The sequence below is a fragment of the Dama dama genome, chromosome 20 (assembly GCF_033118175.1).
Source record: "Dama dama isolate Ldn47 chromosome 20, ASM3311817v1, whole genome shotgun sequence".
Taxonomy (NCBI): Eukaryota; Metazoa; Chordata; class Mammalia; order Artiodactyla; family Cervidae; genus Dama; species Dama dama.
This window is the reverse complement of record NC_083700.1, coordinates 13821170-13935533: the sequence shown is the minus strand read 5'-3', so window position 1 is coordinate 13935533 and position 114364 is coordinate 13821170. Positions and strand designations below refer to the sequence as shown.

At 40.6% G+C, this 114364-nt stretch overlaps 3 protein-coding genes across 3 annotated transcripts; all 3 read right to left on the bottom strand.

Moving 5' to 3' along the window:
• Positions 1–19637: 19637 nt before the first annotated feature.
• On the bottom strand, positions 19638–33975 carry CD5L (CD5 molecule like). Its single transcript, XM_061120443.1, has 6 exons — positions 33806–33975; positions 29931–29957; positions 24701–25024; positions 23152–23469; positions 22009–22329; positions 19638–20640 (listed from the first exon to the last, which is right to left on the bottom strand). Exons 1-6 carry the CDS (start codon positions 33831–33833, stop codon positions 20633–20635), a joined length of 1026 nt encoding a protein of 341 aa, XP_060976426.1. The 5' UTR covers positions 33834–33975; the 3' UTR covers positions 19638–20632.
• Positions 33976–52724: 18749 nt separating this feature from the next.
• LOC133040094 (small ribosomal subunit protein uS8-like) lies at positions 52725–53105 on the bottom strand. The gene has a single exon (XM_061119840.1). It carries the CDS (start codon positions 53103–53105, stop codon positions 52725–52727), a length of 381 nt encoding a protein of 126 aa, XP_060975823.1.
• A 6157-nt stretch (positions 53106–59262) lies between these two features.
• On the bottom strand, positions 59263–83672 carry LOC133074475 (CD5 antigen-like). Its single transcript, XM_061168409.1, is given in 7 exon segments — positions 59263–59315; positions 62985–63305; positions 67520–67831; positions 69077–69400; positions 74052–74375; positions 79216–79242; positions 83556–83672. Coding segments are annotated over 7 exon segments (1389 nt in total). The 5' UTR covers positions 83584–83672.
• Between the last annotated feature and the right edge of the window lie 30692 nt (positions 83673–114364).

The window sequence follows — 114364 nt, the reverse complement described above, 5'->3', positions numbered from 1 at the left end:
ACTTGAGGTTTTTTCTTAGGCCTATTGTTGTTTCCCAGGCAGAACTGGAGCTCCAAAAAAATATTTTAACAAGTTAACCTTTTCCTAACTGCATGTGCAAGAAGAACCGGTTTTGCAATTTCAAAAAAAATTTTATTTTAATCAGTTTTCTCGGGAGTCTAAAGAATATCATAGCCATTCAGTGTCAAAAATATCATTTCTCCTTTTTGTAGCTATAGTATATTATTAATGATATATGCATGAGGGAATTGCTGTCACATAGGAAGTAAAGCCTTGGCTACAAAATTTTGACAAATACTGGGACTGTTATGGAGAAGGCAATGGGACCCTATTTCAGTACTCTTGTCTGGAGAATCCTAGGGACAGGGGAGCCTGGCGGGCTGACATCCATGGGCTCGCATAGAGTAGGACATGACTGAAGTGCCTTAGCAGCAGCAGTAGCAGGACTTTTAAGCATACCTTGAGGTAACATAGTCTACTGAAATCTTTTATGAAGCCCGATATGATTAGGATAAGGGAGAGAGAAAGTGAATCTCTCCTGGTCTAAAGGGTGTAAAGGTATATTAAAAAAACAATCTTGTGAATCAGTAATAATAAAGCGCCAATTTTGAGGAATAGTAATAGGTGATGGGATTTCTGGTTGTAATGCACCCATAGGTTTCATAAAAGAATTAATTTTTCTAAATTCTGTTAAGAGACACCATTTGTTATATTTCCTTTTTGTAACAAAAATAGGAGAGTTCCAAAAAGAGCAAGATTCCTCAATATGTTTCAATTTTAATTGTGTGTTTATAAGTTCTTTAGTAGCTTGTAATATTTATTTCGTAAGGGGCCATTGCTTTGTCCAAATAGGCTCATAATTTTTCTCAGTTATTTTAATAATTGTTTTGTTTGTTAAATGAGCAGTGGCCCCTAGGAAAAATGTGGAATGTATATCTGAGTTTGCCATTGCATAAGTAAGTCCCTTCCTATTAGATTAACGGGTGCATTTATCACATAAATTCTTAATGTTGTAGGTTGGCCTTTTGGTCTATCATATGGGTAGATTTGAATATTTTGATAAATTTCTTGTACTTTGGTTTGAGAAATTCCTGCACTTTGGCAAGAGACCTTTTGTATAGGTCAGGATTTGGGCCACAAGTGTTTGGAAATAATAATAATATTAGATCCAGTGCCGAGGAGACCAGAAAATCTTTTACCATTAATTTTGATATTTATATTTGGTCAGACATATTTAAATACAAATGATGTCCATAAGTATTGTTTTTGATCTGTATTGCCAAATCTGCTTGTCCGTACATTATTAGAGGAGTTAATAGAAATGTAAGGCAAAAGAAGTAATTGAGCAATTTTGTCCCCCCATTTGAATTGCCATAGAATCTGAGCTGACATCATAATTTGAATTTCTCCTTTATAATTTGAATCATTTATTCCAGGGTGAACAGTAATTCCTTTAGAAGCCAGATTAGATCAGCCAAGTAAAAGACTGAAGGTTTGTGGGGGCAGGGGTCCAAAAAGTTCAGTAGGTATTCTAGAAGGGACTGCCTAAGGGTAAAGGAAAAAATCATTTAGGGCTGGTATATTAATGGCAGCACTGCTGGTTGTTGAGGGTTTGAGGGAAAGGATAGAATTTGCCCCTGGTTTTTGTTGTAGGGGACCTGGGAGGTCCCCTGTTTGGAGTTTCTTGAAATAAGTTTTCCTTCAATATCAAATTTAAATTTACTGTCTTTGGCCCAGTGCATTCCTCTATGGCAGCAAGGGCAAATTTTCGGAGGTGTTTTATTAGCCTTCTTAGGGCAGTCCCTTTTTAAACGGTTTTTATCTCCGCATGTAAAGCATCCTTCATCTCCCTTTTTAAAAGGTAGTAGCCATTGTTTCAGCTAGTATTTGCATCTTTTAACTTTTTGATCCTGGATTGTGACAAGCCTTCAAATAATCAATAATAGTCCTAGTCTCACAAATTGCAGCTATAGCTCTTTGACATTTCTGATTTGCATTCTCATAAGCAAGTAATTTCTCTAGTTGTTTTTTGGTTTCTTCTCTGATTACAGTACGGGAAATAGCAGCTTCTAATCTAGCTTAAAAGTTAGCATAACTTTTCATTAGGTTCCAACAAAGGAGAGACTTTTGGAGTTGCGACTGTTGGCAGAGGAGAAGCATTTGGAGCAGCCGGGGCAGGGCTAGTAAGAAAATTTTGAGATATTTTGTATTGTTTTAATTGGGCCTTTTATAAAGTTTAATCATTTAATTTATATTTATGTAATAAGTGTTCTGTCTGTTGCTGAATATTGGAAGGGCTAGAATGTATCTTAAAATGGCAGAATTACAGCTTTAATAAGAGCCCATAGGGGCTAGAGATCAATTGGAATATTTTTTCCTTGTTTGGCTGCACATTTAACATTTTCTTTGACCTGGAGCCAAATTTCTAAATCAAAACTGCATTTATCAGGAAACTAAGGATTATGTTCAACTACTGTTTGAAGGCAAGCCTCTATTCATTGGCGTGAAACCAGAAGACCCTAAAATTTAAACAAATGGTGAAGTAAAGTAGAAAAATAATGGGGCTGGCCAGCCTTTGACCCATGCCCTAGTACTTACCGGCCTCAATAGGTCCCTGAGTCACTCTGCCCAATATGTCACATATACCAGTGTCCCTGTTCCTTGGTGCCATTTGTTGGGGTCCTTTAATGGACCAGAACCTGGTGGTACGGAGTCGACGATAAGAAAGCAAAAGAGAGAAAGAGAGAGAGAGACAAAAAAAGACCCGGGGACCTAAGCTCTGATGGAGCAAAGGTGCTTTAATGATCTTTCTATGAGTATATATAGGCTGTGGTACAAGAAACTTCTTTCGGGAATGATAGAGATCAGAAAACCAAATGTACAGCAACTGTTACCAAGGAACAAGGGGTAATGTTAGTCACAAGGTCAGGAGACAATCCATATCTCAAGAAAGGGGAAGGAGACTAAGCAGTTTTGTCCTAAAGAGAATGTTTACTAAAGGAGACCCAAGCCTGCCTCACACAATGACCTCAGTCCCTGGGAGCAGTGTGCTGTTCCACATGAAGAGGGACAAAGGACTCATGAGATACAGCACGTAGGAATCCTCCTGTCAAACATTCCCTGACACATGTCCAGTTCTAACTGTTGCTTCCTGACCTGCATACAGGTTTCTCAAGAGGCAGGTCAGGCAGTCTGGTATTCCCATCTCTTTCACAATTTTCCACAGTTTATTGTGATCCACACAGTCCAAGGCTTTGGCAGAGTCAATAAATCAGAAATAAATGTTTTTCTGGAACTCTCTTGCTTTTTCAATGATCCAGCGGATGTTGGCAATTTGACCTCTGGTTCCTCTGCCTTTTCTAAAACCAGCTTGAACACCCAGAAGTTCATGGTTCACCTATTGCTGAAACCTGGCTTGGAGAATTTTGAGCATTACTTTACTAGCATGTGAGATGAGTGCAATTGTGCGGTAGTTTGACCATTCTTTGTCATTGCCTTTCTTTGGGATTGGAATGAAAACTGACCTTTTCCAGTCCTGTGGCCATTGCTGAGTTTTCCAAATTTGCTGGCACATTGAGTGCAGCACTTTCACAGCATTATCTTTCAGGATTTGAAATAGCTCAACTGGAATTCCATCATCTCCTCTACCTTTGTTCATAGTGATGCTTTCTAAGGCCCACTTGACTTCACATTCCAGGATGTCTGGCTCTAGGTGAGTGATCACACCATTGTGATTACCTGGGTCGTGAAGATCTTTTCTGTACAGTTCTTCTGTGTATTCTTGCCACCTCTTCTTAATATCTTTTGCTTCTGTTAGGTCCATAACATTTCTGTCCTCTATCAAACCCATCTTTGCATGAAATGTTCCCTTTGTATCTCTAATTTTCTTGAAGAGATCTCTAGTCTTTCCCATTCTGTTGCTTTCCTCTATTTCTATGCATTATTGCTGAGGAAGGCTTCCTTATCTCTCCTTGCTATTCTTTGGAACTCTGCATTCAAGTGGGAATATCTTTCTTTTTCTCCTTTGCTTTTCATTTCTATTCTTTTCATAGCTATTTGCCTTTTCACAATATGAAAAGGCAAAATGATAGGATACTGAAAGAGGAACTCCCCAGGTTGGTGGGTGCCCAATATGCTACTAGAGATCAGTGGAGAAATAACTCCAGAAAGAATGAAGGGATGGAGCCAAAGCAAAAACAATACCCAGTTGTGGATGTGACTGGTGATAGAAGCAAGGTCCAATGCTTTAAAGATCAATATTGCATAAGAACCTGGAATGTTAGGTCCATGAATCAAGGCAAATTGGAAGTGGTCAAACAGGAGATGGCAAGAGTGAATGTCGACATTCTAGGAATCATCGAACTAAAATGGACTGGAATGGGTGAATTTAACTCAGATGACCATTATATCTACTACTGTGGGCAGGAATCCCTTAGAAGAAATAGAGTAGTCATCATGGTCAACCAGAGTCCAAAATGCAGTACTTGGATGCCATCTCAAAAATGACAGAAGGTTCTCTATTCGTTTCCAAGGCAAACCATTCAATATCACGGTAAACCAAGCCTATGCCCCAACCAGTAATGCTGAAGAAGCTGAAGTTGAACGGTTCTGTGAAGACCAACAAGACCTTTTAGAACTAACGCCCAAAAAGGATGTCCTTTTCATTATAAGGGACTGGAATGCAAAAGTAGGAAGTCAAGAAACACCTGGAGTAACAGGCAAATTTGGCCTTTGGAGTATGGAATGAAGCAGGGCAAAAGCTAATAGAGTTTTGCCAAGAGAACACACTGGTCATAGCAAACACCCTCTTCCAACAACACAAGAGAAGACTCTACACATGGACATCACCAGATGGTCAACACCGAAATCAGATTGATTATATTCTTTGCAGCCAAAGATGGAGAAGCTCTCTATAGTCAGCAAAAACAAGACTGGGAGCTGACTGTGGCTCAGATTGTGAACTCCGAATTGCCAAATTCAGACTTAAATTGAAGAAAGTAGGGAAAACCACTAGACCCATTCAGGTATGACCTAAATCAAATCCCTTATGACTATACAGTGGAAGTGAGAAATAGATTTAAAGGACTAGATCTGATAGACAGAGTGCCTGATGAACTATGGATGGAGGTGCATGACATTGTACAGGAGACATGGATCAAGACCCATCCCCGTGGAAAAGAAATGCAAAAAAGGAAAATGGTTGTCTGAGGAGGCCTTATAAATAGCTGTGAAAAGAAGAGAAGTGAAAAGCAAAGGAGAAAAAGAACGATATTCCCATTTATTATCATAGTGAAAGTTAATACAGTCACATAACGGATTTTTGGCCAGGTACTTTGGCCACCTCATACGAAGAGTTGACTCGCTGGAAAAGACCCTGATGCTGGGGGGGATTGGGGGCAGGAGGAGAAGGGGATGACATGATGAGATGGCTGGATGGCATCACAGACTCGATGGACATGAATCTGAGTAAACTCCGGGAGTTGGTGATGGACAGGGAGGCCTGGCATGCTGCGATTCATGGGGTCGCAAAGAGTCAGACACGATTGAGCGACTGAACTGACTGACTACAAATATGCATTATCACTTTTACTTTGTCTTCAAATTAATATTATTCATTTATTTATTGAAACTCTGCTCTGGACTGATATTCCTCCATTCCTCTGATGTCATAAGAAGGAGAGATTTTCTCTTCATACTTCAAGAAGAATATTATCAAGGAGATGTGACTTTAATATTTGATTGACAAATTTAGGAGAAACAATTGAGCATGCCTTCCCTGGTGCCACCTGGGCTTTCTCTTTGAGCTGGCAGGCTTCATCATGCTCTAATCTGCCACCATCCGTACAAAAGGAGTCTGTACCTGTTTCAGAGGCCCATGGCTGTCCAGACTGCCTGTGGCTGGGATGGTAAACCTACCTAGTACAGTAGTGAGTTATCAGTGAACCCACTGAGGTCACATAACTGAAGCCACTTCAGATAATTTTTATTGGTGAGAAAGCTGAAATTTGATTCCCCTCTACATGACTCCTGCTCTCAGTTTGTTTCAAACTTGAGTGAGCAAGAAAGGGGTGTTATTTATTGGTCTCTGAAAATGGCAACATGTGCCATGAACCATACAGCATGCTGGATTTACAGAAAATTTTTTTAAGGCGTGTTTCTTAAGTGTCAGAAACCCACAGTATACTAAGAGAAGAGAGAGATATAAACAAGACACAGTGAAGTGTGACTAGTGATGACTGAAATAGTCACAGATATAGAGGAAAAAGTGGAGAGTCTACACCTGCTATCAAACACAATAGAAACTAACAACAAATGTGTTTTGAGTGTTTGAGATATAGTTAGTCCAAACTGAGATGCACAGTGAGTATAAATTACATTTTGAATTTTGAAAGCTTAGTGAGGGGGAAGAAAAAAAAGATTGTAAAGTACCTGGTTAATTATTTTATATTGATTAACTTTTAAATGATAATATTTTGGGTGAATTGAGTTCAGTAAAATATATTGTTAAAACTAATTCCACCTTTTCTTTTTTAAAAACTTTTTATGATCTAGCTACTAAGAAATTTTAAATTATATATGTGGCTTATACTATGTACTATTATGTATCTATTGGACACAGCTACCCTAGGCAAGGGGCCCCCAACCTTTTTGGCACCAGGTACATATTTCATGGAAGAAAATTTTCCACAGACTGCAGGAGGGGTGTGGTGTCAGGATGATTCAAGTGCATTACATTTATTGTACACTTTATTTTTATTAGTAGTACATTGTGATATATAAAGAAATAGTTATACAACTCAAAATAATGCAGAATCAGTGGGAACCTTAAACTTGTTTTCCTGGAACTAAACAGTCCCATCTGGGGAGTGATAGGAGACACTGACACCTGAAGTGTGCTGCTTATGTCCAGTCTACTCTGTAATCTCATTTTGGTTGCTGTCCTGCAGGAAAAGCCTTTGGCATTCTCCCCTGAAGTGACAGATTGAATTCGTTGAGCAGGCTGAATGTGTCACACAAGTAAGCAAGATTTGCAGCCCATTCTGTGTCACTGAAATGGAAAAGGAAGTAGGTTTTCCTATGCTTCTGTAGCAGTCTCCCCTGGTGGCTCAAGTAGAGCATGACAACCCATTCCAGTACTCTTGCCTAGAGAATCCCATGGACAGAGGAACCTGGAAGGCTGCAGTCCATAGGGTCGCACAGATTCGGACACGACTAAAGCAAATAAGCAGCAGCAGCCCCTGGTGACTCAGATGGTAAAGAATCCACCCTCAATGTGGAGACCTGGGTTCAATCACGCCCTGGAAAAGGGAACAGCTACCCACTCCAGTATTCTGGCCTGGAGAATTACATGGACAGAGAGGAGCCTGGCAGGGTATAGCCCATGGCGTCACAAAGAGTAGACACAACTGAACGACTTTCATCTTCACTTTCACAAAATATTCTACCTTAACTTTAATCTAGAATGAATGGACATTTGAAGTCGTCTGAAACACATTTTTAAAGCCACTGTCATTTGCGATCTCAAGCAGTAGATCTTCTTCTCACACGGAAGAAGTCAATTCCATTGACATATTCACAAATGGGCTGCAGATCCATTCCTCCCCACTTCGAGGATCTTTTGTGGTAGGGAAGTAATGCTCAAACTCTTTTATAAGCTGAGATAGATGATCATGAACCATCTGGGAGAAAGAAGGCCCTGGCTCAATCTCTTTCAAAAACTCTGCTAATATTTGAAACATGACAAAAACCCCAAAGTTCAGTTATTGCCCCCATAATTCCAATTTAGCTTTGAATGCAGTCACTTTATCTGCTGACTTGAACACAGTCACTATTCTGTCCTGAAGTGACAGATGGAGTTCGTTGAGCAGGCTGAATGTGTCACACAAGTGAGCAAGATTTGTGACCCATTCTTTGTCACTGAAATGTGCTACCAGTGGTGACAGTTCTTCTAAAAGAAATCTCAGTAGCAGCTCTCATAACTCAAAAACTCTGGCCTGTGATCTGCCTTTAGAAAGCCACTTCACTTCTGTGTATAAGAGAAGATGTGTGTGCTCTGCCCATCTTCTCATAGAGCTACATGAACAGATGTAAGTTAAGGATGTGTACTTTAATGTGATTGATCATTTTACTTGCATCCTTCAAAATGTTGTTAAGTTCAGGTGACATTTTTTGGCTAACCAGGTTTTCTCTATGCATGACAGTGTAAAGACTCACATTCAAAAGTGACCTCTTTGATCTGAGTGGTGAAACCAGGAAGCCATGGTATCTGCTCTGTTGGTGTGTATACCGATGCAAAATGACCAATGCAGTTTTCCTGATATGTAATCATTCCAAAACTTGCATAGTTCTGCAGCTGTGATGTTGGTTGGCAACAAAAGTGCACATAACATATCCTCATGTACATTCTCCTGAAACATATATATATCACACAGAAACAAGCACTGTTGCCTTGTTATGAATGTTGGTAGACTCAGCAACCTGGTTGACTCATTAATCCTCTCTGACAATTGTGCTTCAATATCCTCTGCTATTTCATCAGTTCATCTAGTTATGGTGCTAGCTGAAAGAGGAACACATGCCACCTTTTGAACTTCAGCCAGTCCTAAAAGATCTCAATAAATATCCTCAGCAACAGGCAGGATCAACTCTTCACTAAAGGACTTCCTAGTTTTAGCAATGTGGTTAGCCAGTAAGAATGATGCTGTCAGTGCAGACACATTTGATGAAGTGGTGGCCTTTGATAATTGCTTATGTTCTTCTGTTCATGTTTCTTTTACTTTTGAAAAACTCCAAAGACTTGTCTTTTAAGGCAGGGTGCTTGGTCTCCATGTAGTGAAGCAGTTTTGAACATTTTATGGCTTGCCAGTCATCACCTATTATAAAAAATGGGCTTGGAGAATGTGAATCTCCTATTGCAATGAACCCATAATTTAAGTAGGACCCTTGGTATTTTCTTTTAAATGCAGCTTTCTTTTTGTTGGCAGTCATAGAGTCTTCTGCTATCTCATCATTACGTTTTTCCCCCTTTTCAAAGAGACCCTCCAGTGACATTCATTTTTCACTCATTTTGGCTAGGGTTAGCTTGTGGGTTTACCAAACAAGTGACTGAGACAAGTGCAGAGTGAGGGAAAGAGACACGGATGGAAGTGGTAAATAATATAATAAACGGGCCACACATGGACTAAAAGAAGTGTTGGATTCTTTCTTAAAACCTGCTGCCAGATGCAGCTGTACAATTGAAGTATATCAACTCACTTGCCACTATAATACCTGCTACCAGATGCAGTTTAATTGTCACTTGCCACTCACTGGTAGGGTTTTGATATGAGTCTGCAAGCAATTGATTTATTATGGTCTCTGTGCAGTCAAATCTGTCAGCTAATGATAATCAATATTTGTTGCTGCTCCCCAGTGCTAGCATCACTGCCTCAGCTCCACTTCACGTCATCCGGCATTAGATTCTCAAAAGGGATATCAGCCTAGATCCCTCACATTCGCAGTTCACAATAGGGTTCGCGTTCCTATGTGAATCTAATGCAGCCCATGATCTGACAGGAGGTGAGGCTCAGGCAGTAATGCAAACAATGGGGAATGGCTATAAATATAGATGAAGCTTTGCTTGCTCACCCACTGATCACCTCCTGCTATGCAACCTGGTTTCTAACAGGTCACTGACTGGTGCAGTGAACACGGCCCCAGACCAGGACCCTCAACAAGAAGGTACATCATAACTCTGCCCACAACCAGTCTATAGTGAACACCTGGACTTGGGCCATTAGGCACACTTATCCCATCATCATGTGTTGCTGCTGCTGCTGCTGCTGCTAAGTCACCTCAGTCGTGGCCGACTCTGCGTGACACCGTAGAAGGCAGGCCACCAGGCTTCCCTGTCCCTGGGATTCTCCAAGCAACAACACTGGAGTGGGTTGCCATTTCCTTCCCCAATGCATGAAAGTGAAAAGTGAAAGTGAAGTAGCTCAGGCGTGTCCGACTCTTAGCGACCCCATGGACTGCAGCCCACCAGGCTCCTCTGTCCATGGGATTTTCCAGGCAAGAGTACTGGAATGCAGTGCCATCGCCTTCTCTGCATCATGTGTTAAGCCCCATGAGATAATGCCATCACTTCAGAGGAGAAGAAAAGAAACCCAAAAAGAGGAAAGCTTGGGTTCAGGCAGGGTAAAAATGACATTATCTGGTTTCCCAAGCATCTCTGAGGAGCATTTTGGCTCTAGATCCTGAATCAGGAATATCTTCATGAATTCAAATCAAATTGTGGTTCCATCTTATTGACTGCTTAAGGTCTAAGTGACTTCTCCCACTGAATAGATTACTAAGTGGTCCTGATAAAGAAATACTGAAGATCTAAGTGAATCTCATTAGTCAAGTGAAACTCCTGCAAGGCATCTTGCAATGCTGGGAAGCTGGGTGTTCCCCTTGGATCTCTCTTCCTACTGGACAAGCCACAGGCCCAGGGAAACCCTTGCAGGGGGCACTGTGGCAGCCTAGGGGAGGGTTGATGCAAAATGGAACTGTTCCTTTTACCCATCTAATGCAGTCCCTCTCAGTCTCTGTGGCCCAGGCAGTTCTTTTTCAGTCTCACTCCCAGGTTCTGGGATTTTCATAATTAAATCTTATCTATGGATAGTTGTGAGTTGGTCTTCTTATGAGGACTGAAGTCTGGAATGATCCATATTACCATCTTGGTGGCAACACCTCAGTTCATCTGTGTTTTAAAAAGGAGGGCATGAGCTATAAATGTCACCCATTTAAACAAGTTGATTGATCAACCAGCCAGCCAGAACCACTCAAAGGTAAGACATTGTAGTGGTACTTCTGTTATGATCTTGGCCCTCATCTGTTTAGATCCATAAACTTGACTTTATAAATGCAGTGAAAATTGATTCATTACTGATAATGAATCAATGGGCTTATTTTACTAAACTTACACAAGACAGGTAAATTATCACTTTATTTAGTTAAAACAGGAAACTTGGTTAGGGTTATTTTGGTTAGAAGTACAAAAACCAATGAGATAATTCAATAGAATTTTAATATATATTATATTTATGCTATAATATATATTACAAATCATTATATATACCAATAATACACATGTATTATAAATCTACAACAGTTTGACACAGATCACAAGACTAGGAGTGCAGCTGGAGTCCAGGAAGAGATGAGAACCAGAAATGTAAAATGTTGTTCTGTGTCTCTCATCTATATTCCTCTCTGAGCATCTGGTTCATTCATTTCTCTGAGGAAGGATTTCCTCTCATTCTCTGCTCTATGGGAAAAATGACCATCCACAGCTCCTAGGTTAACTTCTTACCAGTCCAATTACTTTGAGAAACTAATCTACTTTTCATCAGAGTTCATTTCTCCTAGGAAGGATTGATTGATCCAGCTTGGACATAAGCCTACTTTTGGTATCAATCAACTGCAGTCAGGATGGCATGCTTCAGTTCAGTTCAGTCGCTCAGTCATGTCCGACTCTTTGTGACCCCATGGGCTGCAGCATGTCAGGCTTCCTTGTCCATCACCAACACATGAAGCTTGCTCAAACTCATGTCCAACGAGTCAGTGATGCCATCCAACCATCTCATCTTCTGTCATCCCCTTCTCCTCCTACCTTCAATCTTGCCCAGCATCAGAATCTTTCTCAAGGAGTCAATTCTTCACATCAGGTGGCCAAAGTATTGGAGTTTCAGCTTCAGCATCAGTCCTTCCAATGAATATTCACAACTGATTTCCTTTAGGATGAACTGATTGAATCTCCTTGCAGTCCAAGAGACTCTCAAGAGTCTTCTCCAACACCACAGTTCAGAAGCATCAATTCTTTGGTGCTCAGCTTTCTTTATAGTCCAACTCTAACATCCATACATGACTACTGGAAAAATCATAGCTCTGACTAAACAGAGCTTTGTTGGCAAAGAAATGTCTTTTTTTTTTTAATATGCTGTCTAGGTTGGTCATAGCTTTACTCCCAAGGAGCAAGCGTCTTTTAATTTCAGATGCAGTTACCATCTGCAGTGATTTTGGAGCCCAAGGAAATAAAGTTTGTCGCTGTGTCCATTATTTCCCCTTCTATTTGCTATGAAGTGATGGGACCAGATGCCATGATCTTCATTTTTTGAAATGCAGCTTTTTCACTTTCCTCTTTCACTTTCATCAGGAGGCTCTTTAGTTCCTCTTCACTTTCTGCCATAAGGGTGGTATCATCTGTGTATCAGAAGTTATTGATATTTCTCCTGACAATCTTGATTCCAGCTTGTGCTTCACCCAGCCTGGCATTTCACATGATGTACTCTGCATAGAAATTAACTAAGTAGGGTGACAATATATAGCATTGAAGTACTCCTTTACCAATATGGAACCAGTCTGTGGTTCCATGCTGAGTTTTAACTGTTGCTTTGTGATCTGCATACAGATTTCCCAGGAGACAGTTAAGGTGATTTGGTATTCCCATCTCTTGAAGAATTTTCCACAGTTTGTTGTGATCTGCATAGTCAAAGGCTTTGGAGTAATCAATAAAGCAGAAGTAGATGTTTTTCTGGAATTCTCTTGCTTTTTCTGTGATCCAGTGGATGTTGACAATTTGATCTCTTCCTCCTCTGTCATTTCTAAATCCAGTTTGGACATCTCGAAGCTCATGGTTCACATATTGTTGAAGCTTGGCTTGGAGAATTTTGAGTATTACTTTGCTAGCATGTGAGATGAGTGCAATAGTGCAATAGTTTGAACATTTTTGGCATTGCCCTTCTTTGGGATTGGAATGAAAACTGACCTTTTCCAGTCCTGTGGCCATTGCTGGTTTTTCCAAGTTTGCTGGCATATTGAGTGCAGCACTTTAATAGCATCATCTTTTAGGATTTGAAATAGCTCAACTGGAATTCCATTACCTCCACTAGCTTTGTTTGTAGTGATGCTTCCTAAGGCCCACTTGACTTCACATTCCAGGATGGCTGGCTCTAGTCCAGTGATCACATCATCATGGTTATCTGGGTCATGAAGATATTCTTTGTCTAGTTCTTCTGTGTATTGTTGCCAGCTCTTCTTAATATCTTCTTCTTCTGTTAGGTCCATACCATTTCTGCCCCTTGTGTGCCCATCTTTGCATAATATGTTCCCTTGATATCTCTAACTTTCTTGAAGAGATCTCTAGTCTTTCCCATTCTATTGTTTTCCTCTAGTTCTTTGCATTGATCCCTGAGGAAGGCTTTCTTATCTCTCCTTTCTATTCGTTGGAAGTCTGCATTCAGATGTGTATATCTTTCCTTTTCTCTGTTGCCTTTCACTTCTTTTCTTTTCTTATCTATTTGGAAGACCTCCTCAGACAACCATTTGCCTTTCTGCATCTCTTTTTCTTGGGGATGGTCTTGATCGCTGCTTCCTGTGCCATGTCACAAACCTCTGTCCATAGTTCTTCAGGCACTCTGTCTATCAGATCTCATCCCTTGAATCTATTTGTCACTTCTACCGTATAATTGTAAGGGATTTGATTTAGGTCATACCTGAATGGTCTAGTGGTTTTCCCTATTTTCTGCAATTTAAATCTGAATTTGGCAATAAGGAGTTCATGATGTGAGCCACACTCTTGTTTTTGCTGACTGTATAGAGCTTGTCCATCTTTGGCTGCAAAGAATACAATCAATCTGATTTTGATATTGCCCATCTGATGATGTCCATGTGTAGAGTCTTCTCTTGTGTTGTTGCAAGAGGGTGTTTGCTATGACTAGTGAGTTCTCTTGGCAAAACTCTGTTAGCCTTTGCCCTGCTTCATTTTGTACTCCAATGCTGAATTTGCCTGTTACTCCAGGTATCTCTCGACTTCCTATTTTTATATTCCAGTCCCCTATGATGAAAAGGACATCTTTTTGGATGTTAGTTCTAGAAGGTGTTGTAGGTCTTCATAGAACCATTCAATTTCAGCTTCTTCACCATTACTGGCTAGGGCATAGACTTGGATTACTGTGACACTGAGTGGTTTGCCTTGGAAACAAACAGAGATCATGCTTATATTGTTGTAAAATGCTCCTTAGTACTTGCCCTAAAGAGTTTAAAACTTATGGCCCCACAAAAATCTACACACAGATGTTTATAGCAGCTTTATTCACGACTGTCAAAACTTGGAAGCACCAACATAGAATTCAGTAGATAAATATCAGTAGATAAATGGATACAAAAAAGTGTCACATGCAGACAATGGAATATTAGTACTAAAAATAAACAAGCTATAATGAAACATAACTAGATATCACTAAGTGAAAGAAATCAATCTGAGAAGCATATATACTGTACAATTCCAATGATGTGACTTTCTGGAAAAGTTAAAGCTTTTCAGTAAAAGGTTCAGTGACTGCTAGGAGTGGGAAGAGAGTGAAGGATAAATGAGGATTTTTAGGTAGTGAAACTATTCAGTATGATACTATTTGGGGAAATACATGTTTATAAATCTACCCAAATCCATAGAACAACATCAAAAGTGAATTTTAATGCAAAGTATGGAATTTAGGTGATAAAGATATTTCACTGTAGCTTCACTGTTTTTAACAAATATACTACTCTATTGGGAATGCAGAGAATGGGGAAAGTTATGCATGTTATGAAAGTTATGCATGAAGGCAAAAGGTGTATGGGAAATCTTTGTATCTTCCATTCTGTTTTGTTGTGATCCCAAAATTGTTCTTAAAAAAAAAAAAAAAAAAGTCTTAAGATGTATACCAAAACATGTTGGCAAAGAATTCTCCATGAGAACCTTGCACAGTTTCCAGAAAACAAAAGGGGGGGGGGGGGGGGCTTGGAAGACACCAAAATAAAAAAATACATTAATTAATTATAGTTAATTTATAGTAAAAATAAAATGTGTGGGCCAAATCTCATGCTTCCTAATGAGCATGGAATACTAGATATCTAAAGGCTTTGAGGAAACCATATGATCATTAGAAATGTGGGGTAGGGGAGAATGAAATTTTGCCATTTGCAGAAACATGGAAGGGCCTAGAGACTGTTACACAGAGTGAAGCAAGTCAGAAAGAAAAACAAATATCATATAATAGTGCTTACATGTGGAATCTAGAAAAATGGTACAGATAAAGTTATTTGCAAAGCAGAAATGGAGACACAGGTGTAGAGAACAACATACAGATACCAAGGGAAAAACAAGGGGATGGGATGCATTGGGAGATTGGAGGTGACATATACACAGGACTGCGTGTAAAATGGATAACTAATGAGAATCTACTGGAGAGCACACAGAACTCACCTCAGTGCACAGTGGTGACCCAAATGGGGAGGAAATCCAAAAACCAGGGGATCTATGTCTACATGGAGCTGATTCCCTTTGCTGTACAGCAGAGACTAACAACATTGTAAAGCAACTATACTCGACTAAAAATCAATTAAAAATCAAATGCATGATATTTAGAAAAAAAGAAATTATTTTCTGGTGATCTTTGAAGAAATGCAACTGATTTTTTAAAAATACTATTTATGTCTTTGGTCAGACTGAACTGTTGTAAAAAACCACCCCAGCATCTCACAGACTTAATACAAATAATGTTTATTTTTTATTCATAACACAGTCAGCAGAGTATGAGTCATTCAGAGATTCACAAAGATCCAGGCTCCTTTCAGTCTTCTTGGTCTGCCCTCCCCTAGAACCTTGGGGTCTTCTCTAACAAGTCAGTTAGGAAGAGAAAAGGCATGGAGAAGGCATTTTGTTGCTAACTGCCTTGATGTGAAGGTGGTATAAATCATTTCCCCTGTGAGAATGGCCCCACTGAGATAAAAGGGACACCCAGCAGCCCTGGTGGCTGGAGAAGCCTGGGACCACCAGGCAACAAGTCCAAATGGGGGCTGAGTGTGGCCAGTTTGCAGCTGTAGCCTCAGGGTAAATTTCCAGTCCAGGAGAAAAGTGTCTCCTTCTGAACTGGAGATTATGTAGGTGCTTGGTGTTTGGCTCCAGCTCCACAGGCCTGGAGGCCCACTGCTGCCCAGGACTCCTGTCGGAATGTATAATGAGCATGTGCGTGCTGAGCAGTTTGGGAGTTGCTAGAATCTGGAATGGGGCAAGGGTCAGAAGATGCCAGTTATGGGACAGGTTCTTTGGGAATAAGGCATATGCCAACTGGCAACTCCTAAAATACTCAAGGGGTAATATTTTCACTGAATGCAGAGCTCGACTTTACTTCACCACCTTGCCAGGGTAGGGGCAGGAATCTGGCTGGGGTATCTTCTAGTAAGACAAACCTGGGATAGACTCGTGGCATGTTCAGGAAGAAGAAACACACATGACTGTTTGTGAGCACTCAGTCATTGTCACTAGGCTAATTTCTTCAGGCTCTGATACACTATCTCTAGACATGTCCACCTCGAAAATCAAGGTAAACAACCATATTCTCGGGTCAGGGGACATTCTTCTCCTGGACTGTGCTAACAGGCTAGTGTCAATCTTGTCTTTCAGCTTCTCAATTTCCTCTTTAATGACACATTATTATTAGACCTCTAAGACTACCTTTTAGCCTTCTGTTGTGTCTTGCCTTCTTGCTTTTTTGGATCACTTGGCCTCCTCCAACAGATGTTGCTTTTATCTGATTGGTTCTCAGGCGTCTTACTGGTTGAAATTTTACAAAAGAAATTTTAATGTAATATTAAAAGGAAATCAAATACACCACATTAACAAATTGAAAGATAAAAACCATATGATTATCTCAATAGATGCAGAGAAAGCCTTTGACAAAATTCAACACTCATTTATGATTAAAACTCTCCAGAAAGCAGGAATAGAAGGAACATACCTCAACATAATAAAAGCTATATATGACAAACCCACAGCAAGCATCACCCTCAATGGTGAAAAATTGAAAGCATTTCCCCTGAAATCAGGAACAAGACAAGGGTGCCCACTCTCACCACTACTATTCAACATAGTGTTGGAAGTTTTGGCCACAGCAATCAGAGCAGAAAAAGAAATAAAAGGAATCCAAATAGGAAAAGAAGAAGTGAAACTCTCGCTGTTTGCAGATGACATGATCCTCTACATAGAAAACCCTAAAGACTCTACCAGAAAATTATTAGAGCTAATCAATGAATATAGTAAAGTTGCAGGATATAAAATGAACACACAGAAATCCCTTGCATTCCTATATACTAACAATGAAAAAACAGAAAGAGAAATTAAGGAAACAATACCATTCACCATTGCAACAAAAAGAATAAAATACTTAGGAGTACATCTACCTAAAGAAACAAAAGACCTATACATAGAAAACTATAAAACACTGATGAAAGAAATCAAAGAGGACACAAATAGATGGAGAAACATACCGTGTTCATGGATTGGAAGAATCAATATTTCAAAATGGCTATTCTACCCAAAGCAATCTATAGATTCAATGCAATCCCTATCAAGCTACCAATGGTATTTTTCACAGAACTAGAACAAATAATTTCACAATTTGTATGAAAATACAAAAAACCTCGAATAGCCAAAGTAATCTTGAGAAAGAAGAATGGAACTGGAGGAATCAACCTGCCTGACTTCAGACTCTACTACAAAGCCACAGTCAGCAAGACAGTATGGTACTGGCACAAAGACAGAAATATAGATCAATGGAACAGAATAGAAAGCCCAGAGATAAATCCACAAACTATGGACACCTTATCTTTGACAAAAGAGGCAAGGATATACAATGGAAAAAAGACAGCCTCTTTAACAAGTGGTGCTGGGAAAACTGGTCAACCACTTGTAAAAGAATGAAACTAGAACACTTTCTAACACCATACACAAAAATAAACTCAAAATGGATTAAAGATCTAAATGTAAGACCAGAAACTATAAAACTCCTAGAGGAGAACATAGGCAAAACACTCTCCAACATAAATCACAGCAGGATCCTCTATGACCCACCTCCCAGAATATTGGAAATAAAAGCAAAAATAAACAAATGGGACCTAATGAAACTTAAAAGCTTTTGCACTACAAAGGAAACTATAAGTAAGGTGAAAAGACAGCCCTCAGATTGGGAGAAAATAATAGCAAATGAAGCAACAGACAAATGATTAATCTCAAAAATATACAAGCAACTCCTGAAGCTCAATTCCAGAAAAATAAATGACCCAATCAAAAAATGGGCCAAAGAACTAAACAGACATTTCTCCAAAGAAGACATACAGATGGCTAGCAAACACATGAAAAGATGCTCAACATCACTCATTATCAGAGAAATGCAAATCAAAACCACAATGAGGTACCATTACACGCCAGTCAGGATGGCTGCTATCCAAAAGTCTACAAGCAATAAATGCTGGAGAGGGTGTGGAGAAAAGGGAACCCTCTTACACTGTTGGTGGGAATGCAAACTAGTATAGCCGCTATGGAAAACAGTGTGGAGATTTCTTAAAAAACTGGAAATAGAACTGCCATATGACCCAGCAATCCCACTTCTGGGCATACACACTGAGGAAACCAGATCTGAAAGAGACACGTGCACCCCAATGTTCATCGCAGCACTGTTTATAATAGCCAGGACATGGAAACAACCTAGATACCCATCAGCAGATGAATGGATAAGGAAGCTGTGGTACATATACACCATGGAATATTACTCAGCTGTTAAAAAGAATTCATTTGAATCAGTTCTAATGAGATGGATGAAACTGGAGCCCCTTATACAGAGTGAAGTAAGCCAGAAAGATAAAGATCATTACAGCATACTAACACATATATATGGAATTTAGAAAGATGGTAATGATAACCCTATACGCAAAACAGAAAAAGAGACACAGAAGTACAGAACAGACTTTTGGACTCTGTGGGAGAAGGTGAGGGTGAGATGTTTCTAGAGAACAGCATGTATATTATCTATGGTGAAACAGATCACCAGCCCAGGTGGGATGCATGAGACAAGTGCTCGGGCCTGGTGCACTGGGAAGACCCAGAGGAATCGGGTGGAAAGGGAGGTGGGAGGGGGGATCGGGATGGGGAACACATGTAACTCCATGGCTGATTCATGTCAATGTATGACAAAACCCACTGAAATGTTGTGAAGTAATTAGCCTCCAACTAATAAAAATAAATGAAAAAAAAATATTAAAAGGAAATCAAAGTTTCTCTTGTGAAATTCCAACCTTGTTCTACTCTACTTAGGATAAAAGAGCTTTACAATGGCTCAATCAAGGCAGTTCAGCAGGTCTCTAGATTCTGCTGGGCTGGTCAAAAAGTTCATTCAGATTTGTCCATAAGATGTTATGGGAAAACCCAAATGAACTTTTGGCCAACCCAATTGACATTACATGGTTTAGTGAACATGATCTTAATCTGTGGGGGAAATCAGAAAGACCTGAGATAACTGATCAAACAGAGGCAAAATCTCTTTGAGTAGATATGATAGATATCAAAGTGTCTGTTAGGTCATCTTCTTCTCTTCTATGAAACTAAGTTTCTCTATTTTTCCCATGAAAAGAGATAGGGAGAAAGTTCTCCATCCAAAGGAGAGAGCAGTATTACACACATGACTGCATCTCCAGCAGGTTCTCTTCTACCTAATCCTACCTAAAAGGCCATCCCTGTAAAACTGACCCACCTGCTTTCCCCTTGGGTAGAAAGAGCATATCACACAGACAGGCAACTCTTGAGACTGTGAATTAGACTTTATTAGAAAGCATAAATGCAGACACATAACAGGTACTCAACTCAGTCTCAGAGCCTGAAGTTGTCAGTTTTTAGAACCAAGCTATGATTCTCTCCTTAGTATCATTCTGTCTTGCATCAGACTTACAGACCCTAAAATCTGAGTTGAAAAAATTAAAATGATATCATCTGATTGGCATGAGACACAACGCTGGATTCCCCCAAATTCTGAATGCATCTCTTCCTTTCCCTTCTAGTCACAGGTCCATACATTTTTCCTTGGGAAAATTAAAATACATTTGTAGGATTCTTCTTGTTAAATGCACATCATGTTGGCAAGTTGTATATGGATAGTCAACAAAGGTATTTTATTATGGGCATTCAGAGGGTGAGATATTTCTTTTCCAAGTGTCATGAAAAGGTCTAGGATTATAGGATACTGCTCTGCTCTTGAAAGAATGTGTCTGCTTTTATCAGACAACAGGAGAATAGTGAGATGTTAATTGTTGAAGATTAAGAAAAAGTGTTGAAGGCTTGAGAAAAAGCATTCAAAGAACTTTCCCCCAAGTTTCATCTCATTATTTACCCATATTCCCCTTAAATGTTCCTTTTGTTGTCACCTTCCTTTCATGTTCTTTACAGACATAGGTTTGGTCTTAGAAATGTCCTGTAGTGGTCAAAGAAACAGACCTGGGGATCCCAGGCTGGTTGAAAAGAAGCAGGAGAGGCCAGAATCAATGCCAAAGGGTCAGCAGTGAGGAGCAGGTGAGTGGGAGGTCATCTTCCTTGGCAAGAGAGAATTCAACAACTCATATCTCCAGGAGATGATGGGGGTGCTTGGCTCTGAGAGAAAAGAGTGTTCAGATTCTGTCTGAGGGGCTGAGAGGGTGGTAGCTGAGCCTGCAGGCCCAGTGCTTGCACTAAGCCATTTGAGGCCATGAGAAAGCAAAGGACACTCAGATCCTGCCGGAGTCAGGCCACACATCAAATGTCAGGCTACGCTTCTGTAAAGAGAAGAGGAATGTACAGTAAGGATGGGGACATGTCAAGAAGGGATTATTTCATTCAAACTCAAAGAGGCCAAGAAAGAAGACTGGTTCCCAGAATAGGAAAGGAAGACCCTTCCAGATCCTAATCACATACATATCTCACATTGATGTGAACCATATCAGAATCTAGTTCAGTGCCCTAGACTCAATAACCAGATCCTTTGTGAGACAGAAACCATATTCATTCATATTAGCACTTTTCACCCTCCACAATCACAAAACTCTTCAAGAGAAATGGAGCAAGTATCTCCTTTTGACCAGCTAAGATTAATTAGCCTCCAAATGGCAGGCTCAACTCAAACACTAGTCTTCCATCACTAAAGCCCTCCTTTTCTGGGCACTAGATGCGCTTCATATTTTTGATCATCTCTCAACTCTTACACAATTCCCTGAGTATGTAACCAGGCAGCCCTGCATGCCAGCATCCCACACTAATTACAAAGCTGGGCTTCAGAGCTGTGACTCTCTGAGATCACCCAAGGGCTATGCTTTGCATTTCCTGACTCATATGGGGACATATTTCTTCCTTTACTCTTCCGTGAAGTGAAAGTCGCTCAGTCGTGTCCAACTCTTTGCGACCCCATGGACTATACTGTCCATGGAATTCTCCAGGCCAGATAATTGCAGTGGGTAGCCTTTCCCTTCTCCAGGGGATCTTCACAACCCAGGGATCAAACCCAGGTCTCCCACATTGCAGGCAGATTCTTTACCAACTGAGCCACAAGGGAAGCCCAACAATATTGGGAGGTCTACAATTTACAGCTGGAATCCTGGCTTCTCTGAAAAGACACTCTCAAGGATATTCACAAACAGCCCCCTCCCCCAGCCCCATTCCCACAGATTAATTTAAAATCTGGGTAGTGACAATAGCTAGAAGGAGGTGGGACCATCTTCTACAGTTTTAGCTTACAGTTTGAGACCTAGGTTCCTCTAAGTCAACTAATCCTGAGCTGAGCCAGGACTGGTCATTTTAGTTCTGCTCCATTGTTTGAAAGCAATTTTTATGATTTAGGTAAGTTGCTTATTTTCTCTGACTCTTACTCTCTTCAGATTTAATATAAAGCTATCAACTCAATAATTTTCAAAACCTCTTTTGTTCTCACACTCAATAACTGTATGGTATGGGATTTTTAAACTATCTTATCATTCTACCCATGACTAGGAGTCTCGAGTAATTCCTTGAAGTAACACAAAGTAGGTGACTATTATGGGCAGCTGCTCAGCACTAGTAGAATAACCCTTACCCTCAGAGTTCACACACCACCACCCGCTTCTTCACCTCCCTCCATGCCAGTCCCCATGGGTTCAACCTACAGGGCTTACCTGAGCAGAATACGACCACATCTTCCTTGTGGTTGCAGTCATGATACCCCCAGGACCTATGTTGACAGTGCTCCAAGGACTGCTCATACCCTTTGCAATGGACATCATCTAGCCAGATGCGCCCATCTCCAGGGGCAAACTTTCTCCGCAATTTGGCAGGTACAAAGATTGGCCTTGTACAGCCCAGTTGCCGGCACACCACCTGCTCCTCTTTTGTCCCCCAGCCATCATCACAGACAGAGCCCCATATGCCCTTGTGCAGCACCTCCAGTCGCCCAGAGCATCTGGTGTCTCCATTTACCAGCCTCAATTGAAAGGGATCTACAGGGTCAGGGGATGGAGTGGAAAGAAGAAAGAAACATCATCTACCTCCTCACTCAAATCCCATCAACACTTCTGAAGCTCTCTACCTGCCTGTGTTTCTGTGATCATAGCCCTTGCTCTTGTTTCCAATCCATGTGTCCCATGTTTCCTCAACTAAGACCTTTTACTTTCCCATCTATTTTATAAAAGTCTAATACTTATGAATGACTTTCTAGTACTTTTTTTTTTAATTGAAGACTTCAACAAGTACATGGAACTGTGTGTCCTATTCCTATTATATAGAATTCAATATAATAATAGTTTATATTAATCTAGCACTTGTATTAAGTGCTAGTGCTTAAAGCATTTTCATATACAAAGGCAAGTATCATTAGCTCCATTTTAAAAACAAGAGAATTGATGAGCAGCACAAAGCTTTGCCATGGTTATTTGATACATGAGTGCTATGCTTAGTCACTCAGTCCTGTTTGTCTCTTCTCCTCTGTCCATGAAGATTCTCCAGGGAAGAATACTAGAGTGGGTTGCCCTGCCCACCTCCAGGGGATCTCCCCAACCCAGGGATCAAACACGGTCTTCCACATTCTGGCCAGATTCTTTACCATCTGACACACCAGGGAAGCCCCAGAATACTGGAGTAGGTAGCCTATCCCTTCTCCAGGGGATCTTCCAGACCCAGGAATCAAACCATGGTCTTCTGCATTGTATTCAGATTCTTTACCAGCTGAGTTACCAGAGTAGTTCTTTATAAACACTGGTTGAATAGAATTCCATTTAATCAAATTCACGAATAAACCTAGTCACTGGACTTATAGGCATTACCTTCACATTCAACCCATGTGTCCTCATCATGGGTGCAGTTATTATTCCCCTCAAGCCCAGAAAGGCAATAGTGAAGGTTTTCTTCCTGTCCTGAGCATGACACGCTGCTCAGCCAGATGAGTCCTTCACCCTGGATATCCTTGTTACAGCATCTTTTGATCAGTGTGGCCTTCCCACACCCCAGTTGCCGGCACACCACCTTCGCAGCAGAGAGATTCCAGCCTGCTTTGCACACAGTGCCCCATTGCTCTTGGTGCTTCACCTCCAAGCGCCCCTTGCAGCGCCCAGGGCCACCAACCAGCTTCACAGTCTCTGGCACTGTAGGAAAAGAAAGATTAAGTTTCTGCTCCCTGCAAGAACACAGCTTTCCCACAAAAGGGGGCTCCTAACTCTGAATCTTTCTCAGAAATAAGAATGAGGCCTCAGCATCGAACACAAACATCTGGTGACTGTCTGGTAACAAACCATGGGGTAACAAAGAGAAGACATAGACTAGTTCCTTAGCCAAATCACAGTCTAATGGAAAAGGAGATAGACACACAGAAAATTATCAATGTATAGACAGCAAGTATATGAAAGGCATAAAGGAATAGAACAACAATTATATATGTATATATAATTGTTGTGTATGAATATGTGTGTGTATATATAGAGAGTTCCCAGGTGGCTCAGTGGGTATAGAATCCACCTGGGTTCAATCCCTTGCTGGAAAAGATCCCCTGGAGGAGGGCACAGCAACTCACTCCAGTATTCTTGCGTGGAGAATCCCATGGACAAAGGACACTGGCAGGCTGCAGTCCATAGGGTTGCAAAGAGTCAGACACAACTGAAGCGCCTGAGCATACACTCACGCAGTATATATATATACATATATATACACAGTTGTATGTTGGTTTCCGATGAGCATTTCCTGTCTACCTAACTAGATGATAGACCCCTTGAGAACTGATAAATTTATATTATACTTTGGGAGCTCATTTCTTCCCCATAACTCCACCTGAGCTTTAGATACAAATGTTTAGTGGTTATTGGATCTGTGCATGTTTGTGTGTGTGAAGAAGAGAATCAGGTTCTTGGATAGACTGAAACGAAGAAAAACTAAGATTGAAACTAAGAGAAAATCATTAGTTCCACCAAGTGTGAGTGCTAAGTCGCTTCAGTCATGTTCGACTCTGTGTGACCCTATGGACTGTAGCCTGCCAGACTCCTCTGTCCATTGGATTCTCCTGGCAAGAATACTGCAGTGGGTTGCTGTCCCTTCCTCCAGGGTATCTTCCCCACCCAGGGATCGAACCCACATCACTTAAGTCTCTACATTGGCAGGAGGGTGCTTTTACACTCGTGCCACTGTTCAACCAAGGAAGAATATAACAATTCTAGGTGAGGATATATTTGACTCCAGGGTCCACAGTGGAGAAAGGGTGAGAAGGGAAGGACAAGGAATCGGTAACCATTAGTTCATGGTGGAGAATAAAGATAAAGAGGACAAAGACTGGTCATGCAGGCTATGGGCAGTTGGCATATAGTCCTTGAGTCCTGCCATACTCACGCTCACATATTGCCCCTGCATCCTCGCTGTGGGAGCAATCATAAACGTCTTCCAGCTGGTCACAGTTAATCAATTTATCTTCCGTCCCACTGCAGTTGACTTCTTGGATGAAGATTTTTTGTTTTTCATCAGCCAATGGCTTATATAAATTACCAGTGGGCGTCCCCCTGGCTTCTCCGCAGCCCAGCTCCCGGCACACCACTTCCACGTCTTTCATGTTCCAGCCGTCGTCACACACAGTGCCCCACTCGCCATTCCGCTCCACTTCCACCCGCCCTTCACAGTGATGGCGACCTCTCACCAGTCGCACTTTGGGTGAAGACTCTGCAAAGAAATGAGATATTGGCTGGAGATTAGGAGTGGCCCAGAGAGTACTCAGGCATGCATGCAGTCTTCTTGGAATTCTTCTACCATTTTCAGGATGTGGAGAATTGAAGAGTGAGAAAGTAGGGGTCAAAAGGGAGGACGAGGAGGAGGGGCGCCAGGACTCCATCTCTGAGTTCTGGTTCTGCTACACTCCTTTATTATTATTATTATTGCACTTCATGGGGTCGCAGAGAGTTGGACACGACTGAGCGACTGAACTGAACTGAACTGAAACTGTGTTTTTTTTTTTTTGGCCCTTGGTGAAATTTGGAAAAACAGGCTTAATATCCCTACCTTTGGATTTGGTACAAATATGTGCTTAATATGATTATTTTAAACGTATATTTTCTAACAGGAATTAAGATCACAATGCTATAATGATCACATCAAAAATATGTTGCATAAAATTTTAGTTTGTCTTGTAATTACCTTCCAGCCAAATAAACTATAGCATATATACATGCATTTTTGTGTGAAATTTGAACAAAACCTGTATTTTAGTTAATAATACTGTATCACAAGTTAATTCCTTGTTTGTTGGTTTTATTTTTTAACAACATAGTATTCCTTTATATTCTCAGAACTGGATGAGAACATTCAAGCCTCATTCAGGTTTTTTTTTTTTTAAATCACTAAGATAGTAAACTTTCTAGATTACCAGCAGTAATCCTAGATGCCAAAATATGTGGAACTATATCAAAGTTTTGAGTGAATATAAATTAGAAATCTAGCATTCTATTCATACTAGGTCAAACAAGTGAAGTCAAAATGTCGTAAGTTTTTTAGCTAAGCAAAAAATCATATATTTTCTAAAATATAGGTATTATACAAACTATATATATGTATACAAAAGCTTTTCTACTATGCTTGATAAAGGCTTGAGAAAGAACATCAAAAAAAGACAGAGAAACAGGAAAACATAAACTAAATGAAACTAAAACAGGAAGCACTGAACATGAAATAGAAAAATTGAAACAGACTAGATAAAAGTAAAAGGTCATCATATATCCAGTTGTTTTTAAACATGGTGGCTCATTAGAAATACATCTGGAGCTTTGGAGATAAAAAGCAGTCCCTCAGCATTTGCATTTTTCAAAATTTCCAAGACAATTCTAATATGCATCTGGATTTTAAAAAGTGACTATAGGTTTTTCTATTAAATGGTAGTTTTAGTCATATGGAATTCTTTTCTTTGCTCTTGACCAGAAAAATGGTCAATGGTATTAAGCAGCCACCAGTTACATAATCACAATAGTAAAAGTTGTTTTAGTTTCACAGTCAATAGCCAGACAAAAAATAAAAGATGACTACAATTGCAAGCCATAATGGAAACATGATTAACCTAGCAATATAAAATAATTACATACAATTTGGGGAGTTAAGTAGAGTGTTGTGATAAGTCTAAGTGCATACATGCACATGTTCTCATCCACCCAGTCAGTCTAAGTCTTTTGGTTGGTGTATTTACTTCATTTACATTTAAGTTAATTATCAATATGCATGATCCTATTACCATTTTCTTAATTGTTTTAGGGTTATTTTGTGTATGTCTTTTCCTACTCTTGTGTTTCCTGCCTAGAGAAGTCTCTTTAACATTTGTTGTAAAGCTGGTTTGGTGGTGCTGAATCCTCTTAACCTTTGCTTGTTTGGAAAGCTTTAGACTTCTCCATCAAATCTGAATGAGAGTCTTGCTGGGTAAAGTATTCTTGGTTGCAGGTTTTTCTTTCTTCACTTTAAATATATCATACCATTCTCTTCTGGCTTGTAGAGTTTCTGTTGACAAATCAGCTTACAACCTCATGGGAGTTCCCTTATATGTTATTTGTCATTTTTCCCTTGTTGCTTTTAATATTTTCTCTTTGTCTTTAACTGTTGTCAGTTTGCTTACTATGTGTGTGTCTCATTGTGTTCCTCCTTGAATTTATCCCGCCTGGGACTCTGCCTTTCCTGGACTTGTTTAACTATTTCTTTTCCATGTTAGGGAAATATTCATCTATTATTCCAATATTTTCTTGGGTCCTTTCTCTCTCTCTTCTCCTTCTGGGACCCTTATAATGCAAATGCTGGTGTGTTTAATGTTGTCCCAGAGGTCTCTTAGTCTGCTCTTCATTGTTTTCATTCTTTTTTCTATGTTCTGTTCTGTGGCAGTGATTTTCACCATTCAATCCTCCAGGTCACTTGTCTGTTCTTCTGCCTCAGTTATTCTGCTATTGATTCCTTCTAGTGTATTCTTCATCTCTGCTTGTATTTTAGTTCTTACAGGTCTTTGGTAAACATTTCTTCCATCTTCTCCATTCTATTTCTGAGAACCCATGATCTTTACTATCATTATCTTCACTATCATTATTCTAAATTCTTTTTCTGGAACGTTGACTATCTCTACTTCATTTAGTTGTTTTTCTGGGGCTTTATCTTGTCCTTTAATCTGAAACAAAATCCTGTGAGTTTTCATCCTGATTAACTTTCTGTAATGTGGTTTTCCTTCTAGCCACTGTGGGGTTATGGTTCTTTGACCAGAGATTGAACCTATTTCCCCTGCACTGAAAGCATGGAGATGTCTAGATATAATCTGGGCTGATCAACCTGACTCTTTCTCTCAATATCAGTGATCCACTCCCAACCATCCTTGCTACTTCCCATGACATTTTCCCATGTCCAAGAACCTAGCTCAGAAGAAATACAGAGAATGCTGGGTAAGGGAAGAGTCGGAGCCTCAAAGTCTCAGAGCCCTAAAACTGGGTCTAGAAGATTCTATGTGTTGAGAATGGGAGATGGGCTTCACAGAGTCTCCAGATAAGTTCTGAGGAAAGCAAGACTTAGACATGGAGTGTAGAGGACTGTGTAGGGAGACAAGGGAAGAGCCTATCAGGAAACAAGCTTCTGGATACTACATTCCAAGTACTGCTTTATGAACACAGAGAACAGTGGTGATCAAGATAGCCAGCATTGCTGTCCTCAAGAAGATTATATTTAATAGGCTTGAAGCAATCCCATCAAGTCCTCTCAGCCCCAGGGAGATATAGTGATAAAGAAGATCTCAGTTTGCCAAGCCTCCAGGGAGCAGTCCATTGTAGCTGGAGGGACAACATCTGGACTTGTGGCCTGTGGTCTATCAGACTATGAATGGTATATGACAACTTGGGCTATGTGGAAGGACTCAGATACCTGTATGAATGAAATACAATTCCTCAGGACCCAAATTTCTACTGCCTACTTTGTCTCAACTTTGCAGACTCCCTAGAACTTGGCATCAACCCCAGAAGAAGTAGTTGGGTGAAAGATGTCTGACCTGGTTGATTTTAAACTGCATTGAGAAGTTTATATTTGGTTTAGTCATTTGTTTTTGATCTCTCCTCTTCTATAATTTCTTGAGGGAAATGACATGTGGAATGGAAGTTAGAGACAAAAATTAAAATAGAACTATAAAAAACTAAGAAAAGTTCCTATTGTTGCACCATGAAGCTTAAGGCATGTATATATTATTCAAGTCAGTCATCTAGAAATAACTTCTGGATCACTGTAACTAAGATTAGAGTTTGGATATGCTTTATTGTATGCTCTAGCAAATATTCAATATCAGGATCATGCACAGGCTACTTTATTTTATTTTGAGTTATAAAATTCTAGGTTTATTTTTTATTTGGCCATGCCACATGGCATGTGGGATCTTAGTTTATCAACCAGGGATCAAATCCACCACCCTGCTTTGGAAGCATCACCTCTTAACTGCTGGACCACGAGGGAAGCCCCCAAATTCTGGGTTTAAATAAGTTTTACTTTTCCATGGAGTAGAGGACTAGATCACATTGTAGGAGAGAAGAAATATGTTTAAGAGAGAGAAAGAGAAAAGTATCAAAGAAATGCAGCTGAAGGGAAAAGAAGGGCTGAGAAGATTTAAAAGCTAGAGAGAACAAAGGAGCTCATCAGGGCAGCTGTGTCCTAGACAGTGTTTTAGCCTACTTTATTAGCTGAGGGCTTCAGAGACAGGGACCCAGGAGTGGGTCCTCCATCCCTGAGTATAAAGAGAGCAGCTGTCTCCTGGCACTTGCAACAAGGCATAACCTTGGATGCCAGAGAAGAAAAACCAGGTCATCTGGGTATTGGACTGGGACCCAGAAGCAGCATTTCTTTAAGGAAGCAAATTGATCCAGCAGGGTGTAAGATCCTGCACATTCATAGCAGAGTTTGCAGCTGCCCCTCTCTCATAAAGCCTCTACTATCAAGAGAAAGAACAGGCTGAAGAGACAATGTCAAAGAAACTCATAATCCTCAACCAATCCCCTTGATTTTTGGACCATCAGAGGCTTCCTCTTCCACAGACTAATTCTCTTTGTGCCACCCCATTCTCTCCTCAGTTGAACCGTTTGTGCTCTGCCGAAAGACTCCATGAAGAGATGACCAGTGGCCACTGAAATCCAGCCTGCACTCTGATGATGAAACCATGAGGTGCACAGAAGTTGGTGCATTTCTAGTTCAGTGATAACATTAAAGGTGGCAGAGGGACCAGGAAGTAGTAGATATAGAAGGGCAAAAGAAAGTTTATTTCCCAGGAGATGAGGTGTCTTCTGAGCCTGAAACAAAGCCATCTGCTTTGTTAGATGATGGAGCTAGAGCTGGGCTAGCATCTTGGGTCACACAGGCCAAATGGAGAGGAATCCCTTTGCAGGATAAACCACTCGAATTTTCTCTAAGTTTTGGAAGTGGAAATCTACCCATATAAGACTGAGTAGGTGGGTTGGGAAACCAGAAAGAAAATCCACTGGGGCTCTTTTGAACCATAGCCTCTCTCCCTGGCCCCGGGAAATCAAAATTTCCACTCTCCAGAGCTGAAAGTCCACACTCTTAGGACCCCAAAAAATCTTACCTATAAGTCCAGGTCCGGTGCAAAAGGCTGAGCAAATAAAAAAGAGAGAGGGAGAGAAGTGAATGAGATCAAGTAGTCAATTGCCAAGGCTTTGTTCAAAAACACAACTCTCTAGAAAGTTTTGTTGAACTTTGTGGGACAGAGAGATAAATACACAGCCCCCAAGGTTAGACCTTTTTGAAACCTTCTCCTTCTCCTCCCTCTCCTCCTAGAATGACCAGCCTAAAAAAATACATGACACTGACTAACAGCCAAACAGACCCATTCTACCATGGCTAATTAGACCTATCATGTTCCCTTTCCATCTGATGTTGGCTCTACCCCAGGCATGGATAGATTTTATTTTCTATTTTAATCTATTAGACTGATCGGTGATTACCACCTAAGAGAGAAGTGTGGTGATGTAGTATCTGAGTCCAACAGGAAAACATGTTGGAGATTTCTGGGAAGATGTGTTGAGGCCAGTGTGAGAGAAGCAAGAGAGACTCCATCTTGAAGCCTGTCATCCATCTTAAAGACAGGATGTGAACTGGGACTGAACCCTGCCCAAGAGTGAGAAAACCATTGCTAGTGAAAACCCGGTCTCTTGGAGACTTCCCTCCCTACATATGACAAACAGAGATTGTAGCTGAGGTCAGGCTGCCCCTGTTAGATTAACCAAGGAGATATCTCCCTTGATGTATAATCATTGCCCCCCCCCCCCCAATCTTTGTTGTTTGTTCTCCTAGCACCTATTTGTTGTAAAATTCAGCCATATACAACAAAGAGGTTGCTAACATGTAACCAGTCACGTAGCGGGGAGGGGTATGAAACTGGGCCTCTCAGAAACATCAGGGTCCTTGCTGGGAACTGATTCCTGTTGGCATAATAAACTGTACTCCACTGTCTTGAATGTCCTCCGAGGTGTGGCTTGCAACTCTGGATTCCACAACAGATACACTGGTTGGGGAGGATAAAGATGTTTTGAAAGGCATATGAGAGAGTAACAGGCAGGAAGCCTAGGGATCCCCCAAGTGGAGGAAACAAACTACAAGTGTCAAACTTTTTTTTTTCCTTCTCTATACAAAATTAAAAGGAGGGTCTTTTAAAATTCTGTGTTGCCATGACAACACCTGGTTCCACCTGAACTTAACTTTTCTCAAACCTTGAGCTAACCAATGCATTTTTCTTATGGAAATGTTTTTCTTAAGCTATGTTAATGTATTTACCTTATTTACCTTTCTTCAAGTTGGTTCACCTAAGGCTCAGAACCCATAATGGCTCAACACATCAATCTGTTTCACTCATGGAAGTGTTCTCTTAAGCTATGTTAATGAAACTATGTATTTGCTTGGAAATCCACCTTTGTTCAAGATTAATGTCTATTGTTATATGGCCCAGGTTGACTCACCTTGTGTCAATGCTATCTCAAAATGCATGTGTGGGAGAAGGGCCTGGTGTTATCTCAGTTTTGAGGCTTTCATTTTTTTTTTTCCCCTCTAATTAGCCGCTTTCTAATAGGTATGTAAGTGAAAGTGAAGTTGCTCAGTCGTGTGCGACTCTTTGCCACCCCATGGACTGTAGCCTACCAGGCTCCTCCCTCCATGGGATTCTCCAGGCAAGAATACTGGAGCGGGTTGCCATTTCCTTCCAGGGGATCTTCCCGACTCAGGGATCGAACCCAGGTCTCCTGCACTTCAGGCAGATGCTTTAACCTCTGAACTACCAGGGAAGCTAATAGGTATATAACTCCTTGCTAAAAACTATCTTTCTGCCTGCTTCTGATGTCTATGTCAGAAGCTTTCTCTCTCTCTTTTATACTTTAACAAAACTTGATTACACAAAAAGCTCTGAGTGATCAAGCCTCATCACTGGCCCCAGGTTGAATGCCTCTCCTTCAGAGGCCAAGAATCCTGGCATCATTCATGGCTCATAGCAGCAACCTTTCACATAGGGGAAAATGGCAGTATTTTTCTGTGTTCACTGACACTGCATTTAGACAATGGTCAGCAAACTTTTGTGTAAAAGGCCAGATAGTAAATATTTCAGGCTTCATGTGCTATACAGTCTGTTACAACCAATCAGCTCTATCAATGCAACCATATACATGTAAATGAATAAGCATGGCTATGTTCCAATCAACCTTTAATTATGAACAATTAAATTTAGATTTCATGTCATTCTCATGTGTCACAAAATTTTATTCTTTTGACTTTTCCCACAGTTTAAAAATGCAATATACATTCTTAGTTTGCAGGCAGCAAACCAGGTTTGCTGAACCTGGTTAAGAGTTCAGAAAGCAGTTCTATGCTAATTTCCAAACTTCCAGGTTGAAGTATCAGCACATCTTTGAATGATCAGAGTTTCTTCCTACAAGATCTCTGTGTAGTCAGACTCATCTGCTCATTAGGTTCCATCCTATTGCAAACTCTGAGAGACAGTGAAGGACAGGGAAGTCTGACATGCTGCAGTCCAGGGGGTCACAAAAAGACAGGCACGACTTAGCTACTGAACAACAGCAAATGCTATAGAGAGAGTCCTGTGACTATCAGTGGTCTCTGAAACCCAGTATTTTGAACTTCAAAAGTCATCACCCCCCAACACTACCCCATCTTATAGGATCTTTCTGATGGAGTTAACATATTTGGACTTCCAGCCTAGAGCTTTTTAGGCAAATCCATGTATTTCATTGACTTGTTCTGGAATATTTTCTTCCAAATATTTGCTTTTCAAGTAATTGGTTGATAACAACATGTCCTTAGTCTTTAGGATATAGCCACTCCCAGACTCAAAAAGACCTTGTCTGCAATTGGCTGAAACTCAAGGTTATACTATGTATAACACCATACAAGTCTAATAAAGAACACAAAGCATGTATATATGCAAAGGAAACTGACTGTGATGAGCCTGATAGGTGTGAAAGTGATATAGCCCAAAGGTGACTTGAGAACTCTGTAGTGGGGTTGATCACCATGTGTATCACAGATCAGAAAGACTTCAAGAGGGAGGTACAACTGAAGATAAGCCTAAGAGATCCAATAGTAACTTCACAACAGGAGGTGGGGAACTCTCTGTTAGGTAACATAAGGGGCGTGTGGGTGTTTAGGAATGTGACCATCACTCTGCATAGAACACACAAATGCCCAACTGAGAGACCGGTCTGTTCCAGTGGTATACTGGATCATCAGGAATATTAAAATGAATGTGATTGATTAGGGAAGGGACCTAGCAGGCTCTTTTATCTTGTGAAAAGGCTCCTAACAAACCTCTGAGGAACATAACATTACTTCATAGATAAGAATGAGATTTAGGAGGGATATGGTAACTTTAAAATTCAGACAGCTTAAATAAATTTTAAAAATATATGTTTAAAAAATAAATAAATAAAATAAAATTCAGACAGCTAAGAAATCAAAGAGCAAAGATTGAAATCCAGATCTCTTTGCTTCCAAAATCCCAATTTACTCTAAATTAATCTGAGCAATAAGAAACTGGGAAAACTAGGGAAACACATGAAATACATTTGAAAGGAATCAGTATGATCAATGAAAGGTGTTTGTCCTGTATTCTCCTTCCTTTTCTTGCTGTTATCCATGATCCACTTATTTGTCTTTTTATAAATAGTGCATTTAGGAAAATTTGTGTGAAAAAACAATAGTATAAATTATTACTGAATTGATAATGTGAATATAGGGAAATAGAAAGTTTTCTGGCAATCAAGATGGATTATAAATTGAGTAAAGATTAAGTGGCTTTAGGGATTTAGAATAATTACCAGATATAGAGAAAGGGGGAGAGTAGGAAGGAGTCTTTCTTTGAAAGATACCTAGATCTGTACCACATGGGCAGTTCCAGAGTACACTGAAGCCTGGACCCAAAGGAGCAGAAATACTCACCAAAGATGAAGAAGAAAAACAGAGCCATGTCCCAGATGGCTGAAGATAGTGAACTGAAATGTAAGGCTGGAAGGAGGCCCCAGAAGAGGAATATGCAGCTTTGGTTGCAAGTGTGCTGTGAGGAGGGAAGTAGCAGGTCCTGTCTGCAGCAAAGGCTTTATCAGACAACTAGAAACCAATGGGCTCAGAGGTCAGGACAGATAGAGCTGGACTTGCTGAACTCAGCATGTCCCAGAGGAAGGGAGGTGACCGGAATTGGCAGAAAGATGATGAAAACAAAAGAAAACAAACAAACAGAAATCCCAAGCTGCCATGCTTTGGTTCTGCTGTAATCCCAGCTCCATCGATCTCTGCTTTAGTCCCCTTACTATGTAAACAAGAAAAACAACCCCCATAAGGAAAGGCAAGTACCAAGAATAAGGGCCATTTCACATTAGAAGATCAAGCAATGCTTGATCCTCATGTATGGTTTGTGGGGGTTAATAAGCCAATTTCAATTCTTTCCTTCCAAATGGAAGTGACTGGAAAACATAGAGGCCAAAGATAATAGAGCAATTCCAAAGTTACCCTTGAAGTCACCATAACTCAGAATAAGGATGGCAATCCAGAGTCAAGGTGCCAGTCTTTGCAAATATGATTTGATTTATTTCTCTCAAACCAGCTTCTCCCGTGCTAAATAGAGGGCCTAGTACATGGATCTGCTCTTCTATGCTTGTCCTGGTTTATGCCCATCTTTGGAAACTGAATGGAAGCAGGTTCTTGTCATAACGAAATCAGGTTGTTCTTAAATCTAAGATATGATGGACAGGGAGTTCCAGAAAAACATTTACTTCTGCTTCATTGACTACTCTGAAAGCTTTGTCTGGATCACAACAGACAAATTTGTCGGGAAAATTCTGAAGTGCGAGTACCAGACCACTTTACCTGTCTCCTGAGAAATGTGTATGCAGGTCAAGAAGGAACAGTTAGTATAGCACAGGGAGCTATATTCAATATTTGTAATAATATATAAGGGAAAAGAATCTGAAAATATATGTGTGTATATAACTGAATCACTTTGCTATACAGTTGAAACTAACACAACATTGTAAATCAACTATACTTCAATAATAATAATAATGAGAAGAAAAATTAACCAGCCTCTTGATGAGGGAGAACAAGAAGAGCGAAAAAGCTGGCTTGAAATTCAACTTTTAAAAAACTAATATCATAGCATCTGGCCTTATCACTTCATGACAAATAGATGGGGAAACAGTGGAAACAGTGACAGACTTTATTTTCTTGGGCTCCAAAACCACTGTGGGTGGTGACTGAAGCCATGAAATTAAAAGACGCTTGCTCCTTGGAAGGAAGGTTATGACCAACGTAGACAGCATATTAAAAAGAGAGACATTACTGTGCCGACAAAGGTCCATCTAATCAAGGCTATGGTTTTTCCAGTGGTCATGTATGGATGTGAGCGTTGGACTATAAAGAAAGCTGAGCACCAAAGAAATGATGCTTTTGAACTATGGTGTTGGAGAAGACTCTTGAGAGTCCCTTGGACTACAAGGGGATTCAACCAGTCCAACCTGAAGGAGATCAGTAATGGGTATTCATTGGAAGGACTGATGTTGAAACTGAAACTCCAATACTTTGGCCACCTGATGTGAAGAACTGACTCATTTGAAAGACCCTGATGCTGGGAAAGATTGAGGGCAGGAAGAGAAGGGGAAGACAGGGGATGAGAAGGTTGGATGGCATCACCGACTCAATGGACATGAGTTTGGGTGGGCTCTGGGAGTTGGTGTTGGACAGGGAAGCCTGGCATGCTACAGCTCATGGGGTTGCAAAGAGTTGGACACAAATGAGCGAATGAACAGAACTGAACTGAACTGCTCCTTGGAAGAAAAACTGTGAAAAACCCAAACAGCATATTGAAGAGCAGAGACATCACTGCCAATAAAGGTTCTTATAGTCAAAGCTATGGTTTTTCCAGTAGTCACATACAGATATGAGAGTTGGACCATAAAGAAGGTTGAGTCCCAAAGAATTGATGCTTTAAAACTGTGGTGCTAGAGAAGACTCTTGAGAGTCCCTTGAACTTCAAGAATATCAAACTGGTCCATCCTAAAGGAAATCAGTCCTGAATATTCATTGGAAGGACTGATGCTGAAGCTGAAACTCTAATACTTTGGCCACCTGATGCAAAGAACTGACTCATTGGGAAAGACTGTGATACTGGGCAAGATTAAAGGCAGGAGGAGAAGAGGATGACAGAGGATGAAATGGTTGGATGTCATCACCGACTCAATGGACAAGAGTTTGAGCAAGCTCTAGGAGTTGGTGATGGACAGGAAAACCTGGTATGCTAAAATCCATGGGGCCCAGAAGGTCGGACATGACTGACTGACTGAACTGAACTGAACTAATTGTAATAGCATGTAAACACAGCTATAAGAAAGGAAAGTATAAGAAACTTTGTGAACACAATTGAAGAAATGATCACCTTTACTTGGAGCTAATAATAAGCTTCAGAGAGATGATGACAGTTGAACAGGAATTAAATGGAGAATCAGAATGGGAAAAGACTTTGTTGTACATATGCAGACAAATGAAACAGTATCACCTCTTAAGCAATAAGAAGTACTGTGGAATGACTGAATCACAGCCTGTGTGGTGGTCAGATGTCAGGAGACACTGATGTTGAATTTTAAAAACACCAGATGATATAAAACTATTAGTAGGATCCAGATGATGAAAAGTTATAAATAGCTTTGTAAATGCTTATTACTCACATTCTACCTTCTGCAGATTCTGAAATGATGCAGTAACAGACACATAATTCAGAAAAGGCTCAGAATATTAGTTTTCCTGTTGAGGATTCTACATTAGGTTGCAACTGGGATCCAAGACCCTATACATTTGTCTTTATCCTTCAGGAGTCACGCGTGCCCTACTGATCACACATGAAGGAGAAAAGACCTCATATATCCTGTGGGCAGACAAATCCACCAGAGAGCTCAGGCTTCAAGACTGAGATATATTTCTCCCCAACTCATACAGAAAATTAAGTGAAAAAAAAGGAGAGAAAAATAAAGATGGAAGTTTTCTCCAGATTATAGTATTTTATTAACAGAGTCAAGAACATGTAGAAAGAAAAACAAAGCATTTTTGGCCAGAAAGAGCATTATGCTAAGGACACACACACAAAGAAAATGAAGGGCCATATGGATTTTAGAGGGCTTCCCAGGTTGTGCTAGTGGTAAAGAACTCACCTGCCAATGCAAGACACATAAGAGATGCAGGTTCAATCCCTGGGTTGGGAAGATCCCTTGAAGGAGGGCATGGCAACCCAATCCAGTATTCTTACCTGAAAAATCCCATGGGCAGAGGAACCTGGCAGGCTACAGTCCACTGAGTGTCTAAGAGTTGGACACGACTGAAGTGACTTAGCACATCACACCAGCACGCATTTGAGAACATTCATTCTGACTGCAACATAGAGGAGGAACTGGGATGGGGAATGTCTGGAGCCAGGAGGATTCGTGAAGAAACCACTGCACCAGTCCAGAAAGTACAGAAGGGAGTCTAAACCAACAAGATGGTAAGGGGAGTCGAGGGGAGGGGATGGACATGAGAGAGAGTTAATTATAAAATCTAGAAGACGACTTTACTCTTTGTGGAGTAAATAATCATTTAAGATGTTTTTCAGACTTCTGAAAGGAAAAAAATGTGACAGAGGTGAAAATGAAGATGAGTATGAGCAATAGTAGGTAGAATCTAGACACTATATCTGCTAGTGTTTGGGGATGAAATGGAGGATGAATTGCTTAACAGGAGCCAGAGAGGTTGGATTGCACAGGAAGCTTCTAAAAGTTAGTTAGGGTCTAAAGTAATCACCTGAGAGGAAAGGGGGCCCTGGGTAAAGACAAGCATTGGACTGAAAACTTGCACTTGTTAACCTGCATCAATATGCCCTGCTGTGAGGTCCTTACAAGCAGCAGTCAGAGGGTCCGTGAGAGATTATCAGCCTGCCTGATTGAGAGTTGGAGCTGTATAAGAAAAGTATGTTGGGAGTCTGACACAGTCAGGGAGTCTGAAATGAGAAAGCAACTCAAGTGGTCTCCAAGACTTAGATATCCAGAAATGGGCTGATAAAAAGTGAGAACAAAAATAAGTGGTAGGAGAGAGGATCTCACTAAGGAGGGCTGGGGAAAGGAAAATGTTAGAAAGTTCAAGGCATGGAAAGTTTTCAGAGATTTGGAAAGTGGTGTTTATGGTTTTAGAGAAGCAGTTCCAGGCAATGAAAAGTTGCAAGTCAGGAGACTGAAAGAGAGGGAAGGTACAAGTTTCTGAAGCTGAGGAGTTCCAGTCTTTGAGAAGGGGATCAATGTGAGGTCTGCCCGGTGAGGGAGCTGGAGTGGGAGGCAGGGAGTGGTAAGCCTGTGTGGAGGTAGATAATTGTCTGGAGAACATCAGTGTATAACAACACAAGAGCACAGAAGACCCTCTCTGAGTACTCTAGTGAAGGATAAGCTACAAGTTCAGCTGGTTCAGCATCAAGGTGAAATCCCTCTGAAATATAACTGAGTCTGCCAATTAGTGGTCTCCATGAGAACAGGAAATCATCTGAGCTGTTGCCCAGGAATTCCCGATGTTTGACATGCAATAAATGATTGTTGACTCTGTGAATGAATAAATGATTATACTGGCAATCAAAGAACATCAGTGAGCCTTTAGAATCATAAGAAACATCATCTCTTGCCTATCATGTCCACACTGTCTTATATGGGCTGGGAAATAGGGGTTTTAGGGTTTCTAAGAGAAAAACCTGGCAGGAAATAAGTATTCTGTCTATCTGGGGTTTGCATTATGAAAAGACGATCTGAACAGCTAATAGGATACTAAGTCAATCAGGTATCCACAACCATAATAATGGGATAGGCTATTGTTCCAGGAAGACTCATCCTGTCACGTTTGCTGGGACAAGGTTTTTAATGTGCATCTATCTTACACAGAATTGCCTTTAGAGCTGGGTGGGACTGAACCCACGAGTGAGAACCCCTGTGGTCTGCTTCCTGGGTGAGAAAAGGTGAAGACTGACATTCTGAGATGGTTGTCAGAATGACTGGGGCTCTCTCAAGCTGCCTTTCTATAGGAAGGCAGGTCATATGATTTTTTTTTTTTTTTTTTTTTTTTTTTTGATCTAGGAAACAGGATCCTGGTGGGATTGGCTGCTCTTTCCTGTGTTCATCTGTAAACACCTGGAAGTAAAATAACACCATTGATTCCTTCTGTTGCTCTCATTTGTTTACCTGCTTCCCTTCCCCACAGTGACCAGGATGAAGAGGAGCTCAAAATAAGAAATAGATCCAGGACTTGGGATTCAGGGAACATTAGCACAGTCTTCAGGAATTTAGAAGAAAATTATTTTATGATATTCCTGAGGAGATAAAAAGACTTGCATATGGACACTTCCTGAAAGCATTTATTTTCAACTCATCATGAGAAAAATCTGAAGACAAAGTAAGTTGTTTCAGAGGATCTATTATTGCAGGTGTTTTTTCATGTGGTATCTTAATAGATTCTATTATTTATGGTTAGATGATTATTATTAACTATTTTCTTGTCTCCAAGTCCCCAAATTGTAAAAACATTCTAAAAATGGTCAGGAAAAAGATCCTAAGGATTTCTTAAAATATCAGCATTGCCTCTGTCAGGCTGAGGGCCCTTGTGCACGCTGAGGGACAGGCAGGACTCCTGAGTTGTGGCCTCCCCCAGGACATGACAGTCTTAATGGCCTCTCACTCCCCAGGTACCTGAAGTGAGAAATCTAAGAGACAGGAGAATGGGCGATGGCAGCCAGAAGAGTAGAGGGCACAGGCAGGAAACCCAGTGAACTTGACTCTCCTGTGTGCATCCTTCCTGGCTGTCCATGTGCTGCTGGTAGAAGACTGGCCCTGGCTGTCCTTATGGCCTTGGTGTGCTGTCTGCCCAGGGTACTTAAACCTGCTTTTCTGGACTTTCTTACATCTCTGCTTACAAAGAGGCATTACAGTGTGAAGGCTAAGTGCTTGTGCTTTGGAGGGAAGCTAACCTTGTTATAAGTCCAACTCAGTCACTTAATAGCCATATGACCTTAAACAAGTTACTTTGACCCTTTTGGGTAGTTCTGTTAAAAAGCATGTATACCTTTTTTGCTAAATGATCAATTTTCATTTCTGCCTTTTATTGAATAGATATTTAACTAGTTTATTCTTGCTTAATCCACTTTCATGTTCCTTTTTTAAATGGGAAATCAAAAATGACAGCAAAGCAAGTAGGTTATACAGTGATTCCTCAGATAAGCCCCAAGCACAGGAGGTCAGCTCATTTCTTAATGCCTTCATTAGTTTTCTGTGCTCCAAAGAGGCTGGACCTCCCTGATCCTAAACCTAGTCCTTCTGAAAGACAGATATTCCCATGTTTAAAAAGCCCCTATTCTGAAGGGAACCCTCTTACACTGTTGGTGGGAATGCAAACTAGTACAGCCGCTATGGAAAACAGTGTGGAGATTTCTTAAAAAACTGGAAATAGAACTGCCATATGACCCAGCAATCCCACTTCTGGACATACACACTGAGGAAACCAGATCTGAAAGAGACATGTGCACCCCAATGTTCATCGCAGCACTGTTTATAATAGCCAGGACATGGAAACAACCTAGATGCCCATCACCAGATGAATGGATAAGGAAGCTGTGGTACATATACACCATTGAATATTACTCAGCCGTTAAAAAGAATTCATTTGAATCAGTTCTAATGAGATGGATGAAACTGGAGCCCATTATACAGAGTGAAGTAAGCCAGAAAGATAAAGAACATTACAGCATACTAACACATATATATGGAATTTAGAAAGAAGGTAATGATAACCCTATATGCAAAACAGAAAAAGAGACACAGATGTACAGAACAGACTTTTGAACTCTGTGGGAGAAGGTGAGGGTGAGATGTTTCAAAAGAACAGCATGTATACTATCTATAGTGAAACAGATCACCAGCCCAGGTGGGATGCATGAGACAAGTGCTCGGGCCTGGTGCTCTGGGAAGACCCAGAGGAATCGGGTGGAGAGGGAGGTGGGAGGGGGGATCGGGATGGGGAATACGTGTAAATCTATGGCTGATTCATATCAATGTATGACAAAACCCCCACTGAAATGTTGTGAAGTAATTAGCCTCCAACTAATAAAAAAAAGAAAAAAAAAAAGCCCCTATTCTGGTAATATAGGAATAAAAGGTCAGTATGTGACCCATAAGAAGAGAGCAAGAGGAGCTGTCTGATGAACCAGGCCCAGATTGGGAAGTTTCCCAGAGGTACTGGATGTCACTGCACTATGCTGCCTCATCACGATGCTTCAATAAAACAATAAATTTTTTAAGTATATAGAAATTGTAAATATCTATGCAGCCAACATCAGAGCACCTAAATATATAAATATAAATATATAGTATAAATATATATATAAATAAAATATAAATATATAATCAACAGATATGAAAGAATTAGAGAGCAAAACTATAATAGGAATTCCCCAGCAGTCCAGGGGTTAGCATTCTGCACTTCCACTGCAGGGGGCACAGGTTTGATATGTGGACAGGGAACTAAGATCCCCCAGGCAGCACAGCACAGCCAATATTAATAATAATTATTATTATTATAATAAACTTCAATATCCCACTTTCAACCATGGAGAATCATCAATAAAGAAGAACAATATGGAAATATTGGGTGAAACTACACATTAGACCAAATAAACCAAACCTAACAGAGGGGGAAAAAAAAATTTTTTTTCTCAAGTGCATATAGATTGTTCTCCAGGATAGAACATATATTGGGACTTAAAAAACTAGGAAAAGAACAAATTAAGCCCAAAGTTAGTAGAAGGAAGTGAATAACAAAGACCAGGGCAAAAAGATCAATGAAATAGAGACCAGAAATGTAGTAGAAAAACTAAATGAAACTAAGAGCTAGCTTTATAAAAAGATAAACAAGACTGGCAAAGCCTTAGCTAGACTAGGAAAAGAGAAGATTCAAATAAATAAAAACACAAATGAAAGAGAAGACATTACAATTAATATCACAGAAATACTAAAGATTATAAGAAACTACTATGAACAGTAATATGACAGTGGATTGGTGCTAGTGGTAAAGAACCTGCCTGCCAGTGCAGGCAGATGTGAGAGGCATGAGTTCCGTCCCTGGGTTGGGAAGATCCCCCAGAGTAAGGCATGGGAACCCACTCCAGTATTCTTGCCTGGCAAATCCCATGGACAGAGGAGCCTAGCAGTCTGCAGTCCATTGGATTGCACAGAGTCGGACATGACTGAAGAGACTTAGTATGCATGCATGGACTAGGAAACCCAGAAGAAATGGATAAATTCCTGAAACACACAAGTTAGAAAGACTGAATCATGAAGAACCAGAAAACCTTAAAAAATCAACAGCAGAAAAGATTGACTCAGTAATCAAAACTCCCCAAGAAGAAAAGTTGAGGACCAGATGGATTTATAGGAAAGTGCTTCCAAACATTTAGGAATGAATGAATACCAAGAGATTGGGGAGCCAATCTCTTCCAAAAGATGAAAGAGGAAGGAACCCTTTCAAATTCATTTTTTAATACCAGCATGGAAGATCCCTTGAAGAAGGAAATGGCAACTGACTCCAGTACTGTTGCTGGAAAATCCCATGGACAGAGGAGCCTGGTAGGCTACAGTCCATGGGGTCACAAAGAGTTTGACACAACTGAGTGACTTCACTTGACCCTTGGACTAAAGACAGACAAGGAAACTAAAAGAAAACGAAATTACCAGCCAATACCCCAGACACGACTGAGTACACAAGTACACAGTTAACCCAGAAAAATGTAGATGCAAAAATCCTCAACAATATATGCTAGCAAACAGAATTCAACAGCATATTCAGTTCAGTTCAGTTCAGTTCAGTCGCTCAGTCGTGTCCGACTCTTTGCGACCCCATGAACCCCAGCACGCCAGGCCTCCCTGTCCATCACCAACTCCCGGAGTTTACTCAAACCCACGTCCATCGAGTCGGTGATGCCATCCAACCATCTCATCCTCTGTCGTCCCCTTCTCCTCCTGCCCCCCAATCCTTCCCAGCATCAGGGCTTTTTCCAATGAGTCAACTCTTCACATGAGGTGGCCAAAGTACTGGAGTTTCAGCTTCAGCATCAGTCCTTCCAATGAACACCCATTACTGATCTCCTTTAGGAGGACTGATTGGATCTCCTTGCAGTCCAAGGGACTCTCAAGAGTCTTCTCCAACACCACAATTCAAAAGCATCAATTTTTCAGTCCTCAGCTTTCTTTATAGTCCAACTCTCACATCCATACATGACCACTGGAAAAACCATAGCCTTGACCAGATGGAGCTTTGTTAGCAAAGTAATGTCTCCGCTTTTTAATATGCTATCTAAGTTGGTCATCACTTTCCTTCCAAGGAATAAGCGTCTTTTAATTTCATGGCTGCAGTCACCATCTGTAGTGATTTTGGAGCCCAAAAAAATAAAGTCTGTCACTGTTTCCACTGTCTCCCCATCTATTTCCCATGAAGTGATGGGACCAGATGCCATGATCTTAGTTCTTTGAATGTTAAGCTTTAAGCCAACTTTTCACTCTCCTCTTTCACTTTCATCAAGAGGCTTTTTAGTTCACCTTCACTTTCTGCCATAAGGGTGGTGTCATCTGCATATCTGAGGTTATTGATATTTCTCCTGGCAATCTTGATTCCAGCTTGTGCTTCTTCCAGCACAACAGCATATTAGAGGATCATAAGTCACAATCAAGTGGAAGTTATTCTTGGGATGCAAGATAGCACAACATTACACAAATCAATAAATGTGATACAACTTAGAAACAAAATGGTACAGGGACTTTGCTGGTGGTACAATGGCTAAGACTCTGTGTTCCCTGGACTTCCAGGGAATTCCCTATCATTTTCTTTCCTTTCTCTTTTTCTCTATTTGAGGTGATGACTACTTATTGATACCTAAAAGTGATTGGAAATTTTAGACAATGTCCTACAGATTTCTTTTAATGGTGAAAGGCAAAAAGATCCAATAAAGGGTAAGTTACTAAAAATAATAAAATTCATTTCTGAAAAACAAGAAACCTAATAAACTGAACTTTAACAATGTAATAATGCTTTGTGAAGAGAGGTTCACTTTGGAAATAAGAAGAGATGAGTACTGTAAAATTGGGCATTGAGAGAACAAAGTTCTCGGCAGAGATGACTACTATCCAGGATGTTGCTGTTCAGTCACTCAGTCATGTCCAACTCTTTGCAACTCCATGGACTGCAGCATGCCAGGCCTCACTGTCCCTCACCATCTCCTGGAGCTTGCCCAAGTTCATGTCCATTGCATTGAGGAAACAAGAAATGAGGGATTGTAAAGGAGTTAAGATTTTGCTAGGCATGTCCCTCCAGCCATAGGAGCGAGGACCTCCTACCTTAACGGAAGGTCTTCTGGAATCTGAGACTGAGGCTCATGAGCTTTCTGCTGAGTTCGTTTTTCACTGTCCCGGTTTCCAGCATGGTGGGCCTTCCCCTGCGCTGGGTTTTCTTCGCTTTCCACTTCTACCGTGGGAGCTTCGCTGAGTTGGGCTCCTGCTGCGCTTGGCCTCTTCCACGCAGAGGTTGTTTCAGCCAGGTTAAACCCGAGTCATGGCACCATAGATGTCAGGCAAGTGTATGCTCCTTGATTTTTGTCTCATCACAACAAAGGTTTGGCCTGATGGACATTAAAGCCCTCTCGGCTGGTCACAGCTCTCGGTTCTTGGACAGACCGTGTTATAGCTCTCAGGTCTCGAATGGACCATGTTGTAGCTCTTAGAGAAATCAGTGTTACAGCTCAGTGTTACACCTCTGTTTCATTTAGAAGATAACAGGAAAATCCATCTTTGAGGAGTGAGGGCACGTCTATCCAAAGACGCAGAGAGAAGAGAGCCCCAGTGCACGGGAGAGAGAGAGAAGAGAGCTTTGGCTCCTCTTTTTATATGTTTTTCTCTCCCTGGGCCTGTCCTGTGTAAATTGGGCCAATCAAGAGTGCTGTTGGTTTTACCTGAGTTTCTCACTCCTGTCCTCGGACCTTCCTTTGTTCTATTTTCATGGGTTTTCCCTTTCAGGTCTTTTAGCCACCGCCATTCTGGACTCCTTTTCCCTATTCTAACTACCTAACACAGCCATCTGATCCTCTGATGCCCTCTTCTCTTTGTGCCCTCAATCTTTCCCAGCATCAGGGACTTTTCCAATGAGTTGGCTGTTTGCATCAGGTGACCAAAACACTATCCAGGTTACAGGAGAGAAAAGGACAGGATACAAAGGGCATGCTGGTCATAATGTGACTCCCATTCAAAATGAAAACGCTGGTTTATGCCAATGAATGTTTGTTTTGAAAACACAAATGGCCTGATATTGGGTACTTTACACTGAGTTTCAATATCAGACACATGTGAAGGATAGATTAAACTTTCATGCCATAACTCAGATGCGAAAGAATTTAAACTTTCTTTTTTATCTTCATAACCAATCACATCTTAATTTTGAGTTCTGACACTTACTGAGTCATAAGAAAAAAATTGGGTTTGATCTGAAAGTCAGTATGGTTTGGTAAGAATAAGCCTACAGTGAACACTGTCTTCTCTATTGGATCACAGAAAATAGCAACAAGATTTATGTATTTCTGCAGTTAAGCAAAGCAACTAGCTACTAGGGAAATCTTGGGGAAAATTTCTACCCAAAGAAATTCAATACATTTTCACCCCATTAGGGCATGAGGTGACTTGTAGATCCAAGGGAGATAATGGTGATGCTTTTGTTGCAGCTTGCAGCTGGTAACAAAGGGTAGTTGTTTTTGCCTCATTTGTATGGAAAACTGTACATAGCCTCCCTGCTGCCTGCCTTCGGGTTATTCAGCAAACAATGGGAGCTCAGATCTGAAAAGTTCTGTCCAATCTTGGAGGCTCTGATATTAACAACTGGAACTGCCAAAGTCCATTTAAGGCTCAAGTCTCACTCAAAGTGAAAAATACCAATGTATTAATAAGAACCACACCCAGGGCAGGATCCAACTGTGAACCCCCAGAAGACTGTTTCTAAGAACTGACCATGTCCCCACCCACACCACGAGACTTCTTTCCTTTGGATCATTTCCCCAGATGTTGTGCAACACTTGAACAATTCAATAAATTTGTGCAACACTTGGACAACTCTCCATAAATTTCTGCCACAGTGAAAGAAATATTAATGGAAGTAACTTACAGCTGTGAAACTGTTTACCTTCAACCGGGACTTGAACCCACATGGCTGGAACTCGAACCCAGCCAAAACCCAATTTGGGACTCTAACCTATGTGTCTGGGACTTGAACCTAGCCAAAACCCTGGTTGGGACTCTAACCCACATGGTTGGGACTCAAACCCAGCCAAAACCCACGGTACCTGGTTTGAGGACCTAATGAAGTTCAGGTTCTTGATGTATCATCACAAAAAGAATTCAGTGAGAGACAACGCGATAGCTAAGAAGTGGATTTTTTAGAGAGAAACACACTCCAAAGACAGAGTTTAGGCCATCTCAGAGGGCGACCCTGGCAGCCCCGAAATGTGGTGTGGTTAGCTTTTATGGGCTGGGTAATTTCAAAGGCTAATAAGTGGGAGAATTATTCCAACTATTTTGGGGAAGGGGTGGAGATCTCCAGAAGTTGGGTCACTGCCTACTTTTTGTCTTTTCATTGTGCCTTGGAACTGTGGGTGTGTCATTTAGCTTGCTGATTGAGGATGAAGGTCTAGTCTAAATTGATTTGTCTGCCATCTTGGACCCATTTGGTTCTAATCCGTTTATGTTGTATCCTTGGGCTATGTCATTCTTTCAAAAGTTGCACCCTGCCTCCTTACCTCCTGTTTCAATCCCCACCTCAGAGATTTTACTCCCACATTCTTATGGGAAGCAGAAGGAGGATGGTTCATCTTCTGTAACTGCTTCAAGGATGAGTAAGGGCATCCACCCTGCCTGTCAAGGAGTAAAAACCTCTGATACCTGATCCAGGGGCCCCAAGGGCAGGGTAGCTCCTTGTTTTAATCTATATGGGGTGGAATCCCCAAATAGACTCATCTTGATGCGAAACTGTTGTAACTGTTTCCTTGGCCTTCTTATGAATCTTCTTGATGATAAAGCACTTTTTGAACGAGCAACAAGGTACAAAAATATCTATAAATGACAAAAGACTTAAAAGACATGGCTAATGTAATCAATAAAGATTGGTTACAATAACCAGAATTACAAATGATTATGTTCAACATGGCATACCAGATAATCCTATGGCTTCTCTCTTGACTTATTAACCCCCTATTTTTACCCCAATCTCCTTAGTATAGCAAAGTTGTGGCATTTCCTCTATCAAGTCTGGGACTATTAAAACTGCCTGTATTTTATCAGTTGGTATTTGAGCTGCTTTCTTTGCTTCTTGGTCAGCTTGGCGACTTTTTTCAATTTAGACCTGGGAATCTGAGACTGATGTCCCCCATGGTGAACTACAGCTATTTTATTTTTTATTTTTTTTAGAATCTTGTTTAGTAACCATTGGCTGGATACGTTTGACCAGGCCTGGACCTTGAAGTTACATGTTCCAGGATATACTAAGGTATACCTCAACTTCAGATTCAATGTGTCCCTTTCTGCTTTCTATTAGAACGATTTGGAAAGGAGGGTGGTTCCTTTGCCCCTCAAGAAACAGTGGCCTCTAACTTAGTTAATAAATCTCTTCCTGTTAAAGGGATGGGACAATCAGGCACAAACAGAAGCAAATGTAAAAACTGACCGTTAGCATCGCACAAAATGAGCTCCAGAAAACTGTGCCCCTGTTTCTTTCTGACAACTCTATTACATATTCCTTATGATTGCCAAGGATCACAACCCTTTGGGTTAAGACTGAGAAGGCTGCACCAGTGTGTAAGAAATTCTCTCAAATGGCCAGACACATCAATGATGGCTTGAGGCTGGACATTAGTTATGCAGATAATATCTCTAGGCAGAGCCACTTTAAGCCTCAGGTCACATCAGTCTTCTTTTGATTGCAAAACTGTCAATGGCTGAGGGGTCCCCATTGCTCCCTGTCATCTGGGGCATTCCTTCTGCCAATGCCCTGGTTGTTTGCAAAGGACACATCAAATACAATCCTTCCTCCAGTGTCCCTTTTGTCCACACAGGATACACTGGCCTTGTATGGGTACCCATGGGCCTTGTGGTCTGCCAGGACCAGAGGGCAGCCTCCTAATTGGTGGTCTTGGAGTGGACAAAGGCATTGCAATCATTTGGGTCTTTTGCATATTTCTCTGCATTGAGCCTTTTGGGTCATATCCCTTTTATTGAAAACCAAATACTCCAATTGGAGCAAATCATTCATTGGACTTTGAGGCCCAGCAGTTGTTTTCTGAATTTTGCACCTGATGTCTGGGGCAGACTGGGCTATGAAATGCATAGCCAAAAGGGCCTGTGCCTCAGGGGAGGAAGGATCCATGCTTATATACTTCCTAAAAGTCTCCACTAATCTCCTTTGGAAGACTGCAGGATTTTCATCCTGTCCCTGTTGGACCTCTTTGACGTTTTCAAAGTTAACAGGTTTTACTGTAAGTTTCTTATACCCTCTATTAAACAGTTAATCATATGGTCCTGTCAGACACTCCTTCCCAGCAGTCTTTTGCTTTGTCAGCTCATGTGTCTCATTGGACACCTCATTTCCAAGTGTTAGACAGGAGCCCACTCTTGTGTCCTGGAAGGGGTCCCCCTTCCTGCAGCAGTTGCAGAGCCCTTAACAAATGCCAGACATCTAGGAGTTCTACATGAATTAACTCTAATGGGTAATTTTATTACCCATTGATAAGAAAACTTGGTGTAGTGACTAACAGACCTTAATTAGATGAAAGAATTTCAAAGCTAAGGACCAAAGAGAAGATCATCTGAATATTGGAGCTGGAAGGAAACTTAGAAACCAAGAGGTCCAGGGGTTTTATCCTACTGTACAAAAAATGACCAAGTTTAGCCTTATAGGAAAGAAAACACTGTTGATATTTTGGAAGTAGGCAGAGAAAGAAGGGAAGACTAGAAGAGCTTTTTGAGTCAGAGAGCTCTTCCCATGGCTTATACATTATTGTTTCACTTCTTTGAGGGGGACCATATGGTGGCTTTTAGCCTATAAATAAACCATCCGTTAAGGTCTCCTGGTCTAATTCAAGCCTCTTCTCTTCAAATGGAAACTGAAAGGCATAGACGCACAATAACAGTGGCAGGGGTCACACAATGCAGCAATGGCAGAGTGGCCAGTAGAACATTGGATCCTGATTTCTCCTAGCACATTGTGGTACTTGTTCCACACACTCTGTTACAGCACATAACTGAGATGGGTCTTCCCCAGATTTGCATGAACTGGCCCAAAGTAATGATTCTAACATGGAGGGAAGGTTCTGGGTCAGGGTGCACTTTTGCGTAGATTTTTCAGGTGGCGACCACAAATGCCCACTTTTGACTCTTCTCTGTGCATTAAAATCTTGCCTTTACCTTGCTTCCTCTAAAGCCATATCAAGTATTAACAGCTATATGTTAACATGTATGATCTTGAACAAGTTAGAGAATCTCTTTTGACCTTGTGTTGTCTGTTAGTCACTCAGTAGTGCCCGACTCTTTGCAACACCATGGACTACAGTCCACCAGTCTCCTCTGTCCATGAGATTTTTCCAGGCAAGTATACTGGAGTGGGTTGCCATTTTCTTCTCCAGGCAATCTTGCCAACCCAGGGATCGAACCCGGGTCTCCTACACTGCAGGCAGATTCTTTACCAAGCGAGCTATGGACCTTAGTTTTCTCATTAAAAAAAAAAAAAAAAAAAGACAACTAATACAAACAGCAAAGCTCTTGAAGCTTCTGTCAAGGTCTGTTCATTTCTCTCCTCCAGTCAAATCTCTCACATGGATGACCCATATGGGGTTCAGGGAACATAACTCAAGTAATCTTTATTCCCACAAACTCTAAGAGACTAAGACCCAGGGAGTGGAACCCTCTCAATAGCTCCATTTAATTGGAATACCTGATTCAAAACATACAAAAAATTCTCAGTAAACTAGAAATGAAAGAAAAGTTCCTTAAGCTGATAAACAATAATTTTGAAGAAGTACAGAAGACTGTTCTAACAGTCTACCCTCACCACTTATATTCTACATTGTACCATTGTCCTAGCCTTTGACAAAGGCTAAATATGACAAAAATGATGAAAGGCATGCACATTTTAAAGAATAAATCAATAAAGCTCCTGTTATTTTTTAACAACATGATTATGTCCATAGTAAACCTAAGTAACCTATTAGAACTAACAATTTAGCAATACTGGGGATTCAAGGTCAAAATACAAAGTCAGTTGCTCTTCAATATACTGGGAACAAAAATACAGAAAATAAAATTTCACAGAGTGGTTAGAACTCAGCACTTTCACCACTGTGGGTCCAGGCTCAATGCCTGGTCATGGAGCTGTTAGGTAGGTAAAATAGGGAAAAGGAGTCCAGAATGGCAGTGACTAAACGACCTGGAAGGGAAAACCCGCAAAAATAGAACAAAGGAAGGTCCGAGGACCTGAGTGAGAACCTCAGGTAAACAAACAGCACTCCTGGCTGGCCCAATTTACATAGGACACGCCCAGGGAGTGGAAAAAAAAAAAAAAAACATATAAAAAGAGGAGCCAAATGGCTCTCTCTCTCTCTCTTCCCCTGCGTGCTGGGGTGCTCTTCTCTTCACGTCTTTGGGTCGATGTACCCTCATGCCTCAAAGATGGATTTTCCTGCTGTTATCTAAATAAAATAGAGCTGTAACACTGAGCTGTAACACTGGTTTATCTAAGAGCTATAACATGGTCCGTTCGAGACCCGAGAGCTATAACATGGTCTGTCCAAGACCTGAGAGCTGTGACACGCCGAGGGGGTCTTTAATGTCCGTCACTCCAAATCTTTGTTGTGATGAAGCAAAAACCGAGGAGCATCCACGTGCCTGACAGAACTAAGACCCCATAACTGACTCAGCACAACAAAAAGGAAAAAAAAATTTTTTTTGAACAGCACCATTTACAATAGCATCAAAATGCATTAAGTACCTAGTAAATGATCTAATGAAATACATACATCATACATACAATACCTCTATGCCAAAAGCTACAGAGTATTGTTAAAAGAAATTAAAGACTAAGTAAATAGAATTAGAAAGTAGGAGTGTAGGCTTAACACTGTTAAGATGTCTATTCTCCATAAAGAAATAAAAACTTGAGATATGTCATACTCCTAAACAGAAAATACAGTCTGTCCAGCTTCTGAAAGAAAACTCAGGAAAATATCTTCATGATCTAAGATCTGCTAAGAGACTTCTTAGGACACAAAATGCTCTGCTTATTTAAAAATCTGATAAATTAGACCTTGTCAAAGTTAATTTTTTGCTTGCAAAAAGACACAATTAAGAAAAACTAGACAGGGCAGAATCAGGGGGAAAATGTACCTAGACTCATGAAGAATTTTTACAAAAAAATAAAAATGAGCAATCCAATTAAAACTGAGCAAAATCTTTGAGCATGCTTTGACAAAAGAAAATATACAAGTGATCAACATAGACATGAAAATATGCTTAAGACTATTCGTTAATCATCTAGTAAACTAAGACTGCAGTAAAGCACATAATGAAATGCTTATCAGAATGCTCATAGTTTTTAAAAACTGATAACATTAAATGGTGGTAAGGATGTGAAGCAACTGGAACTCACATACATTGCTAGTGATAGTATAAACTGGTGTAATCCCTTCAAAGGACTGTTCAGTAGCTTCTAAATTTAAAAACACACCTACCTGGTGATCCAGAATTTACATTCCTGGATATTTATCCTATATCCCATAAAAATATATGCCCTCAAAAAGACTTGTACAAGAATGTTTTTAATGACCTATTCATAATAGCCAAAAACTAGAAACAACCCAAATGTTTGTCAATAGGATGAAGAAATAAATTATAATATGTTCATATAGTGGTAAAATACTAAGCAATTAAAAAACACAAAGTAGTGATATAGACAAAATTTATTCATTTATTCTCAAAAATATTGTGTCAATTTTTTTCAAAAAAACAAAAGGAACAAAAAAGGAGATAATGTATGATTCTATTGTATGATATGCAGTATCAGGCAAAAGTAATTAGAAGCAGTAAATCAGAAAGAGATGGGTTTAATGTGGGCATTGCACACTGATCAGAAAGAGATTTATGGGAATTTCCTGGGGTGATGAATATGTTCTATGTTGGAGGAGAGATAATAAATTAATATGGTTGTCAAAATACATCAAACTGAACATTTGAAATCTGTTCACCTTATTCTTTTCTAATAAGACTTCAATCTAAAGAAATTTTTGTAGGTCCTCATCACTAAAACAGAACTGTGTTGATGTATAAATGTCACTAATCACAAGATAAGTAATCAAATACATGAGAGTTTAGTACGTGGTGAAAAGGTAATATTAATGGGGGAAAGAAGGATTGCTCAATTAATCAGATTGGAAATTTTAGTGGACACCAGGAAAGAAGAAAATCGGGTAAACAGGGTAGGGGGAGGAACAAATATTATGAGACAATTTAAAAAAATAAAAACATCTATGGCACTCAGCTCTACTCATATTAGGAAAAATGTAAATTAAAATACACTGAAATACTATCAGATTGCAAAGATAACAATCTTTTGCTAAGGCTGTGGGAGGAGAGCATTTCCATACATTGTAACAGCTCCATGGATGATATTATCTACTAAAATATTCTAGTGTTCATTTTACTTTGTCCTCTGAGGCATTTTATTTGCATGTATTACATCCCTAGAAAAAGAATCCAAGGAATTTCCCTCCTCTGTGTTTTTGTCTTGCTTCTTCACAGTCCATGATGCCAGCTAATGTCAGTACAATGAAACCAAACTGACAGAATGCAAGCACGTTATTCTGCCGTTTTTCTAGATCTTTGAGTTGCTCATTATATCTGGAACTGATCACTCCACACTTATTTAGCCTGCCTGTGAGGTTCACAACAGTTTTCCCATTCCTGTGACCAAAAATGATTTCAAATTTGCCAATGTAACTATTCTTCATCATCACAGTTAGAAAGCTGATGATGACTTTGGAGCATGTCCTAATAAAAACCTGGTGTTTGCCTCTCTTTTTGGCATTGCTGATACTCTTGAGGGCATTATTCAGGACATTCATGCATCAGGGTTGATGCAAAATGGAACTGTTCCTTTTACCCATCTAATGCAGTCCCTCTCAGTCTCTGTGGCCCAGGCAGTTCTTTTTCAGTCTCACTCCCAGGTTCTGGAATTTTCATAATTAAATCTTATCTATGGATAGTTGTGAGTTGGTCTTCTTATAAGGACTGAAGTTTGAAATGATCCGTGTTGCCATCAACACTTCAGTTCATCTGTGTTTTAAAAAGGAGGGCATGAGCTATAAATGTCACCCATTTAAACAAGTTGATTGATCAACCAGCCAGCCAGAACCACTCAAAGGTAAGACCTTATAGTGGTACTTCTGTTATGATCTTGGCCCTCATCTGTTTAGATCCATAAACTTGACTTTATAAATGCAGTGAAAATTGATTCATTATTGATAATGATCAGTGGGCTTGTCTGACTAAACTTACACAAGACAGGTAAATTATCACTTTATTTAGTTAAAACAGGAAACTTGGTTAGGGTTATTTTGGTTAGAAGTACAAAAACCAATGAGATAATTCAATAGAATTTTAATATATATTATATTTATGCTATAATATATATTACAAATCATTATATATACCAATAATACACATGTATTATAAATCTACAACAGTATGACACAGATCACAAGACTAGGAATACAGTTGGAGTCCAGGAAGAGATGAGAACCAGAAATGTAAAATGTTGTTCTGTGTCTCTCATCTATATTCCTCTCTGAGCATCTGGTTCATTCATTTCTCTGAGGAAGGATTTCCTCTCATTCTCTGCTCTATGGGAAAAATGACCATCCACAGCTCCTAGGTTAACTTCTTACCAGTCCAATTACTTTGAGAAACTAATCTACTTTTCATCAGAGTTCATTTCTCCTAGGAAGGATTGATTGATCCAGCTTGGACATAAGCCTACTTTTGGTATCAATCAATTGCAGTCAGGATGGCATGCTTCAGTTCAGTTCAGTCGCTCAGTCATGTCCGACTCTTTGTGACCCCATGGGCTGCAGCATGTCAGGCTTCCTTGTCCATCACCAACACATGAAGCTTGCTCAAACTCATGTCCAACGAGTCAGTGATGCCATCCAACCATCTCATCTTCTGTCATCCCCTTCTCCTCCTACCTTCAATCTTGCCCAGCATCAGAATCTTTCTCAAGGAGTCAATTCTTCACATCAGGTGGCCAAAGTATTGGAGTTTCAGCTTCAGCATCAGTCCTTCCAGTGAATATTCACAACTGATTCCCTTTAGGATGAACTGATTGAGTCTCCTTGCAGTCCAAGAGACTCTCAAGAGTCTTCTCCAGAACCACAGTTCAGAAGCATCAATTCTTTGGTGCTCAGCTTTCTTTATAGTCCAACTCTCACATCCATACATGACTACTGGAAAAATCATAGCTCTGACTAGACAGACCTTTGTCAGCAAAGTAATGTCATTGCTTTTCAATATGCTATCTAGGTTGATCATAGCTTTACTTCCAAGGAGCAAGTGTCTTTTAAATTCAGATACAGTTACCATATGCAGTGATTCTGGAGCCCAAGAAAATAAAGTTTGTCACTGTGTCTATGATTTCCCCTTCTATTTGCCTTGAAATGATGGGACCAGATGCCAAGATCTTCGTTTTTTGAAATGTTAAGTTTTAAGTCAGCTTTTGCACTATCCTCTTTCACTTTCATCAAGAGCCTCTTTAATTCCACTTCAGTTCAGTTCAGTTGAGTTCAGTCGCTCAGTCGTGTCCGACTCTTTGCGACCCCATGAACCCCAGCACGCCAGGCCTCCCTGTCCATCACCAACTCCCGGAGTCCACCCAAACCCATGTCCATTGAGATGGTGATGCCATCCAACCTACTCATCCTCTGTCATCCCCTTCTCCGCCTGCCCTCAATCTTTCTCAGCATCAGGGTCTTTTCAAATGAGTCAGCTCTTCTCATTAGGTGGCCAAAATATTGGAGTTTCAGCTTCAACATCAGTCCTTCCAATGAACACCCAGGACTGATCTCCTTTACGATGGACTGGTTGGATCTCCTTGCAGTCCAGGGGACTCTCAAGAGTCTTCTCCAACACCACAGTTCAAAATCATCAATTCTTCAGCACTCAGCTTTCTTTATAGTCCAACTCTCACATCCATACATGACCACTGGAAAAACCATAGCCTTGACTAGATGGCCTTTTTTGGCAAAGTAATGTCTCAGCTTTTTAATATGCTATCTAGATTTCCTTCCAAGGAGTAAGCATCTTTTAATTTCATGGCTGAAATCACTATATGCAGTGATTTTGGAGCCCAGAAAAATATAGTCAGCCACTGTTTCCCCATCTATTTGCCATGAAGTGATGGGACCGGATGCCGTGATCTTAGTTTTCTGAATGTTGAGCTTTAAGCCAACTTTTTCACTCTCCCCTTTCACTTTCACCAAGAGGCTTTTTAGTTCTTCTTCACTTTCTGCCATCAGGGTGGTATAATCTGGGTATCAGAGGTTATTGATATTTTTCCTGACAATCTTGATTCCAGCTTGTGCTTCATCCAGCCTGGCATTTCACATGATGTACTCTGCATAGAAGTTAAATAAGCAGGGTGACAATGTATAGCATTGACGTACTCCTTTCCCAATTTGGAACCAGTCTGTTGTTCCATGCCCAGTTCTAACTGCTGCTTTCTGACCTGCATACAGATTTCTCGGGAGACAGTTAAGGTGGTTTGGTATTCCCATCTCCTGAAGAATTTTCCACAGTTTGTTGTGATCCACACAGTCAAAACTTCGGAGTATTCAATAAAGCAGAAGTAGATGTTTTTCTGGAATTCTCTTGCTTTTCCTATGATCCAGTGGATGTTAACAATTTGATCTCTGGCTCCTCTGTCATTTCTAAATCTAGCTTGAACATCTGGAAGTTCATGGTTCACATACTGTTGAAGCTTGGCTTGGAGAATTTTGAGCATTACTTTGCTAGCATGTGAGAGGAGTGCAATTGTGCAGTAGTTTGAACATTTTTGGCATCACCCTTCTTTGGGATTGGAATGAAAACTGACCTTTTCCAGTCCTGTGGCCACTGCTGAGTTTTCCAAATTTGCTGGCACATTGAGTGCAGCAAATTGACTTTAATAACATCTTCTTTTAGGATTTGAAATAGTTCAACTGGAATTCCATCACCTCCACTAGCTTTGTTTGTGGTGATGTTTCCTAAGGCCCACTTGACTTCACATTCCAGGATGGCTGGCTCTAGTCCAGTGATCACACCATCATGGTTATTTGGGTCATGAAGATTTTTTTTGTCTAGTTCTTCTGTATATTGTTGCCAGCTCTTCTTAATATCTTCTGCTTCTGTTAGGTCCATACCATTTCTATCCTTTATTGTGCCTGTCTTTGCATAATATGTTACCTTGATATCTCTAATTTTCTTGAAGAGATCTCTAGTCTTTCCCATTCTATTATTTTCCTCTGTTTCTTTGCATTGATCACTGAGGAAGGCTTTCTTATCTCTCCTTGCTATTCCTTGGAAGTCTGAATTCAGATGTGTATATCTTTCCTTTTCTCCTTTGCCTTTCACTTCTTTTCTTTTCTTAGCTATTTGGAAGGCCTCCTCAGACAACCATTTTGCTTTTCTGCATTTCTTTTTCTTGATCACTGCTTCCTGTGCCATGTCACGAACCTCCGTCCATAGTTCATCAGGCACTCTGTCTATCAGATCTCATCCCTTGAAACTGTTTGTCACTTCCACTGTATAATCATAAGGGATTTGATTTAGGTCATACCTGAATGGTCTAGTGGTTTTCCCTATTTTCTGCAATTTAAATCTGAATTTGGCAATAAGGAATTCATGATGTGAGCCACCCTCTTGTTTTTGCTGACTGTATAGAGCTTGTCCATCTTTGGCTACAAAGAATATGATCAATCTGATTTCTATATTGACCTTCTGGTGATGTCCATGTGTAGAGTCTTTTCTTGTGTTGTTGCAAGAGGGTGTTTGCTATGGCCAGTGAGTTCTCTTGGCAAAACTCTGTCAGCATTTGCCCTGCTTCAATTTGTACTCCAAAGCCAAATTTGCCTGTTACTCCAGGTATCTCTTGACTTCGTATTTTTGTATTCTAGTCCCCTATGATGAAAAGGAAATCTTTTTTGGATGTTAGTTCTAGAAGGTGTTGTAGGTCTTCATAGAACCATTCAATTTCAGCTTCTTCACCATTACTGGCTGGGGCATAGACTTGGATTACTGTGACATTCAATGGTTTGCCTTGGAAACAAAGAGATCATGCTTATATTGTTTAAAATGCTCCTTAGTATTTACCCCAAACAGTTTAACACTTATGGCCACACAAAAATCTGCACACAGATGTTTATAGCAGCTTTATTCAAAATTGTCAAAACTTGGAAGCAGCAACATGGGATACAGTAGATAAATGGATACCAAAAAGTGTCACATGCAGACAATGGAATATTAGTACTAAAAAGAAACAAGCTATCAAGAAACATAAATAGATATCACTAAGTGAAAGAAATCAATCTAAGAAGCATATACACTGTACAATTCCAATGATACGACTTTCTGGAAAAGTTAAAGCTTTTCAATATAAGGATCAGTGGTTGGTTGGGGTGGGAAGAGAGTGAGGGATAAATGAGGATTTTTAGGTAGTGATGATACAGTCTACCCAAACCCATAGAACAACATCAAAAGTGAATCTTAATGCAAAGTATGGAGTTTAAGTGATAGTGGTATTTCACTGAAGCTTCACTGTTTTTAACAATTATAATACTCTATTGGGAATGCAGAGAATGGGGAAAGTTATACATGTGTGAGGGCAAAAGGTGTACAGGAAATCTTTGCACTTTCCATTCTGTTTTGTTGTGGTTCCAAAATTGTTCCTAAAAAAAAATAAAGTCTTAAGATAAATACTAAAACAAGTTGGCAAAAATTCTCCATGAGCACCTTGCATAGTATCTAGAAAAAGTTGGGGGGGGCGGGGCAGAAGACCACCAAAGTGAAAATACATCAATTAATTATAGATAATTTATAGTAAAAATGAAATATGTGGGCCAAATCTCACGTTGCCTAATGAGCATGGAATACTAGAAATCTAGAGGCTTTGAGGAAACCATATGATCATTAGAAATTTGGGGTAGGGGAGAATGAAATTTTGCCATTTGCAGAAACATGGAAGGGCCTAGAGACTGTTACACAGAGTGAAACAAGTGAGAAAGAAAAACAAATATCATATAATAGTGCTTACATGTGGAATCTAGAAAAATGATACAGAGAAAGTTATTTGCAAAGCAGAAATAGAGACACAGGTGTAGAGAACAAACATATAGATATCAAGGGAAGAAAAAGGGTTGGGATAAATTCGGAGATTGGAGGTGACATGTACACAGGACTGCGTGTAAAACAGATGACTAATGAGAATCCACTGTAGTGCACACGGAACGCTCCTCAGTGCACGGTGGTGACCCAAATGGGGAGGAAATCCAAAAACCAGGGGATCTATGTCTACATAGAGCTGATTCCCTTTGCTGTACAGCAGAGACTAACAACATTGTAAAGCACCTATACTCGACTAAAAGTCAATTAAAAATAAAATGCATGATATTTAGAAAAAAGAAATTTTTTCTGGTGATCTTTAAAGGAATACAAATGAATTTTTTAAATATTATTTATGTCTTTGTTAGTAAGACTGAACTGTTGTAAAAAACCACCCCAGCATCTCACAGACTTAATACAAATAATGTTTACTTTTTATTCATAACACAGTCAGCAGAGTATGAGTCATTCAGAGATTCAAAGAACCAGGCTCCTTTCAATCTTCTTGGTCTGCCCTCCCCTAGAACCTTGGGGTCTTCTCTAACAAGTCAGTTAGGAAGAGAAAAGGCATGGAGAAGGCATACTGTTTTTAACTGCTTGATGTGAAGGTGGCATAAATCATTTCCCCTGTGAGAATGGCCCCACTGAGATAAAAGGGACACCCAGCAGCCCTGGTGGCTGGAGAAGCCTGGGACCACCAGGCAACAAGTCCAAATGGGGGCTGAGTGTGGCCAGTTTGCAGCTGTAGCCTCAGGGTAAATTTCCAGTCCAGGAGAAAAGTGTCTCCTTCCGAACTGGAGATTATGTAGGTGCTTGGTGTTTGGCTCCAGCTCCACAGGCCTGGAAGCCCACTGCTGCCCAGGACTCCTGTCAGAACGTGTAGTGAGCATGTGCATGCTGAGCAGTTTGGGAGTTGCTAGAATCTGGAATGGGACAAGGGTCAGGAGATGCCAGTTACCGGACAGGTTCTTTGGGAATAAGGCATATGCCAACTGGCAACTCTTAAAATACTCAAGGGGTAATATTTTCACTGAATGCAGAGCTCCGCTTTACTCCATCGCCCTGCCAGGGTAGGGGCAGGAATCTTGTTGGGGTATCTTCTAGTAAGACAAACCTGAGATAGACTCGTGGCATGTCCAGGAAGAAGAAACGCACATGACTGTTTGTGAGCACTCAGTCATTGTCACTAGGCTAATTTCTTCAGACTCTGATACACTATTTTTACACATGTCCACCTCGGAAATCAAGATAAACAACCATATTCTCAGGTCAGGGGACACTCTTCTCATGGACTGTGCTAGCAGGCTAGTGTCAACCTTATCCTTCAGCTTCTCAATTTCCTTTTTAATAACACATTTTTATTAGACCTCTAAGAATACCTTTTAGCCTTCTGTTGTCTCTTGCCTTCTTGCTTTTTTGGATCACTTGGCCTCCTCCAACAGATGTTGCTTTTATCTCATTGGTTCTCAGGTATCTTACTGGTTGAAATTTTACAAAAGAAATTTTAATGTAAAATTAAAAGGAAATCAAAGTTTCTTTTGTGAAATTCCAACCTTGTCCTTCTCTACTTAGGATAAAAGAGCTTTTCAATGACTCAATCCAGGCAGTTCAACAGGTCTCTAGATTCTGCTGGGTTGGTCAAAAAGTTCATTCAGATTTGTCCATAAGATGTTATAGGAAAACCCAAATGAACTTTTGGCCAACCCAATTGACATTACATGGTTTAGGGAACACGATCCTAATCTGTGGGGAAAATCAAGAAGACCTGAGATAACTGATCAAACAGAGGCAAAATCTCTTTGAGTAGACACGATAGATAGCAAAGTGTCTGTTAGGTCATCTTCTTCTCTTCTATGAAATTAAGTTTTTTTTTTTTATTTTTCCCATGATAGGAGATAGAGAGAAAGTTCTCCATCCAAAGGAGAGAGCAGTATTACACACATGACTGCATCTCCAGCAGGTTCTCTTCTACCTAATCCTACCTAAAAGGCCATCCCTGTAAAACTGACCCACCTGCTTCCCCCTTGGGTAGAAAGAGCATATCACACAGACAGGCAACTCTTGAGACTGTGAATTAGACTTTATTAGAAAGCATAAATGCAGACACATAACAGGTACTCAACTCAGTCTCAGAGTCTGAAGTTGTCAGTTTTTAGAACCAACCCATGATTCTCTCCTTAGTATCATTCTGTCTTGCATCAGACTTACAGACCCTAAAATCTGAGTTGAAAAAATTAAAATGATATCATCTGATTGGCATGAGACACAACGCTGGATTCCCCCAAATTCTGAATGCATCTCTTCCTTTCCCGTCTAGCCGCACGTCCATACATTTTTCCTTGGGAAAATTAAAATACATTTGTAGCATTCTTCTTGTTAAATGCACACCATGTTGGCAAATTGTATATGGATAGTCAACAAAGGTATTTTATTATGGGCATTCAGAGGGTGTGATATTTCTTTTCCAAGTGTCATGAAAAGGTCTAGTATTACAGGATACTGCTTTGCTCTTGAAAGTATGTGTCTGCTTTTATCAGACAACAGGAGAATAGTGAGATGTAATCGTTGAAGGTTAAGAAAAAGTGTTGAAGGCTTGAGAAAAAGCATTCAAAGAACTTTCCCCCAAGTTTCATCTCATTATTTACCCATATTCCCCTTAAATGTTCCTTTTGTTGTCACCTTCCTTTCATGTTCTTTACAGACATAGGTTTGGTCTTAGAAATGTCCTGTAGTGGTCAAAGAAACAGACCTGGGGATCCCAGGCTGGTTGAAAAGAAGCAGGAGAGGCCAGAATCAATGCCAAAGGGTCAGCAGTGAGGAGCAGGTGAGTGGGAGGTCATCTTCCTTGGCAAGAGAGAATTCAACAACTCATATCTCCAGGAGATGATGGGGGTGCTTGGCTCTGAGAGAAAGAGTGTTCAGATTCTGGCTGAGGGGCTGAGGGAGTGGTAGCTGAGCCTGCAGGCCCAGTGCTTGCACTAAGCCATTTGAGGCCATGAGAAAGCAAAGGACACTCAGATCCTGCCGGAGTCAGGCCAAACATCAAATGTCAGGCTGCGCTTCTGTAAAGAGAAGAAGAATGTACAGTAAGGATGGGGACATTTCAAGAAGGGATTATTTCATTCAAGCTCAACGAGGCCAAGAAAGAAGACTGGTTCCCAGAATAGGAAAGGGAGACCCTCTCAGATCCTAATCACATACATATCTCACACTGATGTGAACCACTTCAGAATCTAGTTCAGTGCCCTAGACTTATTCAACCAGCTCCCATGTGAGTCACAAACCATATTCTCTTATATTAGCATTTCTCACCCTCCACAATCACAAAACTCTTTGAGAGAAATGGAGCAAGCATCTCCTTTTGACTAGCTAAGATTAACTAGCTTCCGAATGGCAGGCTTGACTCAAACACTAGTCTTCCATCACTAAAGCCCTCCTTTTCTGGGCACTAGCGGCTCTTCACATTTTTTATCATCTGTCAGCTCTTACACAATTCCCTGAGTATGTAACCAGGCAGCCTTGCATGCCAGCATCCCACACTGATTACAAAGCTGGGCTTCAGAGCTGTGACTCTTGAGTCAGCCACCCAAGGGCTATGCTTTGCATTTTCTGACTCATATGGGGACATATTTCATCCTTTACTCTTCCGTGAAGTGAAAATGAATGTTGCTCTGTCATGTCCAACTCTTTGTGACCATGGACTATACTGTCCACGGAATTCTCAAGGCCAGAATACTGGAGTGGGTAGCATTTCCCTTCCCCAGGGGATCTTCCCAATCCAGGGATCAACCCAAGTCTCCCACATTGCAGGCAGATTCTTTACCAGCTGAGCCACAAGGGAAGCCCAACAATAGTGGGAGGTCTACAATTTACAGCTGGAATCCTGGCTTCTCTGAAAAGACACTCTCAAGGATATTCACAAACAGCCCCCTCCCCCAGCTCCATTCCCACTGATTAATTTAAAATCTCGGTATGACAATAGGTAGAAGGAGGTGGGGGACCATCTTCTATAGTTTTAACTTACAATTTGAGGTCTGGGGTCCTCTAAGTCAACTAATCCTGAGCTGAGCCAAGACTGGCCATTTTAGTTCTGCTCCATCGTTTGAAAACAATTTTTATGATATTGGAAAGTTGCTTATTTTCTCTGATTCTTACTTTCTTCAGATTTAATATAAAGCTGTCAACTCAATAATTTTCAAAACCTCTTTTGTTCTCACACTCAATAACTGCATGGTATAGGATTTTTAAACTATTATTATCCTTCTATCCTTTTTTTTTTTTTCATTTATTTTTATTATTTGGAGGCTAATTACTTTACAATATTGTAGTGGTTTTTGCCATACATTGACATGAATCAGCCATGGATTTACATGTGTTCCCCATCCTGAACCCCCCTCCCACCTCCCTCCCCATCCCAGCCCTCATGACTAGGAGTCTCGAGTAATTCCTTGAAGTAACACAAAGTAGGTGACTATTATGGGCAGCTGCTCAGCACTAGTAGAATAACCCTTACCCTGAGAGTTCACACCCCACCACCCGCTTCTTCACCTCCCTCCATGCCAGTCCCCATGGGTTCAATCTACAGGGCTTACCAGAGCAGAATATGATGACATCTTCCTTGTGGTTGCAGTCATGATACCCCCAGGACCTATGCTGACACTGCTCCAGTGACTGCTTTTGCTCTTTGCAATGGATAGCATCTAGCCAGATGCACCCATCTCCAGGGACAAACTTTCTCCGCACTTTGGCAGGTACAAAGATTGGCCTTCTACAGCCCGGTTGACCACACAGCACCTGCTCCTCCTTTGGCCCCCAGCCATCATCACAGACAGAGCCCCATATGCCCTTGTGCAGCACCTCCAGTCACCCAGAGCAGCTGGTGTCTCCGTTTACCAGTCTTAGTTTAAAGGGATCTACAGGGTCAGGGGATGGATGGGGCATGGAAAGAAGTAAAAAACATGATATACAGTTCAGTTCAGTTCAACTCAGTCGCTCAGTCATGTCCAACTATTTGCGACCCAATGAACCGCAGCACACCAGGCCTCCCTGTCCATCACCAACTCCCGGAGTTTACTCAAATTCATGTCCATCGAGTCGGTGATGCCATCCAGCCATCTCACCCTCTGTCATCCACTTCTCCTCCTGCCCCCAATCCCTCCCAGCATCAGGGTCTTTTCCAATGAGTCAACTCTTCACATGAGGTGACCAAATTATTGGCGTTTCAGCTTCAACATCAGTCCTTCTAATGAACACCCAGGACTGATCTCCTTTAGGATGGGCTGGTTGTATCTCCTTGCAGTCCAAGGGACTCTCAAGAGTCTTCGCCAACACCACAGTTCAAAAGCATCAACTCTTCGGCGCTCAGCTTTCTTCACAGTCCAACTCTCACATCCACATATGACCACTGGAAAAACCATAACCTTGACTAGACAGACATTTGTTGGCAAAGTAATATCTCTGCTGTTTAATATACTGTCTAGGTTAGTCATAACTTTCCTTCCAAGGAGTAAGAGTCTTTTAATTTCATGGCTGCAATCACCATCTGCAGTGATTTTGGAGCCCAAAAAAATAAAGTCTAACACTATTTCCACTGTTTCCCCATCTATTTCCCATGAGGTGATGGCACCAGATGCCATGATCTTAGTTTTCTGAATGTTAAGCTTTGAGCCAACTTTTTCACTCTCCTCCTTCACTTTCATCAAGAGGCTTTGTAGTTCCTCTTCACTTTCTGCCATAAGGGTGGTGCCATCTGCATATCTGAGGTTATTGATATTTCTCCCAGCAATCTTGATTCCAGCTTGTGCTTCTTCCAGACCAGTGTTTGTCATGTTGTACTCTGCATATAAGTTAAATAAGCAGGGTGACAATATACAGCCTTGATGTACTCCTTTTCTTATTTGGAACCAGTCTGTTCTTCCATGTCCAGATGTAACTGTTGCTTCCTGATCTGCATATAGGTTTCTCAAGAGGCAGATCAGGTAGTCTGGTATTCCCATCTCTTTCAGAATTTCCCACAGTTTATTGTGATCCACACAGTCAAAGGCTTTGGCATAGTCAATAAAGCAGAAATAGATGTTTTGCTGGAACTCTCTTGCTTTTTCAATAATCCAGTGGATGTTGGTAATTTGATCTCTGGTTCCTCTGCCTTTTCTAAAACCAGCTTGAACATCTGGAAGTTCACGGTTCATATATTGCTGAAGCCTGGCTTGTAGAATTTTGAGCATTATTTTACTAGCGTGTGAGATGAGTGCAATTGTCTGGTAGTTTGACCATCTTTGGGATTGCCTTTCTTTGGGATTGGAAAGAAAACTGACCTTTTCCAGTCCTGTGGCCACTGCTGAGTTTTCCAAATTTGCTGGCATATTGAGTGCAGCACTTTCACAGCATCATCTTTCAGGATTTGAAATAGCTCAACTGGAATTCCATCACCTCCACTAACTTGGTACTTAGTGATGCTTTCTAAGGCCCACTTGGCTTCACATTCCAGGATGTCTGGCTCTCGGTGAGTGATCACACCATCGTGGTTATCTGGGTCGTGAAGATCTTTTTTCTAGAGTTCTTCTGTGTATTCTTGTCACCTCTTCTTAATATCTTCTGCTTCTGTTAGGTCCATACCATTTCTGTCCTTTATCAAGCCCATCTTTGCATGAAATGTTCCCTTGGTAGCTCTAATTTTCTTGAAGAGATCTCTAGCCTTTCCCATTCTGTTGCTTTCCTCTATTTCTTAGCATTGATCGCTGAGGAAGGCTTTCTTATCTCTCCTTGCTATTCTTTGGAACTCTGCATTCTATGGGCATAGCTTTCTTTTTCTCCTTTGCTTTTCGCTTCTCTTTTTTTCACAGCTATTTGTAAGACCACCTCAGACAGCCATTTTTATTTTTTGCATTTCTTTTCCATGGGGATGGTCTTGATCCCTGTCTTCTGTACAATGTCATGAAACTCTGTCCATAGTTCATCAGGCACTCTATCAGATCTAATCCCTTGAATCTATTTCCACTTCCACTGTATAATCATAAGGGATTTGATTTAGGTCATACTTGAATGGTCTAGAGGTTTTCCCTACTATCTTCAATTTCAGTCTGAATTTGGCAATAAGGAGTTCATGACCTGAGTCACAGTTAGCTCCCGGTCTTGTTTTTGCTGACTGTATCGAGCTTCTCCATCTTTGACTGCAATTAATATAAGCAATCTGGTTTCTGTGTTGACCATCTGGTGTCCATGTGTAGAGTCTTCTCTTGTTTTTTTTGGAAGAGGGTGTTTGCTATGAACAGTGTGTTCTCTTGCCAAAACTCTATTAGCCTTTGCCCTGCTTCATTCCGTACTCCAAGGCCAAATTTACCTGTTACTCCAGGTGTTTCTTGACTTCCTACTTTTGCATTCCAGTCCCCTATAATGAAAAGGACATCCTTTTTGGGTGTTAGTTCTAAAAGCTCTTGTAGGTCCTCATAGAACCGTTCAACTTCAGCTTCTTCAGCATTACTGGTTGGGGCATAGGCTTGGATTACCATGATATTGAATGGTTTGCCTTGGAAATTAACAGAGATCATTCTGTCATTTTTGAGATTGCATCCAAGTACTGCATTTCGGACTCTCTTGTTGACCATGATAGCTACTCCATTTCTTCTAAGGTATTCCTGCCCACAGTACTAGATATAATGGTCATTTGAGTTAAATTCACCCATTCCAGTCCATTTTAGTTCACTGACTCCTAGAATGTTAACATTCACTCTTGCCATCTCCTGTTTGACCACTTCCAATTTGCCTTGATTCATGGGCCTAACATTCCAGATTCCTATGCAATATTGCTCTTTACAGCATCGGACCTTGCTTCTATCACCAGTCACATCCACAACTGGGTATTGTTTTTGCTTTGGCTCCATCCCTTAATTATTTCTGGAGTTATTTCTCCACTGATCTCCAGTAGCATATTGGGCACCTACTGACCTGGGGAATTCCTCTTTCAATATCCTATCATTTTGCCTTTTCATACTGTTCATGGGGTTCTCAAGGCAAGAATACTAAAGTGGTTTGCCATTCCCTTCTCCAGTGAACCACATTCTGTCAGACCTCTCCACCATGACCCCTCTGTCTTGGGTGGCCCCACACCACATGGCTTAGTTTCACAGGCTGAGTTAGACAAGGCTGTGGTCCTGTGATCAGATTGGCTAGTTTTCTGTGACTGTGGTTTCAGTCTGTCTGTCCTCTGATGCCCTCTTGTAACACCTACCATCTTACTTGGGTTTCTCTTACCTTGGACATGGGGTATCTCTTCACGGCTGCTCCAGCAAAGCACAGCCGCTGCTCCTTACCTTGGACATGGTCGCCCCTCCGGACCTTGAACCTTCAAATCCCATGAACACTTCTAAAGCTCTCTACCTGCCTGTGTTTCTGTGATCATAGCCCTTGCTCTTGTTTCCAATCCATGTGCCCCAGGTCTATTTCCTTAACTAAGACCTTTTACTTTCCCATCTACTTTATAAAAGTCTAATACATATGCACGACTTTCTAGTAGGTTTTTTTTTGTCTTAATTGAAGACTTCAACAAGTACATGGAACTGTGTGTCCTATCCCTATTATATAGAATTCAATATAATAATAGTTTATATTAATCTAGCACTTAATACTGCTTAAAGCATTTTCATATACAAAGGCAAGTATCATTAGCTCCATTTTAAAAACAAGAGAATTGATGAGTGGCACAATTAAATAGCTTTGCCATGGTTATTTGATACATGAGTGCTATGCTTAGTCACTCAGTCCTGTTTGACTCTTCTCCTCTGTCCATGAGGATTCTACAGGCAAAAATACTGGAGTGAGTTGCCCTGCCCACCTCCAAGGGATCTTCCTAACCTAGGGATTGAACCTGGGTCTTCCATATTGTGGGCAGAGTCTTTACCATCTGACACACCAGGGAAGCCCCAGAATACTGGAGTATGTAGCCTATCCCTTCTCCAGGGGATCTTCCATCCACTCTGGAGAACCAGGAATCAAACCACGGTCTTCTGCAATATAGTCAGATTCTTTACCACCTGAGCTACCAGAGTAGTTCTTTATAAACACTGGTTGAATAGAATTCAATTTAATCAAATTCACGAATAAACCTAGTCACTGGACTTATAGGCATTACCTTCACATTCGACCCATGTATCCTCATCATGGGTGCAGTTATTATTCCTCTCAAGCCCAGAAAGGCAATAGTGAAGGTTTTCTTCCTGTCCTGAGCATGACACACTGCTCAGCCAGATGAGTCCTTGGCCCTGGGTATCCTTGTTACAGCATCTGTTGATCAGTGTGGCCTTCCCACACCCCAGTTGCCGGCACACCACCTTCGCAGCAGAGAGATTCCAGCCTGCTTTGCACACAGTGCCCCATTGCTCTTGGTGCTTCACCTCCAAGCGCCCCTTGCAGCGCCCAGGGCCACCAACCAGCTTCACAGTCTCTGGCACTGTGGGAAAAGAAAGATTAAGTTTCTGCTCCCTGCAAGAACACAGCTTTCCCACAAAAGGGGGCTCCTAAATCTGAATCTTTCTCAGAAATAAGAATGAGACCTCAGCATCGGGCACAAATATTTGGTGACTGTTTGTCTGATAACAAACTGTGGGGTAACAAAGAGAAGACATAGACTAGTTCCTTAGCCAAATCACAGTCTAATGGAAAAGGAGATAGACACACAGAAAATTATCAATGCATAGACAGCAAATATATGAAAGGCATAAACGAATACAACAACAGTTATATATATAAATAATTGTTGTATATGAATATGTATATATATATATACATATATATATATATATATATATATAGGTTTCCCAGGTGGATTAGTGGGTACAGAATCCACTCTGGAGACCTGGATGGATTCAGTCCCTGGCTGGAAAAGATCCCATGGAGGAGGGCATGGGAACCCACTCCAGTATTCTTGCCTGGAGCATCCCATGGACAGAGGAGCCTGGCAGATAATAGTCCATAAGGTCACAAAGAGTCAGACACAACTGAAGCCACTGAGCAAGCACTCATGCATACATATATATACAAAGCTATTGTGCGTTGGTTTCCTATGAGCATCTCCTGTCTACCTAAATAGATGATAGACTCCTTGAGAATTGATATACTTACATTATATTTTGGGAGCTCATTTCTTCCCCATAACACCACCTGAACGGTAGACACAAATCTCTAGTGGTTATTAGATCTGTGCATGTTTGTGTGTGTGAAGAAGAGAATCAGGTCCTTGGATAGATTGAAACAAAGAAAAACTAAGGTTGAATATAAGAGAAAATCATTAGTTCAACCAAGTGTGCGTGCTAAGTCGCTTCAGTCATGTCAGACTCTGTGTGACTCTATGGAATGTAGCCTGCCAGACTCCTCTGTCCATTGGATTCTCCTGGCAAGAATACTGCAGTGGGTTGCTGTCCCTTCCTCCAGGGGATCTTCCCCACCCAGGGACTGAACCCATGTCTCTTAACTCTCTGCATTGCCAGGCAGGTTCTTTATCACTGGGGCCACTGTTCAACCAAGGAGGAGTAACACTTCAAGGTGAGGATATATTTGACTCCAGGGTCCACAGTGGAGAAAGGGTGAGAAGGGAAGGACAAGGAATCAGTAACCATTAGTTCACGGTGGAGAATAAAGATAAAGAGGACAAAGACTGGTCATGCAGGTGATGGGCAGTTGGCATACTCACGCTCACATATTGCCCCTGCATCCTCGCTGTGGGAGCAATCATAAACGTCTTCCAGCTGGTCACAGTTAGTCAATTTATCTTCCGTCCCACTGCAGTTGACTTCTTGGATGAAGATTTTTTGTTTTTCATCAGCCAATGGCTTATATAAATTACCAGTGGGCACCCCCTTGGCTGCTCCACAGCCCAGCTCCCGGCACACCACTTCCACGTCTTTCATGCTCCAGCCGTCGTCACACACAGTGCCCCACTCGCCATTCCGCTCCACTTCCACCCGCCCTTCACAGCGATGGGGACCGCTCACCAGTCGTACTTTGGGAGAAGACTCTGCAAAGAATTGAGATATTGGCTGGAGATTAGGCGCGGCCCAGAGAGTACTCAGGCATGCATGCAGTCTTCTTGGAATTCTTCTACCATTTTCAGGATGTGGAGAATTGAAGGGTGAGAAAGTAGGGGTCAAAGGGGAAGACAAGGAGGAGGAGCACTGGGACTCCATCTCTGAGTTCTGGTTCTGCTATACGCTTTTTTTTATTATCATTATTGTTTAAACAGTATTTTTATTTGGGCCTTGGTGAAACTTGGAAAAAACAGGCTTAATATCCCTACCTTTGGATTTGGTACAAATAAGTGCTTAATATGATTATTTCTAAAGCATGTTTTCTAACAGGAATTAAGGTGCACAATGCTATAATGATCACATCAATAAATATGTTGCATAAAATTTTAGTTTGTCTTGTAATTATTTTACCAGACAAATAAAGTGGTTTCTGTGAAATTTGAACAAAATCAGTATTTCAGTTAATAATACTCTATCACAAGTTAACTCCGTGTTTGTTTGTTTGTTTTTAACAACATAGTATTCCTCTATATTCTCAGAATTGGATTAAAACTTTCAAGCCTCATTCAATTTTTTTTAATCACTAAGAAAATAAACTTTCTAGATTACCAGCAGTAATCCTAGATGCCAAAATATGTGGAACTATATCAAAGTTTTGAGTGAATATAAATTAGAAATCTAGCATTCTATTCATACTAGGTCAAACAAGTGAAGTCAAAATGTCATAAATTTTTAGCTAAGCAGAAAGTCATATGTTTTCTAAAATACAGGTATTATACAAACTATATATATATATATCTGTATGTATACAAAAGCTTTTCTACAATGTTTGATAAATGCTTGAGAAAGAACACACACACAAAAAAAAAGACTAAGAAACAGCAAAACATAAACTAAATGAAACCAAAACAGGAAGCACTGAACATGAAATAGAAAAATTGAAATAGACTCGATAAAAGTAAAAGATAATCATATATCCAGTTGTTTTTAAACATGATGGCTCATTAGAAATACATCTGGAGCTTTGGAGATAAAAAGCAGTCCCTCAGCATTTGCATTTTTCAAAAATTTCCAAGATAATTCTAATATGCATCTGGATTTTAAAAAGTGACTATAGGCTTTTCTATTAAATGGTAGTTTTAGTGATATGGAATTCTTTTATGTTTCTGTTGACCAGAAAAATGGTCAATGGTAGTAAGCAGCCACCAGTTACATAATCACAAGAGTAAAAGATGTTTTAGTTTCACAATCAATAGCCAGACAAACAATAAAAGATAACTACAATTGCAAGCCATAATGGAAACATGATCAACATAGCAATATAAAATAATTACATACAATTTGGGGAGTTAAGTAGAGTTTTGTGATAAGTGTAAGTGCATACATGCACGTGTTCTCATCCACCCAGTCTAAGTCTTTGGGTTGGTGTATTTAATTCATTTACATTTAAGTTAATTATCAATATGCATGGTCCTATTACCATTTTCTTAATTGTTTTAGGGTTATTTTGTGTATGTCTTTTCCTCCTCTTGTGTCTCCTGCCTAGAGAAGTCTCTGTAGCATTTGTTGTAAAGCTGGTTTGGTGGTGCTGAATCCTCTTAACTTTTGCTTGTTTGGAAAGCTTTAGACTTCTCCATCAAATCTGAATGAGAGTCTTGCTGGGTAAAGAATTCTTGGTTGCAGGTTTTTCTTTCTTCACTTTAAATATACCATACCATTCTCTTCTGGCTTGTAGAGTTTCTGTTGAGAAATCAGCTTACAACCTCATGGGAGTTCCCTTATATGTTATTTGTCATTTTTCCCTGGTTGCTTTTAATATTTTCTCTTTGTCTTTAACTGTTGTCAGTTTGATTACTATGTGTGTGTCTCATTGTGTTCCTCCTTGAATTTATCCCGCCTGGAACTCTGCCTTTCCTGGACTTGTTTAACTATTTCTTTTCCATGTTAGGGAAATTTTCATCTATTATTCCAATATTTTCTTGGGTCCTTTCCCTCTCTCTTCTCCTTCTGGGACCCCCTATAATGCAAATGCTCGTATGTTTAATGTTGTCCCAGAGGCCTCTTTGTCTGGCCTTCATTGTTTTCATTCTCTTTTCTATGGTCTGTTCTGTGGCAGTGATTTTCACCATTCAGTCCTCCAGGTCACTTATCTGTTCTTCTGCCTCAGTTATTCTGCTATTGATTCCTTCTAGTGTATTGTTCATGTCTGTTTGCTTTTTAGTTCTTACAGGTCTTTGGTAAACATTTCCTCCATCTTCTCCATTCTATTTCTGAGAACCCATGATCTTTACTATCATTATCTTTACTATCATTATTCTGAATTCTTTTTCTGGAAGGTTGCCTATGTCTACTTCACTTAGTTGTTTTTCTGGGGCTTTATCTTGTCCCTTAATCTGGGGCATAACCCTGTGATTTTTCATCCTGATTAACTTTCTGTAATGTGGTTTTCCTTCTAGCCACTGTGGGGTTGTGGTTCTTTGACCAGAGATTGAACCTATTTCCCCTGCACTGAAAGCATGGAGATGTCTAGATATAATCTGGGCTGAACAACCTGACCCTCTCTCTTAATATCAATGATCCACTCCCAACCATCCTTGCTGCTTCCCATGACATTTTCCCATGTCCAAGAACCTAGCCAGAAGAAATACAGAGAGTGCTGGGTAAGGGAAGAGTCGGAGCCTCAAAGTCTCAGAGCCCTAAAACTGGGTCTAGAAGATGCTATGTGTTGGGAGTGGGAGATGGGCTTCACAGAGTCTCCAGATAAGTTCTGAGGAAACCATGACTTAGACATGGAGTATAGAGGACTGTGTAGGGAGACAAGGGAAGAGCCTATCAGGAAACAAACCTCTGGATACTACATTCCAAGTACTGTTTTATGAACACAGAGAACAGTGATGATCAAGATAGCTAGCACTGCTGTCCTCCAGAAGATTATATTTAATAGGCTTGAAGCAATCCCATCAAGTCTTCTCAGCCCCAGATAGATATAGTGATAAAAAAGATCTAAGTTTGCCAAGCCTCCAGGGCGAGGTCTGTTGTACTTGGAGGGACAACATTCAGACTCTTGTGGTCTATCAGACTATGAAGAGTATATGACAACATGGGCTACATGGAATGACTCAGATACCTATATGAATGAAATACAATTTCTCAGGACCCAAATTTCTACTGCCTTATATATATATATGTACATATATATATATATATATAACAATTCCTTTATTATTCCTTTCATATATTTTTCATAATTATTCCTTTATTTCTTTCATATATTGGCTTTCTATGTATTAATGATTTTCTGTGTGTCTATCTCCTTTTCCATTAGACTGTGATTTGGCTATGGGATTAGTCTAAATATATATATATATATATATATATATATATATATAATATAAAATATATAATATATATATATAATTGTTGTTGCATTCCTTTGTTCCTTCATATATTTTCTTTCTATGCATTAATAATTTTCTGTGTGTCTATCTCCTTTTCCATTAGACTGTGATTTGGCTAAGGGATTAGTCTCTCTCTCTATATATATATATATAATATAAAATATATAATATATATATAATTGTTGCATTCCTTTATTCCATTCATATATTTTCTTTCTATGCATTAATAATTTTCTGTGTGTCTACCTCATTTTCCATTAGACTGTGATTTGGCTAAGGGATTAGTCTATTTTATATATATATATATATATATTTTATACCTATACATAATATATATACAATTGTTGTATATGAATATGTGTATATACAATTATATAGAGGCTTCCTAGGTGGCTCAGTGGGTACAGAATCCATCTGGGTTCAATCCCTGGATGGAAGAGATCCCCTGTAAGAGGGAACAGCAATCCACTCCAGTATTCTTGCATGGAGCATCCCATGGACAAAGGACACTGGCAGGCTACAGTCCATAGTGTCGCAAAGAGTCAGACACAACTGAAGCACCTGAGCATACACTCACGCATATATATATATACACACAGTTGTGTGTTGGTTTCCTATGAGCATCTCCTGTCTACCTAAATAGATGATAGACTCCTTGAGAACTGATATACTTACATTATATTTTGGGAGCTCATTTCTTCCCCATAACACCACCTGAAATGTAGACACAAATCTCTAGTGGTTATTAGATCTGTGCATGTTTGTGTGTGTGAAGAAGAGAATCAGGTCCTTGGATAGATTGAAACAAAGAAAAACTAAGGTTGAATATAAGAGAAAATCATTAGTTCAACCAAGTGTGCGTGCTAAGTCGCTTCAGTCATGTCAGACTCTGTGTGACTCTATGGAATGTAGCCTGCCAGACTCCTCTGTCCATTGGATTCTCCTGGCAAGAATACTGCAGTGGGTTGCTGTCCCTTCCTCCAGGGGATCTTCCCCACCCAGGGACTGAACCCACGTCTCTTAACTCTCTGCATTGCCAGGCAGGTTCTTTATCACTGGGGCCACTGTTCAACCAAGGAGGAGTAACACTTCAAGGTGAGGATATATTTGACTCCAGGGTCCACAGTGGAGAAAGGGTGAGAAGGGAAGGACAAGGAATCAGTAACCATTAGTTCACGGTGGAGAATAAAGATAAAGAGGACAAAGACTGGTCATGCAGGTGATGGGCAGTTGGCATACTCACGCTCACATATTGCCCCTGCATCCTCGCTGTGGGAGCAATCATAAACGTCTTCCAGCTGGTCACAGTTAATCAATTTATCTTCCGTCCCACTGCAGTTGACTTCTTGGATGAAGATTTTTTGTTTTTCATCAGCCAATGGCTTATATAAATTACCAGTGGGCACCCCCTTGGCTGCTCCGCAGCCCAGCTCCCGGCACACCACTTCCACGTCTTTCATGCTCCAGCCGTCGTCACACACAGTGCCCCACTCGCCATTCCGCTCCACTTCCACCCGCCCTTCACAGCGATGGGGACCGCTCACCAGTCGTACTTTGGGAGAAGACTCTGCAAAGAATTGAGATATTGGCTGGAGATTAGGCGCGGCCCAGAGAGTACTCAGGCATGCATGCAGTCTTCTTGGAATTCTACCATTTTCAGGATGTGGAGAATTGAAGGGTGAGAAAGTAGGGGTCAAAGGGGAAGACAAGGAGGAGGAGCACTGGGACTCCATCTCTGAGTTCTGGTTCTGCTATACGCTTTTTTTTATTATCATTATTATTTAAACAGTATTTTTATTTGGGCCTTGGTGAAACTTGGAAAAAACAGGCTTAATATCCCTACCTTTGGATTTGGTACAAATAAGTGCTTAATATGATTATTTCTAAAGCATGTTTTCTAACAGGAATTAAGGTGCACAATGCTATAATGATCACATCAATAAATATGTTGCATAAAATTTTAGTTTGTCTTGTAATTATTTTACCAGACAAATAAAGTGGTTTCTGTGAAATTTGAACAAAATCAGTATTTCAGTTAATAATACTCTATCACAAGTTAACTCCGTGTTTGTTTGTTTGTTTTTAACAACATAGTATTCCTCTATATTCTCAGAATTGGATTAAAACTTTCAAGCCTCATTCAATTTTTTTTAATCACTAAGAAAATAAACTTTCTAGATTACCAGCAGTAATCCTAGATGCCAAAATATGTGGAACTATATCAAAGTTTTGAGTGAATATAAATTAGAAATCTAGCATTCTATTCATACTAGGTCAAACAAGTGAAGTCAAAATGTCATAAATTTTTAGCTAAGCAGAAAGTCATATGTTTTCTAAAATACAGGTATTATACAAACTATATATATATATATCTGTATGTATACAAAAGCTTTTCTACAATGTTTGATAAATGCTTGAGAAAGAACACACACACAAAAAAAAGACTAAGAAACAGCAAAACATAAACTAAATGAAACCAAAACAGGAAGCACTGAACATGAAATAGAAAAATTGAAATAGACTCAATAAAAGTAAAAGATAATCATATATCCAGTTGTTTTTAAACATGATGGCTCATTAGAAATACATCTGGAGCTTTGGAGATAAAAAGCAGTCCCTCAGCATTTGCATTTTTCAAAAATTTCCAAGATAATTCTAATATGCATCTGGATTTTAAAAAGTGACTATAGGCTTTTCTATTAAATGGTAGTTTTAGTGATATGGAATTCTTTTATGTTTCTGTTGACCAGAAAAATGGTCAATGGTAGTAAGCAGCCACCAGTTACATAATCACAAGAGTAAAAGATGTTTTAGTTTCACAATCAATAGCCAGACAAACAATAAAAGATAACTACAATTGCAAGCCATAATGGAAACATGATCAACATAGCAATATAAAATAATTACATACAATTTGGGGAGTTAAGTAGAGTTTTGTGATAAGTGTAAGTGCATACATGCACGTGTTCTCATCCACCCAGTCTAAGTCTTTGGGTTGGTGTATTTAATTCATTTACATTTAAGTTAATTATCAATATGCATGGTCCTATTACCATTTTCTTAATTGTTTTAGGGTTATTTTGTGTATGTCTTTTCCTCCTCTTGTGTCTCCTGCCTAGAGAAGTCTCTGTAGCATTTGTTGTAAAGCTGGTTTGGTGGTGCTGAATCCTCTTAACTTTTGCTTGTTTGGAAAGCTTTAGACTTCTCCATCAAATCTGAATGAGAGTCTTGCTGGGTAAAGAATTCTTGGTTGCAGGTTTTTCTTTCTTCACTTTAAATATACCATACCATTCTCTTCTGGCTTGTAGAGTTTCTGTTGAGAAATCAGCTTACAACCTCATGGGAGTTCCCTTATATGTTATTTGTCATTTTTCCCTGGTTGCTTTTAATATTTTCTCTTTGTCTTTAACTGTTGTCAGTTTGATTACTACGTGTGTGTCTCATTGTGTTCTTCCTTGAATTTATCCCACCTGGAACTCTGCCTTTCCTGGACGTGTTTAACTATTTCTTTTCCATGTTAGGGAAATTTTCATCTATTATTCCAATATTTTCTTGGGTCCTTTCCCTCTCTCTTCTCCTTCTGGGACCCCCTATAATGCAAATGCTCGTATGTTTAATGTTGTCCCAGAGGCCTCTTTGTCTGGCCTTCATTGTTTTCATTCTCTTTTCTATGGTCTGTTCTGTGGCAGTGATTTTCACCATTCAGTCCTCCAGGTCACTTATCTGTTCTTCTGCCTCAGTTATTCTGCTATTGATTCCTTCTAGTGCATTGTTCATGTCTGTTTGCTTTTTAGTTCTTACAGGTCTTTGGTAAACATTTCCTCCATCTTCTCCATTCTATTTCTGAGATCCCATGATCTTTACTATCATTATCTTCACTATCATTATTCTAAATTCTTTTTCTGGAAGGTTGCCTATGTCTACTTCATTTAGTTGTTTTTCTGGGGCTTTATCTTGTCCCTTAATCTGGGGCATAACCCTGTGATTTTTCATCCTGATTAACTTTCTGTAATGTGGTTTTCCTTCTAGCCACTGTGGGGTTGTGGTTCTTTGACCAGAGATTGAACCTATTTCCCCTGCACTGAAAGCATGGAGATGTCTAGATATAATCTGGGCTGAACAACCTGACCCTCTCTCTTAATATCAATGATCCACTCCCAACCATCCTTGCTGCTTCCCATGACATTTTCCCATGTCCAAGAACCTAGCCAGAAGAAATACAGAGAGTGCTGGGTAAGGGAAGAGTCGGAGCCTCAAAGTCTCAGAGCCCTAAAACTGGGTCTAGAAGATGCTATGTGTTGGGAGTGGGAGATGGGCTTCACAGAGTCTCCAGATAAATTCTGAGGAAAGCAAGACTTAGACATGGAGTATAGAGGACTGTGTAGGGAGACAAGGGAAGAGCCTATCAGGAAACAAACCTCTGGATACTACATTCCAAGTACTGTTTTATGAACACAGAGAACAGTGATGATCAAGATAGCTAGCACTGCTGTCGTCAAGATTATATTTAATAGGCTTGAAGCAATCCCATCAAGTCCTCTCAGCCCCAGGGAGATATAGTGATAAAGAAGCTCTCAGTTTGCCAAGCCTCCAGGGAGCAGTCCATTGTAGCTGGAGGGACAACATCTGGACTTGTGGCCTGTGGTCTATCAGATTATGAATGGTATATGACAACTTGGGCCAGGTGGAAGGACTCAGATACCTGTATGAATGAAATACAATTTCTCAGGACCTAAATATCTACTGCCTACTTTGTCTCAACTCTGCACGAACTCCCTAGAACTTGGCATCAACCTCAGATGAAGTAGTTGGGTGAAAGACGACTGACATGGTTGATTTTAAATTGCATTGAGAACTTTATATTTGGTTTAGTCATTTGTTCTTGTTCTCTCCTCTCCTTCTATAATTTCTTCAGTGAAATGACAGGAGAAATGGAGCTTAGAGATGAGAATTAAAACAGAACTATAAAAAACTAAGATAAGTTCCCATTGTTGCACTCTGAAGTTTAAGGCATGTATATATAATTCAAAAAAATGAATCTAGAAATAACTTCTAGATCACTGTAACTAAGATTAGAGCTTGGATAGGCATTATTGTATGCTCTAGCAAATTTTTGATATCAGGATCATGCACAGAATATTTTATTTTATTTTGAGTTATAAAATTCTAGGTTTATTTTTTATTTGGCCATGCCACATGGCATGTGGGATCTTAGTTCATCATCCAGGGATCAAATCCACCACCCTGCATTGGAAGCATCACCTCTTAACTGCTGGACCACGAGGGAAGCCCCCAAATTCTGGGTTTAAATAAGTTTTACTTTTCCATGGAGTAGAGGACTAGATCACATTGTAGGAGAGAAGAAATATGTTTAAGAGAGAGAAAGAGAAAAGTATCAAAGAAATGCAGCTAAAGGGAAAAGAAGGGCTGAGAAGATTTAAAAGCTAGAGAGAACAAAGGAGCTCATCAGGGCAGCTGTGTCCTAGACAGTGTTTTAGCCTACTTTATTAGCTGAGGGCTTCAGAGACAGGGACCCAGGAGTGGGTCCTCCATCCCTGAGTATAAAGAGAGCAGCTGTCTCCTGGCACTTGCAACAAGGCATAACCTTGGAGACCAGAGAAGAAAAACCAGGTCACCTGAGTATTGGACTGGGACCCAGAAGCAGCATTTCTTTAAGGAAGCAAATTGATCCAGCAGGGTGTAAGATCCTGCACATTCATAGCAGAGTTTGCAGCTGCCCCTCTCTCATAAAGCCTCTACTATCAAGAGAAAGAACAGGCTGAAGAGACAATGTCAAAGAAACTCATAATCCTCAACCAATCCCCTTGATTTTTGGACCATCAGAGGCTTCCTCTTCCACAGACTAATTCTCTTTGTGCCACCCCATTCTCTCCTCAGTTGAACCGTTTGTGCTCTGCCGAAAGACTCCATGAAGAGATGACCAGTGGCCACTGAAATCCAGCCTGCACTCTGATGATGAAACCATGAGGTGCACAGAGGTTGGTGCATTTCTACTTCAATGATAACATTAAAGGTGGCAGAGGGACCAGGAATTAGTAGATATAGAAGGGCAAAAGAAAGTTTATTTCCCAGGAGGTGAGGTGTCTTCTGAGCCTGAAACAAAGCCATCTGCTTTGTTAGATGATGGAGCTAGAGCTGGGCTAGCATCTTGGGTCACACAGGCCAAATGGAGAGGAATCCCTTTGCAGGATAAACCACTCGAATTTTCTCTAAGTTTTGGAAGTGGAAATCTACCCATATAAGACTGAGTAGGTGGGTTGGGAAACCAGAAAGAAAATCCACTGGGGCTCTTTTGAACCATAGCCTCTCTCCCTGGCCCCGGGAAATCAAAATTTCCACTCTCCAGAGCTGAAAGTCCACACTCTTAGGACCCCAAAAAATCTTACCTATAAGTCCAGGTCCGGTGCAAAAGGCTGAGCAAATAAAAAAGAGAGAGGGAGAGAAGTGAATGAGATCAAGTAGTCAATTGCCAAGGCTTTGTTCAAAAACACAACTCTCTAGAAAGTTTTGTTGAACTTTGTGGGACAGAGAGATAAATACACAGCCCCCAAGGTTAGACCTTTTTGAAACCTTCTCCTTCTCCTCCCTCTCCTCCTAGAATGACCAGCCTAAAAAAATACTTGGACACTGACTAACAGCCAAACAGACCCATTCTACCATGGCTAATTAGACCTATCATGTTCCCTTTCCATCTGATGTTGGCTCTACCCCAGGCATGGATAGATTTTATTTTCTATTTTAATCTATTTGACTGATCAGTGATTACCACCTAAAAGAGAAGTGTGGTGATGTAGTATCTGAGTCCAACAGGAAAACATGTTGGAGATTTCTGGGAAGATGTGTTGAGGCCAGTGTGAGAGAAGCAAGAGAGACTCCATCTTGAAGCCTGTCATCCATCTTAAAGACTGGATGTGAACTGGGACTGAACCCTGCCCAAGAGTGAGAAAACCATTGCTAGTGAAAACCAGGTCTCTTGGAGACTTCCCTCCCTACAGATGACAAACGGAGATTGAAGTTGATTGTCAGGCTGCCCCTGGTAGATTAACCATGGAGATATCACCCTTGATGTATAATCATTGCCCCTCCTCCCCCAATCTTCGTTGTTTGTTCTCCTAGCACCTATTTCTTGTAAAACTCAGTCATATACAACAAAGAGGTTGCTAACGTGTAACCAGTCACATAGCGGGGAGGGGTATAAGACCGGGCCTCTCAGAAACATCAGGGTTCTTGTTGGGAACTGATTCCTGTTGGACCCGTTGGCATAATAAACTGTACTCCACTGTCTTGAATGTCCTCCAAGGTGTGGTTTGCAACTCTGGATTCCACAACAGATACACTGGTTGGGGAGGATAAAGATGTTTTGAAAGGCATATGAGAGAGTAACAGGCAGGAAGCCTAGGGGTCCCCCAAGTGGAGGAAACAAACTCAAGTGTCAAACTTTTTTTTTTTCCTTCTGTATACAAAATTAAAAGGAGGGTCTTTTAAAATTCTGTGTTGCCATGACAACACCTGGTTCCACCTGAACTTAACTTTTCTCAAACCTTGAGCTAACCAATGCATTTTTCTTATGGAAATGTTTTTCTTAAGCTATGTTAATGTATTTACCTTATTTACCTTTCTTCAAGTTGGTTCACCTAAGACTCAGAACCCATAATGGCTCAACACATCAGTCTGTTTCACTCATGGAAGTGTTCTCTTAAGCTATGTTAATGAAACTATGTATTTGCTTGGAAATCCACCTTTGTTCAAGATTAATGTCTATTGTTATATGGCCCAGGATGACTCACCTTGTGTCAATGCTATCTCAGAATGCATGTGTGGGAGAAGGGCCTGGTGTCACTCTCAGTTTTGAGGCTTTCATTGTTTTTTCTCTCTAATTAGCAGCTTGCTAATAGGTATGTAAGTGAAAGTGAAGTCGCTCAGTCGTGTTCAACTCTTTGCCACCCCATGGACTGTAGCCTACCAGGCTCCTCCCTCCATGGGATTCTCCAGGCAAGAATACTGGAGCGGGTTGCCATTTCCTTCTCCAGGGGAATCTTCCCGACTCTGGGATTGAACCCAGGTCTCCTGCACTTCAGGCAGATGCTTTAACCTCTGAGCCACCAGGGAAGCTAATAGCTATATAACTCCTTGATAAAAACTATCTTTCTGCCTGCTTCTGATATCTATGTCAGAAGCTTTTTCTCTCTCTTTTATACTTTAACAAAACTTGATTACACGAAAAGCTCTGAACGATCAAGCCTCATCACTGGCCCCAGGTTGAATGCCTCTCCTCCAGAGGCCAAGAATCCTGGCAGCATTCATGGCTCATAGCAGCAACCTTTCACATAGGGGAAAATGGCAGTATTTTTCTGTGTTCACTGACACTGCATTTAGACAATGGTCAGCAAACTTTTGTGTAAAGGGCCAGATAGTAAATATTTCAGGCTTCATGTGCTATACAGTCTGTTACAACCAATCAGCTCTGTCAATGCAACCATATACATGTAAATGAATAAGCATGGCTATGTTCCAATCAACCTTTAATTATGAACAATTAAATTTAGATTTCATGTCATTCTCATGTGTCACAAAATTTTATTCTTTTGACTTTTCCCACAGTTTAAAAATGTAATATACATTCTTAGTTTGCAGGTAGCAAACCAGGTTTGCTGAACCTGGTTAAGAGTTCAGAAAGCAGTTCTATGCTAATTTCCAAACTTCCAGGTTGAAGTATCAGCACATCTTTGAATGATCAGAGTTTCTTCCTACAAGATCTCTGTGTAGTCAGACTCATCTGCTCATTAGGCTCCATCCTATTGCAAACTAAGACAGTGAAGGACAGGGAAGTCTGACATGCTGCAGTCCAGGGGGTCACAAAAAGACAGGCACGACTTAGCTACTGAACAACAGCAAATGCTATAGAGAGAGTCCTGTGACTATCAGTGGTCTCTGAAACCCAGTATTTTGAACTTCAAAACTCGTCACCTCCGAACACCACCCCACCTTATAGGATCTTTCTGATGGAGTTAATATATTTGGACTTCCAGCCTAGAGCTTTTTAGGCAAATCCATGTATTTCATTCACTTGTCCTGGAATATTTTCTTCCAAATATTTGCTTTTCAAGTAATTGGTTGATAACCACATGTCCTTAGTCTTTAGGATATAGCCACTCCCAGACTCAAAAAGACCTTGTCTGCAACTGGCTGAAACTCAAGGTTATACTATGCATAACACCATACAAGTCTAATAAAGAACACAAAGCATGTATATATGCAAAGGAAACTGACTGTGATGAGCCTGATAGGTGTGAAAGTGATATAGCCCAAAGGTGACTTGAGAACTCTGTAGTGGGGTTGATCACCATGAGTATCACAGATCAGAAAGACTTCATGAGGGAGGTGCAACTGAAGATAAGCCTAAGAGATCCAATAGTAACTTCACAACAGGAGGTGGGGGACTCTCTGTTAGGTAACATAAGGGGTGTGTGGGTGTTTAGGAATGTGACTATCACTCTGCATAGAACACACAAATGCCCTACTGAGAGACCGGTCCATTCCAGTGGTATACTGGATCATCAGGAATATTAAAATGGATGTGATTGATTAGGGAAGGGACCTAGCAGGCTCTTTTATCTTGTGAAAAGGCTCCTAACAAACCTCTGAGGAACATAACATTACTTCATAGATGAGAATGAGATTTAGGAGGGATACGGTAACTTTAAAATTCAGACAGCTAAGAAATCAAAGAGCAAAGATTGAAATCCAGATCTCTTTGCTTCCAAAATCCCAATTTACTCTAAATTGATCTGAGCAATAAGAAACTGGGAAAAACTAGGGAAACACATGAAATACATTTGAAAGGAATCAGTATGATCAATGAAAGGTGTTTGTCCTGTATTCTCCTTCCTTTTCTTGCTGTTACCCATGGTCTATTTATTTGTCTTTTTATAAATAGGGCATTTAGGAAAATTTGTGTGAAAAAGCAATAGTATAAATTATTACTGAATTGATAGTGTGAATATAGGGAAATAGAACGTTTTCTGGCAATCAAGATGGATTATAAATTGAACATAGATTAAGTGGCTTTGGGGAGCTCAGGCGGTAAAGTGTCTGCGGGACTCTGCGGTCTCTATGGGAGAACTGGGTTCGATCCCTGGGTCAGGAAGATCTCCTGGAGAAGGGAATGGCAACCCACTACGGTATTCTTGCCCACCCACCCCCCCAAAAAAAGGGGCTCAACGGAACATTTGGGCTTCCCTTGTGGCTTAGTTGGTAAAGGATCTGCCTGCAATGCGGGAGACCTGGGTTCAGTCCCTGGGTTGGGAAGATCTCCTGAAGTAGGGAAAGGCTAATTCCATGGACTGTATAGTCCTTGGGGTCAAAAAGAGTCGGACATGACTTAGCAACTTTTCACTTTAGGGCTTCCCTGGTAGCTCAGACGGTAAAGCGTCTGCCTACAATACGGGAGATACAGGTTCGATCTCTGGGTCAGGAAGATGCCCCGGAGAAGGAAATGGCAACCCACTCCAGTATTCTTGCCTGGAAAATCCCATGGACTGAGGATCCTGGTAGGCTACAGTCCATGGGGTCGCAGAGTCGGACAGGACTGAGCGACTTCACTTGTCACTTATAGAGAAAGGAGGAGAGTAGGGAGGAATCTTTCCTTGAAAGATACCTAGATCTGTACCACATGGGCATTTCCAAAGCAGCTGAAGCCTGGAACCAAAAGAGCAGAAATACTCACCAAAGATCAAGAAGAAAAACAGAGCCATGTCCCAGATGGCTACAGATAGTGAACTGAAATGTAAGGCTGGAAGGAGGCCCCAGAAGAGGAATATGCAGCTTTGGTTGCAAGTGTGCTGTGAGGAGGGAAGGAGGCAGGTCCTGTCTGCAGCAGAGGCTTTATCAGACAACCAAAAGTCAATGGGCTCAAAGGTCAGGACTGATAGAGCTGGATTTGCTGAATTCAGCATGTCCCTTCTGGCTGGAAATTGCAGAAAGATGATGAAAACAAAAGAAAACAAACAAACAGAAATCCCAAGCTGCCATGCTTTGGTTCTGCTGTAATCCCAGCTCCATTGAGCTCTGCTTTAGTCCCCTCACTATGTAAACAAGAAAAACAACTCCCATAAGGAAAGGCAAGTACCAAGAATAAGGGCCATTTCACATTAGAAGATCAAGCAATGCTTGATCCTCATGTATGGTTTGTGGGGGTTAATAAGCCAATTTCAATTCTTTCCTTCCAGATGGAAGTGACTGGAAAACATAGAGGCCAAAGATAATAGAGCAATTCCAAAGTTACCCTGGAAGTCACCATAATTCAGAGTCAGGATGGCAATCCAGAGTCAAGATGCCAATCTTTGCAAACAGGGCCTGATTTATCTCTTTCAAACCAGCTTCTGCAGTGCCAAGTAGAGGGCCTAGTACATGGAACTGCTCTTCTATGATCATCCTGGATTATGCTAGTCTTTGGAAACTGAATAGAAGCAGGTTCTTGTCATAATGAAATCAGGTCGTTCTTAAATCTAAGATATGATGGACAGGAGTTCCAGAAAAACATTTACTTCTGCTTCATTGACTACGCTAAAACCTTTGTGTGGATCACAACAAACTGGAAAATTCTGAAGTGGGAGTACCAGACCACCTTATCGGTCTCCTGAGAAACTGGTGTGCAGGTCAAGAAGGAACAGTTAGTATAGCACAGGGAGCTATATTCAATATTTGTAATAACCTATAAGGGAAAAGAATCTGAAAATATATCTGTGTTTATAACTGAATCATTTTGCTATACAGTTGAAACTAACACAACATTATAAATCAACTATACTTCAATAATAATAATAGTGAAAAGAAAAAACTAAACAGCCTCTTGATGAGGGTGAACAAGGAGAGTGAAAAAGCCGGCTTGAAATTCAACTTTAAGAAAACTATTATCATAGCGTCTGGCCCCATCACTTCATGACAAATAGATGGGGAAACAGTGGAAACAGTGACAGACTTTATTTCCTTGGGCTCCAAAACCACTGCAGGTGATGACTGAAGCCATGAAATTAAAAGACGCTTACTCCTTGGAAGAAAAGCTGTGACAAACCCAGACAGCATATTGAAGAGCAGAGACATCACTTTGCCAACAAAGGTTCATATAGTTAAAGCTATGGTTTTTCCAATAGTCATGTACAGATGTGAGAGTTGAACCATAAAGAAGGCTGGCTCCCAAAGAATTGATGCTTTAAAACTGTGGTGCTAAAGAAGACTCTTGAGAGTCCCTTGGACTGCAAGAAGTTCAAACAGGTCCATCCTGAAAGAAATCATTCCTGAATATTCATTGTAAAGACTGATGCTGAAGCTGAAACTACAATACTTTGGCCACCTGATGCGAAGAACTGACTCATTGGAAAAGACCCTGATACTGGGCAAGATTGAAGGCAGGAGAAGAGGATGACAGAGGATGAGATGGTTGAATGTCATCACTGACTCGATGGACATGAGTTTGAGCAAGGTCCAGGAGTTGGTGATGGACAGGGAAACCTGGTGTGCTGCAATCCTTGGGGTTGCAGAGGGTCAGACACAACTGAGTGAACTGAACTGAACTGAACTAATTATAATAGCATGTAAACACAGCTATAAGAAAGGAAAGTATAATAAACTTTGGGAACACAATTCAAGAAATGATCACGTTTACTTGGAGCTGATAATAGACTTCAGAGAGATGATGACAGTTGAACAGAAACTAAAACACAAATAGCATGGAGAATCAGAATGGGAAAAGACTTTGTTGTACATATGCAGACAAATGAAACAGCATTACCTGTTAAGCAATAAGAAGTACTATGGAATGACTGAATCACAGCCTGTGTAGTGGTCAGATGTCAGGAGACAATGATGTTGAATTTTAAAAACACCAGATGATATAAAACTATTAGTAGGATCCAGATGATGAAAAGTTATAAATAGCTTTGTAAATGCTTATTACTCACATTCTACCTTCTGCAGATTCTGAAATCATGCAGTAACAGTCACAGAATTCAGAAAAGGCTGAGAATATTAGCTATACTGTTGAGGAATCTACATTAGATTGCAACTGGGATCCAAGATCCTATGGATTTATCTTTATCCTTCAGGAGTTACACCTGCCCTACTGATCACACATGAAGGAGAAAAGACCTCATATATTCTGTGGGCAGACAAATCCACCAGAGAGCTCAGGCTTCAAGACTGAGATATATTTCTCCCCAACTCATACAGAAAATTAAGTGAAAGAAAAGGAGAGAAAAATAAAGATGGAAGTTTTCTCCAGATTATAGTATTTTATTAACAGAGTCAAGAACATGAAGAAAGAAAAACAAAGCATTTTTGGCCAGAAAGAGCATTATGCTAAGGACACACACACAAAGAAAATGAAGGGCCATATGGATTTTAGAGGGCTTCTCAGGTTGTGCTAGTGGTAAAGAACTCACCTGCCAATGCAAGACACATAAGAGATGCAGGTTCAATCCCTGGGTTGGGAAGATCCCTTGAAGGAGGGCATGGCATCCCTTGAAGGAGGGTATTCTTACCTGGAAAATCCCATGGGCAGAGGAACCTGGCAGGCTACAGTCCACTGAGTGTCTAAGAGCTGGACATGACTAAAGTGACTTAGCACATCACACCAGCACGCATTTTAGAACATTCATCCTGACTGCAACGTAGAGGAGGAACTGGGATGGGGAATGTCTGGAGCCAGGAGGATTTGTGAAGAAACCACTGTACCAGTCCAGAAAGTACAGAAGGGAGTCTAAACCAACAGGATGGTAAGGGGAGTCAAGGGGAGGGGATGGACACGAGAGAGAGTTAATTATAAAATCTAGAAGAAGACTTTGCTCTTTGTGTAGTAAATAATCATTTAAGATGTTTTTCAGACTTCTGAAAGGAAAAAAATGTGACAGAGGTGAAAATAAAGATAAGTATCAGCAATAGTAGGTAGAATCTAGACACTATATCTGCTAGTGTTTGGGGATGAAATGGAGGATGAATTGCTTAACAGGAGCCGTAGAGGTTGGATTGAATAGGAAGCTTCTAAAAGTTGGTTAGGGTCTAATGTAATCACCTGAGAGGAAAGGGGGCCCTGGGTAAAGACAAGCATTGGACTGAAAACTTGCGCTTGTTAAGCTGCATCATTATGCCCTGCTGTGAGGTCCTTACAAGCAGCAGTCAGACGGTCGGTGAGAGATTATCAGCCTGCCTGATTCAGAGTTGGAGCTGTATAAGAAAAGTATGTTGGGAGTCTGACACAGTCAGGGAGTCTGAAATGAGAAAGCAACTCAAGTGGTCTCCAAGACTTAGATATCCAGAAATGGGCTGATAAAAAGTGAAAACAAAAATAAGTGGTAGGAGAGAGGATCTCATTAAGGAGGGCTGGGGAAAGGAAAATGTTAGAAAGTTCAAGGCATGGAAAGTTTTCAGAGATTTGGAGAGTGGTCTTTATGGTTTTAGAGAAGCAGTTCCGGGCAATGAAAAGTTGCAAGTCAGGAGACTGAAAGAGAGGGAAGGTACAAGTTTCTGAAGCTGAGGAGTTCCGGGCTTTGAGAAGGGGATCAATGTGAGGTCTGCCCGGTGAGGGAGCTGGAGTGGGAGGCAGGGAGTGGTAAGCCTGTGTGGAGGTAGATAATTGTCTGGAGAACATCAGTGTATAACAACACAAGAGCACAGAAGACCCTCTCTGAGTACTCTAGTGAAGGATAAGCTACAAGTTCAGCTGGTTCAGCATCAAGGTGAAATCCCTCTGAAATATAACTGAGTCTGCCAATTAGTGGTCTCCATGAGAACAGGAAATCATCTGAGCTGTTGCCCAGGAATTCCCGATGTTTGACATGCAATAAATGATTGTTGACTCTGTGAATGAATAAATGATTATACTGGCAACCAAAGAACATCAGTGAGCCTTTAGAATCATAAGAAACATCATCTCTTGCCCATCATGTCCAAACTGTCTTATATGGGCTGGGAAATAGGGGTTTTAGGGTTTCTAAGAGAAAAACCTGGCAGGAAATAAGTATTCTGTCTATCTGGGGTTTGCATTATGAAAAGACGATCTGAACAGCTAATAGGATACTAAGTCAATCAGGTATCCACAACCATAATAATGGGATAGGCTATTGTTTCAGGAAGACTCATCCTGTCACATTTGCTGGGACAAGGTTTTTTTTTTTTTTTTTTTAATTTTTTTTTTTTTTTATTAGTTGGAGGCTAATTACTTCACAACATTTCAGTGGGTTTTGTCATACATTGATATGAATCAGCCGTAGAGTTACACGTATTCCCCATCCCAATCCCCCCTCCCACCTCCCTCTCCACCCAATTCCTCTGGGTCTTCCCAGTGCACCAGGCCCGAGCACTTGTCTCATGCATCCCACCTGGGCTGGTGATCTGTTTCACCATAGATAGTATACATGCTGTTCTTTTGAAACATCCCACCCTCACCTTCTCCCACAGAGTTCAAAAGTCTGTTCTGTACTTCTGTGTCTCTTTTTCTGTTTTGCATATAGGGTTATCGTTGTCATCTTTCTAAATTCCATATATATATGTTAGTATGCTGTAATGTTCTTTATCTTTCTGGCTTACTTCACTCTGTATAAGGGGCTCCAGTTTCATCCATCTCATTAGGACTGATTCAAATGAATTCTTTTTAATGGCTGAGTAATATTCCATGGTATATATGCACCACAGCTTCCCTATCCATTCATCTGCTGATGGGCATCTAGGTTGCTTCCATGTCCTGGCCATTATAAACAGTGCTGCGATGAACATTGGGGTGCACGTGTCTCTTTCAGATCTGGTTTCCTCAGTGTGTATGCCCAGAAGTGGGATTGCTGGGTCATATGGCAGTTCTATTTCCAGTTTTTTAAGAAATCTCCACACTGTTTTCCATAGCGGCTATACTAGTTTGCATTCCCACCAACAGTGTAAGAGGGTTCCCTTTTCTCCACACCCTCTCCAGCATTTATTGCTTGTAGACTTTTGGATAGCAGCCATCCTGACTGGCGTGTAATGGTACCTCATTGTGGTTTGGATTTGCATTTCTCTAATAATGAGTGATGTTGAGCATCTTTTCATGTGTTTGTTAGCCATCTGTATGTCTTCTTTGGAGAAATGTCTGTTTAGTTCTTTGGCCCATTTTTTGATTGGGTCATTTATTTTTCTGGAATTGAGCTGCAGGCGTTGCTTGTATATTTTTGAGATTAATCCTTTGTCTGTTTCTTCATTTGCTATTATTTTCTCCCAATCTGAGGGCTGTCTTTTCACCTTACTTATAGTTTCCTTTGCAGTGCAAAAGCTTTTAAGTTTCATTAGGTCCCATTTGTTTAGTTTTGCTTTTATTTCCAATATTCTGGGAGGTGGGTCATAGAGGATCTTGCTGTGATTTATGTCAGAGAGTGTTTTGCCTATGTTCTCCTCTAGGAGTTTTATAGTTTCTGGTCTTACATTTAGATCTTTAATCCATTTTGAGTTTATTTTTGTGTATGGTGTTAGAAAGTGTTCTAGTTTCATTCTTTTACAAGTGGTTGACCAGTTTTCCCAGCACCACTTGTTAAAGAGGTTGTCTTTTTTCCATTGTATATCCTTGCCTCCTTTGTCAAAGATAAGGTGTCCACAAGGTTTTTAATGTGCGCCTATCTTACACAGAATTGCCTTTAGAGCTGGGTGGGACTGAACCCACAAGTGAGAACCCCTGTGGTCTGCTTCCTGGGTGAGAAAAGGTGAAGATTGACATTCTGAGATGGTTGTCAGAATGACTGGGGCTCTCTCAAGCTGCCTTTCTATAGGAAGGCAGGTCATATGATTTTTTTTTTTTTTTTTTTTTTGATCTAGGAAACAGGATCCTGGTGGGATTGGCTGCTCTTTCCTGTGTTCATCTGTAAACACCTGGAAGTAAAATAACACCATTGATTCCTTCTGTTGCTCTCATTTGTTTACCTGCTTCCCTTCCCCACAGTGACCAGGATGAAGAGGAGCTCAAAATAAGAAATAGATCCAGGACTTGGGATTCAGGGAACATTAGCACAGTCTTCAGGAATTTAGAAGAAAATTATTTTATGATATTCCTGAGGAGATAAAAAGACTTGCATATGGACACTTCCTGAAAGCATTTATTTTCAACTCATCATGAGAAAAATCTGAAGACAAAGTAAGTTGTTTCAGAGGATCTATTATTGCAGGTGTTTTTTCATGTGGTATCTTAATAGATTCTATTATTTATGGTTAGATGATTATTATTAACTATTTTCTTGTCTCCAAGTCCCAAAATTGTAAAAACATTCTAAAAATGGTCAGGAAAAAGATCCTAAGGCTTTCTTAAAATATCAGCGTTGCCTCTGTCAGGCTGAGGGCCCTTGTGCACGCTGAGGGACAGGCAGGACTCCTGAGTTGTGGCCTCCCCCAGGACATGACAGTCTTAATGGCCTCTCACTCCCCAGGTACCTGAAGTGAGAAATCCAAGAGAGAGGAGAATGGTTGATGGCAGCCAGAAGAGTAGAGGGCACAGGCAGGAAACCCAGTGAACTTGACTCTCCTGTGTGCATCCTTCCTGGCTGTCCATGTGCTGCTGGTAGAAGACTGGCCCTGGCTGTCCTTATGGCCTTGGTGTGCTGTCTGCCCAGGGTACTTAAACCTGCTTTTCTGGACTTTCTTACATCTCTGCTTACAAAGAGGCATTACAGTGTGAAGGCTAAGTGCTTGTGCTTTGGAGGGAAGCTAACCTTGTTATAAGTCCAACTCAGTCACTTAATAGCCATATGACCTTAAACAAGTTACTTTGACCCTTTTGGGTAGTTCTGTTAAAAAGTATGTATACCTTTTTTGCTAAATGATCAATTTTCATTTCTGCCTTTTATTGAATAGATATTTAACTAGTTTATTCTTGCTTAATCCACTTTCATGTTCCTTTTTTAAATGGGAAATCAAAAATGACAGCAAATCAAGTAGGTTATAAAATGATCCCTCAGATAAGCCCCAAGCACAGGAGGTCAGCTCATTTCTTAATGCCTTCATTAGCTTTTCTGTGCTCCAAAGAGGCTGGACCTCCCTGATCCTAAACCTAGTCCTTCTGAAAGACAGATATTCCCATGTTTAAAAAGCCCCTATTCTGGTAATATAGGAATAAAAGGTCAGTATGTGACCCATAAGAAGAGAGCAAGAGGAGCTGTCTGATGAACCAGCCCAGATTGGGAAGTTTCCCAGGGGTACTGGATATCACTGCACTATGCTGCCTCATCACGATGCTTCAATAAAACAATAATTTTTTAAGTATATAGAAATTGTAAATATCTATGCAGCCAACATCAGAGCACCTAAATATATAATATAAAAATCAACATATATGAAAGAAGAATTAGAGAGCAAAACTATAATAGGAATTCCCCAGCAGTCCAGGGGTTAGCATTCTGCACTTCCACTGCAGGGGGCACAGGTTTGATCTGTCAACAGGGAGCTAAGATCCCCCAGGCAGCACAGCACAGCCAATAATAATAATTATAATAATAAACTTCAATATCCCACTTTCAACCATGGAAATCATCAATAAAGAAAAACAATATGGAAATATTGGATGAAACTACACGTTAGACCAAATAAACCAAACCTAACAGAGGAAAAAAAAAATTTTTCCTGTTCAAATCCATATAGAATGTTCTCCAAGATAGAACATATATTAGGACTTAACGAAATGGGAAAAGAACAAATTAAGCCCAAAGTTAGTAGAAAGAAGTGAATAACAAAGATCAGGGCAAAATATCAATGAAATAGAGATTAGAAAGGTAATGGAAAAGATCAATGAAACTAAGAGCTAGCTTTATAAAAAGATAAACAAAACTGACAAAACCTTAGCTAGACTAGGAAAAGAGGATTCAAATAAATAAAAACACAAATGAAAGAGAAGACATTACAATTAATATCACAGAAATACTAAGGATTATAAGAAACTACTATGAACAATAATATGACAATGGATTGGTGCTAGTGGTAAAGAACCTGCGTGTCAACCTCTGTCAATTGTTGAGCATTTCCCACATAATGAGATAAATGTTATAGTGTGGATAAAATATTAGCACACTTTAAAAACAATTATTTACTTGTCACTTGGAGGATTTGGTGTCATGTTTCATGTGTCATATTCAACAATGATTGGTGAATAGAACATATGCCTCTTGACTCCCTGTTCAGGGCTACAAGAAATGGCAGTTAGTAAGCATTATATTGAAAATATATACTAAAAATTATTTTGAAGAAGTACGTAAAGGACATTCAATTCATGTCAGAAAAAAATAAATGAGAAATCTAAAAAAATAAGCAGGAGAATAAATCTGAAACTCATGAAGTACTTCATTTTAAAAATCACTTCCTACTTAAATATGTATGAAGTGGGCCATAAAGTGCAGCTAACCATCGCTGGCAAAAATGTGGATTTTTTTTTTTTTTTCTTTTGATGGCTACAGAATGCAGAGTATGAGGATTTCTTGAGTTGTCCCACTTTTCATTCACAAACCTCGCAATCCCTGTACTAGTGTTTTGAAATCTGATTCCAGAAAAAGATTTGATTTGGGTTACTAAAGCTGCAGAGAAAATTATGCAATATGTTACTGCTCATCCTGCTATTATCTGTTAAAATAGTATTGCCTAATTGAAAAAGCACAAGCCTTAGAGTTAGGAAGATGTGCATTTTATTTTTTAATTTATTTTTTCTTCCAATTTTATTGAGATATGATTGACATACAGCACTATACATTTCTGTGCAGCATAATGATCTGACATATACATCATGAAACTATTACTACAGTATAGTAAACAGCCATTCTCTCAAAGTTAAAGAAATAGAAAAAAATATCTTTTCCTTAGAATGAGAACTCTTAGGGTTTACTCTCTTAACAACTTTCAGAAATACAAGAGTAAGGATGTATATTTTAATTTCAATTGTGACAATAAATTAGCTCTGAGACATCAAAAAAAAAAAAAAAAAAAAGAACTGCCTGCCAGTGCAGGTAAATGTGAGAGACATGGGTTGCATCCCTGGGTTGGGAAGATCCCCCAGAGTAAGGCATGGGAACCCACTCCAGTATTCTTGCCTGGAGAATCCCATGGACAGAGGAACCTGGCAGGCTGCAGTCCATAGGATTGCTCAGAGTCGGACACGACTGAAGAGACTTAGTATGCATGCATGGATTAGGAAACCCAGAAGAAATGGATAAATTCCTGAAACACACAAGCTATAAAGACTGAATCATGAAGAACCAGAAAACCTTAAAAAATCAACAGCAGAAAAGATTGACTCAGTAATCAAAACTCCCCAAGAAGAAAAGTTGAGGACCAGATGGATTTATAGGAAAGTGCTTCCAAACATTTAGGGATAAATGAATACCAGTCCTCCCCAATCTCTTCCAAAAGATGAAAGAGGAAGGAACCCTTTCAAATTCATTTTCTAATACCAGCATGGAAGATCCCTTGGAGAAGGAAATGGCAACTGACTCCAGTACTGTTGCTGGAAAGTCCCATGGACAGAGGAGCCTGGTAGGCTACAGTCCATGGGGTCACAAAGAGTCTGACACAACTGAGTGACTTCACTTGACCCTTGGACTAAAGACAGACAAGGAAACTAAAAGAAAACAAAATTACCAGCCAATACCCCAGACACGACTGAGTACACAAGTACACACTTAACCCAGATAAACATAGATGCAAAAATCCTCAACAATATATACTAGCAAACAGAATTCAACAGCATATTAGACGATCGTAAACCACAATCAAGTGGAAGTTATTTGATAGCACAACGTTACACAAATCAATAAATGTGATACAACTTAGAAAAAAAAATGATACAGGGACTTTGCTGGTGGTACAATGGCTAAGACTCTGTGTTCCCTGGACTTCCAGGGAATTCCCTATGATTTTCTTTCCTTTCTCTTTTTCTCTATTTGAGGTGATGACTACTTATTGATACCTAAAAGTGATTGGAAATTTTAGACGACGTCCTACAGATTCCTTTTAATGGTGAAAAGCAAAAAGATTCAATAAAGGGTAAGTTACTGAAACTAATAAAATTAATTTCTGAAAAAGAAATCTAATAAACTGAACTTTAACAACTCAATAATGCTTTGTGAAGAGAGGTTCACTTTGGAAATAAGAAGAGATGAGTACTATAAAATTGGGCATTGAGAGAACAAAGTTGTTGGCAGAGATGGCTACTATCCAGGATGTTGCTGTTCAGTCACTCAGTCATGTCCAACTCTTTGCAACTCCATGGACTGCAGCATGCCAGGCCTCACTGTCCCTCACCATCTCCTGGAGCTTAACCAAGTTCATGTCCATTGCATTGGTGATACCATCCAGCCATCTCATCCTCTGATGCCCTCTTCTCTTTCTGCCCTCAATCTTTCCCAGCATCAGGGACTTTTCCAATGAGTTGGCTGTTTGCATCAGGTGACCATGAAGAAGGAATTCATAGGGCCTGGACTCCATCTCAGGCCTGTTCATGCTGATCATGCTCGGCCACCTCTCCAATGGACTCTGAACTCTGTGCTTAGTGTCTGTGGGAACGACAACAGAAGGATAAGACCCCCTCTGGACAGGGGAACCTTGAAGATCATACACAGGTTACTCATCGCCTGAGAGAAAACATACTCTAATCACCCCTGCCTCCAGACAAGTCATAAATTTTTTCTGTATCTATCGGAATGTAACCACAGGCTTATCGATTATTAACTGGGTGGAATGTAACCACGGGCTTATTGATTATTAACTGTTTGGACACATAACACATAAATGATGGGGTTATTGTGATTGTATTTACCCTTCCTTTGTTTATGTAAATCTCAAGGGATTTGGGGTGGTGGGTTCGGACACGTACACATGAGGTATAAAAGATTTCACAAGTGCTGTTCGGGGTCCCTAAGAGGAGACTCTGCCTTGAGCCCACCAGTGTAATAAACTGCACTCCACTATCTGTATTGTCCTTCTGAGTGAGTCTGTTTCCCAGAACGTGTGGCTATAACGTTTGGTGCATTGGCCAGGAAACTCCTCACTTGGAGGAGACAAGTCCCATTTGGGACTACTCCAAGGCCTTGCAGCTTGAATCTTCTAGAGTGGGGAAGGCACCTCACTCTTCTGGAAGGATTCTGCTTCTCAACTCTCGGACCTTTCCCGTTAGCATGTAGTGGACGGCAGCAGAGGAACTGAGCTCTCAGGTGAGGAGGAACCCACCCAGCAGGGTGGAAGAGGGGGCCTGATCACCCCCCTGGGAGGGACGAGAAGGAGCGGGGACCCACAGGAACCTGGAATAGGCAGGTAGCAGCGATTGCTTGGTACACAGGTCGACAAGCGTGCTAGGATTTAGGAAGGAAATTTGTGAAGGTCATTTAGGAGGTGTGTCCACACCGTCTCAGGGAAAATTATTACCAGCAATCGCCAGGGGATTTTTAGGATAGGAAACTGGTCCTTGTATGCTCCTATTCTGCCCTCCCCCAAGAGGTGTCCTGTCTACTGTGAAATTCTTGACCCCCTCGGAATTGTTAGGCTAGAAGGAGCGGGGATACAGAAGTGAGCATGAATTGGCTTTTCTGGAGATGGCCTGGGACATGGGATATTTAACCCATCTGTGTTTTCATCCGCACCTGATCAAGCCCACCAAGGCAGAATGGACTTTAAGGGAGAAACAGTCTTGGACCACATGGTGTTCTGGTTCAGCTATGCTGACTGGCAGGTGAAGACACGCCGATCCCCCTTCTCCCTCTGGGATCTGGCAGGTAAGGCTCTTCTTACCCCAATTAGGAAGGAGGCAGAATGGCAATTTAAGTGTCATTAAGTGGAAATATCAGAAGTACATAGGGTACTGAGAACTTTGTAGACAGAATGAAAAGAAAAAGTTGAAGAAGGTCCGAGAAGGTAAGCAAGATGGGGGGAAGTGAATCTAAGGCAACTGTATTAGAGTGCATGATAGGGATTAGGAGGAGACTATGGGGTGAAGATGAAACCTAACCGCCTCCACATACTCTGTGAGGTTGAATGGCCCCCTATGGGAGTAGGATGGCCACCAGAGAACACCATGAATTTAAAAATAGTGGAAGCAGTCTATACAGTAGTCACAGGAGAGCCAGGACACCTGGATCAATATCCATATATTGACTCATGGCTAGGGTTAGCTCAAAACCCTCCTACTTGGACAAGGTTCTGTATTCAGAAGGGGAAGGAAAAAATATTAATGGCACAAAAATTGACTGATGATAAAAAAGGAAATTCTTCAGGACTTGGACGGGGATGGCCTGACCCCTCCCCCATACTAGATAATGACTCGCCTGCCTCCCAGTGCTCCACCAGGACCAGAGGCCGTCTTAATTACCGATCCAGGGCCAGGTGAAGTTCCTGCAGCAGCCACTGCTCTTCCACCAGCTCTCCTGGAGGTCGTAGAGCTGCCGTTTTGGCAGGCTCCAATCCTGGTGACAGAAGCCTCTGGCCAACACTTCCAGAATCTGGCTCCAACTAAACCGCCCAAGCTATACCCGCCTCTCCCAGTGAGTACTGACAAGAAGGGGGGGGGGGGGGGGGGTGGACGTTGGAATTAAGCAGAGACTGCATTCTGCCAGAGAGCCAGAGGGAAGGAAAGAGAACAGACAATTATTTCCTGAGGTCTGGGCAGAAGACAACCCCCTCCTCCCCCCAGGCTGGCTAAACATCAAGCCTCAGTGATCATAGAACTCAAACCAGGCACCATCCCAGTTAGAAAGCACCAGTACCCGCTAAATAGAGGCCTGGGCTGGCATACTGCCCCACATCAATAGATTGAAACAAGCGGGTATTGTGGTAGAGTGCCAGTCGCTTTGGAATACACCGATCCTGCCAGTCAAAAAGGAAGGAGGACAGGACTATAGGCCTATTAAAGATCTCAGGCTAGTCAACCAGGCTACTGTGACTTTACACCCCACTGTTCCAAACCCCTATACCTTACTAAGCCTCCTCCCACCGAGAACTAAAGTTTATACTCGCCTGGATCTCAAGGATGCCTTCTGCGAACGCCTCGCCCCAGCGTCACAGCCCATCTTTGCCTTTGAATGGGAAGATCCAGTCAGGGGCACCAAACAACAGCTCATCTGAACTCCCCCACAAGGGTTTAAGAACACCCCAGCCATCTTTGGGGAAGCCTTGGCTTCTGACCTGAACTCATTCCGTCTGGAAGAGTATGGATGTTGGCTCCTACACTACGGGGATGACCTGCTGCTGGCTGCCGATACCAAGGAAAATGCTGGAAAGGGACCAAAGCACTGCTCCAGCTGCTGATGGAAGCAGGTTACCAGGTGTCAAAGAAGAAGGCACAGATCTGCAAGGAGGAGGTAAGGTATCTGGGGTTTGTTTTAAGAAGGACACAAGGTTCCAGACCCTAATTGGGTCCTATATACTGATGGCACCAGTCTGATAAAGCAAGGACAATAGCTGTCAGGTTAGCCAAAGCGGAAGGGGCCATCAAGACTGAAAAGGAATGGTAGGAAATACCAAGTGGCAAATTATTGGTACTGGAGAAGCTGGCACACAATCTGGTAAGCCAAACACACCAAGCGACCCACCTAGGCCATGCTGCCTGCTCACAGGTTAATGCTGCCTCTCCGGTATTCAGACAAAAACCTCTGGATATTCAGCTGAAAGGCATGCTGCCCTTTGAACACTTGGGAGTGGACTTCACTGAAATGAAACATCACCGACACTACCGTTACCTGCTGGTCATGGTATGTACGTTCTCGGGATGGGTAGAAGCTTTTCCTACCTGGACTGAAAGAGAATCAGAAGTAGCCCAGTGCCTGCTTAGGGAAATAGTTCCCAGATTTGGACTTCCTACCAGCACTGGTTCAGACAATGGCCCAGCTTTTGTAGCTGATTTAGTGCAACAAGTAAGCAAAACTTTAAACATCAAATGGAAACTGCACACTGCATATAGGCCCAGAGTTCTGAGATGGTGGAATGAACCAACCGAATACTTAAAGAAACTCTCCAAGTAGATCATAGAAACTGAATGCTCCTGGGTGGACGCGCTTCCAATGGCTCTGCCCAGACTCAAGATGACCCCACAGTCCCAAGGCTATTCTCCATATGAAATTGTGTATGAGAGGCCCCTCCCATAATAAAACAGGTGTCAACAAATTTGCCTCAGGTAAGGGGGGATAGGATTTCACAGCAGATGGAACTGGGTAAGGTAATAAATTGGCTAACTAAGTTTGTCCAGGAAAGGGTGCCATTCCCCCCTGGGTAACAGATTCATGAGCTTACGCTTGGTGACCAAGTATGGGTCAAAGATTGGAAACTTGATATACTAGCCCCTCGGTGGATGGGCCCTTATACTGTTATTATAACTACCCCTACTTCAGTTAAAGTTGCAGGTATTGCCTCTTGGATCCATCATACGAGGGTGAAGAGAATATACCACACAGACCCAGAAAACGCTGAGTGGACTGCACACAGGGACCACACTGACCCTTGAGAGACTAAGACCATCCTTAAGAAGAAGAAGGAACAGAAAATCCCGGAGGAGCCCCTTCAGGATGAAGCCGCACAATCAACTCCTGCTGCTTGGCCTCAATCAACGTGATTTTGAATTTAACTTCCGTTTCAACTCAGGACAATGTTTTCATCTCATGGGCACATTCCTACGCAGACTTCCACAACACCTTCAGCTGCTGGATATGTGGGACTATGCCTCTGTCAGTGATGGATGGACTTTCTTGGTGGGTGTCACCGCTCTGCCAAGGAGATTTTATTTTTTTATTTTTTTCCATTAACCTATTTTTATTTTTATTTATTTTTTTCATTAACCTATTTTTTAATTTATTTTTATTAGTTGGAGGCTAATTACTTTACAATACTGTAGTGGTTTTTGTCATATATTGACACGAATCAGCCATGGATTTACATGTATTGCCCATCCCGATCCCCCCTCCCACCTCCCTCTCTACCCGATCCCTCTGGGTCTTCCCAGTGCACCAGGCCTGAGAGCTTGTCTCATTCATCCAACCTGGGCTGGTGATGTGTTTCTCCCTAGATAATATACATGTTTCGATGCTGTTCTCTCAAAACATCCCACCCTCACCTTCTCCCACAGAGTCCAAAAGTCTGTTCTGTACATCTGTGTCTCTTTTTCTGTTTCACATATAGGGTTATCATTACCATCTTTCTAAATTCCATATATATGTGTTAGTATGCTGTAATGTTCCTTATATTTCTGGCTTACTTCACTCTGTATAATGGGCTCCAGTTTCATCCATCTCATTAGAACTGATTCAAATGAATTCTTTTTAACAGCTGAGTAATATTCCATGGTGTATATTTTAAACCACTCTGCTCTTTTCTGGAATGACAAAAAGAGACTTTCCTCTCTCTTGTCAATCATAACCTTTCCTTGCTCTCTTGGTGTAAGACCTATAGTCAATAGACTTGGGTCATGAGGTTACATTTGATATAAATGCCAGTGTAACAAAAGCCTAACCTACAACAAGCCCCAGTAAATCTACCTTATTTACATGCTAGGTGGACAAGATCTGTGTTTCAATGGTATGAATATATTGCTGCCTTATTTGTACCCTCTATAGGGACAACAGATATTATGATTAAAGTAGAGGCCTTGACTAATTTCACAAAACAGGCCCTCCTAGATAGAACAAAGGCCATTCAAGTTTTGAACGAAGAACAAATCCAGATGAGGAAGGTAGTAATTCAAAATAGGATGGCATTAGACATAATTGCAGCAGCCCAAGTGGGGACTTGCACCATAATTAAAGTCGAATGTTGTGTATACATCCCTGACCTGTCTGGAAATGTATCTACTGCCTTGGAGGATATGCAAAATCAAGTGAAAGCCATGTCTAATGAAAATATTCCCTTTTGGACTTCAGCCCTGTCCTGGGGAAAGGGAGACCAGTGGAAAACTATTGTAACTGTTGTTATAGTAATCTTAATCATACTGCTTTGTGGGCCCTGCTTCTTACAATGCCTTGTGAATTTTGTCACCCAGAGGTTGATAGCATTCTCTCATGTGGATGGCCGGAGGACTAAGGTACCATATAAATCTCAATGAATGATGCTTGTTACGGAAACTAAGAGCATGAAGAGGGGGGAATGAAGAAGGAATTCATAGGGCCTGGACACCATCTTAGGCCCGTTTCTGCTGATCATGTTCGGCCACCTCTCCAATGGACTCTGAACTCTGTGCTTAGTGTCTGTGGGAACGACAACAGAAGGATAAGACCCCCTCTGGACAGGGGAACCTTGAAGATCATACACAGATTACTCATCACCTAAGAGAAAACATACTCTAATCACCCTTGCCTCCGGACAGGTCATAAATTTTTTCTGTATCTATCGGAATGTAACCACAGACTTATCTATTATTAACTGGGTGGAATGTAACCGTGGGTTTATTGATTATTAACTGTTTGGACACATAACACATGAATGATGGGGTTATTGTGATTATATTTACCCTTCGTTGTTTATGTAAATCTCAAGGAATTTGGGGTTGTGGGTTCGGACACGTACACATGGGGTATAAAAGATTTTCACAAATGCTGTTCGGGGTCCCTGACTAAGAGGAGACTCTGCCTTGGGTCTGTCGGTATACTAAACTGCATTCCACTATCTGCATTGTCCTTCTGAGTGAGTTTGTTCCCCGGAACACGTGGCTATAACAACCAAAATACTGGCGACCAAAACACTATCCATGTTACAAAGGAGAAAAGGACAGGATAGAAAGGGCATGCTGGTCATAATGTGACTCCCATTCAAAATGAAAACGCTGGTTTATGCCAATGAATGTTTGCTTTGAAAACACAAAAGGTCTGATATAGGGTACTCTACACTGAGTTTCAATATCAGACACATGTGAAGGATAGCTTAAACTTTCATGCCACAACTCAGATGCAAAAGAATTTAAACTTTCTTTTTTATCTTCGTAACCAATCACATCTTAATTTTGAGTTCTGACCCTTACTGATTCATAAGAAAAAATTTGGGTTTGATCTGAAAGTCAGTATGGTTTGATGAGAATAAGCCTACAGTGAACACTGTCTTCTCTATTGGATCACAGAAAATAGCAACAAGATTTACATATTTCTGCAGTTTAAGCAAAGCAGCTAGCTACTAGGGAAATCTTGGGAGAAGTTTCTACCCAAAGAAATTCAATACATTTTCACCCCATTAGGGCATGAGGTGACTTGTAGATCCAAGGGAGATAATGGTGATGCTTTTGTTGCAGCTTGCAGCTGGTAACAAAGGGTAGTTGTTTTTGCCTCATTTGTATGGAAAACTGTACATAGCCTCCCTGCTGCCTGCCTTCGGGTTATTCAGCAAACAATGGGAGCTCAGATCTGAAAAGTTCTGTCCAATCTTGGAGGCTCTGATATTAACAACTGGAACTGCCAAAGTCCATTTAAGGCTCAAGTCTCACTCAAAGTGAAAAACACCAATGTATTAATAAGAACCACACCCAGGGCAGGATCCAGCTGTGAACCCCCAGAAGACTGTTTCTAAGAACTGACCATGTCCCCACCCACACCACGAGACTTCTTTCCTTTGGATCTTTTCCCCAGATGTTGTGCAACACTTGAACAATTCAATAAATTTGTGCAACACTTGGACAACTCTCCATAAATTTCTGCCACAGTGAAAGAAATATTACTGGAAATAACTTACAGCTGTGAAACTGTTTACCTTCAACTGGGACTTGAACCCACATGGCTGAAACTCGAACCTAGCCAAAACCCTGCCTGGGACTCTAACCCACACGGCTGGGACTCAACCCCAGCCAAAACCCACGGTACCTGGTTTGAGGACCTAATGAAGTTCAGGTTCTTGATGTCTCATCGCAGAAAGAATTCAGTGAGAGACAACGTGATAGCTAAGAAGTGGATTTTTTTAGAGAGAAACACACTCCAAAAACAGATTTTAGGCCATCTCAGAGGGCAACTCTAGTAGCCCCAAAATGTGGTGTGGTTAGTTTTTATGGGCTGGGTAATTTCAAAGGCTAATGAGTGGGAGAATTATTCCAACTATTTGGGTGAAGGGGTGGAGATCTCCAGAGGTTGGACCACTGCCCACTTTTTGTCTTTTGATTGTGCCTTGGAACTGTCATGACACCTCTGGGTGTGTCATTTAGCTTGCTGATTGAGGATCAAGGTCTAGTCTAAATTGATTTGCCTGCCATCTTGGACCCATTTGATTCTAATCCGTTTATGTTGTATCCTTGGGCTATGTCATTCTTTCAAAAGTTGTACCCTGCCTCCTTACCTCCTGTTTCAATCCCCACCTCAGAGATTTTACTACCACATTCTTGAGGGAAGCAGAAGGAGGATGGCTCATCTTCTGTAATTGCTTCAAGGCTGAGTAAGGGCATCCACCCTGTCTGTCAGGGAGTAAAAACCTCTGATAGCTGATCCAGGGGCCCCAAGGGCAGGGTAGCTCCTTGTTTTAATCCCTATAGGCTGGAATCCCCACATAGCCTCATCTTGATGTGAAACTGTTGTAACTGTTTCCTTAGCCTTCTTATGAATCTTCTTGATGATAAAGCACTTTTTGAACCAGTACCAGGATACAAAAATATCTATAAATGACAAAAGATTAAGTTAATGTAATCAATAAAGATTGGTTACAATAACCAGAATTACAAATGATTATGTTCAACATAGCATACCAAAGAATCCTATGGCTTCTCTCTTGACTTATTAACCCCCTATTTTTACCCCAATCTCCTTAGTATAGCAAAGTTGTGGCATTTCCTCTATCAAGTCTGGGACTATTAAAACTGCCTGTATTTTATCTGTTGGTATTTGAGCTGCTTTCTTTGCTTCTTGGTCATCTTGGCAATTTTTTTTTCAGTTTAGACCTGGGAATCTGAGACTGATGTCCCCCATGGTGAACTACGGCTATTTTTTTTTTTTTTTTTTTTTTTTTAAGACTCTTGTTTAGTAACCATTGGCTGGATACCTTTGTCCAGGCCTGGAACCTTGATATTACATATTCCAGGGTATACCAAGATATACCTCAACTTCAGATTCAATCTGTCCCTTTCTGCTTTCTATTAGAACGATTTGGAAAGGAGGGTGGTTCCCTTGCCCCTCAAGAAACAGCAGCCTCTAACTTAGTTAATAAATCTCTTCCCATTAAAGGGATGCGACAATCAGGCACAAACAGAAGCAAATGTAAAAACTGACCATTAGCATTGCACAAAATGGGCTCCAGAAAAAAAAAAAAAAAAAATGGGCTCCAGAAAACTGTGCCCCTGATTCTTTCTGACAACCCTATTACATATTCCGTATGACTGCTAAAGTTCGCAATCTTTTGGGTTAAGACTGAGAAGGCTGCACCAGTGCCTATAAGAAATTCTCTCAAATGGCCAGTCACATCAATGATGGTTTGAGGTTGGACATAAGTTATGTAGATAATATCTCTAGGCAGAGCCACTTTAAGTATCAGGCCCCATCAGTCTTCTTTTGATAGCAAAACTGTCAGTGGCTGAGGGGTCCCCATTGCTCCCTGTCATCTGGGGCATTCCTTCTGCCAATGCCCTGGCTGTTAAAAAGGACACATCAAATACAATCCTTCCTTCAATATCCCTTTTGTCCACACAGGATACACTGGCCTTGTATGGGTACCCATGGGCCTTGTGGTCTGCCAGGACATGAGGGCAGCCTCTTAATTGGTGGTCTTGGAGTGGACAAAGGCATTGCAATCATTTGGGTCTTTTGCATATTTCTCTGCATTGAGCCTTTTGGGTCATAGCCCTGTTATTGAAAACCAAATACTCCAATTGGAGCAAATCATTCATTGGACTTTGAGGTCCAGCAGTTGCTTTCTGAATTTTGCACCTGATGTCTGGGGCAGACTGGGCTATGAAATGCATAGCCAAAAGGGCCAGTCCCTCAAGGGAGGAAGGATCCATGCTTATATACTTCCTAAAAGTCTCCACTTATCTCCTTTGGAAGACTGCAGGATTTTCATCCTGTCGCTGTTGGACCTCTTTGACCTTTTCATAATTAACAGGCTTTACTATAAGTTTCTTATACCCACTATTAAGCAGTTAATCATATGATCCCGTTGGACACTCCTTCCCAGCAAAGTCTTTTGCTTTGTCAGCTCAAGTGTCTCATTGGGCACCTCATTTCCAAGTGTTAGACAAGAGCCCACTCTTGGGTCCTGGAAGGGGTCCCCCTTCCTGCAACAGTTGCAGAGCCCTTAACAAATGCCACTTTTCTAGGAGTTCTATATGAATTAACTCATATGGGTAATTTATTACCCATTGATAAGCAAACTTGGTGTAGTGACTAACAGACCTTAATTAGATGAAAGAATTCCAAACCTAAGGACCAAAGAGAAGATCTGAATATTGGAGCTGGAAGGAAACTTAGAAACCAAGAGGTCCAGGGGTTTTATCCTACTGTACAAAAAATGACCAAGTTTAGCCTTGTAGGAAAGAAAGCACTGTTGATATTTTGGAAGTAGGCAGAGAAAGAAGGGAAGACTAGAAGAGCTTTTTGAGTCAGAGAGCTCTTCCCACGGCTTATACATTATTGTTTCACTTCTTTGAGGGGGACCATATGGTGGCTTTTAACTGATAAATAAACCATCTGTTAAGGTCTCCTGGTCTAATTCAAGTCCCTTCTCTTCAAATGGAAACTGAAAGGCATAGATGCACAATAACAGTGGCAGGGTTCACATAATGCAGCAATGGCAGAGTTGCCAGTAGAACACTGGATCCTGACTGCTTCTAGCATACTGTGGTACCTGTTCCACACACCCTGTTATAGCACATAACTGAGGTGGGTCTTCCCCAGATTTGCATGAACTGGCCCAAAGTAATGATTCTAACATGGAGGGAAGGTTCTGGGTCAAGGTGCACTTTTGCATAGATTTGTCAGGTAGCGACCACAAATGCCCACTTTTGACTCCTCTGTGCATTAAAATCTTGCCTTTACACTGCTTCCTCTAAAGCCATATCAAGTATTAACAACTATATGTTAACATGTATGATCTTGAACAAGTTAGAGAATCTCTTTGGACCTAAGTTTTCTCATTTAGAAAAAAAAAAAAAAACTAATACAAACAGCAAAGCTCTTGAAGCTTCTCTCTGCCAAGTTCTGTTCACTTCTCTCCTCCAGTCAAATCTCTCACATGGATGACCCATATGGGGTTCAGGGAACATAATTCAAGTACTCTTATTCCCACAAACTCTAAGAGACTAAGACGCAGAGCATGGAACCCTCTCAATAGCTCCATTTAATCTGAATACCTGATTCAAAACATACAAAAAATTCTCAGTAAACTAGAAATGAAAGAAAAGTTCCTTAAGCTGATAAACAATAACTTTGAAGAAGTACAGAAGGCTGTTCTAACAGTCTACCCTCACCACTTATATTCTACATTGTACCATTGTCCTAGCCTTTGTGCAATATGACAAAAATGATAAAAGGCATGCACATTTTAAAAAATAAATTAAAAAAACTCCTGTTATTTTTTAACAACATGATTGTGTCCATAGTAAACCTATGTAACCTATTAGAACTAACAGTTTAGCAATACTGGGGATTCAAGGTCAAAATACAAAGTCAGTTGCTCTTCAATATACTGGGAACCAAAAAACAGAAAATAAAATTTCTCAGAGTGGTTAGGTTCAGTGGTTAGAATTCAGCACTTTCACCACTGTGGGTCTAGGCTCAATGCTTGGTCATGGAACTAAGATCCCACAAGTGGCTCAGCACAACAAAAAGGAAAAAAAAAATTTTGCACAACACCATTTACAATAGCATTAAAATACATTAAGTAGCTAGTAAATGATATAATGAAATACATACATCATACATACAATACCTCTATGCCAAAAGCTACAGAGTATTGCTAAAAGAAATTAAATTCTAAGTAAATAGAATTAGAAAGTAGAAGTGTAGGCTTAACACTGTTAAGACGTCTATTCTCCATAAAGAAACAAAAACTTGAGATATGTCACACCCCTAAGCAGAAAATACAGTCTGTCCAACTTCTGAAAGAAAACTCAGGAAAATATCTCCATGATCTAAGATCTGCTAAGAGACTTCTTAGGACACTCAAATGCTCTGTTTATTTAAAAATCTGATAAATTAGACCTTGTCAAAGTTAATTTTTTTGCTTGCAAAAAGACACAATTAAGAAAAACTAGAGAGGGCAGAATCGGGGGGAAATGTACCTAGACTCATGAAGAATTTTTACAAAAAAAATAAACATGAGCAATCCAATTAAAACTGAGCAAAATCTTTGAGCATGCTTTGACAAAAGAAAATATACAAATGATCAATATAGACATGAAAATATGCTTAAGACTATTCATTAATCATCTAGTAAACTAAGACCGTAGTAAAGCACATAATGAAATGCTTATCAGAATGCTCATAGTTTTTAAAAACTGATAACATTAAATGGTGGTAAGGATGTGAAGCAACTGGAACTCACATACATTGCTAGTGATAGTAAAAACTGGTGTAATCACTTCAAAAGACTGTTCAGCAGCTTCTAAATTTAAAAACACACCCATCTGGTGATCCAGAATTTACATTCCTGGATATTTATCCTATAACCCATAAAAATATATGTCCTCAAAAAGACTTGTACAAGAGTGTTTTTAATGACCTATTCATAATAGCCAAAAACTAGAAACAACCCACGTGTTTGTCAATAGGATGAAGAAATAAATTATAATATGTTCAGATGTGGTCCTAAGATGGCAGAGGAATAGGATGGGGAGACCACTTTCTCCCCCACAAATTCATTGAAAGAACATTTGAACACTGAGCAAATTCCACAAAACAACTTCTGAATGCTGGCAGAGGACATCAGGCACCAAGAAAGGCAGCCCATTGTCTTCGAAAGGAGGTAGGACAAAATATAAAAGATAAAAAGAGAGACAAAAGAGGTAGGGATAGAGATCCATCCCAGGAAGGGAGTCTTAAAAAAGAGAGAAGTTTCCAAACATTGGGAAACACTCTCTCCAGTGGGTCTGTGGTGAGCCATGCAATGTCAGAGGGCAAAATAACTGGGAGGAAAAATAAATAAATAATTAAAACCCACAGATTACATGCTAACAGCAACTCCCAGTGGAGCAGCAGCCCAGACGCTCGCATCCCCCACTAGCAAACAGGGGAGGGACAGGGAGGAACGGGCAGCATTGCTTAGGGTAAGGACCAGGCCTGAATCCCCTGAGGGCAAAAGCTTGAGATAGGACCCAAACTACGGGATAGCTATTCCACGATACTGTGAAAAGCCCTATCCTAAGTCATCGCCTTTTCCATTTCTTTTCCGTGGGGATGGTCTTGATCCCTGTCTCCTGTACAATGTCACGAACCTCTGTCCATAGTTCATCAGGCTCTCTGTCTATCGAATCTAGTCCCTTAAAACTATTTCTCACTTCCACTGTATAGTCATAAGGGATTTGATTTAGGGCATACCTGAATGTTCTAGTGGTTTTCCCTACTTTCTTCAGTTTAAGTCTGAATTTGGAGTTCATCTGAGTAAGGAGTTCATGATCTGAGCCACAGTCAGCTCCCAGTCTTGTTTTTACTGACTGTATAGAGCTTCTCCATCTTTGGCTGCAAAGAATATAATCAATCTGATTTTGGTGTTGACCATCTGGTGATGTCCATGTGTAGAGTCTTCTCTTGTGTTGTTGGAAGAGAGTGTTTGCTATGACCAGTGCGTTCTCTTGGCAAAACTCTATTACCTTTGCCCTGCTTCATTCCGTACTCCAAGGCCAAATTTGCCTATTACTCCAAGTGTTTCTTGACTTTCTACTTTTGCATTCCAGTGCCCTATAATGAAAAGGATATCTCTTTTGGGTGTTAGTTCTAAAGGTCTTATAGATCTTTATAGAACCATTCAACTTCAGCTTCTTCAGCATTACTGGTTGGGGCATAGGCTTGGATTACCATGATATTGAATGATTTTCCTTGGAAACAAACAGAGGTCATTGAATGGGAAAGACTAGAGATCTCTTCAAGAAAATTAGAGATACCAAGGAAACATTTCACACAAAGAGAGGTTCAATAAAGGACAAAAATGGTATGGACCTAACAGAAGCAGAAGATATTAAGAAGAGGTGGCAAGAATACACAGAACTGTACAAAAAAGATCTTCATGACCCAGATAACCACAATGGTGTGATCACACACCTAGAGCCAGACATCCTGGAATGTGAAGTCAACTGGGCCTTGGAAAGTATCACTACAAACAAAACTAGTGGAAGTGATGGAATTCCAATTGAGCTATTTCACATCCTGAAAGATGATGCTGTGAAAGTGATGCACTCAATATGCCAGTAAATTTGGAAAATTCAGCAGTGGCCACAAGACTGGAAAAGGTCAGTTTTCATTCCAATCCCTAAGAAAGGCAATCCCAAAGAATGGTCAAACTACCACACAATTGCACTCATCTCACATGCTAGTAAAGTAATGCTCAAAATTCTCCAAGCCAGGCTTCAGCAATACATGAACCATGAACTTCCAGATGTTCAAGCTGGTTTTAGAAAAGGCCGAGGAACCAGAGATCAAATTGCCAACATCCACTAGATTATGGAAAAAGCAAGAGAGTTCCAGAAAAACATCTATTTCTGCTTTATTGACTATGCCAAAGCCTTTGACTGTGTAGATCACAATAAATTGTGGAAAATTCTGAAAGAGATGGGAATATCAGACCACCTGACCTGCCTCTTGAGAAACCTATATGCAGGTCAGGGCAACAGTTAGAACTGGACATGAACAAACAGACTGGTTCCAAATAGGAAAAGGAGTACATCAGGCTGTATATTGTCACCCTGCTTATTTCACTTATATGCAGAGTACATCATGAGAAACACTGGGCTGGAAGAAGCACAAGCTGGAATCAAGATTGCCGGGAGGAGATCAATAACCTCAGATATGCAGATGGCACCATAATTATGGCAGAAAGAGAAAAGGAACTACAAAGCCTCTTGATGAAAGTGAAAGAGAGTGAAAACGTTGGCTTAAAGCTTAACATTCAGAAAACTAATATCATGGCATCTGGTCCCATCACTTCATGGGAAATAGATGGGGAGACAGTGGAAACAGTGTCAGACTTTATTTTGGGGGCTCTAAAATCACTGCAGATGGTGACTGCAGCCATGAAATTAACAGACGCTTACTCCTTGGAAGGAAAGTGATGACCAACCTAGATAGCATATTAAAAAGCAGAGACATTACTTTGCCAACAAAGGTCCATCTAGTCAAGGCTATGGTTTTTCCAGTGGTCATGTATGGATGTGAGAGTTGGACTGTGAAGAAAGCTGAGCACCAAAAAATTGATGCTTTTGAACTGTGGTGTTGGAGAAGACTCTTGAGAGTCCCTTGGACTGCAAGAAGATCCAACCAGTCCATTCTAAAGGAGATCAGTCCTGGGTGTTCATTGGAAGGACTGGTGCTGAAGCTGAAACTCCAGTACTTTGGCCACCTCATGTGAAGAGTTGACTCATTGGAAAAGACCCTGATGCTGGGAGGGATTTGGGGCAGGAGGAGAAGGGGAAGACAGAGGATGAGATGGTTGGATGGCATCACTAATTTGATGGACATGGGTTTGAGTAGACTTTGGGAGTTTGTAATGGACAGGGAGGCCTGGTGTGCTGCGATTCATGGGGTCGCAAAGAGTCAGACACAACTGAGCCACTGAACCCAACTGAACTGAAGACATCGCCAGGCACACTCACAGAACAAAGGACTGAGCAGAGCTAGCCGGCTGCGGACCAGCCCATCCCCCGCCGGAGATAGGCAAGCGAGGACAGCCAGAGCCGGAAGGGGGCAATCGTGGCCCCAGTGAGGCATCCGATACAAAACAGCAAGCAGACTTCTCTGCTAACCAAGATTTCTAGGGATTCTGGACGATCAACATCAGCTGGGAGGGTCGCAACCAGACACCAGCTCCCCAGAATAGATACACGGCACACCAGAAGGTGCGCCCATTGTACACCCAGAAAACTGAGCGGCTGGGACAGGGGAGGGGGTAAGTCACAGCCTTCAACTGGGGGTGACTCTGCGCGCCAAGCACCTGGTCACCTGAGCTGCTTGGACCTGGGACGGGCACAAAACACGGGCCCAACCAAGTCTGTGCTTTTGTGGAGGACCCGAGAACCTGAACCCGAGCGGCTTAGACCTGGGAAGTGCATGTAAACCAGGGCCCGCATCAGACAGTTTCCGGCAGAGCAACCTAGAGTCTGAGCAGTGTAGATTGGGAAAGCACACACGCCGTGAGCGGGGGCAAACACAGTGTGGCTGAATCACTGGGAGCACACGCCAGTGATATTTGTTCTCAGTGTTCCTCCCTCCCCAAAGCACGACTAAACAAGCTAGCCTAAAAAAAAAAAAAGAAAAAAGGGACCAGCACTGCACTCCTTGTGGCAGGGCAGAAATGAGACACTGAAGTGACCAGCAAACAGAAGATAAAATAAACAGAGGGAACTGCTTTGGAAGTGACAGGTGCCATAGATTAAAACCCTGTAGTTAGCACCGACCACATAGGAAGGGGCCTATAGATCTTAGACCTTGAGAAGTACAAGCCAGACCAAGGAACTATCTGAAGATGAACTGACCCCACACTGTCCACAACAGCTCCAGAGAAAGTCTTAGACATATTTTTACTACTATCATTTTTTTAATTTAAAAAAAATTTTTAAATTATTTTATTTTATTTTTATTTTTTTTATTTTTAAGTCCCCATTACTCTTTTAATTTTCATTTTTATAACCTACTATTACCTTGCAAAAAAAAAGAAAGAAAGAAAGACCCTATTTTTAAAGCAAACTTTATATATATATATATATATATATATATATATATATATATATAATAGTGGGAGACTTTAATACCCCACTCACACCTATGGATAGAGCAACTAAACAGAAAATTAACAAGGAAACACAAATTTTAAATGATACAATAGACCAGTTAGACCTAATTGATACCTATAGGATATTTCACCCCAAAACAATGAATTTCACCTTTTTCTCAAGTGCACACAGAACCTTCTCCAGGATAGATCAAATCCTGGGCCATAAATCTAGCCTTAGTAAATTTAAAAAAAAAAAAATGAAATCATTCCAAGCATCTTTTCTGACCACAATGCAGTAAGACTAGATGTCAATTACAGGAGAAAAACTATTAAAAATTCCAACACATGAAGGCTGAGCAACACGCTGTGGAATAACCAACAAATCACAGAAGAAATCAAAAAATAAATCAAAATATGCATAGAAATGAACAAAAATGAAAACACAACAACCCAAGACCTATGGGACACTGTAAAAGCAGTGCTAAGGAGAAGGTTCATAGCAATACAGGCTTACCTCAAGAAACAAGAAAAAAGTCAAATAAATAACCTAGCTCTACACCTAAAGCAACTAGAAAAGGAAGAAATTAAGAACCCCAGGGTTAGTAGAAGGAAAGAAATCTTAAAAATTAGGGCAGAAATAAATGCAAAAGAAATTAAAGAGACTATAGCAAAAATCAACAAAGCCAAAAGCTGATTCTTTGAGAAGGTAAATAAAATTGACAAACCATTAGCCAGACTCATCAAGAAACAAAGGGAGAAGAACCAAATAAACAAAATTAGAAATGAAAATGGAAAGACCACTACAGACAACACAGAAATACAAAGGCTCATAAGAGACTACTATCAGCAACTATATGCCAATAAAATGGACAACTTGGAAGAAATGAACAAATTCTTAGAAAAGTATAACTTTCCAAAACTGAAAGAGAAAGAAGTAGAAAATTTCAACAGACCCATCACAAGCATGGAAATTGAAACTGTAATCAGAAATCTTCCAACAAACAAGAGCGCAGGACCAGACGGCTTCACAGCTGAATTCTACCAAAAATTTAGAGAAGAGCTAACACCTATCCTACTCAAACTCTTCCAGAAAATTGCAGAGGAAGGTAAACTTCCGAACTCATTCTATGAGGCCACCATCACCTTAATACCAAAACCTAACAAAGATGCCACAAACAAAAGAAAACTATAGGCCAATATCACTGATGAACATAGATACAAAAATCCTTAACAAAATTCTAGCAAACAGAATCCAACAACATATTAAAAAGATCATATATCATGACCAAGTGGGCTTTATCCCAGGGATACAAGAATTCTTCAATATCTGCAAATCAATCAATGTAATACAGCACATTAACAAATTGAAAAATAAAAACCATATGATTATCTCAATATATGCAGAGACAGCCTTTGACAAAATTCAACATCCACTTATGATTAAAAAAAAAAAAACCTCCAGAAAGCAGGAATAGAAGGAACATAACTCAACATAATAAAAGCTATATATGACAAACCCTCAGCAAACATTATCCTCAATGGTGAAAAATTGAAAGCATTTCCCCTAAAGTCAAGAACAAGACAAGGGTGCCCACTCTCACCACTACTATTTGACAGAGTTTTGGAAGTTTTGGCCACAGCAATCAGAGAAGAAAAAGAAATAAAAGGAATCCAGATTGGAAAAGAAGTAAAACTCTCACTGTTTGCAGATGACATGATCCTCTACAGAGAAAAGCCTAAAGACTCCACCAGAAAATGACTAGAGCTTATCAATAAATATAGTAAATACAGGATATAAATATACATGATATAAAATGAACACACAGAAATCCCTTGCATTCCGATACATTAACAATGAGAAAACAGAAAGAGAAATTAAGGAAACAATACCATTCACCATTCACCATTGCAACGAAAAGAATATTTAGGAATAAATCTACCTAGAGAAACAAAAGACTTATATATACAAAACTATAAAACACTGGTGAAAGAAATCAAAGAGGACACAAATAGATGGAGAAATATACCGTGTTCATGGATTGAAAGAATCAATATAGTGAAAATGAGTATACTATCCAAAGCAATCTATAGATTCAATGCAATCCCTATCAAGCTATCAATGGTATTTTTCAGAGAACTAGAACAAATAATTTCACAACTTGTATGGAAATACAAAACACCTTGAATAGCCAAAGCAATCTTGAGAAAGAAGAATGGAACTGGAGAAATCAACCTGCCTGACTTCACTCTCTACTACAAAGCCACAGTCATCAATACAGTGTGGTACTGGCACAAAGACAGAAATATAGATCAATGGAACAAAATAGAAAGCCCAGAGATAAATCCACACACCTATGGACACCTTATCTTTGACAATGGAGACAAAAATATACGATGGAGCAAGGACAATCTCTTTAACAAGTGATGCTGGGAAAACTGGTCAACCACTTGTAAAAGAATGAAACTAGAACACTTTCTAACACCACACACAAAAATAAACTCAAAATGGATTAAAGATCTAAAGGCAAGACAAGAAACTATAAAACTCCTAGAGGAAACCATACACAAAACACTCTCCGACATAAACCACAGCAGGATCCTCTATGACCTACCTCCCAGAATATTGGAAATAAAAGCAAAAATAAGCAAATAGGACCTAATTAAAATTAAAAGCTTCTGAACATCAAAGGAAACTATAAGCAAGATGAAAAGACAGCCTTCAGAATGGGAGAAAATAATAGCAAATGAAGCAACGAACAAAGAATTAATCTCAAAAATATACAAGCAACTCCTGCAGCTCAATTCCAGAAAAATAAAAGACCCAATCAAAAAGTGGGCCAAAGAACTAACAGACATTTCTCCAAAGAAGACATACAGATGGCTAACAAACACATGAAAAGATGCTCAACATCACTCATTATCAGACAAATGCAAATCAAAACCACAATGAGGTACCATTACATGTAAGTCAGAATGGCTGCTATCCAAAAGTATACAAGCAATAAATGCTGGAGAGGATGTGGAGAAAAGGGAACCCTTTTCCACTGTTGGTGGGAATTCAAACTAGAACAGCCACTATGGAGAACAATGTGGAGATTCCTTAAAAAACTGGAAATAGAACTGCCATATGACCCAGCAATCCCGCTGCTGGGCATACACACTGAGGAAACCAGAATTGAAAGAGACACGTGCACCCCAATGTTCATCACAACACTGTTTATAATAGCCAGGACATGGAAGCAGCCTAGATGCCCATCAGCAGACGAATGGGTAAGAAAGCTGTGGTATGTATACACAATGGAATATTACTCAGCCATTAAAAACAATACATTTGAATCAGTTCTAATTCAGTGGATGAAACTGGAGCCTATTATACAGAGTGAAGTGAGCCAGAAAGAAAAACACCAATACAGTATACTAACACACACACACACACACACACACACACACACACACACACATATATATATATATATATGGAATTTAGAAAGATGGTAACTATAACCCTTTATGCGAAACAGCAGTAGAGACACAGATGTATTGAACAGTCTTTTGGACTCTGTGGGAGAGGGCAAGGGCAGGATGATATGGGAGAATGGCATTGAAACATGTAAATTATCATATGTGAAATGAATCGCCAGTCCAGGTTCAATGCATCCCATCCCCCAGAGGGATGGGATGGGGAGGGAGGTTGTA

Coding starts and splice junctions, on each gene's coding strand:
- CD5L (XM_061120443.1), bottom strand. CDS start 33,833: ATGGCTCTGTTTTTCTTCTTCATCTTTG. Junction 25,025..29,930: donor CACCGGACCTGGACTTATAG/GTAAGATTTTTT, acceptor ATTTCTTTGCAG/AGTCTTCACCCAAAGTGCGA. Junction 23,470..24,700: donor TGCAGGGGCAATATGTGAGC/GTGAGTATGGCA, acceptor CTTTTCCTACAG/TGCCAGAGACTGTGAAGCTG.
- LOC133040094 (XM_061119840.1), bottom strand. CDS start 53,105: ATGAATGTCCTGAATAATGCCCTCAAGAGTATCAGCAATGCCAAAAAG.